This window comes from Phocoena sinus, chromosome 1 (assembly GCF_008692025.1).
Source record: "Phocoena sinus isolate mPhoSin1 chromosome 1, mPhoSin1.pri, whole genome shotgun sequence".
Taxonomy (NCBI): Eukaryota; Metazoa; Chordata; class Mammalia; order Artiodactyla; family Phocoenidae; genus Phocoena; species Phocoena sinus.
The window spans coordinates 79,628,012-79,772,190 of NC_045763.1; the positions used below are offsets into that span (position 1 = coordinate 79,628,012).

At 40.5% G+C, this 144,179-nt stretch overlaps 1 protein-coding gene across 6 annotated transcripts; it reads left to right on the forward strand.

Moving 5' to 3' along the window:
• The first annotated feature begins 43,436 nt into the window (after nt 1-43,436).
• LRRC8B (leucine rich repeat containing 8 VRAC subunit B) lies at nt 43,437-115,146 on the forward strand. Of its 6 annotated transcripts, none has more exons than XM_032603273.1 (6): nt 78,501-78,612; nt 83,546-83,601; nt 94,102-94,204; nt 96,709-98,873; nt 111,576-111,857; nt 111,895-115,146. In XM_032603273.1, the coding sequence occupies exons 4-5, from the start codon at nt 96,735-96,737 to the stop codon at nt 111,846-111,848; spliced, it is 2,412 nt and encodes an 803-aa protein (XP_032459164.1). In that variant the 5' UTR covers nt 78,501-78,612; nt 83,546-83,601; nt 94,102-94,204; nt 96,709-96,734; the 3' UTR covers nt 111,849-111,857; nt 111,895-115,146. The 6 variants fall into 6 exon arrangements, with proteins under 6 accessions (XP_032459131.1, XP_032459164.1, XP_032459147.1 ...); XM_032603256.1 differs by lacking the exons at nt 111,576-111,857; nt 111,895-115,146 and adding exons at nt 108,491-108,672; nt 109,670-110,593; XM_032603240.1 differs by lacking the exons at nt 78,501-78,612; nt 111,576-111,857; nt 111,895-115,146 and adding exons at nt 43,437-43,578; nt 108,491-108,940.
• Nucleotides 115,147-144,179: the final 29,033 nt, after the last annotated feature.

Genomic DNA, 144,179 nt, shown 5'->3' on the forward strand with positions numbered 1-144,179 from the left:
TCGTCCCACCCATTTCCATAGCCAGTTAGCCAGCCAGTTTCAGCAGCTTTGGGGAGCATGCCTACTTATCCGCAGATGTCCACAAGAAGGCAGCAGAGGGATTTTTCTAAAAGAGCTGGCATGCTCTCGGACTTGAGACATAGGACAGAGAGAGAAGGCGAGGAAGAGGGAGAAAGATGGGGAGATTTTAAGCAACTTTTATAAAGAATCAAGTTTACAAGAAATTTACAAACTTTTAGTAAAGTCTGTAAAAGTTTGTTAGAGGAGATTCAGGGCAAATAAGCCAAATTTGGTAGAGGAAGATGTAAGGAAATCTGATCCACCAGAACCTAAGAGTAAAACAAAAAAGGGAGGAAGTCAAGAAAAAAGAGAAATCAACTTTTTGGGAGATGGCAGGAAATATTAGTCAGCAAACCAAATATTTCAGGATATTGTACCCAGGGGAGTTTTATATTCACTTGGGGAAAACTGCATATATAGTGCCATTTATAGGGCCCCATAGGTTCTATGTGTCTATAAATATCTCCCTTTCAAGTACGGAAACGTTTGTTTATTTATGTTTTCATGATTATTTGGGATCAGAGCACCTACAAATACTTGAATATTCTTGATATAAGGTTGAAAAAATATATTTTAAGCCTTTAGGAGTTTCTTCCCCCCCGCCCCCGCCCTATATTTTCTCCCTTCTTCTTCCTCTTTCAAACAAGTAGCTGGCTCTGTGTTTCATTGCTTTCAGAGAGTTCTGTAGCACAGCCAAAAGCAACAATTTCCAGGTTTTATTTCACAAAGCCTAAACTAAACCCACAGGAGAACTTAGAAGGTTTGTGGAAGAGACAAAAAGGAAAAGGGAATTTAAAAGCAGAGAGTCTTCGAAGAAGCAAGCAGGATAGAGGGACTTTCCTCAGCCCAGAGAAAAGACTTCCTCTGGGAGGGGGGGAAATAAACAAGAAAAGATGTGGGTCCCTGAAGGCTAGGGGCCAGGGAGGAGGCCAGACCCCAGGAAGCAGTGACTGTCCCATTTTAGACAAATGAGAGCAAGGCCAGAGTTGCTGCAAAAGACCTTGGGGCAGAGCCCGAAAAGACCCGCACGGACCCAGGTGAGGCCCAGACAACCAATCCTGGTGGAAGCGTGCGAAGGTAAAGGTGTGCTCTTTTGAGGGTTTGAGTAGGGCTGATCCACCACCCAATTCCCCCAGCAGTGACCACCTCCCACTGCGTAATTACAGAGTGGTCATTCTCAAAGACCCACACCAGCTGGGGGATGAGAGGAACAAAGGGGTGAAGGAGACACAGAATCCCATCCTTCCCCAATCATGTCTGATTCCAAATTTTCCCCAGAGGTTTCTTATCCAGGTATGAGACACCTCACCCTTTGCTTTCCACTCCAAACTCCTTCAACCCATTTCTCTGATCACAGAGCAGAAGTGGTAGAAAAGAAGTCTAACAAGAAAAGGGTGGTGATGTACTACCATGGTGAAAGTAAATGTGGGTGTGATCGATCAGTTTCACTTTTTTCCCATACTTTTCCTATTGCTTAATGCCAGTGAGGAACCAGTGAGTGGCCTGCATCTTACTGAATGTTTCATTAAAAACAGGTCACTTGCTTACTGCCTCCTGGACTGCCATAAATCCAGGAAGTCTGCCTGTTCTCATAGTTTCACAGGCCCAGAAGTCTGAAATATCCACTGGGGTAGAAGTGTCTCTTCTGACCTCTTCTAATCCCTTTTTCCTTTAAAGTACCTCCTTCTCTTTTCTCTGCCCTTAAGCCCCAGACTTCCCTTCTCCCCACAATTTCCACTCCTTCCTAAATAATAGCATTCCTTTGGATCCAGTGCAAGGTGGTAGATACCTTGTCTGATAAGTTAATCATTGGCTTTATGTGTTTTGCATTCTTTAGTTTCTAAGCACAGAGGTGATTGGCTATAAGTTAGAGGAGGCTTCCCCACCCCACCCCCAATGAACTTACATCTTCACATCCTTTCACACCGAGAGGCTTCATAGCACAGCCACATTATGAAGTTGCTCCCCGGCATTAGTCTGCTGATGTGATCCCATCACTCAGCAAATATTAATTAAGCATTTACTATGTGCTAGGCATTATGCTGCACATTAGGGAGTCAAAACAAGTAAGCCATTGTCTCTCTCTTTAAGGAGTTCCAGGTAACTAGGAAGGGACAGAGTGGAAGTTATTCAGCTCCACAATTAACTTTCTGAGACTTTCACCATAACCAAGCAGTTCACGTCCAGAATCTGCTGTGAAGTGTGGTCATTCTCCTCTTGACCTATGGTTGAGAAATGCGTTCTTGCCAATCAGGGCCTTTTTAAAATGGTTAACTGGGTCCCCAGTACACAAACAGTTTTGTAATCATTTTGCCCCACTTAATTGGTGGGTGGCCTGGTAAGGCAGAGTTTGGGAAAGCACACTCTAAATCCTGAGCTGAACTCAGAATGACCCTTGCTTCCTTTTTCCCATTGGCTCTTTCCGACCCCAACACACCTTTGGAAAACTCAGTCCACATTTGGCAGAAACTAGGTGCTGACTAATTGTTGACCTAAACTTTTTTTAAAGGTTAAGTTGAATCCTTTTGAGTAAAATTCAACCAAAACAACCATCATATTCCTTACAGATGAACTGCTATAGTAGTCAAGTGATATTTCTTCTGAAAGTGACTGACTTAGCTGGAAGGAGCCTCTTCTGTGACTGGTTACTTCTCAGGAAGGCTGCCTAAGACCATATTTTCCATCAAGAATGCTAAATACCTTCCAGATGAAGTATTTTTGTAGGCAATTGTAATTGTCTAGGACAAATGCAAGGACATGACCCTTGGAGTCCCATGTCTTAGATGGGCTTTGAGCCAATAAGGCCAGGCTGTGTTTGGGTGGGTCATGCAGCCTTCCTGGAACTCTCCTCTGCGCTCAGATGTCCCCTCACTCTCCTGCAGAAGGCCCAGAGGAGAGGAGAGGGGAGACAAGTGACAATCTTCACACCCTTCCCCAAGAGGCTCACAGCAAATCTAGCCCTTAGGGGCTGGAAGAACAGGACAGCAATTACATGGAGTTTTATAGTCACTACAGGTAACCTGGTAACAGTACATTTAAAAAAAATTAATGACAAGTCTAGGTTTTTTGTTTTTGCTGGCATCCTTGCCTTAGTTCTAAAGCTGAGATTGTGCATAAATGGAATGTGAATTGTAATTTCACGGGCTTCAGAAGGGATTACTGCCTACCTTGCAGATCCATATCTTTAGTTTGAGACTGAGATGTCTGTTCTAATGCAAATATCACTGGGAGTGCAGGACTTTATGTCTTCTGGACCATTTATTTATGCCTTGGTCTGGATGAGCTTCAGACTACTTCCTGAGAGCCAACTGACGAGGGCAAGAAAGACTGAGAATATGAGGAGTGGGAGAATGAGAACCTAAATGGGAAATGGACGCCGATCTACTCATAAGATGGGTACTGAAGCAAATGGGGCTACTGCCAGGCCCACTCTATTTAGAATACAGCAAAATATTTTCTGGCCGGCATCTCTCCAATGGTCACATTTTTCAGAATATTTGTTTCTGGAGACAGAGATCTGCTTTTGTGATATAGTCAGAGAGCTTATGTACCATGGTAATATTTAAATAACTGTGCTTCCAGAGTAAAATAAATGTTTAGATAGCTGTAGATACACCACCCAAAAAGTGTACATATAATCTCTTGCTCCAGAATTAAGACTTTGGACTAAAAACACATCAGAAGGAACTTGATAGCTCACAGCGTTCACGTTATGTAGAAATGATCCATGGCCACAGAATCTCTTAAGTTGGGAGCTTCTGTTGGCAATTGTGTCTGTACATGTAAGGACTTCATAAAATGTTATTCAAATGCTATAATTTTATGACTATAGAAACATTCTCACAACACTGCACCTTTTGCTGTAACTGCAAGTTAAACAAAAAGTCACAGTTTGTATTTCAAAGATACTCCCTAGTCCATATGCATAAATGCACTTTTTATCCCTCAAAAATTTGTAGTAAATGTTAGAAATAGCTCTGTAGTATATATAGACATTACTCTTCATGTCTCATCCAGAGCCAAAAATCAAAGATTATACTTCTCATTTTAATTAAATCTCCATCAAAATTAGAGTAGAAATTTTAGGGGACCTCGGCACATTTAGGATGTGGAAGAATAAAAATTCATGAATACCAAAAATTGTTCTTTAAGTATAGAAAAGGGAAGGGACTCTGCCCCAGAAATTAAGACACATTATATATCCATAGTAATTTTTCAAAACACATGGCATTCATATAGGGACAAATAGACCATGGAGTTAAATATTGAGTTCAGAAATAGGTCCATGTGCATATGGAAATGTGCCATATGATGGATGCAGTACAAAAGACAAGGGGAGAAAGGATGTGTTGTGTGTGAGATGGTATTAAAAAACTGGTCATCGCCTGGGAGACAATTAAGTTGGATCTCTACCTCATACCATACAGAAAAGTGAGCCTCGAAGGTTTAAGGAACTAAAAGTATGAAGGAATATATAAAGCTAGTAGAAGAAAATACAGAAGAGCATCTTTGTTATCTTGGGGTGGGGAGGAACTTTTCAATAAGACCCCAAATCATACATCATAAAGAGGGAAATAGTTGAGTTTCTTTTCATCAAAGAAACCCTCCCAGTCTTAAAATACATGTGATTGGGCAAAGTTAGTGACAGCGTAACTGACATGCTATCTATATCTGAGTATATCTAGAATATATAATATGGATAGAGTTAACCGAAGAATGAAGATTTGGACAAGAAATTTGAAATGTCTAAACCCAACAAAGAAGTAGCATCTAAAACATTCAAGTGACACCAATAAATTAACAAATAACGACAAAAAGTTAGTTAAGCCAAGAAAGAAATGAGCAAAGAATTAATATCTATATAAATTATGTATATTATTTCTAACCATAGAGCAGAGAAACCTGTAAACCAGCAAGTATATAAAACTATGCTTAAGTCCAATAGTGCTTAAAGGAATTGAAAAATAAATAATAGCTTTTTGTACCCTTCAGATGGCAAAAATTCAAGTCAAAAAACACCAAGTGAACAGGAACACTTGTTCAAGAGGTGGAAGAAGAAATGGTGTAGCCTTTCTATAGGGCAATCTGTCAATACTTATCTCGTTGCCCTTCTTCTAACTACTGTGTGTATGCCCCAGAGAAATTTTTGCACAAGTCTATAAAGATGCATATAAATGGATATTCATCTGTAGAGGGGAGAGATGCCCATCACCACGGAATAGATAAGTAATATGGTCTGGGACAGACAAATCCTGAACAGTGCAAACGTGAGTGAAAAAAAAAGTAAGAAATAGACACACTGTAGAGTACAATACATAACATTTAATTTAAAACATGTACATGTATTATACCATAATGTATATTTTAGAAGAATATACATGAATCCAAAGACACATAGCAAGCACATTCGAGAGGGTTTGTCGAGAAGGCAGTGGAGGAAATGGGAATAAGAACCAGAGGAAGAGATAAGAATATTGAAGCTTGACTAAATGAAAATTAAACAAAAGTGACACCTTGCCCAGATGAGCACTAAGGAGTACAATGATCTCAACTCTGCACCCAAGTTCCAAATTTTAAAAAGAAAAAAAAAGTGAGAGAGCTTTCCTGAGGTCACACACTGAATTTGAAGCAAGACCCGGGCTTTAGTAGTATTGACAGCCTCATTTACTGAGACCTTGACCTGTGCTAGTCATTATCTCATAGCTTGACATTCTATGCATTATCTCATTCAAACCTCACATTAAAAAAAAATAATCCACATTATTATTTCCATTTTACAGATGAGGAAGCAGAGACTCAGAGAGGTTATGTTATCTGCCTAAGGTCACACAGCTAGTAAGTGGCATAGCTGGAATTTGAATCTAGGTCTACATAACTCTGAAGTTCATGTACTATATTTCCTGCCATTGTTCACAATTTTAAGAAATAAATGAAGTTACCAAAACCAAGTTCATTCTTTCCTACTCCAATCCCCAGTCCTCTATCATCGACCACTTTGGTTACTGTGGTAGGCTGAATAATCCCGCCTCCCCCGAGATATGCCCACATCCTAATATCTAAAACCTCTGAATGTTTCCTTATGTGGCAAAAGGGACTCTGCAGATATGACCTAGTCAAGGATTTGGAGATGGGAAGAGTATTCCAGAGTATTCAGGTGAGTTCTGTGTAATCCCAGGGCTACATTGGAGTGTCAGAGAGAGGAGGAGATGTGATCGTGGAAGCAGGAGATGGGAGTGATGCCAGGAAGGGGCCATGAGCCAGGGCATATAGACAGCCTCTACAAGGTGAAAACAGCAAAGAAATGGATTCTCCTGTGAACCTTCAGAAAGAGCCAACATCTTGATTTTAGCCCCATAAGACCCATTTCTGACTTCTGACCTCCGTATCTATAAGAAAATAAATCTATGTCATTTAAAGCCACTGTTTGTGGTAATTTGTTGTAGCAGCAATAAAAATATTCCAGACTCACTTCAGGATCCTTACAGCCATCAGAGGGGTAATAGATGTGTTACCAACAAGGTTTAACAACCAGTTAATACCAAATGTGGAACTAGAATCTGGATTTCTTTATGCCTCAGTACTGGGTTCTTTTTACTACATCTTTCATTGGATACACACAAGTCTCTGGAGTAATAGCAACAGGGAATTTGAAATCAAATAAGTAGACATTGTAAGTGTGTGACTTGTTTCCAAGGGGGCACAGGTTTAGACACCAGGCACAGAAACCAAAGACACACCCTGTGATCCTGTTACAGAGAATAGCTCAGTATACGAAAGGAAATGTTTCTACGCTTAAAGTCCTACACCTGGCTGTCAGTGAAGTAGAACAATTCAGGTTTGATTCAACTTCTCCAGCAACGCTATCTACACATATGAATTAGTTCTTAATAAAAATCATTTTCACAAGGCAAAAGAGGTATAAATAATGCTATTTATGAAGTTACTGTTATATTGTAAAAAGAAAAAAAAAGACTACTGGAGTTGAAATCAGAATTGGGTTCAACTTCCAACTCTGCCATTAGCTCTGTGATCTGGGTAAGTCAGTTCGCCCTTCCGGGTCTCAGATTCCTCACCCATGGAATGACCCGCATAGCCCACCACAGCTCTTCCATGCTAGACCAAATCATTTGGCACTCTCTACGGAGCCAGTGCTGTCCTAACACCAGCACCAGGCTGGAAGCCAGAGAGAGGAGCCCTGACATTCACTGAGTGCCTCCTGACAGCCTGGTGCTGTGCTCCGAGCTTCACCTGTGTCACAATGGTGATGCTCACAGCTCCACAGGGTCATATTATGATACGTATTTCACAACAGAGGAAAGCGGAGACCCAGAGAGCTCAAGTAACACACTCGAGATCATGCAGCACATGTTAGTTAGAACCAGTTCTGCCTTGAAGTGCTGTGGTCTACAGTGCTGTGCCGTCTCCCATCTCCTCCTCAAAGGTTAAATAATGTAACTAACACGCGCACACACTTTTCAGGTGTCAGACACTTCGCATTCATCAGTTCACTCAGTCCTACCAGCAACCTTCTGACAAAGCCAAGGCAGATGAGGAAACTAGCTCAGATGCTTTTAAGGAACCCGTCCAAGGTCAAGAGCTGGGAAATGGCAAAGATGGTGGAACTTGCATTTGAGTCTCTCTGACTCCTTGCTCTTTCCACGATGCCCCGGGTCCCTACTCTGCCACCACCAAAGGGGTCTTGGGTAAGTCACTTAACCTCTGTAAACTTCAATTCCTTCTACTGTAAGATTTCAATTATAATACCCGCCCCTGAAGCCATCTTGAGGATTAGATCATTCTAAGGAAGTGTTTTGCAAGCTTTTAAGAATATACAAACGACAAGAGTGTTTCAGCTTCCCTTGAGCAATGACTATTTGTGTCATCTAATTTAGATCTTTTCTTGAAAGTTTAGACAAAACTATCATAACATGTCAGGAACTAAATACCTCTACGAAACATAATTCTGTAATGCCTGGCACAGGCTGAGGGCTTATGTGTTTGCTATTGTTAGTAAGAGAAGAGCCTTAATCAGTAGCTGTTCAGAAAGGCAATCCTAGCAAATGCTCGGATGATCAATAACAGCATCTAGGGCAGTAGCCAGTCCATTAACTGGTATTGAAACCACAACTCCACATCACTGAATTTCGGTGCTAGGACAGAATCCATTTGCCATGAATGAAGTTCAGTATAACACTAAACTTACTGTGGGACGGAAAAACCTAGAACGAGTATCAGTTTGCTATAATTGGAATAACTTTAATTTCAAAAATCTTATTCATAACTAGCCAAAAGAATAACTAAAATCTTTTTTAATGATAGATTTATCATCATTTCTGATGAATTTCTTCTACTAGCATTGTGTCACTTTCATTATGAATTAATAACCTATATATTTAGAATAAACCACAGATCCACCATGAAAGGTTGCTGAAGAATCACAGATGGTGCATTTTAAAAAGATGTTACCAAAATTTAATTAGAAAATTTGAAATATGTAGAGTCATTTCAAATTAGTCATAATAATAGGAGTCAGGAATGATTTAAATTCACATACATCCCCAAAGATGATTCTTCTACCAAAACTTTTATTATTGCATAGATCCTGGAGTTGAAAGACATGCACTTGAGTCCTAGCTCTGCCACGCACTGGCTCAGGCTTAAACTCTCTGAGCATTTCCTTATCTGTCATATAGGCATAATGATGATACTCCAAGGGTTTATTTTATCAAATTCTGTAATGACTATGAAAATGTCATATGAATTATAAATGTTAATTAGTATTGAATGTTAATACATTACAAGACGTATATTTTGTTCAAATTATAATAGAAATTGTTGGCCTTAGAAGACAAAGAGAATACTCACACTTTAAGTTCTTCCTTGTTCTATTACAATATTGAGAAAGCAAAGAAAGGTATTTCAAAGACCCAGCAAATGAAAGTCATAACTGGGTATAACTGAATCTGTGGCATACTGAGGAGCTCTAAAAATTGTTGCCAGATCGTTTCTCAAGCTAACTCTATAAAGAATGTGTTAATACAATGCAGAGAAAAATTATATGAATACTCTACCACATGGAGGTGATAGACAGTGGTGTGTGATATGGAAACTAGAAAGATGAATAAGGTAAAATCTCTGCCTTTGAGAGCAAAGAGTAATGAATAGTCCTTAGTCATTCATCATCAGTTGGGATCATTGTTTCCAAAATTTATTATTTTCTCTCTCTCTCTCTCTCTCTTTCTGTCTCTTCCTCCTTCTCTTCTTTCCCCATCCCCTCTCTGGGTCTGCATGCTATGTATCTGTATACATTTACATGTATGCATGTATATATGAATATATATGCACAATTCACTATATGCTCATATATCATCTAATAGCCTCTGGGATAATTGCTTATCAGGAAAATTACTTATCCCAAAACATACTCTTGTCTCAATCTTTCTCACCTCAGTATGTGGCACTACCATTCCCCCGGTTGCTCAAGCTACAGGAGCCTTGAAAACTAAGAGTGGAAATAAACGTAATTTTATAAATGATTTTGAAGTCATAAGAGAAGATATGATAATAGTTAATAATGATTGAAGGCTTATATATGAGAAATTTCCCATCTCATTCAAATCTCAGAACTATGCTATAAAATAGATATTTCTGTCAATCCAATTTGCAGGTGAGGAAACAGAATCGTAGAGTATAAGTAACTTGTCCGAGGCCATACAGTTAATGTGTGATAAAACCTGGGATTAAAACCTAAATCTGTCTTATTGTAGAAATCATTTTTTTGCATGTGTTTTTTGTGTATGTGTATGAGTGTGTGTATTTCATAAAAGTCTGTGTAGTTGTTACAAAAAAAAAATAAGGAAGGCAAACTTAAGTATCTAATCTGTAATATACGAAGTACAAAAACCTTCTGTGCATATTGATGATAATCAGATAAAGATTAAAAGACCAGATTCCATGAAAGGACACATTTTAGGGGCATGAACTAATTCTTTTTTAGGAGTAAAGGGACTCATTGAAGAGATATTTTAATAGACTGATCTTGCTGTCTTGACATGGTATGTTGTTTCCAAAGATGGCCACCTTCCTCTCATCTCTGTATATCATGACACTTCATCCTGAGGAGATGCAGGCTATTTTTCCTCTCTTTGAATCTGGGCTGTCCTTGTGACTCGTTTTGTCAAAAAGTATATGGCAGAAGTGATGTTTTGACAGTTCCAGGCCTAGGCCTTAAGAAATATGGTTGGTCCTGTTTTAATTCTCTTGGAATGTAGCAGCCATATAAAGAAGTTCAACTACTATGTTAGAGAGATAAGCCTCTTGGATGGATGGATGGGTGCATGGATGAATGGGTGGGTGGGTAGATGAATAGATAGGTAGATAGATGATGATTGATAGATGCTGGCTAGATAGATAGATACATAGAGAGATAGATAATCATGTATAGAGAGAGACGCCCTGGATAATACGAGAGTTTGAAAGGAAAGAGAGAAGACCAGCCAGCCCCCAGCTGATCCAGCCACTCCAGGTGAGGCACCAGACAAGTACATGAAGCTTGAACTACCCCAGCCAACACCACGTGGCCCAAAGACAATACATCCCCACCGAGCCCTCCTCAAATCGTGGAATAAGGGGAAAATGAATAGTTCTTATTGCCTTTTATTTTAGTTACCTGTTGCTCCATAGCAAACCACCCTAAATCATAAGCAATACATAACCAAAACACCTAGAAAACTGGTTCATACTACATTTTACACTGAGCAACAGAACCAAAAATTATGACTGCATAATGACTTCCTCAGTTTTTTAATCAAGCTGAAGCTAAACAACAAGTTCTTATTACTTGCAGGTTAGTGGTGACTATCAAAAAGTGTTAATATAATGCCAATAGTGACTTATTTTTAATGTTCAAATTTGGAAATTACAGGGCTCTTGGCAAACATCTCATTTACCTCTCAAGGGAAATGTAACAGCTTTTTTTTTTTTTTTTTTTTTTTTTTTTTTTTTGCGATACGTGGGCCTCTCACTGCTGTGGCCTCTCCCGTTGCGGAGCACAGGCTCCGGACGCGCAGGCTCAGCGGCCATGGCTCACGGGCCCAGCCGCTGCCGCGGCATGTGGGATCTTCCCGGACCGGGACACGAACCCATGTCCCCTGCATCGGCAGGCGGACTCCCAACCACTGCGCCACCAGGGAAGCCCAGCTTTTAAAAGATAAGAAACTTGAGTCTTTTTGAGAGAGAGAAAAAAAAAAAAAAAACCTGAGTCTTTTGAGAGATATGATTAAGAAACTGGGATACCTAAACAAATTATAAATAGAAAATATTCCTCCCAAAGTCTTTTTCATTTTATTTAGTTTTAAAACATCATAAATTGAATTTAGTGAAGCTAGAGAGTTTGAAAAGGAGGATAAGAAAAGGTTTTAATAAATCAGAAATCATTTTACAATAGCTGCAGACAGAGTGAAGTCAATTTTTTCTTTACTCCTGCCAACCTGGGAGACAGAGATGAATGAGCTCCAGAGCCAACTTTCATCCTCAGACTAGGCATTAGTTTCAATCCCCTCTTCCACTAAAGTTCAACAAGAACTGTATAAGGAGAACAGTATTTCCTTAGATTGGATTTCAGATCCCTAGTCATCTAGTGCAATTGAAAATTGCCAGAACATAGACAAAGCCAAGTGTTAGGAAGTATTCCTGGATACCAAAAAATATTTTAAATGACTGAAAAGTTGACTCAGAAAACCTCTACAGAAATTCTGGAGGTAATTCTGGAGTCTCCCACATGTGTCACTCCATTTATCACCAAGGTTGATAATTGATTAAGGTGATTGAGGGCCCTATCCCCTCTCATTAAGTCATGTGTATCCCTACACATGCTGCCAGGTCAGCCCAGGAGGACAATATTCATCACCAAAGATACATGAGTAGGAGTACTTCCCTGCTTGCTGCCCTAAATAATTTTCTCTATTTGTGGCAGAGTATTCAGGAAACATTTCTAAATTATATTAAATGACAAGGAACCTCACATTCCAGAAATCTCTAGTTATTTTACCTTTCCAAATTTAGTTATGTGATAATCTAACAAACCTAAACTACATAATGAATTTAAGAAATAATCAATATATGCTCCATCCTCTGAGCTAGAGTACAAATATCAAAGCAAGAACTTTCTAATAAATAATAAAAGCAAAGTAGTTAATTCACAAATTCTTTAAACCTCTATCCATAAAGTTAATTTGTTTACATAATGACCTCAATCGTCATTATTACTATCAGCACAAAAAGTGTTTTTTTACTGAACCAAGTACTCTGACACAAAATGAAATAACAATACATTATGTTTTTCTTAAATTCTATTTGTTTTATTCTAAATAGTTAAAATATTCATATGGAATATTAAAAAGAATATATATATGTAAAACATATTCATATGGTCCAAAATTCAAATGGGTATGTAATGTTAAAAGTCATATTCCTATCCTGTATCCTCACCACCCAGTTCCCCTGCCTAGAGTTCCCTGTGTATTCGTCTAAAGATATTTCATGCCTTTAGAGGCAGATATTTTCCCCTTCCCATGCTTTTAGAATACAAATGGCCACCTTCTATTTGTATATTGTTCTGCAATATACATTAAGATAAATTATGTTAAGTCTCAAAACTCCTTGAGGTAGGCATTTGTTCCAATTTTACAAATAAGGACACAAAAAACATTTGAAGCACTTGCCCAAGGTAGAGATGGCACATAAACCTAGGTTTTCTTATTTCAATCAACATTGCTTTCACTGCAATCCAGCATTCTTGTTTATTCATTCATTGTTCCATTTATTTTGCAAATATATATATTGAGCTCCCATTACATTCAAAATATCATCTTAGATGTTTTGGAGTGTATATATTTTGCTGAGACACAATTTCTTCTTCCCAATAACTTTAATTGTACCGTGGAAATAAACTCCGTTTAGATAAGATAGAATGTTGCAGTGTAATTTACAACCGTACAAATTAATATGAGGTCCTAAAGAGGAAGCAACTATTTTACCTTGAGATATCAAAAATGGTTTCATGGTAGAAATGGCATTTATGTCAAACCTTGAACTACAGTACAATAGAAATAACTCAAATTTATCAGTACAATTAAAATACATGTATTTAAAAAGTGTAATAAGCATGTTACAAGGCATTTAGTTAAACAAGTAAAGAATTTTCCATAGTAATAAATGTGGAACCCCTCCAGTCCATTAATTTGTCTTTTATAGCATTTCTATAGATAGAGAGCTATTTAATGATAAAAATTTCAATTCACCAAGAAATTATAATAATTCTAAACCTGTATGCATCTAATAATAATAATAGAGTCTCAAATGATATAGAGCAAAAATTGATCAAACTTCAAGGAAAAATTCATAAATCCATATGCAGAGTTGGAAATTTTACCATGTCTCTCTCACTAACTAGAGCAATGAGATAAAAATACTAATAAGTCTAGAAAACTTTTAACAACAACATGATAATGACTTAATTGACATATGAAACACTACACCAAACAACTACAGTTATCCTTTTTTTGAACATTTTCTGGGTCATAAAATAAGTCATCACAAATTTCAAAAATTGCTGTCATATAGAGCATATTATCTTACAGCAATGGAATTAAGCTAGAAATCAATAATGCAAAGATAAAATAAAAATCCTCACACATTTAGAATTTTAAAAATACACTTTATAAATAACTCATGAGCCAATAAGGAAATTGCAATGAAAATCATAAAATATTTTGAACTAAATGATGATGAAAACAGTTAATACTAAAACTTTTAGAATGTGGCTAAAGCCAAACTTTTGTAGCCTTAAAATACATATGTTAGAGAAAGAAAAAGGTCAAAAATCAATGAGCTGGGCTTCCCTGGTGGTGCAGTGGTTGAGAGTCTGCCTGCCGATGCGGGTTCGTGCCCCGGTCCGGGAAGATCCCGCATGCCGCGGAGTGGCTGGGCCTACGCGTCCGGAGCCTGTTCTCCGCAACGGGAGAGGCCACAACAGTGAGAGGCCCGCGTACCACAAAAAAAAAAAAGTTTCTTCACAAAAGATGATGACCAACTGGCCAATAGACATATGAAAAGGCTCACAATCTCACTGATCATTAGGAAACTACCACACACCCATCAGAATATCTAAATCTAAATATCGAGTGCTGACAAACTTATGACACCACAGGAAATTTTGTCCCCTTTAGGTGGAGTGTAAATTAGTATAACCACTTTGAAAAACCATTTTCTAAAATGGTCATGCACATCCTACAGACCTATGTAGCGGGTCTGGCTGCATAATTTGTGGATCCAGTACAAAAAAATTAAAGGACCTGTTCAAATAGCAGGGGGAAAGTACTTCAAAAGGTACTAAAGCATAAAAATGTTCTCTTTCTTGCACAGCATCTCGGGCAACATGTCATGATGTCGTTTATTTGCTCTTTAATGCCATTCTAAGCAAAGAAAAATTAAAAATTTAAATTATCTTGAATTTTAAAATTAATCTCTGTATTGTACAACGCCAGTTTTAAGTGCACATATAAAGGCACTTGACTCATATGTGGAATCACGAGTATTACACAATTTGTATTTTATAGCCCATACATGGAGATGTACTTTATTCTACAAAACAGTGGAAACACCGCACAAAACTAACTCTGCTATTTTTATTTCACTTCTTAATGTGTTCATATTCTATCTACATTCTCTACCTTTGGCTTACTTTAGCCCTTACTAAGAAAGGACTAAGAGGAAAGGTTTGTCCCATCTTTCCCTTTCCTTCTCTGTCATCATTTTCAGAGTTAAGTGGTTGGCTAATAAAGGGAAGTCGTTTTTCTTAGAATGCATTACCTTCTCCCTGCACTTGATACAAATACTGATTTGAATGAAAGCGTGGCCTCTTGAGGCTGTCAGTGCCCTGCTTACGCAGCCCAGTCTGTAGATGTAATACACTTATCTTAAATTTGTTTTGAATCCTGTTGAACTTCAATGAGTAGTAGCTCCACCAGAATTCTATGCTTGCAGGCATTCGGTCACAGGCAAATGAAGCCACCAGGAACTGCGAACACGGACATTGTGCCTTTCTCCTCTGCTATGCACATGCTCATTATTCCATCAGGCTTCAATTACAAAAGACAAGCTTCAACATAAAATTATTAAGAATTTCGAGGTTGAAAAGATGAGAGATCTAATTCGAAAATATACATGCACCCCAGTGTTCATAATGGCACAAGTTACAATAGCTAAGACACGGAAGCAACCTAAATGTCCATCAACAGATGAGTGGATAAAGAAGACGTAGTGTATATATACACACACACACACACACACACACACACACACACACACACACACACACGATGGAATATTACTCAGCCATAAAAAAGAATGAAATAATGACATTTGCAGCAACATGGATGGACCTAGAGAATATCATACTAAGTGAAGTAAGTCAGACAAAGACAAATATTATATGATATCACTTATATGTGGAATCTTAGAAACAGTACAAATGAACTTATTTATAAAACATAAACAGACTCAGAGACATAGAAAACAAACTTATGGTTACCAAAGGGGAAGTGGGGGAGGGCTAAATTAGGAGGATGGAATTAACAAATACACACTACCATATATAAAAATAGATAAACAGCAAGGACCTAGTGTATAACACAGGGAACTATATTCAATATCTTGTAATAACCGCTAATGAAAAAGAATTGAGAAAAAAGAATATAGATACATACACATAAATGTATAACCAAATCACTTTGCTGTACACGTGAAACTAACACAATATTGTAAATCAAATATACTTCAATAAAGAAAAGGAATTTTAGAACAGAAATAACAGAGCACTAAACCAAGTACTGAGCTTTTGTGAGCACAGGGCACTGTGTAGCTGTACAAGTTGCATGCCAATGAAGACAACCCTGCCCAGCAGATCCACTCCTCGATTTATAGCCAACAGAAATGCATGCATGTGTGCACCAAAAGACATGCTCAAGAACGTTCCTAATATCATTATTTCTAGTATCCCTAAACTGGAAATAATTCAAATGTCTACCAATATTAAATGAATAATTGCATAGTAATATCCATAAAATGGAATAGTATATAACAATTAAAATGAAAGAACTCTAGCTCACCACAACATTGATGACTCACAAATATAATGTTGAGCAAAATTAGCCAAACACTGAAGAATAAATACATGCTTTGTTATTCCTTTCATGTAAACGTTTGAAACAGCCAAAATGATGCTAGAAGTCAGGATAATGTATGCTCCTGGGAAAGAAGGAAGGAGGCATTGATTGAGAGAAGAATGAAGACAATACTCTGTCTCTTGGCCTGGGTGGTGATTACGCAGTAAGTTTATTTTGGGATAGTTTATTGAGCTGAACACTAATAATTTGTTCATTTTTCTGAATTGTCATATTTAATTCTATTTTTTAATTTAAAAATGGAAATATGAAAAAAGTATTCCTTTACTTTTGCTTATTATAGTTCTACAGTGGAAAGTGAATTCATTTAAAAAAATTATCTGACAAAATATTAATGATGATACATAGCATCTGCTATGATAATCATAGAAATCTATTAGAAAATGAGCACACTAGAGCCTTTTAAGTTTGATGCTTAGGAAGTTCCTCTTTTATTACCATTACAAATCACCATCAGATGTCTTTTCTAATACTATTCTAATTTACTTTTCTAATGACATTATATACTTCTGGTAGCTGTAGTTTGTTCCATATACACAAATATCATAATCATGGAAGTTATTAATTTTATTCTTTTTTTTTTCTTTTTGGCCACATCACATGGCATGTGGGATCTTAGTTCCCCGACCAGGGATAGAACCCATGCCCCCTGCACTGGGAGCGCAGAGTCTTAACCACTGGACCATCAGGGAAGTCCTGAGACTTTATCCATTTTATTATCTCCTATAAGATATGACTTTGTCAACGTACTTATACAGGGATTTCATAAATTTCTACTTATAATTATCATGCATTGAGGAAACAACAATAGAACAAGCCTTAAAGTCTTTTATGGACTCTAGGTACAAGAGGGCCACCGTAACAATCCAACCAGTCAGTGTTGACAAGGATGTCTTGATTTCTACAACTGTTGAGCACATAAAGCAGGTGAATTCATAATAATTAGGTTTTCCCCCTTCTAATGAGTTGGTTGTAGGAGTAAGTAAAGAGTAAGAAATAATCCTTTGTTTTCAATGTAACTCTAAAAGAGGGGTCTGTGAGAAACAGCAGAGAAATTATGCCAGAAAATTAAGTTTTGGCCACAAAAGGGAGCTGTGAGGTGCAGAATGAGCTGATTCCAAGTCTTTGCGATCAATGGCCATTCAGGGCTAAGAGAGAAATCACTAACATCATCTTCATCACTAGCTTCAGCCACTCCAAGTCCCGTACAATTTTCTGTCCAGGGCCAAGAAGGGTAAATTAAGAAAAAGAGGTAATGAATGGCAGTATTTTTCCTGTTTGCCAACTCTACTTAATGTATAGGCCTCTTTTCCATTTTCAGGACCCGATGTTGAATACTTAACTCAGACAGCTCATGTGGATATATTAAGGAAGAGTGGAATAAGCTTCTTTCTCCTATCCTCAATTCTCCTAGTGAACTCCAGTTCCTACCAGAACAATGTATGAAAATACAACTCTTCTAGAACCATTCCAACCTTTTATAATCATTGAATGTTGCCTGTATTTATTGAACTGACACTACCTTGCTCTGCATCTATGTAAGAAAATGTAAAAGGTGAAAGAAAATTACAATTAGCAAGGTTCTATAACAATTCTGTACCTCTCTAAGTGGTACAATTATACTATATCTATTCCATATCTGTAATAATATTTAATTGTGGCTTTTATATCATTTATTATATATTTTTTCAGATTCATGAATTTTCTCTAAAAAAGACTTATTTAGATTGGAATGGATTGATTGTTCAAAGTTAACTATAAGTCAACAAAGAGGAAGTGTATATAATGACAAGGTAGGTGATGAAAGACCTCTGACCACATATTATTTAACCACAAATCTGAACCACAAGACAAAGTCATCAGTAGGAGTTGCCCATTTTCACTGCTAATACAATATGCTCAGTTCATTGATGTCAATGCTTTACAAATTAGCCACACATGCAAGATTTCTTTTCCTTTTCTTTTTTGCCTCAACTAGATTGTGAAATTTAATGACCAATTCCTTTAATGTATAGCTAATATTACTTAAGTCTTCTTTTTTAGGGGATTGGGTTACTTTAAGATATTTTATATCTTAAAATCAGACTACTGGGAGTCAAAGAAATTAGAACCATCTAAAACTGTCTTCCCCAGTCAGCATGTTGCCTGTGGTGGTTTTAAAAGTATGCCCACAAATTCTTTGAAACTTCTCCCTTCAGGAGGTAAAACTTAAGTGTAGGTTAGTTTTAATGACTAACTTCTAATGATTTGGATACAGAAGATCTGATGGTATTCACTTCTGAGATTAGAGTATAAGAAACCTGCAGCCTCTTCCTTGCAAATGTGCTTTTTCTCTCCTGGATCACTTACTCTGGGAGAAGCCATGTCATGAGGAGCCCTGTGGAGAGGCCCACGTAAGGAGGAACAGAAGCCTCTTGCCAAAAGCCATTGGAATGAGCTTAGAAAATGAACCCCAGCCCCGCCCGAGCCTCCAAAGACTGCAGCCCAGTTGACAGCTCAGCTACAACCATGTGAGAGATCCTGAGTCAGAACCATCCAGCTAAGCTGCTCCAAGCTTCCTTTGCAAACAGTGGGATAATAAATATTTGTTATTTAAAGTTGTTATGTTTGAGAGTAGTTTAGTACACAATAGATAACTAGTATAGATTTTGGTATCTGGAAAGGGATGCTGCAACAACAAAAATCTAAAATGTGGGAATGGCTTAGGAACTGGGCAATGGGCGTTGAAGAGAGCATTAGTGAAAGCCTAAAGTGCCTTCAAGTAGCTGTTAATAGATGCCTTGTAGTGTTTGATAAGGCAGTGAGTGAGGGCTTACAAGAAAGGGAAGCAACTGTTATTGGAACACAGAATCAAGAAGAGCTTTGCATTTTAATAGCAGAAAGCTCAGAAACAGTGTTGCACATAGTTATATGAAAAGTGTTAAATGTAAGAAAAAAATGTAACTAATGAACTGGGTGACACAGATTTCCAACAGCAGTGTTGAAAGTGCTACCTGCCTTCTTTTTGCTGCTTAAAGTAGAAGGCAGGAGGAGAGATATAAACTAAAGGAAGAATTGATAAACACAAAGGAGCCAGGAATCAATGATTTTGAACGTTCTTAGCTTTTCACGATGGCAAATGATGCTAAGATTAAGAAACAGCTTCTATGCAAAGAACAAATCCAGAACACTGTTGGGGGCGGGGGTGGAAGCGGGTCAAATATGAAACCAGAGACTGAAAAGTCTTTTGTTTAGACCTCAGGATCATCAAAGGTGGCTCCTCAGAGTGTGATTTAATCAGAAAAAGACTCTCTGAGGAGAATTACAGTGTGTATCACGATGCTTTCAATCAAACAACAGGGCCTCTGGAAAGCTTAAGGGTATTGTTCCTCAGCCTTCTCAGAAAAAAACCAAGGAAGAGCCGGGGCTCCATTGAAAGGATTTGTAGGTATGGCTTTTGTCTAATGGTTCAACTTAATAAGATTCACAGAAAATCCACAATGTTTTTAAAAGAATTACACATTCAGAAACCTTATCAGCTTGGCCTGAGAGGAACAGAATGAGAACAATATGAAAAGTGGCCTTTGGACTACAAAAATTTCACTGGAAGGAAGCAGGCTGAGAAAACTGCTCAGCTCTAAACACACACTATCTTTCATGACAAAGGAAGGATTGCTCAGAGGACGATGCCAGAAGGCCAGAGAAAGGCATAGAGAGCCATGATGAAGTATTTCCAGGCCCGGAGATGTAATCAAGAACTTCTACCATGTCTGACTGGATTTTATAACTGCTCTGATCAGTGACTCCCAGTTCCCCCTTTTTGTACAGAAATGTCTATAGCAGTTATCCTGTGCTTTTCACACCAGTGATCACTGGGTGTTTTGAGAGGGACAGATTCTTTTTTTTTTTTTTTTATTGGAGTATAGTTGATTTACAATGTTGTGTTACTTTCTGCTGTACAGCAAAGTGAATCAGTTATACATATACATATATCCACTCTTTTTTAGATTCTTTTCCGTACCAGGGTTGGTCTATGTGACCAAGAGCATATGGTAGAAGTGATGGTATGTTCCTTCCAAAACTAGATTGTAAAGAATTAAAGCTTCTGTTTGGGGAATTGTTTTCTCTCCTCTGTCTCCTCACCCACCACCCACACTTCCTGCCTCTCTTTCTCTCTCTCTCTTAGACCACTCACTGTGTGGGGAGCCAGGTCATGGCAATCCTATGGAGGACCGGTAAGGAGAGTAACTGGGGCCTCTTGCCAACAGCTGTAGCTGTCAGCCAAACACATTCTCTAGACCCAGTTAAGATTCAGATGACTCCAGCCCTGGCAGACACCTTGACTGAAGCCACATGAGAAACTTTGAGAAACACCACCCACTTAAGCCTTTCACAGATTTCTGACCCACAGAAACTGTGAAACAATAAATATGTTTGTTGTTTTAAGCTGGTAAGGTTTGAGGTAGTTTTTTATATAACACTAGATGAGAAATACATTGACATATGCTGAATTGGATGGGCCTATTTCATAGAAGCATAAATGAACAACAGACTGGGACTCTTGGTTTTCCAGGTTTTTTTTTTTTTTTCTATAAAAGATGTGTCAAAAATTGACTATGTGCTATTCCTACCACTTCTGATGTCACTCTATGACCTTTCATGGTTAACAAAACAAAAAGTATAATTCAGTTCAAAAGCTGCCTTAGCTTCTTTCATTTTATCCATAATAAATAAAGACTTATCAAGGACCGTGAAATCAAGAAATCCTATATTGAGACTTCCTTGGCAGTCCAGTGGTTAAGATTCCATGTTCCCACTGCAGGGGGGCATGGGTTGATCCCTGGTGGGGGAACTAAGATCCCGCACGCTGCATGCGCCATGGCCAAAAAATTAAAAAAAAAAGAAAGAAAGAAATCCTGTAGAGGAACACAGAGGTCACCCCCTCGACCAACAAGCCTGGCAAAATCTGAGATTCTAGGTCATTTTGACAGCACATCTGTAGAAATGGTGCAGCAAGAGATAGGGCATAATGGAAGTAATTACTAGCATTTATAAATCACTTTGCTTTCAGAATGGTTTTTAGGTCATTTTTAATAGTTTTCATCTCTTTAATTAGCATAACAGCAGTTTCCCCATTTTACTGATAAGGAGCCTAGGAAACAGGAATACCGCATTCCTATGCCACTCACCCAGTTATTATCAGAGCCCAAGTAGAAATCCATATCTCTTTAAGTTAGCTTAATAAACTTTTATTAAGTTTCCTCAATATCCCAAATACTATGCTAGGTACCAAAAATACAAGGAAAAATAGGTACATGTCCTTATTCTCCAGGATCTTTAAATCTAATAAATGTAAAAGAACAATGGTGAGAGCAATGATAGTGACGATATACCAAGTACACTGGAAGCAAAGGGCAAGCGTACTTTCCGTGTTCTCTTATGATCAGGAGATACTTGGACTTGGAACTCCAAGTATAAGAATAAGTAAGGATTCTTAGAATCCTTAGAATAAGTAAGGATTCTTATTTTTCCCAGTGATTCTATAGCCTAATGAACTCTAATTTCCCTGTATCCTATACATAAAGAGTTGAGAAGCTTCTTTGACTGATACATTTTTGTTTATATGGTAGGATATCAAACTGGAAATTTTGTCTCATTCATGACAATACAATAGATATTGAATTCCAAAGTGAGATGCCAGACCATGTATATATTTTCAAAGAAAATTATGAGAACATATTTTGGTACCTTTAAAACCTCTGACCCACTTCGATGATATAAATGGTTGAGGGCAGACTGAGAGGGTGGAATTATAACGGCGTTTTACCTATTGAAAAGAGCTTTGTCCTTCTTCAAATGAGGCGAGGAAATCCTGAAGGAGACTCTGGGAGACAATCTGTGTTCCCCGCAGTTGTGGAAGCAAGCTGGACTGGGGTGTGACAAGTCTGAGGACTGTGGCTGGATGCTATCACTGCTGGCCTGAGGTATCAGGACAGAGACATCCGAGAGATTGGCTGCTGTTAGCTCATCAACAGAGACTGACTACAGGTAGACTCTCATCCTGGAATCATTTTAAAAGTGCTCCCATCTGTTCAAACAGGGCTTTGGCCTGATGGCAAGAGATCCCAACAGAATCTGGGCTTGAGTGGACTGCTGAAAACCTAGAAGCTAAGAGGGAGCCAGTAGTCAGCAAACGAGGGGCACGGCCCACATTGTGGAGTGGAGGTCAGAGAGGCCCAGCAGGTGAGCTGTCAAATAATCCAGAATGGCCCCAGAGAGAGAACATCAGCTTTAAACATCAACCAGGCCCAGAGAGTAAAGAGACAGAATGAAAGTACCAGTTAAGCAAGAACTTTCTGGTCCTCTTCTTGTCTGTCCCTGAGGCTGCTTAGGTGGGACAAGCAACCCATAATCCCTCCCTGACAAGGTTGCAAGGAGACAGCTAGCGATGAGAGGGGGAAGGAAAGGGGAAGGAATTCTTGCCTATAAATGAAACTAAAATTTAGCCTAGACATTCTAATTTTTGAATCAAGCTCTGTTTTGCAAGTTAAAGCAACCATGGGACTTTCTGTCATTAAGTCCCCTCGAGCTTTTATCCAGCAGCAGGAAAAACATTTATCTTACTGAATACACTTTAAAGTATCAGTGGGAGACAAAAATAAAGTTGCTTTTCTTATTATATCCCTCAAACTATGCTTATTCAATATACCAGTTGTTTTTATTTTAATGGCAATATTATTCAGGCTAGATTATGAAGAAAAACAAGAATTTAAATGGAAAATTTCATTGCTGTTGTGAAAAGGTATGATTATAAATAACAGCCACAATTCCTTACATTTAAAAAGCTTTAAAAAAGAAAAAAACTTGGGCTTCCCTGGTGGCGCAGTGGTTGAGAGTCTGCCTGCCGATGCAGGGGACAAAGGTTTGTGCCCCGGTCTGGGAAGATCCCACATGTCGCGGAGCGGCTGGGCCCGTGAGCCATGGCCGCTGAGCCTGTGCTCCGCAACGGGAGAGGCCACAACAGTGAGGGGCCCGCAAACTTAAAAATCACCTTCACATCTATTTTTCATTATCTCTATGATACTTCGCAGTAGTAGCAGAATAAGAAGTTAATTAACACCAAATCAAGATACCTACATATACGTACTTATCTAAACTTTCAGGGTGTATAAATCTAATATAGACTAATAAAATATTAGATTTATAAAGGATCCAGCTCAGCCTGGTTTCTCATCTCTATATCTCTCCCTACCCAGAATTGCTGGGTCTGGATCCAAGTCCTCACCAGCTGGCTGGGTCCCTAGTCCTGGCCTAGGACTGCCCCAGCCCCTCGTCCCAGAGCCCCATGTTGCTCTGTTCTATTTCATTCTGTTCTATTCTATTCTGTTCTATTTCATTCTATTCTGAATCTGACTCTGGTGTGAGGCCCCACGTCTGATATCTGGACCTTCACTGCATTCCCAAGTCCCACATCTACCTCCGTGGCTTACAGTTGGCTTCTGACCATCTCCAAGTTCTTGATTACTCGCCTATATTCCAGTTCCTTACCAGGACTTCTTTCAAAGGTCCCTTCCAAAGGATTGGGGGCCTGTCCTGGAAATCAGCCTGGAGAACCTAGCCTTCATAGCGCTTGACAAATCTTCAAGTCTTCACTGCTGTATCTTCTCAAATGCCAGAACTCCCTGCTACATCGTTGTCAATTCTGTTACCAACTCTTTGCCTGACTGAATCTGACTCAGCCCTCAGAAAGTCAGAAAGCATGCTTATCCAACAGCTTAAACCTCCAGCCCAGCACATGCCTCAGGTGCCAGCTCCCCTGTGGGTGGGTTTATCGCCAGGTCTTAGTCCCTCCTATGAGCCTATTCTGATGAAAAGAATTGACATGCGCTACTAAACCTCAACGATAATAACGGTTAACATTTATATCTTACGAAGTTCCAATCATGGTCAAGTACTGTATTATTTTATTTATTTCTTACAACAACTCTATGAAGTAGGTACTATTGCCTTGTACAAATGAGGAAACTGAGGCACATACTGGTGAGACAACTTGCCTAATATTTCTTGCTCAGAAGCAGCAGATACCAGGCTTGATAAGTTAAGTAAGATTGCAAGGAAGCAGCACGGGATAGGAGGGGGAAGAATTGATCATTGGATGTATACACTCACCAGAAAATAAAGCATTAAATAGATCTAGGAAATGACAGAAAAACTTTAACCACATAGAAGGAAAGACTAAGTGCATTTTAGAAAAAGGAAAGACAAGTGAGAACAAATGACTTTAAATTTGTTGATACACAGGTGAGAAGGGCTATAAAGAGGAAGATAAGAGTTGAATCTGCTAACTAGGCAACTAGACAACCGTTGGCAAGAGACACAAGAGAAAAAGACTAGTTTCAGGAGAAGAACCTTCGGTTGCCAAAACCCTAGAGAGGGAAGGAAGCCTGAACTTAGTCCTGGTTGGACAAGAGCTGGAACTGCTCCAAAGTGCTGCGGGAGATGTCTGGTCTGGCGCGCTGAGCACCTTAACTCTCAGTGCAGGAGGGTTTTCTACAGCTTATTGGAGAGAAGAGCTGTAGTACAGCTGTTTGGAGTCCAACCAAACCAGGGTTCTTGGATTCTAGGCTCCACCACTTACTTTGAGAAGATAACTGGTCTTTCTGAGTCTCAGTTTCCTTAGTTATAAAGTGGGAATATGACTATCTCCCATGCAAGATTATGATGATGATGAGAGATACTATGTAAATAACCAGCACAGTGCCTAGCACAGCACAGATGCTTGGCAAATACTTAACTGTGGTACCATTGTGATTTGTGGGGATAGGAGGGAAAAGACCACCGTGATGCCAAGAAAAGGATTGTGAGCTCTATTCCTAACAGAGTTCTTGACACATAGTAGGCAATCAATAAACGTTTGTGTGAATAAAGGAGTAGAACAAGGAATAAATGAATCTTAGTGTTTCCATCTCAAGACCCAGAATGTAGTTGCTTGCATAAGATAGGGCGGCATACGTGCTGACATCTGATGTGTCATCTGAAGTTCTGTCATTCTCTGTATCTCATGGGGCTTCTAGGTCTTGCAGACTCTGAGGCAGGGTTCAGTATGCTGCCACACTGGCACGCTATAGGATACTCTGATGTTTTTAATGTATAGGATTCATTCAGAATAATAGATGTCACCTCTACGCCACTTCAGAATTTTCATGAATCTAATTTGAGTATTTTTCCAAGCTTTACTCCTACTCTGGAGGTAGTGTGGGTCAAGAAAACGATAAACCAGGCATTTCATAACCTAGATCCCTCAGTTGCCTGAGTCCTCTTGGTTCATATTCATATAGTAGTGTAAAGGTGGTGAAAGGCATTACTTGAATATGGATACATGAAAGTTCTGAAGTAGCATGGATGTGACATCTATCACTTTGAAAAAGAGTTGAAAGTTGGAGAGAAGCAGTAGAAGGAGTTCCAAGAATAGACAGGATGGATTAAAGGAAAGTCAGGATGGAAAGAAATCATACAAGGAAAATGTTGTAGTCACGCAGCAAAAATCTTTCACCGCATTCTGAGAGATTGGCTATGCTCACTCCATATCAAAAATGAAATAAAATACAGCATCGTAATGGGCCAGAGATTCAGAACCCTGTGGTTTTTTTTCACAAAGAAGGAAGAAAGGAACAAAGGAACATTTATACTGATGGCATTTGAAGAGTATTTGAAACTAGTAAATGATGCCAACTCACACTGCAATTAATAAAATATCCAAAGCCAGTGATATGGAAGGGGGAAACCAGATGCTTTTAGGGACCCACCCTTAGTGTGAGAGCTGAATTCTCAGAGCAAAAATGAATACTAATGAAGAGAACTGACTATCAAAATAGATGACTGCAGTTATCATATGGTAGTTGGTTCAGTTCCAACTCTAACAGCAGACCAATCTGTGATACTCTAAGATCTTTCTATAGCCTGGCACCAGGCAACAAATAGCCCATCTGTATTGCTGGGATGGCACCAGCGAGAGCAGACATCTATTTACATAAAGACAGACTTCAATGGCTAAAATTACCTTATATTTGGCATGGCTTGCTCATAAAAACTGAGCATTTAATATGCCAGTGTGCTATGAATTGTTTTCTTCATGCTTGGTAAATTTTCAGTATTTTTCAAGAGGTTAAATCCACAATTCGCTAGGGCCTAAATTGTTTTACCTTAAAGCAAGCTAACTAGAAAAGTTAATTTACATGTTGTTGGAGTATAACAATGTGGGCCTTTGTACTCAAAAAATATTCATACTATCTTCTTCCAAAATCAAGGATCTTTTTTAAGTTGCTTTTTTTTTATGGTTGATAAACTGGGTTGTTTTTGTTTTTGTTTTTAAGGCATGCACTATGGAGTCCTATGGCTCTGGATTATAAACTTCTTTTCAGTCCTTACTAGCTGTATTACTGTGGTTATTTGTGGGCCTCTGTTTCTGATTTACAAAGTAATAATAGGAACACTCACCTCAAAACCTGTTGATGCTAAGCAGGACACAGAGCACCTTGCAAAGAGTCTGGAAAAATTAAATATTAAATAAATATTAGTCACCTCTGCTTCTTTCTTCTCTACCTTCAATGTTCCAAGACAATCAAATACAATGTTTTTAAATTTTAGAAAGTAATTTGACCTAAATTTAGCTCTCTGTCCAGATGGATATATTTTTCAGGAAGTAGCTCAGAGAGGTAAATCTATGCCTCTGAAATGATTACGGGTGAAGCTAGTGCACAAATATGAATTTTTAAAATCGAAATATTAAATATTTTAAATCAGAGTTCATACTTTAAAAGAATCATGTGAGGTGGCACCCTTGCTTGGAAAAAATAATCACCCCTAATTAATCTGTTTTGTAATTCTGGGTTTCTGGATCCTATATGAAGATCTTGCCTAAAATGGGATATGTCTCTTCTTAGTTCTTTGTAAGCCTATAATTATATATTTACTCATCAATGTCAATAGATTTTGAAAAAGAGTATTGCATAATGTTTATTATATTCTGTATTTAAAAACATACTCTTGGGCTTCCCTGGTGGTGCAGTGGTTGAGAATCTGCCTGCCAACGCGGGGGACACGGGTTTGTGCCCCTGTCCGGGAAGATCCCACATGCTGTGGAGCAACTAGGCCTGTGAGCCACAACTACTGAGCCTGCGCGTCTGGAGGCTGTGCTCCGCAACAAGAGAGGCCGCGATAGTGAGAGGCCCCTCACCGCGATGAAGAGTGGCCCCCACTCGCCGTAACTAGAGAAAGCCCTCGCACAGAAACGAAGACCCAACACAGCCATAAATAAATAAATAAATACATAAATAAATAAATAAAGAGTTCCTTTAAATAAAAATAAAAATATAAAAACATACTCTTGTCAGGAATAATATTTGACTTTTTTTGGAATAATAGGGCCATTTTTACATTTTAGTTTTCCATGGAAAGGACCTGCCTGATGGGTGTGTTTGTGTGTGCGTGTGCATGAGTGTGTGTAGTTATATCATGGAATATAAGCATATACTTCACCTAGTACATAGTAAATGCTTAATGACTTTTTGTGACTGTTGATTTTAACAAATATTAAGCTATTGTCAGACACTGACACTTCTTGAATTGATTTAACTGGGGCAGACTTTTTTTTTTTTTTTTTTGCGTTACACGGGCCTCTCACTGTTGTGGCCTCTCCCATTGCGGAGCACAGGCTCCGGACGTGTAGGCTCAGCGGCCATGGCTCACGGGCCCAGTCGCTCCGCGGCTTGTGGGATCTTCCCGGACCAGGGCACGAACCCGTGTCTCCTGCATCGGCAGGCGGACTCTCAACCCCTGCGCCACCAGGGAAGCCCTGGGGCAGACTTTTAAGGGTTAGCAAGAGGAGAAATAAGACTGAAAGCACGGAGAAGGTCTTATCTGCTCCACCGAGAGTCTGGACTTGTGGGGCATTGAAGGCAAATACAGGGCCACTGAAGATAAAAATTCACTGCAAATGGAATACAACTGAGAGAAAACACATAGAAATATTAAAAATTGGTGTATGCAGAGTACAGGTTATTTTCCTCTTGGATTATGTCTTAAAGTACTGTCCATTGTTCTAGTTGTATCATAAAATCAAAATAATAATAAAAAATAATAGTGAATCACAGATCAGTCTGATTTTGTAAGGAATTAAACATCAGAAGTGGTCCTCTAGCAACAGATATCAGTCATTAGTATCATTGCTTCATGTATTCTGCCTAACCCAGCTGTGATTCCTGAATCTATTTCTACTGGTACAGATAAGGAATCATTTTCCAAGGAAAATTTAGTTTTAAACTGTCCTAGAAACTGCTGTAAGAAACCTTAAAAAATATTGAAATGCCATACGCTAAAAAATATCCTTGCATAACAAATTAAAACAATGTGCAACCCAAGGGATTAGAAATATGGTTCAATCATGTTACCGATCATGGCTGGCTTTGAAAAAGCAGATGTGAGATTAAACTTTGAAAGGATTTTGTTTGAATATAATAAATCTAAATTTTTCTCAAATGTGTTTGTTATAACTTCCACACTATTCATATGCCAATGAAGTATTTGTAATTTTGTTGTTGGAGTTATTAACTTGTCAGTTTGCATTGGTGTTTCTAGGTCTGAAAGCATAACTTCTGTTTCAGGAGATTAGGAGTGTTCCTGTTTCGAGATAAAAATCACCACTTTCCAATATTTCTGGGATACTCAAACGGCACACCATTTGGAGTCACAGGTGCTATTGAGAAAGTTACTTATACGCTAATATGTTTTAAATTAGCAAGACAAAGTGATTTCTAACTTCAACTACACTGTTCACTGTTCACTAGATCAGTTTAGTTGGATGCCTAACTTATCATTCAAGTAGAATTGTATTCTTACCGAATGGCAATTTCTCTTTAACCTAACCTAAAAAAGGAAAGGTTTTGAAATGATCTGTACGATCTACTTCACGAAACGTCTTCAATGTAAAAAGAAAGCATTTATTGCACCTAACAATGAGTATGGCTCGACCTGTAAGTCTTCTTTTACATTAGTCTTGTTAAGAAATATCACATTGTCACTTACGGAAAAGAGACCAGGTGCATGTATCCTCTATTTACAAAAATCTGGCTCCTTTGGAATAAATCGCTGCAGGATGCTGTTTAAATTGACGTTCACAGAGCACCTAAACATTTAGCACTTGAACCACAATGGGGCTTAGGGCGTATGTAGGGCCACTTGAAGTCTCTCCACTGCCAATTAATTTGAAGGAAAATATTGCCACGTGGGATTCTTGTTTTAGAGAAATAGCTCTGCTCCTTGCTAAACCAAATAATTTAAGCATGTTGAGTGGGTAATGGGCCCATGTACATTTTCCCCAAAATTCTCACTCCTTGGATGATATTAACCAAGAGATTTCAGCATTGTTGAGCCCTGACAAGGCTGACTCCAGAAGGCTTAGGCCAAAACCAAGGGTATTTGTGCTAATGAATAGCTACTGGGGCTGTTGGTATGCACTCCCAGGCATGCCTCTGCTTTTTTGCTTACTATTTCTCTGTTTTTTCCTTTTATTTTTCTTTCATTCCTTGTTTCTTTACCTCTTCTTGGACAGTTTTGTATAGATAATGGACAGAGGACAGGCCTTGGAGTCAGACAGGTTGCATCTGAGAATAATATCTACAACCAAGCTGAGTGACCTAGAACAGGTCAGGTCTGATCTCTTCATCTGTAGAAATGACAGAGTAATATCTAATTTACTGTGTAGTCATGAGAATTAGAGATAGTAAGTGTAAGCTTTCTTAAAAGACAGAAAGTGGCCAGTGAAAGTAGCTGTTATATTACTTTTATTACTATTACTACAATTACTTTCATGAGGTTGATTTAGATTCTTACAGCAGCTGTTGTTGAACCCTACTCTGAGTCTCTTTACTGCAGAGTATCCATCCTTAGATGCTGTGAGTGTTGGCTGCTACAGAGGATCACACCACCTCCCTTGAGGGATGCCTGGGAACTTGTATTCTCCCATGTCACCACTTCTCTAAAGATTTCTTCTGAGAGGACTCAATCAACCAATCATCTACAGGAACTACTATCTTAGGCTTTGCCTCTGGGATACTAACCTAAGAAAATTAGTAGTAGTAGTAGTAGTAGTAGTATTACAAATACATCTTAGGCCTTCCACTAGCAACCATAAATACTTCAAGCACTCAGCTAAAGACAATGCTAATCTATACTGGATCCGTTTCTCCTTCCTGGTTCCACTTCTGGCATGTGCAACTCAGACTCACTCCTCAGCAAAACTGATGAAAAGTATTTTTTAAACAACCATTTAAAAGTAGTTGGCCATGTGGGCATACAAAAATAGAAATGGCCCTAGAGGCCCACAGCACGTGAGGAAATATTTACTCAATAATATTTACTAAAACTCCATAAAACTACAAGAGTCTGTGGTATTTGAACCAAGATCCATACTATCCCTCACCATTCCCAGCTCAATGAGATGGGAACTCCACCCAGGCTGGTACAGCTGAGAACACAAGGTTCTGACTCCCCCCAGCTCCCCATTGGAAGCCTATCTTCCTGAGAAGGACAAGATATCAGCATTTCTCATGCTGCCCCCAGCTACATGTTGCTGAGGTGAAGTTCTGGATAAGTGCAGCCAAGAGGTGGGGGTTCCCTTCTCCCACTCATGAGACAAAGGTTCTACCTTGGGCATGGTAGGACACCAAGATTCCAATTGCTCTTGCCTCAGCCCTAAGGACAGGGGGTTTATGCCAAGGGAAACAAGCCAAGGACATCTGGGGCTGTGCCCCCACATCCACTGAGCACTTAGTTCTTTGAGCTGGGGTGTCACTTAGAATTGAGCTATTGTTTCTTACTCCAGCACCAGAGTTGTGACTCAGAGATTTTGCCTGGGAGAAAAGGCCGTCATAGAACAAAGAGCTCAAATTCTCTCCCCAAAGGAATCAACTTTATCTGAAACAGCATGTGAAGTTCAAGCCTAAGGGTACTTTCAAAAAAACAGTAGAATTGTTGGTTAGAGGCAATTGGAAGGAGATTGATAAATTACTTGAGGATATGTAGGCTAAATGATAAGACAAATAGTTGCTGGAGAAAAATAAGAAAACAGCTGCAAAAACCCTCCCAGAATCTGAATAAACCTCAAACGCTGACTATCAGGAACTATCACTTAAAAGGAGCCTGAATTTGATTGGATTAATGTGTAAAGCAATTTATTCCCCAGGGCACTGTTTCAAACAATAGAGCAATTAACCAGCCATTAGTGGAGTTTCACAGGTGGGTATGGTCAGGTAATCAGACAATCCTGCTAAAACCTTGCTATCCCAGAGTGACTGGGCACATCCAAGGATGAACCCCTGAGGAAAAACATCACAGACTTTATGTGTGTTTAGTGCGCAGAGGAGGAGGGGCAAGGAATAGACTTCACTAAAATAACCTAGTCAGTTCCTAAACAACTAAACAAGCTAACAACAGCAACAAGCCCCAGAGGAGGGGAGAGGTGGAGCCAGTATCCAAAGTTGCTGCAATATGTTATCTACAGTGTTCATTTTCAGAAACATATTATGAGACATGAAAAATAAACAGGAAAATATGACCTGTATACCAGAAGAAAAGCAAGCAATAAAACTGCCCGTAAGAGTGACCAGATGTCAGATTTATCAGAAAAAGACTTCAAAGAAGCCATTATAAATATGTTCAAAGAACTGAAGGAAACAATGATTTTAGAAGAGAGGAAAGCATGATGACAATGTCACATCACATAGAGAACATTAATAAAGTGATAGCAATTAGTTAAAAGAACCTAATGGAAATTTTGGAGTTGAAAAGTAAAATAACTGAAATTTTAAAATTCACTAGATGGGCTCAGTAGTAAATTTAAACTGGCAGAAGATGAAATTAAAGAACTTGAAAATAGATCAATAGAAGTTATGTAATTCAAAGAACAGAAAGGAGAAAATGAACAAAGCCTCAGAGAAATGCGGGTCACTATTAAGTATACCAACAGACATGTAGTGGTAGTACCAGGAAAAGAACAAGAGAGAGAAAGGGGCAGAAAAAATATTTGAAAAATTAATTAACTTCCCAACTTTACTGAAAAAATATAAACCTACGTAACCAGGAAGTTCAAAAAACTACAAATAGGATAAACTAAAAAAGATCCATGAATAGACACATCATAGTAAAATTTCCAAAGAAAATGTTGAAAACAGCAACAGAAAAATGACTCCTCACTTATAAGGGAACTCCAATAAGATTAACAGTTGACTTATCAGAATCTATAGAGGGCTGGAGGCAATGGGATTACATATTCTAAGTCCTCAGATTTAAAAAACTGCTAATCAAGAATCCCATATCCAGCAAATTTATCATTCAAAAAAATGAAGGTGAAATAAAGATATTAGGATAAACAAAAACTGAAATAATCTGTTGGTAGCAGACCTGCCTTACAAGAAATACTAAAGTAAATCCTTCGGACTGAAAGGAAGTGACCTCAGACACTTATTTGAATACATACAAGCGCGCGAGCGTACATAAGCTCACACACACACACACGCACGCACACACACAACAAAGAGAACTGATAAAGGTAATGATGTAATTATAAAAGAGTATAAATGCCTGTTTCTTATCATTTCTTCGCTTAATCACTTAAAAAGCGTAAAGCAATGTATATTTAATTGTATGATGGGCCTATAACATACAGAAATTTAATATATTTGCCAATAACAGCACAGGAGGTTGGTGAGAATAAAGCCATACTGGGTTAAGAATTGACATCAGATACTTAACTTGAATCCATAGGAACAAATGCAGAGAACCTAAAATGATAAATAAGAAGGCTGATATAACAAAAGCTATACATATATACTTGCTTTCCTTTCTTCTCTCAGCTTCTTTAAAAGACATAAAATTATGTAAAGTAATAATAATTATAACAATGTATTGTTGGGTTTATAACAGTATAGAGGTAATGCCTATAACAGTAATACCACAATAAGAGAGAAAGAGAATAGAGCTATATGGGAATGATGTTTCTACATTGCCTTGGAATTGCTGGTATAATTCTGAAGCCTTTTTTGATAAGTTAAGATGTATATCTTAAGCCCTAAAGGAAATAACTAAACATATATAGCAATAAAATCATTAAAGATATTAAAATGCAATATTAGAAAATATTCAATTAATGAAAAAGAAGGCATTAATGCAAAAAAAAAAAAGGTGAGACATAGAAAAACAACAACTTAAATGGGAAGTGTAAATTCAATTATATTAATAACAAATGTGAATGGACAAAACAATCCAATGAAAAAGCAGAGATTGTCAGACTGGGTTAAAAAAAAGGATCCAAATATATGCTGTCTACAAGAGACACAGGTTATTGTCAGAATTACAAATAGATTGAAAGTAAAATAATGAAAACATATGCACCATGCAAACAACAAAAATAAAGCTGGAGGGACATTTTATTATGCTAAAACTATCAATCCATCAGGAAGATATAACAACTATAAACATATGTACACCTAACAATAGAGCACCAAAGATATGGAACAAAAACTGACAGAAATGAAAAGAGAAATATAGAGTCGTCCTTCAGTATCCACAGGGTATTAGTTCCAGGACTTGCCATGGATATCAAAATCTATGAATGCTCAAATCCCTTATATAAAATGGTATAGTACAGTCGGTCCTCCATATCTGCAGGTTCTGCATTTGTGAATTCAATCAACAGCCAATTAAAATTCAATCCACAGATGCAGAACCTGTGGATACGGAGGGGTGAGTGTGTTTACGTAAAGTTCCCCCTATCACATCATCCTTAAGCCCTGGCCAGCACTTATTATAAGACCCCAAATGCACAGTTTGGGGAATACTTGAGAGAGGATTCATCCTTTTATAGTTTTTATTTTAAAAAATGAATATAACTAATAGTTTGCTTAATAAAAGGCAAAAAGTTTAAATTTGATAAAACCAAAATAAGCTGTAGATTGCTTTTGTTACTTCTTAATCAGTTCTTTTGGCATTAAAACGACACAATCTCAGATTATTTCTTTGGTTAAAAAAAAAGCAAACAAAAAACCCCAGAAATCCCTTGACAGGCGTAGCCCTACAGGAGATCTTTATGGGGCAATGTCCAGATTCAAAAGATCCACCAAAGCCTGAAACTTTGTCCTATGGTTATTAGAATTGTGTATGTTTAGAGGACATTGATTTTGTTTAACAGCAGGTATACTGAGATGCAATTCACAAAATTCACCTTTTTAAAGTGTACAATTCACTGGTTTTTGCATATAGTCACAGAGTTATACAGCAATCGTAACTATCTAATATCAGAACATTTTCATCACCCCCAAAAGAAACCATGTACCCATTAGCAGTCACCTTCTGTCCCTTCTCCCCCAACCTCTGGCAACCACTAACCTTCTTTTGTGTGTGTGTGGATTTACCTATACTGGACATTTCATATAAACGAATCACATATTATGTAACATTTCATGACTGGTTTCTTTCATTTGGCATAATGTTTCCAAGGTTCATTTATGTTGTAGCAGATATCAATATTTCATTATTTTTATGGTCACAAAGTATTCCATTGTATGGATATACCACAATTTGTTTATTCACTCATCAGTTGGTAGACATTTGGGCTGTTTCTACCTTTTGGTTATTATGAATAATGCTACTATGAACATTCATGTACAGGGTTTTTGTGGCCATGTGTTTTCAATTCTCTTGAATATATTCCTAGGAGTAGAATTGATGGGTCATATAGTAATTCTGTGTTTGGCACTTTGAGAGACTGCCAGGCTGTTTTTCAAAGTGGATACACCAATTTACAGTTCCACCAGGAATGTTATAAAGGTTCCAATATCTCCACATCCTTACTGAGATCTCTCATTTTCTTTTTATTTTAGTCATCCTAATGAGTTTGAAGTAGTATCTCCTTGTGATTTTGATTTGCATTTCCCTAATGACTAATGATATTGAGCATCTTTTCATGTGCTTATTGTCCATCAGTATATTTTTTTTTCCCAAGAAATGTTGATTCAAATACTTTGCCGTTTTAAAATTGGGTTATTTTTCTTTTTATTGTTGAATTTTGTTTTTATATACTCTGAATACAAGCCTCTTATCAAATATATGATTTGTGAATATTTTCTACTATGCTGTGGGTTGTCTTTTCACTTTCTTAACATTAATATTATATTTAATGCTACCCCTCTGTTTTTATTTAAAATGAATGAGAAAGAACACAACATTTGTACAAATGTGTAGATATAAGTGCTCTGGAGAAAGGGCAGAAATGCAAGGCAAGGAAAAGAGTCTTGGGTTTTAGTGCAAATCACACCATTCTCAATGCCATAACACCAAATCTGTACTTGCAACACAGCAAAATATGTCTACCTGCTATATTCCATTTCTAAAATCCAAGACTTCTGAAGTCAAATCAGAATCTGCCATCAAAAAACCAATCTATCATGAATTCCTGCACTATGAATATCTCCAGTAGAGAGCACTAATGTTTCTTGAATACTTTGTGTAAGTAGCTTTAAGCTAGAAAAGGCTTAGGAAGCCTTATGACCCTTTTCCATTCCCACACACCTGGAAACATAAGACACAGACATTTATTCCACATTCATTAACGGTTTATAGAGCACTCACTCCCCACAGGTACCATGTTAGTCCTTGCGATCCTGAAGAGGAAAAGATATACTTCTTACCCTCAAGGAATTTAGAGTCTAGTGAAGAAAGTTATCTCAATCTCCCAATAGCCCCGTCTTCCATCAGTCAAGGAAAGCATTTACTAACTACTCATGCACTTCCCCATCTCTAACCACATACATATATGGTAGAAAAATGCCTGGACTGTCTTCACTTGAAAACAGTAAGTACAGGAGGGCCTTAGAGATAATCTAGTCAAAGCCTCTCATTTTATACATGGAAACTCTAAACCCAGTAAGTTACTTCCCCAAGATCATGATAAAAGCTAAGATTAATATGGGATTTACTGTGTGCTTGGAGCTACTCTAACCATACTATTCATTTAATCTTCACAACCCATTTTCCAAGAAAACTAAGGCACAGAGAAATTAAGTAATGACAAACATCAAGCAGCTCATAAGGGCAAAGCCATGATTTGAATCCAAGTAGTCTTAATCCAGAATCCCTGCTTTTACACTGTGCTATATTCAAGTAACTGTTTCCAAAGGTAGTCATGACTTTCTGACTCATGTCTTTATACTGTCTTGTTACTTTATGCTAGCAAAATGGTTTCCAGCATCTCTAAAGCCAATCCTTTGGTCAAAAATTATCAAAGAAATCTTAAGATATTATGGTACTTTAAAGTCACAAGACACTCAAGTTGGAAAAAGTGGCCCAATTCAATGTAGATATATATGTTACCAGGAGGAAGAGATGAAGACATATATAGCCATGAGAAATATAATAAGTAATCTTGTAATAAGTAATATTTTTAGCTAACTTTGATGAATGTTGCCACCTGTATATCATTCCCTTGTCTTCTTGACTCACCCCCATGTACTCCTTCCCACTTCCAAATCCCAGTCTTTTAAATTTGTTGATTTTTCAATCAAGTAAGAACATGTTAAAATATGAGAACTAAAGTGGACAGAGCTAGGGGTTAAATCCTGAGATGACCCTAGAATACACAAGATAGAGAAGATGTGCATTTCAGAAGTCTCAGACTTCATTTCATTTCACTCTTTCATTTATCACCCGGCAAATACTTGTTTTGTGCCTACTATGTTCAAAACACCGAACCTGTTTCTGAGGACGCACTAGTCCATGTGATGGACGTGACCTTTGCCCTCCTGAGTTCCACAGTCTCGCAGCATTCCTCCAGAGGATGTTAGGGATCTGTAGTTAAGCAGCTGTCAACTTTCAACCTTTTGGGCCTCTGAATGATGACTGAGCTGCAGGAGGATTAGCAGAGTGACTCAGCAAGGCTAGAAACTGCTAATAGATGCCATCACTCTTAGGTATACAGACTATAGAGGTAAGAGCATATTGTTTAGAAATGCCTATAATACACTATCTGAGTAATTTGCATGAACTATAAAAGAGTCCACAAATAGAAATTATTTGTATTATAATTATATTTTGTCCTTGAGGACCCTAGAGAACAAAATATTATATCTGCTTATTGAATTGGTAAGTAAGTTAAGGAAATCCAGGAATTTTATTTGACAATTGAGTTCACTCAAAGAAGATAAAATTCTAAATTTCCACCCACCCATGTATCTGTTTTCATCCTTCAGTTTGCTTCTGCCTCATCTTTACTTGTAATCAAACTGTCTGTAACTCCCCCACCTACACAGAGGCCTTTGTCAGCCACCAAAAGCTGTTCTGCTCACCAAAACAACAGGCTTCCTTTGAGCCCTAAGTAATTTACCCATTAGGTCTGAATTTCTCTGAGAAGTCTTCCCTACTTTAACCCACTCTTTCCTCTACCAGTGTAAGACCTGACTACCTTTGCCCTTCAATTTTGTAATGAGATAAAGGACACCTGGTTTATTATCTTACTATTCTTTTTCATAAGGTAACCTAGTTATATACAGCTATTATGAAGTATATTTGAGTTGTAGGTTCTGAACCATGATAATATCCTGTATTAGGAGATCCTACTTGGCCCCATATTTGCTCATATAACCAGCTACCTATTTGCCTCTATTTTTTTAAGTTTTAAAAACTTTAAGCTTCTTCAGGGCACATGTCTTATTGCTCTATTATGCTCCAAAAACAGCAATTTCATGCAGATGGTGAATTGGATGTAAAGAAGTCTGCAGAGAGAAGTTAGTAGAAGAAGAAGCAGATAATTCAAAGGTGTGTCTGCATTTGGGTACATAGAGTTCAGGAGATAAAGCCAGAGAGTATGGTGCTGTGGGGACACACTAGAGTTTGGTTAGTCAGTCCTCACTGATTTATCATGTCCAGTCTTATATTCCCTGGAGGCGTGCTGGGAGTCTATAGACCCCAGGAGGGCAAAGATCACATCTATCACATGGACCAGTGTATCCCCAAAAACCAGTATAGTGTTTTGCACGTAGTAGGCACAGAATAAATATTTGTTGGATGGTAAATGATTAAAATGAAATGAAATCTGAGATATCTGAAACGTGAACTATACTTATCTTCTTTCCTTATACAGTCCACGATAGATATATTAAACACATTGGAAATTAGAAACTCCTGCCTAGACTGTTAGTGGCTTGCCCTAGGCCTCATGGCCAGAAGAGCCACCAGTAGAACCCAAGACACCAGGTTCTGTGTTCTTTCTGGCATATATCTCTTTCTCCTCCATCTCTAAAATGCTCTGAATCTTGTTCTTTTACAATTTATTTTTATTTTTTAAAATTCTTAATAAACCATATATATATATATATTAGCTCCTACTCTTACAGAATCATTTTATATGAGAATTGAAGGCTAGTGTTCGATGTGTATTATAATTAACAGATGGCTTTATATTAGGCCAAGAAGCACACACACACAGAAGCACATACACAGACAGCTGTTGAGAAAAAAAAGGTGGGGGTTGGTGGGGAGAGTCACTGTCTGGCTGGTGTTAGACCTGGGGACCCTCAGATACCAGCTGCTTTTACAGTACCAGGAAACTTTTTGACCAGATTTCAACATGGTTTAGGGAACACAAATTGAATCCTCACAGGGATCTCAGCAAGCATTGTCTCAGCCACTAGCAGAACTCCTCCAGGCTTTTTTTAGACCACTTTGCAGGAGCTGAGGGGCACCAGCTCTGCTTTAATTCTAAGCTTTCAGTCTGGCTTCACTTGCAAATATTTTCTTAGAAGTCTTCTTTTTATGGATGGGAAAGGGACAAGAGTCAATAATTGGCTGGCTGCTGTGTGGTGGATTCCAATATGTGACCCAGATGACAGTACATAGTCTTTAAATGGGATGCGTAGGAAGCTTCCAAAGAAATATTTGGGCATCTTCCCAGAAGACAGATCAACTGGGAATGTTGGGCATCCTGCTGCAGGAATTCTTGTTTTTCCTTTGGAGAAGAGGCTGGAAAGTCATCTTCCTAGCCCCTGTCTCATAAGGAAAGGGCAGTGTATACTTGAGGCAGAGGGGGCAATCAGCACAGTGGGTAGTAAGAACACAGAGTAACTAGTCGTGAATATTCCATACTGGGACCATGATAAAGGATCAACTCACACAGAAGTGCACAGCCGGCCCTGCTCAATTAGTTTCTAGTCAAGCTACCTTATTCCAAAAACATGTGCAATGTCCTACTCATCCTATCTTTGGAATTCTCACTACTGAGCTCATTCTCAGGTGTCATTCTCAGAATTTTCCCCAGGCCCAAGGAAAGCTCATGTTAAACCTCTACAACCAGGAGGTTGAAAAGGTCGGGAAAACATGGTGAAGTGTTTGGTCAAAAGTAAATAAAAATTCTTTATCAGTGACAATATGCTCAGTCATACACAGCTGAACCAGGAGGATTCTGGAAAACGCTCTGAGAATGCAAAACCCTGAATGCATTCTTGCTCTTGTTCTTTTCTTCTGATTTGATGCCTTGGTAGAACTAACGAACTTGAACCATAATGCTCAGAAAATAGTTAAAAGTAATATTTCAATTTAGAACCTTAAAGCTAGCCAAACTTCTTCAGACCCAAGTTCATATAATTCTCCTCCAACCCTACATAGCCCACCAACCTCACCTCCCCTTTAAGATGCTATATGCTATCTGGATAAACCTTCTCCACCAGAGTACATATCTTTAAGGAAAGGAATTATTGTATTTATCTTGGTATTCTCCCTCACCTCTGTCAGATGTCCAGTGCTTTCTTTTATACACTGCAGACATTCAATGTTTAATTAATTTAAAGAAATAGAGTACTTTTCATTATCAGAAATCATTTTAGAATTAGAAAAGAACTGTTAATACTGGATCATATTCTGCCTTCCATTAATCATAAAAACTCTCAAGACAAAGAGGAAATGGAGGCCTTATCAAGGCAGCCGCATGGAGCATAGCTTAATGCTGATGTTACTCAGATTATTTTTTTTCAGGGAATCAGCTCAAAAGGGACCTGCCAAACCCAGCAGTTAGTTGATTACTTCATGTGGGTCATGCAGTTCAACAACCAGATGACCAAATTGCAGTGATCCTTTTATTTCTATTATTTGTGTCATTCGACAGAGGAACCAGCCACATGTGCTGTCCATAGTCATCCTCTTTTTCATATGAATGTGATCAACCTACCACTAGCTATTCTACTCAATGGGATGTTGTAGAAAATAGAGTATTTCTACTTCTGCTTCTTCTAGACAGTCTCGGCTTACCAGAAAGAGATTGACTGAGTCCTGATTGGTCATTTTAAGACAATATTTGGGGTAGATAAGACAAAGGTATAGGATTTAGTCTTTCTAAATTTTGCTTCTCTTTCAATACTTAAAGTTTCCCTTTCTTCATGAGACTTTGTCTATTACCATGTGCACTGATCCCTCTCTTCACTGGAGCATAAGTAGCACTTGATTGTTTTCTATGTGTTCATCTAACTTACGAGCTGCTGAGGTCAGGGACAAAGTTTGATGCTTTTTTGGTATTGTCCACGATGTCTAGCATATTGATGGTGACATAAGTGCTTAATATCTGTGATGGGACTTTTAAACACTATTTTAGACTTCAACGAATTTGGCTGTGGAAATAGTGACTGAGTCTTTTAGAATTTCCTTGGATCAGAATAATTGACTTTCTCTGATCAAAATAATTGATCAGAGTCCCTTAGAGAATTTCAGATACTCCTCTAAGGACAGCATATTTCAAGACTCCACCCGTCCTGCTTTCAAAGAGATTACAGTGTAGTAGAAAAACTGGGCACAGGCATAAAAAGTCACACAGTATTTTTATTTCTCATTATAAGGCCTACCCAGGGCCAATAATTTCTAGTTACTACTAAATACTCTTCTTTATGAGCTTGAGTCATGTGCAGAGTATTAAAGTTCTATGAGAACAGCATTGGGGTCATTCATTTTTCTCCTGTGATATAAGCAGGAGCTTATATGAAGTGAAACAGAAGGAAGAAGAAACAAGAGAAACACCTGTTTGATGCTACAGTTTCAGAGGAGGATTCCCAGAAGCAATATATCACAAATTCAGAAGCCCAATTTCTTCAGTGTCAGTAATAAATGTTGTCACCATGGAGGGTGATTTTGTTAATGAGAATTGGAATAAATACATTCATAAGCCACATATCTGAGATGAACCCAGAGCTAATACAGTTTTAATGAACTTGAGCACTTTAACTTCCTGCTAATGGTGACTTGGGTTACCAAGCATGGGAGTCACTTTTTTATTCATACCCTCATTGGAATTGGAATCTTAACAGATCATCTAGTTTTTAATCTCTTATTTTATAGATGAAGAGGCTGAGTCCCAAGGACGTTAAGTTACTACTCCAAGTCACACAAGTAGTGATATTGCTGTGATAGAAGAATGGATTCTCTGTTCGTGGTTTTGGAAGGGGAGACAATATGCCTTTCCAAACATTCAAAGACACATATGGAAAATTAGACATTTAAAAATTTTAATGCCATGACTTTACAACCAATCAGTATTTCTCATAGCACTCATTTTCCTTGTTTCATATTTAATTCTGAATACTTTTTATCTTCCTCTCCAGGTTGTAAGCAGTTTGAGGACCAAATTCAAATCTAAATTAGCTTAACAGATCTGTACATACACAGTGTCTCACTCTCAGAAGTTCGATAAAGACTCTATCAATGACTAAATGAAGAAAGGCTAAAGACTCTATCAATGACTAAATGAAGAAATGCTCTTTCAGCCTTTCCTCCAAGACAGCCGCCAACCCAGAATGGAGTGGACAAGGAGAGAATAGAGCAGTGGTGTCACAAAGACAACCCTCTTATTCCCTTTTGGGGTAATTTAAATTGTAGTCCTAATCTCAACAGTCTCTGTCTGACACCACTTGGTCTCATATAACTCAGTTGTTCCATTTTCTTTACTCCCATTTATACAAAACCATCAGATATGCTCCAAATGCTGAGTCTTTTATAGTCTTTATTTTATTCCTTTCGGAGGTTCCCGTACATTTTTTTTAATGGTAATGTGATTGCCATAGCAACTCAAAGATATAAATGTTGCCTAATTGAATCGCAGTGTTGAGGATGATAGTCTGCAAAAAGACTGAGTTAAATCTGGGGTGGGGATGAGAGTAGCGGGTGAATGAGGATGATAAAAATTTTGTCCCCCGAATTCCTGGGTTTGGATTACTTTTTCGTTTGTTCTGTAAGGCACATTGTAACTTTTCCCACTTAACTGTAGAGGGAGAAGAGCGGGTCAGTAGATAGGGTAGACCGGCAGTTTCTTAGCAGTAAAAGCCCAGTTATGAGTAAAGCGAGACCCCTCTATCACGTTGTTCCCTCCGCATCCCGAGGATAACGACATATTGTGAGACGGATGCTATTGGAGGCCCAGAATCTTAAGCCGCTTAGTTTGGTACAACTGTAAACTGCCACACAGGGGCTCGGCCCTGCATCTTAAGTAGGCAGTATAAGGAAAGGTAAAGGGATTTCCCGCAGCTCCACCCGAGCCTTCCCTTCAGGTTCAAAAGACGTTATGTAAATAACAAGTTACTCTGGGTGCACATGTGAGAAGGCAGTGGTCCGACACATAAATGTACTTCCAAAGTGCCTTGCATGTGCACCTGGATAGCTCTAAGCCCCTCTGCCGTCTCTTGAAAACAGCCCCCCGCTTTTCTAGCCCCAGCCGAGCGGGCCGGGCGGCCACATGGCGCGCTCCCGGGGTGATGGCAGCCGCGCTTTGTTTCCATCAGCAAGGGGTGAGTCACAGGCCCCCGCAGTCCCTAAGCTGGGCAAACACTCGGGCAGAGGCTGCTGCAAATTTAACAGCAGGAGCAACTACCGAAGCAGCTGCTACCCTCTTCTCCCCTTCCTCCTTCTCCTCAGCCGCCACCGCCGCCGCCGCACGGCCAACGCCTCCGCCTCCTGCCTCCGCCCAGTCCCCTCCTTCTCCCCCCGCGAACTTAGTCAGCGGTTCGCGCCGCCGCGCCCCGATTGGCCGGCGGAACGCGCCGCGTCACAATGGAGCCGGTTGGAGGCGGTGAGCCTGGCAGCGCTGGGGCTTCCCGCTGAGCCCGCAGCAGCCGGCAGCAAGGAAGTGCGGGCGCGGGGCCGCCGCCGGCGCGCCCGGAGCGGCGCGGGGCGCACCCCGCGAGGAGCGCCGGATCCCGGGGCCGGACGCACGCAGGTAGGTCGGGGCGAAACGCCCCTGGTCACCGAGGAGGAGCCGAGCCGACCCAGTTGGTGGGGGCGGAGGACCGGGTGAGGGGACGCAGCAGGTGGGGTTGGCCGAGCAGGTGCGGTTACCTGTCCGCGCCTCACCTGCGAGCCGGGCCTGCGGGCAGGTGGCTGAGCTAGAGAGATGAGGCGCGGTTTTGCCACTCCCTCGTCTCTGGGCTAGAAGTGATACCCCCGAGGGACTTCTGGGTGCTGGGATCATTCGGGGCAGGAGGAGTGGGCGGCGCGACGGTGCGGTCGCATGTCTCCCCCAGCAGTCACGGCGCCGCACCTGAGTGTGAGTCCTCAGGGTGGTGCGGAAACCGGGTTCTGGTTTCCTGGGCTGGAGTCTCGCCCTCCCTAGATGAGCAGACCTCTCCGGAGGGCGTCCGCGCTTGGGTCGCTCTCCTTTGCCCCCTGCCCTGGCGCTGTTGGTTGGCAAACATTTTCTGCTCGTGGGAAATCTACAATTGTTCGCCTACAGTTTAATGGTGGTGTTGGCATTCGTTTGTTTGAAGGAGAAGGGAGCAACCTATACCCATTTCGAGAGAGTAGCTAGGAGTTTCCCCTTACTGGGCTGCAGTTGAGCAGGTGCTGAGAGGTCAGAAGGGGGGAGGCTGGGTGTTGGCTCATCACTCTGTGTCCTCACCTGACTTCCCAAAGTCCATAGGTTGCCTTTAGTCAGATGACATTTGTGGAAGACTTCTTTGTGGTCAGAAAGACTCCCTCTCAGCAGCCGCCTTCCCACCTCCCCAAAAAAAGGATAAACCTGATTTAAAAACGAAAACCTACCTGTGAACTTCCTTGAATAAATTCGCCTTGCCAAAAACTTTTTTTTTAAGTCCGTAAAAAGATATCGGTATGAAATTTTTATTTATTTATTTTTATTGATTTTTTTTGCGGTACGCGGGCCTCTCGCTGCCGTGGCCTCTCCCGTTGCGGAGCACAGGCTCCGGTCGCGCAGGCTCAGCGGCCATGGCTCACGGGCCCAGCCGCTCCGCGGCATGTCGGATCTTCCCGGCCCGGGGCACGAACCCGTTTCCCCTGCATCGGCAGGCGGACTCTCAACCACTGCGCCACCAGGGAAGCCCTGAAATTTTTAAATTGCAAATAGTTAACCAACTTAAAATAGGCAAAGTGTACACTGCTTTCTAAGAGGAAATGAAATGGTATGTGCCTTTATCAGACTGTTAGGTCTCCTAAAACCTAAGTGTCAGGTTGTAGTACACAGAAGCAATCAAACTGCAGTATAATTGTTTAAAAATTCCAGTACCCTCCACGTGCTGAGGTTCCACCTCCTGAGAACCGAAAATGCTCTTTGATTTGTGAGTGCCAAGGTGACTTTCTTTTGCCCCTGGCTTCCCTAGTCAACAGCTTCACCCTTGAAGGAATATAAAATGTCAGCCAATCCCACAAGTGACTGGGCCCCTAACATATCAGACGTTACTCTTAGTTCAGGTAATGAGGGGGACAGTGTTGTTGCTGAGTGTACAGTTGAGTCATGATACCTACTGGATGGATATCTACTACATGTTAGAATTAAATTTACTATTCTTTGAAACGTTCTTTTTTTCTTAAATTGGAAAAGTGTTCCAACATGTCCAGCCTAACAGGAAGATTCTCACATTGGGAGTGTTTTCATTTGACTAGTTAAGATTTGCTTTTTAAAGACCATTCCCCTCCCCATTGCTGTTTCATTCCTCTGAATCCTCAGAATGAAAGCACCAACGTTAATTAAAATGAAAAGGGCCCTAATCAATATCACTGGAAAAGGGTACCAGGTCTTTCAAGTTTTTTTTTTTTTTAAATAGAATTTATTTTTTAGAGCAGTTTTAGGTCCGCAGCAGAATTGAGAGTAACTGCAGAGAGTTCCCATGTACCCCCTGCTCCCATTCATGCATAGCCTCCCCCATTATCAACATCCCCCACCAGAGTCAGTACACTTGATACAATAGATAAACCTACACTGAGACATCATTATCACCCAAAGACCATAGTTTAGATTAGGGTTCACTCTTGGTGTCGTACATGCTATGGGTTTGGCCAAATATATAACAACATGTATCCACCATTATAATATCATCAGAGTATGATACTATATCATATTATCACTGCCCTAAAACTCCTCTGTGATCTTCCTATTCATCCCTCCTGCCCCCCCTAACCCCTGGCAATCACTGATATTTTCACTGTGTCCACAGTTTTCCCTTTTCCAAAATGTCTTATAGTTGGAATCAGTCTGTAGCCTTTTCACATTGGCTTCTTGTGCTTAGTATTATGCATTTAAGTTTCCTCCATGTCTTTTCATGGCTTGATAATTTTTCTTTTTAGTACTGAATAATATTCCATTATCCCTCCACATTTTTTTAGGCTGTGTGGGTATTTTCCTGCAGTGGTTTGAAATTTGTGATTTTTTGTTTTGTTTTCTGGAGTTGAAGGTTGGAAATAATATGTAGAAGATTCTTGCTTAAGCCAAAATTTTTATTTATAAAAAAGTTTTTGTAATTTTTTTTTTTTTTTTTTTTTTTTGCGGTACGCGGGCCTCTCACCGCTGTGGCCTCTCCCGTTTGCGGAGCACAGGCTCCGGACGCGCAGGCCCAGCGGCCACGGCTCACGGGCCCAGCCGCTCCACGGCACGTGGGATCCTCCCGGACCGGGGCACGAACCCGCATCCCCCGCGTCGGCAGGCAGACTCTCAACCACTGCGCCACCAGGGAAGCCCCAGTTTTTGTAATTTTAAAATCCTTTTTGATGGTATCCAAGTATTTTTATGTTCCTTTTTGATTTTTTACTGCCCATAAAAAATAGCCTATTTAATATCTGATGTTCGTTTAGTGTTTCTCAAGTTGAATTTCCAAATTTATTTTTTGCTTCTCTTTCCAGTATCCTTCTAGCTTACACTGATATTATCAGAAACAAATGTATGCTGAATCTGTCGTGTTAACTTCAGACTCGGTGGCATGGTTTTCATTGCCTCCTATATAGCATGTCCCTCACTGCTCTTCTGATGCAGGGAGTATTGCTTACTCTGCAAAAAGTACAGACCTGCGACCACTTATAGGAATTTGGGAGGCCCAATTATAGTATAGAATTTCTTTAACCAGTTGTAAAATGCATTCTAATTTCTGTCATGTCTGTTTTCATATTGCTGCCTTTTCTTTTATTGCTATTGCCCACTTGCATTTTATTTCCTATCTATATTTTCGAAACTTCCTACACACCTTTGTTATGACTTAGGTTTTTTTCTCGTGTTTAAAATAATGTCTTTGGCAGACATAACACAACTTATTTTTCCTTTTCTGGATCATTAAGATTGATCTTAAATAAAATTAGACCTAACTCCAATCACTGTATCTCTCTGCTAAGTTCTTTTCAGTGCTGTTCATTTAGAAATTGAACAAAGGGTAATAATAAACTCCCTGTTCTATGACTTCCTCTTATTTAGGATTCTACTCAATTGCAACACAATTTAAATTCACTTCTGCAATGCTGTTGTGAACCCATGTAAAGGAAATGAATTAAAATGAGTTGTCAGAGCTTCAACCTTGACCTTTACTTTTGCCTTTTTGGTCGTGATATGGGTCACGTGATTCTGCTTGATATGGGTCATATGATTCTGCTTGTTTCTTTCCAGACTGTGTATCTTTGAACTTCATCTCCTGCTTCTTCAATTTCAGGATTCCTTGTAATTCTTTGTTGTTTGTTTCATCCTGTGGCCATTTTCAGGGCTCTATTCTACAATGCCCACTCCTCGGTCATCAACAGCATCTTTCAGAGACATTATCAGCTACACAGCTTCTATTTCTCTTCTCTTTCCAGCTCCATGCAGGTGACTGAGATCTTCCTCAGCCCATCTACGATGGAGACTAAATTTTTTACTGTCGAGTAGCATATTCCCTTTGATTGTCTCAGGTATGCAGATTTGAAAGCATATTCAAACCTTCCTTCTTTTCTTCTTTCAAATTTTTTTCAGCATTTTTACATTTTCCCCTCAAGTCTATTGCAGATTATAATCAGGAGTTCTTCAGGCTTCTGCCTAAGAGGGTGAACTGTGCAGACTGATGAGCCAGGGTTTGAACCCTACGCTATCACTTTGGATGAGGTGCTGGATTAGTTAAGATTAGCTGTCAGTTACAGAGACCTCAAAGAAAAATTGCTTAAACAAAGTGATGTTTGTTTCTCTTTTACATTAAAAAAAAAGATTATAGAGAGACAGTCCAGAGCTGGTATTATGACTTTACAGGTCCTCTGAGACCTAGGCTGGTTCCACCTTTCAGAACTACCAAACATCAAATGAGGCCCTCAATCTCATGGTCGTAAGTGGAGCTTCAGCCATCACATCCAGGTTCCAAGTATAGAAGGGAGGACAAAAGGAAGGGAAGAAGATGGGAAAAAGCAAGAGCCCAGGGTCTCTTAAGGAAATTTCCTGGAGGCTGTCATACATTTCTTGTTAAATCTCATTGACCAGACTTTAGCAATATGACCTCATCTAGCTGGAATAGAGACTGGGGAATATTGTCCTTCCTGTAGACAACCTTATGCCCAGCTAAAACGTGGGATTTTCACATCCTTAGTAAGATGGGGGAAAGGAACATTGGAGTAGTCGAACACCACTGTTTTTCTACACCTTTTTTTTTCTTGACGATTGTTATCCATCTCACAGGATTCTTAGGATTAAAAGAACTCTTAACATGAAAGCATCTAATCCAGTATCCAGTATCTGGCATAAAACAAGCTTTCAGTAAATGTTAGTTCCTATTCCTCCTTATTCCTTTTTCATGAATTGTCTCATTTCTCTACTACCACATCGTTGGCATCCAAATCCTATTTTAAATACTGGCCCCAATCGATGGTACTAGACTGCAGTCTTGTACCTTATCATGGGAGGGAGCAACGCCTTATTACTCAATGTCACACCTATTTCTTAGCTTATAGTGTGGCTTAGATTTAAGATATAGCTCTTGGAATCAAAAAGATCTGGATATGAATCCTGGCTCTCCCACTTACTCAGTATGCCTCTTGCATCCTCAATTTCCTAATCTGTAACCTGGGGGTAAGATTCAGATATGAGGAGTAAATGAAAAAAATGTATGCAGATTACCTAATAAACTGTGCCTGATGAAGTAAGCGGTAGCTTTTCTTTTTTAATTTGGCCTAATCTAGATGCACCTTTTTGAAAATGAGCTCTTATTCCATTAAAAAAAAGTTTTAAAATTGGTCACCTCCATACATTTCCAAATGAGTATTGTTAAATTGTTAGTCAGACTTTTTGAGAATTGTCCCCCAAATCAGTTTAAACCTAGCAAAGTCTTCCCTGTATGTGTGTATATATATATATATATATATATATATATATATATATATGTGTGTGTGTGTGTGTATATATATATGTATATATGTGTGTATATATATATGTATATATGTGTATATATACATATATATGTGTATATATATATATATATATATATATATATATATAAAATAAAAACCAGAATAGCTCAGCCTTAACCTTTTCCAGCCTTGGTTTGAATGATTTTTTGCCACATGCACTTTCAGAAGCAGAAACGTTCCACCAATGAGTATATTTCATAGTATTTTTTTCCAGCAGCTATTTGTTAAGCACCTACTGTGTGCCAGACACCGTGCCGGGTTCTAGGGACACAACAGTAAGCAAAAATGCACGTGGTCCATACCACCATGGAGGTTACAGGTTACTGGGGGAGACAGGAGAATCAATCACTGCAAATACATGAAAAATTGCTACTCCCAACGTTATTAGGAAGGAGATATACAGGTGTCGTGAAAGTATGTGCAAGCGTCTTATGGTTGGAGGTTGTATGGTGACTTTAGGAACAAAAATTGGCCAGGGAGCGGGAGCAGAGATGTTGTGGAAGTGTGGCTTGAAATGAGCTTGGACACGAGATGAGCCTGCCTTAAGCAGGGATCAGAGTGTGCCACAGGTTTCCAGCACCGTTCCAAAGCAGCCGTAATGTTTGGAGTCATCTTTAAATGTTCATAATATATGACTTCTCCATGTGATCCTCTGAAAGGGGTCACCTAATTCAGGAATGATTTAATTCTTTTCTAATTTATTCATGCTATATTGACAGACTTTAAATTCAGCTACTTTTTTCTTTTGGATACACCAAGCAGATGCATCTGAGAAAATTGGCTGTAAAGCAGGATCTTTTCAAAGAGGGTCAGAGGGTTGATCTGCATCACCCTTAGCGAGGGGAATTTGAAGGCATTTGGCTGAATGGGGGCACATGAAGGAATGTTGGCAGAATAGGTAGACCACAAAGCAGCAGTGGAAGATGACCACAGGAGGGGAGGCATAGGCAGTGTGTTCCAGAGAGCTGGCTGGACTGCTGTGCTTGGGATGGCGCATCTCAGAGCCAGCAGGCAACCGAACATCCGGTCTCTCCAAGGCTTTCAGGCTCTCATTGACAGGACCCAGCTCGGCACCTTGGCAGTGGGGAACCATTTCTCCTTATACTCCCCAGCTGTGCTCATGGGGCATCCTTTGGGGAAAATGTTGCCTCTCTGGTCCCTTTGAGGGCCTTGGAGGGTGGCTGGGAGGCTCTGCTCCCGTGTAACATGTGAGGACATGATGGAGCCTTGGGGGCAGAATCGCCTGCCATTGGACTGCAGGTTATTTCTTGCTCTGAGCAGATGAATTCTGTTCATCTGAAGATTTTAAAGTTCATCTCTCTAGGCAAAACTAAGTGAGTTTGTTCCTGGCCCTATTTCAATGCCGAAATAGGCAACTGAGCAATGACTTGTCTTCGAAAAGTGTGAGTCATGATGCAGTTTCTGGATGCACGATGCTGTGTGCTTGGTGGGCAGATTCCCAGAGTATTTATGCTCTGCTAGCACTGCCCTAAGGGGGCTCAAGGCTTTCACCTCCACCCTCCCAGGAATGCCTTTGGAGCTGGGGCTTCCTCTCGCTCACCCCTTGCCAGTATTTGGAATTCCTCCTTCAGGGCACACCAACCTTGTTCCTACCTCTGGGGCTTCTCAGTTGCTGCTCTCTGCCTGGACGCTCTTCTCTTATGAATCTGCGTAGCTGCTTCCTTCTCAATGGAAGGTCAGCACCAGTGGCCTCAGGTATAGTTTCCCTGATCACCTCAGATAAAGTACCCTTGCCATTCTCCGTCCTAGTCTTTCAGGCTTTGGTTTATTGTTTGCTGGCTTGTTTATCTTCTGTTTCCCTCCCCGCCCACACCAGAATATAAGTTACGTGAAAGCATGGATCTTGGCTCCCTTGTATATCTGCCCTTAAGCCTGGTATGTAGTGGACTCCCCAAACTGCCACATGTGATTTGGGGCAAAAAAAAAAAATTACCCCTTTGAACTTAAAATGGGGATGATATCTCCGGTGCTACCTGACTTATGGAACAGTAAGGGCCTGGAGTTAGTGTACCAAAGATACCTTTTCCCCCACCAAAACTTGCTAATCATCTTTAGATTCCATTTTTTTGCAAATAGCAATACCATTTACCCAATTACATAACCCTAAAATGCATAGAACTCACTCTGGGCTTCTCTTTGCTTTGTTCCCCCCTTAACTGCTCCTTAAAGGATGGTGACCAGTTTGTCCAGAGGCCACACCCTTAAGGTACCTCCCAACAGTGCCCTTCCTTTACAGTCTCTTGACTGCCTTGAGTCTTTTCCAGGACTGCTGCTAATTGCCTCCAAATGGTAGTTCAGTTTGTAGTCTTTCCTATCTTCCCCCGACAAAATTGGCTGTTCACACAACAGGAAAATAATCATTGTGAAAGGCAAATTTCATACCACGACTACCTGGTTTAATAATCCTTTAATGACTTGCTTTGCCAAAGGATCGATTCCAAATGCCTTGGAGAGCCATATAATACAGTCTTCCTCCGTCTGCTTCTACAACTCTCCAGCTTCACCTCTCACTGCCCCCCGCTCCCCCCACCCCCGTCATTTCTAAATCACCAACGCGTGCACCATGGACACAGCGCGTACAATAACACCCCCATGCACCAGCCATCCTAAACTGTCTGCAGTGCAGGGAGGAAGGTACAAGGTAGCCAGATGGCTTCACTCCGTGGCTTTTTTTCCCCTTTTCTCTCTCTGTTCATATCCCCTTGTCAAACACCTGCCCATCTTTCAAGAGTCAGTTCAAGCATACCTATTGTGAGAGACCATTCCAGACCCTTCCCTCTGCCTACCACTCGTAGGAGCTGCTGAATCCCTTCCCCGTGTTGCCTCTGATGCTTGTGCATCTGTTATATTCCCTCTGCCAGAGAATGCCTCTGCCTCCTCCTAGGTGCTCCTTCATGATAAAGGATGAATTTTGTTCATCTCCCGAGTGAGCTTCCTGAGCCAGGCATTATACCTGATATGTGGGAAAGAATTAGGCAATAAAATTCAGTATACTTATTATCTAGTCCAGGGCTTTGTTTCAATAATGTACTTTTGACTGGTATTTGGAAATCTGAAAGATTTCCTTGAAGGTTAGAAGTAGGAAGAAGAGTTATTGTATATATGCTGTTAATAGATATCAGTTGAATGACCAAAATATTTTGTTAATGAGCTAGTGTTTACTGAACGTTTACTGTGTTTAGAGTTCTGGATTTGGCCATTTGCAGGGGATGCTTGACTCAGCTTTTGGACTTTACTGAAATAATTCTGGCTCTTTCTATTAGAAGTCAAAAGTTTAGATGGTCAGCACAGGTTCTTGGCTTACAGGCAGTTTAGGATCCCCAAGGGTGCTTTCAATTCCAGGCTTTGGGGACTAAACTCGGGCACAGAGGACAGCAAGATAGAAGCAACTTTTTTTTTTTTTTTTTTTTGCGGTACGCGGGGCTCTCACTGTTGTGGCCTCTCCCGTTGTGGAGCACAGGCTCCGGACACGCAGGCTCAGCGGCCATGGCTCACGGGCCTAACTGCTCCACAGCAATGTGGGATCTTCCCGGACCGGGGCACGAACCCGTGTCCCCTGCATCAGCAGGCGGACTCTCAACCACTGCGCCACCAGCGAAGCCTTTTTTTTTTTTTTTTTTAACCTGGCTGCATGGGTCTTAGTTGTGGTATGTGGGCTCTAGTTCCCTGACCAGGGATTGAACCCAGATCCCCTGCATTGGGAGCGTGGTGTCTTAACTGCTGGACCACCAGGGAAGTCCTTAGAATAAAGGAGTTTAGAATAAAGTGTCTGATAATGATTTTTGTCCAGTACCCCCTAAAAGGATTTTGAAACACTATGTCCTCTCCTCATACATTTTAAAAGTTAATATCTAAATTTTTTTATAGTTGTAAAAAATGGCACTTCTGATATTATAAATATTGATTTAAAAAAACACTCTTTTTTATGTACCCAGTGGAAGCTAAATTAAATACCACAGTGATTTCATATCTACCATGTCATCCATTTATAAAACACACAAACAAGCTGGTCTAGAAAAGCTGGGAATTTTTACATAGTTGCTTCCCTTGTGGAACTCATTTCATTCTTCTTCTATATAACCTAATCCCCATTTAACAGTCTTATGTTTGAAAATCTTTCATTGATTACCTTATCGTACTCTTGTGATGCACATATATACACACTATATTTTTTTTAAGTTCTTGTGACAATAAGCCTCTAAATGTTAAACAAAATTTCACTTGGATTGAGTTTTTATGATTTTGACTAATATACGATTGACCAGCACAAGTATATTAGAATTTTGATGAATAAGTATTAAGCATAGGTAAAATTTTATGGAAAATAACTTCTCAGTGAGATGCCTGGGCTTAAAAAGAGTTTACTTATGCATAAGTAAAACTTATTGCTAAAATAAGATAGGCTTCGTAATCGAGGCTTCTTTTGAAGTGTCAATGCTTCAGACACCTTACCACATATATAAGTGTATGGGAATGAAGGCAGTATAATTCCACTCTATTTTTTAAACTCCTGAGGTGTATGACAAAAGTTACCTAGTGATTGATCACAAAAATGATTTTCCATGTTCTGTTGTCTTAACAACTTGATTGGGTCTCCCTCCAGTGTTGTTTGAAGCAAAGAAATGGATACTTTCCCCAACTCCCAAAAGGATTTCTCAGTCTTGAAAGTCCATCACTTTCTTAACATCTGTAACCCTACAGGTATTTCAAATGACCCTCAGCTTGGAGCCCTGGAGATTTTTACTCCCCAAGGCAATGCACCACAAGCAGACTCCTGAGAAATGAGATGTTTACCTTTCTTGTGGAATGTGGGGAGCGGATGACTGTGAAAAGGGAAAAAAGGGAGATGGCCAGAAGGAACCAGCTGGACATCAGGTGTTCTGAAGCACATACTTATAGACGAGGGTTAATTGGTGATCTGGAAGTAGATTCTACCAGAGTGCTCCTCCTTCCAGAAACAAAAAGCCCCCAAACCCCTTACCCCACTTTGAAGATCAACTGGTTTGGGTGCTAAAGAAAACTTTTCAGTCAAATTCGCTGTCAACTCTAAGGAAAAAGGCCCCAATAGGCCAATTTAAAGATTTCTTCTTGGTGGACAAAAACATTCAAAAGGGAAAGAGCATGGTTAGAGCTTATCACTCTTTTAAAAAGATTTGATGGAAGCTAATTTGATACCAAAGTGATAGAATCACCATTATCCATTTTAGGGATGTACACTCAAACTCTCCTAGAGTATTTAGAAATAATACATAATTTTTTATACGCATTGTTAGACTGTATACAAATAGAATGTTGGTAAGGATCACCAGGTGCTTGACTGACGGTCTCCTAGGTCAGTGGGTGACTGATTTCTAAGAGCAAGTCTTAATCCCATTGAAAAAAAGTTTTCTGCAGCGTTTTATCAGGAATGCTAATTTCTTTCCAAGAGGAGGCTGTGAATTACATGCAAAAAGGTTTGGTCCCAGGCTAGGTTTGGGACATTTGTTTCTTTACAGAGTAATGCATTCTGAAGGGAGAGGAGTTGAGCCTGGCTATCATTCCCATTGATTAATAAGTCTTTATTGGGTTCTCCTGGATCCTGGATGCTCTTGACACCCTGTATGTAAGGACTCTGTACAGATGTCCCCTGTGCTCTTGCCTTCTCCCAGCAGCTTGTAGCAGATCTCTACTGAAACACTTTACAGGGACCCCCCACCACATTGCTTACTCTATTGTACATTTGTACATCACTTCTAACATACTGAAGCATTTATATGCACATTTATTCTCCTGATGACCTGTGGGAGATGGGGCAAGTGTTATTCCCAGGATACAAATGTGGATACTGTATAAGGGGATTGTGGCTTGTCTCAGCAGACTGCAAGTTAGCTGTAGATCTGGTACCTGATGAAACAACTTTTTCTACAGTATGTTGCCTGCCTTCTTTTCCCAGATGTGTTACTTTATAGAAGCCTCTAAAAATTGAAAAGCTTGCCTTAATGTGATCATACGAAGATTAAGTAAGACAGATACGCTCACAAAATGCTTAGTAGAGTACATTGCTCTTAGCAGGGCCCAGTTTTTTTTGTTTTTTGTTTTTTTTCGGTACGTGGGCCTCTCACTGTTGTGGCCTCTCCCGTTGTGGAGCACAGGCTCCGGACACGCAGGCTCTGCGGCCATGGCTCACGGGCCGCTCTGCAGCATGTGGGATCTTCCCGGACTGGGGCACGAACCCGTGTCCCCTGCATCGGCAGGTGGACTCTCAACCACTGCGCCACCAGGGAAGCACCCCCACCCCCGCCAGATTTTTTAAAAGAAAAAAAATGTATTTGAATTTTGGGTCTGCCATGCTTCATTTTATGGATTAAGAAAACACTTATTCAATATTTTTTGAGCACTTAATATTTGCCAGGCACTGAGAATAAATCCAACAATGAAGCAAACAGCATGGAGCGTACATCCTAGAGGAGGGAAGATAGACGATAAGCAAATCCAACATATAATATCATGTACTGAGTGCTCTGATGAACATTGAAGCAGCGTACAGGGCTAGAGAGCGGTTGGCGGCTGGTAGTGGTTGGTGACACAGGGTGGTCAGGGAGAGCGTCCCTTGGGTGAGGACTTTTGAGAAGACCTGAGTATTACATTCACCTGAGTCTGAGCTCAAAGCCTTGAGTTTATTTGGGTAAGTTGATTCAAGTCATGGTATTCTAGAGTTGTGTGGAAGAGATCTTACAGAGTATCGATTTTTAACCTTTTTTATATTATAGGTATCCTTGAGGGTCTTTCCCAGAATACTACACACACATGCATAACATTTTAACATGCCTTGAAATCATCCTTAGAACACCTCAAGTTCATATCCCTGTTCCATCTCAGTTTTTCTTTTTACTGATAAGACATTAAGGTTGAAAAAGGCAAAGTAAAAATCATCCAGTGTCACAGCTAGTTAGCGGCTGAGTCAAGGACCTAAGATTCCCATAAAGTTGTCCATTGCTTTTTCTCCTAAACTCTCTAAGTTGCTAGTGTTAAAACTCTCTCAATTTGGTCCATAAAGCATCTCTTGTTTTTTAATATATACACCATTTTTATTTACGTAGAAAACCTCCCCAAGTAGCTTATGTGGCCAGTGTGGCTCCTTGTTCTATTTCCTGACCAGTAACAATATAAATAATATCCCAAGCATTCCAAATGTCCTAGAAAATTATGAACAAGGAGGACTCAGGCTGGCAGTAGAAAAGGAAAAGACAAACAAAAACCAAAATAGAGACCTTGGAGTGTGAAGATGTTCTTACAGACAGCAAAGGGGCTGGAGGTGGGAAAGGCCTTGTCCCAGTTTTGATGGGGACAGGGACTCCCTAGGGTGAAACAACAGTCACCCTCACCACTCCACCCAGTGATTTCCTCTGGGGATATTTTGTACAAAAACTTGGAAGATAAACTTGTCACTTTCAGGAAAATGTTCATTGTATCAACTTATCTTCCCAGCCACACTTCCTTAACAGATGTCTCAACTTTTAGTACAACAAAATAACCAAAAATTTTAAGTAGTAATCATCCACACTGTGGAACTAATGTGTAATTTCCAAAATTGGATGCTGTGTAAAGGTTTTGATTTGCACACAAGATTTTCTAATAAAATAGACCTGGCTTTAAAACCTCCAAAAGTTAGCCACTCTACCTCCTACAACCACTGATATTTATTGAGTTTTTAGGCTGCTTTCTGTTGTTGCAAAGAAAACCTACTTTTTCCATTAGAAGTGCCCCGTAGTGTTGTGTTGATAGAAGAATTCTAGCCTTTTTCTCTCTTAACCAGTGAAAGGCCCTTTCTTCCATAGTCCCCATCCCCACCCCCATTTCTAGGTATTTCTAGCCTACTTTTCCATCTGTGTGCCTTGTTGCTATGGTGATGGGCACCGTAGAAATAGAGAACAAAGCAGATATAATAAGCATCTCCTACATGGTTCACAGTGCTAAAAAAGGGATCTGGGTTTTTTCAGGCATGGGTGGTTCTTTATTGGTGGTAGAACTGGACCAACCCAACTGGGAGGGGGCACTGGGGTTACGAGCTGATTCAGGCCCTACTTTTCCCATTGTTCTACACTTCACCAGACCTTTCTTTACCCATAATCATGAAGGTGAGCAAAGAGCGTTAGGAGCCTGTGGAGGGGATGTAGTACAGAAATTAATGGCACAGAGTCACCCCACTGCAAAAGACAAATCTACTGAAGCATATTACATGGGAGGAATCTTGGGCTGGTTTTACGGTTTACCAGTTGTTAATCCTATGCCTGAGTTAGTATCGTTCAAGTTAATCATTCAGTAGAGGAGATTTGCCAGCTTAGGTTTTCCTCCCTTCAAAGTATTTATCAGTATTAGACTTTTTAAAAAATTAAATAAAAATCTGTCTTGATTACTGATAGCTTGCAGTATTTGATCCCATCCATTGAATTTTTAAAAATAAGTGGTTAAGCTAATGTGCACTTATTTTGTGCTTGTTTTAGAATTACAATTAAATATTCTCTCTATATTATGGAAATTAGTGTTTTTCATAAAATTTGGGAGAAGGTGTCCACAGGTAGTTTTTAACCTTCCCACATGTATGTTCATTCTTTCATATATTACATCTTCAAGTATCAGGTCCTTAGACACCCATAATGAAATACCCAAAGATTAAATAAAATATTCCAATTAACCAATTCCAACTTCCAGACACTTATTTTTAAATTGAATCTTATTATTATTAATTTATTTTTCTTTTGCGGTACGCGGGCCTCTCACTGTTGTGGCCTCTCCCGTTGCGGAGCACAGGCTCCAGACGCGCAGGCTCAGTGGCCATGGCTCACAGGCCCAGCCGCTCTGCGGCATGTGGGATCTTCCCGGACTGGGACACAAACCCGCGTCCCCTGCATTGGCAGGCGGACTCTCAACCACTACGCCACCAGGGAAGCCCCGAATATTATGTTTTATAATCACTTATAAAACACTTACGCATCACTTATGTTTTATGTTTGTGTTTTATGTAGAGGGAAAATAGTTTTTAGCACAATGTTTTAGTATGTAAAGTCATGGGATGTGAATCAAATTTTTGGAGCTAAAGAAGGTGAACATTCTATGTGTCTGTTGCATTGTGGCATGAGGGCCTGAAGTTCTTTTTGGCTCTAAATTCTTGTTTCTTTGGCCATGTGGCTCCTTTCTTTTTGCCTGATGAAGTAGTATTTTGCCAGTTTTATCTGCTATAATGTCTCTTACACTGATGTGAAAATATGCTTGGAATCAATCTCACACTTTGAGTTTTTTAAATACATACCCAGTGTAGCCCTCCCTGCCAAAGTCAGCTATTCCCCTTTGTGTCATGAATGCAAGAATGAGAACACTGGAGACTAGAGTGGGAGTTGGAACTCCCAGTGCTGATTCTGGCTCAGCCTCTGCCTGGGGTGGCCTTAGAGATACATTTTTAACCCCATAAGCAGAACTCAGCTTCATCAGGAGGAACCCAGGAGCCACAAGGAAGGTTTTGAAGCAGAAGGTAACATCACATTTGTTTTGGGAGGTGATGCTGGCCGTTATGTGGAGGATGTGTTGGAGATGTGAGAGGTCATGTTGGGAGACCCAGTAGTGCAGTGGGGATGGAGCAGAGGAGGCTCATATGAAAAAAACTTGAGGAAGAGGTCATAGGAGTACATATTCTCATTTTCTTTCATCACAAGCATCCCATGGTAATTACATAAGTCCATCTATGCTTACTGAAGTTTTACTAGTTTTACTATAATTTATAACTTTTCAGTTTTTTGTAGAAGGAAGGGACTAAGTTCCTTCTGATTATTTATGGAGTCCCCCAAATCCTCAAATTTCAGGTTACCAGTGAATGTACTTATATTAACACAACTTTAAAAATCATAGCTTTGCTATAGGCTGAGTATGTCCCCCGCAAAATTCGTATGTTAAAACCTAACCCTTAAGGTGACGGTATTGGGGGGGTGTCTTTGGGAGGTAATTAAGTCATGGGGGTAGAGCCTTCAAGAATAGGATTAGTGCCCTTATGAAAGAGCCTCCGAGAGCTCCTTGCCCTTCCAACCATGTGTGGACACAATGAGAAGAGGTCCTTCTGTGAACCAGCAAGTGAGCTCTCACCAGACACTGAATCTTCTGGCACCTTGGTACTGGACTTCTCAGGTTCTAGAACTGTGAGAAATAAATGTTGTTGATTGAGCCCCCCAGTCTATGGGAGTTTGTGATAGCAGCCCGAATGGATTAAGACAGCTTCTAAACATGAGTGTCTTACTAGAAATGAGAGAAGACTTGGGAGAAGTAGTGTGTGTTCTGTGGGAAGAATAACGACTCTTTTTGCACAGGAGAAGTCTGTGGAAAGCAGGTAATCACTCCACACAGGACAGTTCCTTGTTTCCCAGAAGGCTTGAAAACTGTGGGCACGTTGGGTAGGTTTTATGGGGGGAGCAGGGCTTGTATTTGCCAGGAGTTTACTCCTTCATGGGCAGTTGTTTTCTGAAGCCTCCTGGGCGAAAGGAGTATCCATTGCATTTGATGTTATCATCAACGTGAAGGGAAAAAGGCCAGGTAGAGCTACGTCTGTTTTTACGATTAAGCTGGCGTTCTGAGAGACTGTGTAGCTTAGCTCGCAAATAAGGTAGATGTTAGTCAGGATAAGAGTTCACTCTCCTTAGTCATTTTGCTGACTCCTCCTGCTACACCCATGACTGAAGGAAGGGGTGAATGAATGAATGTACGTTTAGTGTGCTGTTCGTTTTATTGAGCTGAGCTACTTTTTATTCCCCTCAGAGATGTCTTTGAAGATTATTCACATTCTTGCCAGTCTTACGAGTTTACTGGTTGTGCAGGCATAGATAAATCCCATAACTCTGTCTCAGTTGCCTCATCTGTAAAGTGGAGATAACCTCATGGAGTTGTTGGGAGCATAAATAAGTTAATTGATATAAAGGGCTTAGAAGAATATTTACATGTGGTTGGTTATCTTGCGGTGAGTGAGCATTAGCTTCCACAACTGAGTGTTACAATATACTGAGCGAACTTGACTACTTCAGCCTCACATCAGCTGCTTGTAAGGGCCTCACAAAACACTGGGCTTGTTTTGTCTTATCTACCTAGGAAGAGCTATTAGGGTAGGTTCCACTTGATTTGTCTTTTGATGATTTATAATTTGTTGTTTCAGTTAACTAGGCTTAAATGGACTTTTTCCTGGTTATTTTTAGAGTCAAATTACCTAATGCTGGAAAATTAGGCTTTTATATAGTTATTGATTGTACAGGAACACTACAAATTAGAAGAAATTATAGCTGTCCCAGGACCAGATTGGAAAAGCCTCTAAGTTTTTGTTATAACCTGAAATTTGTTCAATCTTCACATTCTCTGAAATTCAACCTTGAATTATTCAGCAAATGAACAAGTAAAAAGAGTATGGTCCTTCACATTTTTAATGCATATTTTGCAATATGTAGACTTTAACTTTGAAAAGTCTTTCATGATAATTGATCAGCATGGGTAACAATACTCAAAAGCCACATAAATCTAGATAGCATAAAATTCTCATTTTTATCTGTTAGAAGCCTTGGAGCTCCTTTGTTTCTTTTCCTGTTCTGCATGAAGGTGACTGAGTCAGTGACTGGTAGTTTCCTTATCTTAAAGTGATCTAGACGAGAGAAAGTTTATTCTAACAATATGATCTCATTTTTGAAAAATGATGATTTTTTTAAAATCTCTGTATCAGTGTTTTTGTGAATGGAGAATGAGTTGTAAGGATGCAGAGAGTTGCCTGGTGTGTGTATTGGAGAATGATGAGAGGGGAAAGGGAACAGAGGAAGGAAACTGTTCTGTAGTTCACTCTTGATTCTGTGTTTTTCCTCTCTAGTGAAGTCCTCAGAGATGTTAAACATGGTGCAGCAGTCGTATAAAAAAAAAGTTCTTTCTAAAACCATTTCCTTTCCTAATGAGATTTCACTTTGGTGCTTTGTTGTCAGTGTGCTGGGAGTTTTGAAATGTTCTCTGTATTTCTGTGATTTTTGACCTAATAATCTCATGTGGGTTTACCAGGCTTAGCAGCTGTTGTTTTTACCAACTATTGCTAAATTCTGTTAATGTCCAAAGTTGAAAAACCCCTTTTTTCTACATTGGCCTAGATTATCCAGAGTTTTAAAAAATTTAAGCCTTTTCCTCACCCCTTGTAATTTTCGTTTACTTGCAAGAAAACGTGTAATATTAATATTCTAATGGATGGTTTAGATAGGCTGAACCTGTCTCTCACAGGACTCCAATGACAGCTAGCAGTGTCAGTTGTAGAACAGCATTTTTTTTGATAAAGCCATCTATCCTCTTTTCTGCAGGAGGAAGGAGAGACCTCAATTCTATTGTAATTTAAGTAGTGTTTAGTATAATATGATAAATGTTTGCAGAGTGATAGTAATGAGTGTTCTTTGACAAAACAAAAGGAAAAGTTGAGAAGTCAAAGACTTTGAAAATGTCCTAGGAGAAAATAAATTCAGAATTATAGCCATTTGGGGGGATAATTCTGCAGTTTTATTTGAAGGAGGGCATCAGATGTTGAATTTTGCCTTTTCATTTAAGTAATGTAACAGGAATTTTTCTTAAATAGCTGACAGTATATCTTGCTTCCTTTGCAGTCTCTTTTTCGGGGTCCTTTAATTGGTCTGTTTTAATTATAAGGCACTGGTGTTTGAACTAGAATCTAGGTATGCTCTTGAATTCCTCTAGGGTTAATTTTGTTGGTTCTAAATCCCATCTGATCTCTGTACTATCTTTCACATTCCCATTTTCCCTGTTGAGAGCTTAAATTTATTCTCATATATTCAGGATCCAAAGCAATAGTTTTTCTTATTATCAAATCAGATGGCCAGCCGTTTCTGCATTTACAGGTAATGATGTGTATCAACAACATGCTTTATAATTACAAGGCCATCTTTACATACATAATCGCATTTGACTCTGACAGTCCAGTGAGAGAGAGAGAGAGAGAGAGAGAATGGCTACAGTTAATTCCTATTTTATAGGTGAACTTTGAGAAGTCACTCAATATAACCCAACGTGACACACAAACAGAAGGACTAGGAGAAGAGCTAGTTATTTTAGCTTCATGTCTAGTGTTCTTTCTGGCCTGTCATACTTTGTGGGCACACCCTGTTCTATGCCATGAGACGTTTGCCATATAAGCAATTGAGTCAATATGCTGTGTGAAATTGGTGTACCAAATTTTAATAAACTTTCTAAAACCAGGTTGTTATTCTTTAGTACTCTTTCTACTAAGCATTATCATTGCACTGTCTGTGTAGTGAGAGCAGTTTCCTGCTTTCCAGGCTAATAACATTGTGAGTATACAGCTTAGGAGGTACAGAACAGCAGGACAGCAATAAGAGAGATGCCCAAGGAGACATATAACTAAGTGACAAGTTCAGTGGAAACAATGTAGGAAGTGAGACCCAAACTGAGCCTGGCAGGATGAGATAGAATTTGGAAAGGTGAAGGGGGTGGAAGGGAAATATCTGAGCAGAGACGTACGGGACGGAATGTATGCAGTACTGAAATCATTGTGAAATGATACGTCCAGGGTTTGCTTCAAGATAATCCTGGGCATGGGTGTGATATGAGTTGATAATTGTTGAAGCTGAGTGAAGGGTACATGGGGCTTCCTTATACTATTATTTATACTTTTATATTAGGGATTTTTCATAATAAAATGTTTAAAATATAAAAATGGTATGTAATATTTTTGGACAGTGGGTAGGCTGGCCTATCTGGAATAAAGGGTTTGTTCAAAGGCACAGTGGGAAATGATGTGGGAAAGATAGTTTGGAAACGCATTTGGTGGTGGGAGGGAGTTCATGAATGTACACTCTGGAGTCTGGGTGAGTGCCGGTAGACACTAGTTCATTTACGAGACTTAAGTTGGACTTGACTATGAGCTGAAGGTGGGGTCACAGTGCAGCCTGGCATCCTCATCAGGGATGACAGCAGACCCACTTAGGGGGTGTCTTAGACGCCACCACACCTGACATGCCGTATTCAGTTCTGGAAGGCACATTTAAAGAGGGCTTTTACAAACTGAGTTTCAACGGTGGTGTGACAGAAGGTGTCACATCTTAGGAATCTTTCTTGTAGAACACTCCATCATTTTATGGTTGTTTACCTGGAAAGGACTTATTTTCCCATCTGCCAAGTTCCTTCTCTACTCCTTTTTAAACTCTCTCTCTCGTGTGCCTGAGAATGGGCAGTAAAAGCGAAATAAAAACACTGCTGATTGCCCAGTAATATAGAGGCACATATGTATGAGGGCACCTAATTTAACCTCCTGGAAACAGCCTTTAACAGCAGACAGTTACACACAGAAGCACCCAACCGTTTAGAAAGCCTAACTCTTTGCTGTAGCTTTCTGAAGCAAAGTTCCCTCTTCCTTCCTGCTTAAAATGTTTCTCTATTGCTGAGGAAAAATAGAGAAATTTGGATAGTTGGTAATATTAAGGAATTATTAATTATTTGGATGTGATTCAGTGGTATGCTAGAGTTGGCGAGAGACGATTGTTATGTTTTCAGGAATTTTGCAAGCCAGTTGTTAAACACAACCATTAAAAAATTATACAAACTTGAAGTATTAAAATAAAAGTAACACCCAAAATTTATCACTTCCTACTAATTTTTCTATAATTTGCTGTTATCTGTGCTCTTAAGGTTATTTATAGCTAATGTCTCTGCATAGTCGAGGTACTGAATGTGTGCTGCACATTTATTATCAACCCCACGGAAATTGGCAAAGACTACAAATCAGGGCCATCCCCCTCCCCCCTCCCCGCCCCCCTGGCCAGAGAACTGGTTGTAAAATACCTACCAGCACACTACTGGGTATGATTATGATACTGTGGTTATATTTTTTAAACTCTTTACCTTTTGGAGATGCATACTGAAATAAGCCAGATAAAATATAATGTCTAGAATTTGTTTCAAATAATCCAGTTGGAGTGGGTATCATGACTGTTGTATCAGAGTGATGGGCACGTGGGCTTCATTATACTACTACTCTCTCTACTTTTGTGTATGTTTTACATTTTCCATAATAAAAACTTAATAATTAAGGAATGTTACAATATAAATACATAAGTTGCCTATACCCAGGAGGCAATCTGGTACCTGTCTGTCCCTCAGACTTTGATGCTAACATTGATAAAATATTATTCTCTAATTTTAGAGACCTTATTTGTAAGTGGTTGACATAGATCATTGAGCTTAAATGTCTGTTTCTCATTAAATAAAATCAAGGAATCACTATGTGCAGTTTACCATACCTGTAAGTATAAAGGAATCCAACACGGGCACTGAAAAGCTCTCTCTTCACAGTGGGGCAAAAATGCATTGTTGGATTGCAATGCTGTTTGCAGAACCAGTTGTATAGATAGGGAAAAATGAATCAAGTTATTGCTCAGAGGGCTACTTTGGGCTGTATGACAGCTGTGTACCCTCTAGATGTATTTTCAGTCTAACTGATTTGAGTCATTTCTCAAGAAAGGAGTGCTGTCAAGTGAATTGTCTTCTCTGCAGATGAAGAGAGCCTTTCTAAACATTGCCTTGCTGGTAGAATTGATGCGTTTGGAATTGTTGGCCTATGAATTAAATTAGACCCAATCCAATGACTTAAAGCACATAGCCTAGGTTGTATACTGAGTACATCTCACAAAAAGTGCAGAAGTACAGTATTTTTTCTAGTATATATCTAGACATCAAATGGATAATTTGTAGCATAAATTTGTAGCTTAGAATACATCTCTTTTTTTCTAAGTTTGAAGTCCTTTTAAATTTCATTCGTAATATGCATCTGGAGAATGGTAGTAGTTTTCTTCGTGTCTTTGATTGTATAATAATTCCTACTTACCAAATGTAGTTGACCAGAAAAAAAATTTATGTAGAATAAGGAATGCAAGTGGTCACGGTGATTAGCCCATCAGACAGAGTGGTGCGGAAATTATTAGATTTATAAGGGGGACAGGGAAGGGCAATAAGAACCTTGAGGGGAAAGAAGTCTATAATATCTTATAATTTTAAGTTATGTGGATTTCTAGGCTGTGTAAGAAATACAGGCTTAGACCATTCTCTAGGTTTAACCCCCCCCCGCCCCCCCCCCCCCCACAAAATCAAAATGTCAAGCAATGAAAATAACAGATGTTAAACTCAGGTAAGCTGGGGTCAGAATACCAAAAGGAAGTCTAGCTTGAAGCAGATGCTGAAAACAGGAATTGAGATCAGGAAACCAGAAGTCAGAGTAGGAGGGTAGAAGAATCATAACTCTTCCTTATAAGACAGAACTATGCAGAGGAATCACCTGGAGAACCTAGGAGGTTTTGACACTTGGCTACAGTTTTCCCCATGTTTATTTCTTTGTACCAATAACCTTCAATGCCCTGCAGAATCCCACCATGATACAGGTCCTAAAAGAATTTCTCTGGGGTATGTAAATAGAAAGCGTGGTTCAAGATGAAGTTGGAACATGGAGATTGAGTCATGATTACTAAGGAAAAACACGTCAAGTTCTTGAAGTACAGTAATCATAGGACTGTGATTTATTCACTCAGCAATTATTTATTGAGCTCCTATTATCTGAGTTAAAAGCTGGGGATACATCATTGAACCTTACAGATAAAAGGTCTGTGCTCTTGGAGCTTACTGTCTAGTGGGTAGACACAGAAAATAGACAAAATAATTATATAGTACATTAAACAGAGATAAATTACATAGAGAAGAACAAAACAAGAAGTATTCTTCAGAATTGGATTCCCCAAGGATACATTTCCCAATTCTATCAAAGCTAGCAAAGGAAAGATTGATATTTATAAAAATATAAAACATACCACATCTGAAATTCCTTCCTGTTTCTATTAACTCTGTTGATGAGCTAAATATATTCACTGTTCCTACAACCAACCAGCAGGTTTAAAGCACAAAATGAAGTTTAAGTAGCGTGGGAGAGCAGCTTTTTTACACTGAAGTACAATGAAAAATATGCCCTTACACGTTTTGTTAGAGAGTTGGCCATTCATGATCAGGATGGTAGTGAGCACCTACAACAGGGAGCCTGGAAGTTATTTAAAATCTTCCAGTCCTGGGCTTCCCTGGTGGCGCAGTGATTGCGAGTCCGCCTGCCAATGCAGGGGACACAGGTTCGTGCCCCGGTCCGGGACGATCCCACATGCCGCGGAGCGGCTGGGCACGTGAGCCATGGCCACAGAGCCTGCGCGTCCGTGAGCCTGTGCTCTGCAACGGGAGAGGCCACAACAGCGAGAGGCCCCCGTACCGCAAAAAAAAAAAAATCTTCCAGTCCTGTTTACCTCCAGTTGGGCAGACAAGTAGAAGCCACACAAAGAGATGTGTGTTTGTGTGTGTGTGTGTGTGTGTGTGTGTTTTATAACATATAGACATGTTTTAGTCAATTTGATTGCCTTCATAAAATAATTAAATTGTCTCATCTTTAAATAGAAATATTCACAAAGGCAAGTATTAAGTGAGCTAACTCCTTTATGCAGGAGATGGACTCAATCTACATTTACTTCTCTATTCCAAATTACCAAGTGCAAGTCTTTAAATCCAACATTGGCCAAGGTCAGCAGCAAAAACGAACAGTCTAACAAACACATATGTTCTCCTCTCCCCAGGGCTCCAGTTTATTTCCAGCTGCCTACTAGACCTCACCACCTAAATGACCCACAGGTACTGCAAACTCAGTGTTTTTAAAAACCACATTCATCAGCCTCCACTGACCAATTTTCACCATTGACCTTGTGGCCAAAACCAGGGTGTTCTCTTGTCCTTGAGTCTTGGCTTAATATGTAGTCTGCCACCAGTCCTGATCAACACCTGAGTAACTCTAGAACCCATGCCCATAAACTATTTAGCAGAGTACCTTCTTGAAAGTACTAAAGAATGATGGTACTTAAAAGTGCTTAAAAGTATTTGCTTTTATCCCCCTTCCCTTCACGCTTAGTCACATCTTAGTTCAAGCCTTCTTTCTTGTTTTTATCCCTTGGACTATTGATCTGGTCCCTTAACCTATATCGTACATTCCCCCTTCTAATGAACCCTCCATGCTGCTATCAAAGCAGCAAATACTAAATTTCTAAATTTGAAATTTGACACTGACCAGATCATTTCACTTCCTTGTATAAAAACCTTCATGGATTCCATAGCATGGTACCCAAGTCTCTTTATGATCTGAACCTAAATGGCCTTTTTACCTCACCTCCTTCAACTTTTCCACGGGGTTCACTCCCAAGAGCAGTACTTGGTCAAAACTTAGCTACACCAAATCCCTAATAAAGGTATAAAACTATTTATACCTATGTTAGTAAATTATCCTTGATTCATAGTGAAAGAGCAAATTCACCAGATAGCTCGTTGATCTTCCAATGAATATTGGAATATTAACTCACACTTTATGATCAAGCCTTTCACCCAACTTTATTCCTATTTCCTTTCCTCATCTCTCCCATCAGCCAATAGTGTCTGATTTTTTCTGTTACTGCTACTTAAATTCACTCCTGTCATTTTCACTGACACTCCCCTGTTCAGGTCCTGACTACTCAGTTATTGAATTACTGCAGTAGGATCCTACCTGGTACCCTTGCCTCCATTCTGCCTCCCCTCCCTTCTCCTGCCCCAGTGTATCTCCCATGCCCCACTAGGTTACTTCTCCTAAAACATTGCTTGCATTCTGTTTTAGAATCTATAATGGTTCTCTTTTGTGAGTCAGGTCAAGCCATACTCTTCATTCTGGAATCTTAAGTCCTAACTGTCCTAAGTGCCTCACTTATTTGTGAAGTCATCTCTGGCTGTGAAGGTTCCCTCCCCAGTGGGACCTGCTGCCCCATTGCTCTTCCCCACTCAAGACTCCCTGCTCTTGCCCTTCCTGATCTAGCTCCTGCATATCCCGAAAGGCTCAGACGCACATCAGCTGTGCTGCTTTCTCCCTTCCCTGAACTATAATTGTTGGCCTTTGTGAGAGGCAGCTTCTGATGGTGAGAACAACACGATATTTGGTGTCAGTTATGGGATCAAGCTCTTGTTCACCAGACATCTGACTTAGGCAGCTTATTTTTTTCTCTCTGAGCTGGTATCCTTATCGTAAAGTCAAGTGAGTGATTTAAATGACTTATGGGAAAAAAACGCTCCATAAACTTTAAAGCATTATGCAGATGTATCTCATTGTTGTCTCAACTATACTGTTTAATCCTTGATTATATGTATTCCTGTTCCCTATTCATTTTGTGTATGTTTCCCTAACTTTGAGTATTTTAAGGGTAGGTATGAGGTGAAATGCCGAAGTCAAATAAATTGTCATTTAGTAACTGTCATTCCTTCTTGTCCTATTTAGCCCACACCACAGCAAATGTTCAACAAATTCTCCCCTGTCAAGAGAATCCAGTAATTACAAGCATAAAGTATCAGGCACTAGAGTGAAAGTACAGGGAGTGAGAGAGTAACCAGGAGAAAATGAGGTGACCAGAGGGAAGGAGACGGCCTAGGCTGCTGGCCTGCCTCCATACTGACTTATGGGTTCATAGACAAGCTCATTAGACTCAGAGGCAGTCTCTTCAATCTGTTTACATGATGGCAATAGAATTGCCTCATCTTCTCAGGAGTAATACACTTCTTGCACAGAGTAGGCTAGCAAATGTTTATCGAATTCACTACCCGCATGATTATGTATACTGTTATGCACACACACATGTTTATACAGGCACATATACATGCCAATGGATGTCACTACTTACATAGTTTTTTTTTCCCTTTAAATTTCATTCTCGTGTGTAGCAGCAGCGTGTCTGCTTTGTCTGCAGAGTAGCACTGATGTTCGCATTTGCATTGTGTTTGTGCAGTGTCTGACGGGGGTACCTGATTGCTTGCTGAAGTTATAAGTAGTTTAGGAACTACCTTATTTAGATCGCTAAGAAATACCCGTACAAATATTGCATTATTTCTCATATTAAGCTTACTTAAATCCTGCTTAAAATCAAAAATAAGAATAAAAAATAATAGTGAGACTTCATTCTGTTTTTGCACAGGTATCTTCTAGCTGCCTCTTCCACAGGCATCCTTCTGGGAATGAGGGATATGGTGGTGGCGTGCAGGGATTTATGATTCTGACTAGAAGGAAAATATGAACTGTGACAAGTCTTGTTTGATGACACTATCCCTGAACAATAAGAATAATCGTTATATATTTATAACTCTTGCTATGTCTGGGTCTTCATACTCAGTTAAAAAACAATCTAATCCAACTGTAAAATATGGTTCCTGTTTTTAAGGAGTTTATAATTTAAAGTAAAATACAGGGAATGACAGTAATCCCAGTAAAACAATTAGGAGAAATGGGATTTGCTTGTTACCTTAGAAGCAAAAGGTACATTTCTCCAAAGTAAGTCATTAAAGACTGTGATTGTTTTGTTGCAGGGCTGACTTAGTAGCATGAAAATGATAGCTTAACCCTGTTCTGCATTCACCAGGTAAGCGCTAGCGTTTCAGATGAGCCAACCTGGCCACAGGAAAAGGCATTCGCATTGAGGGAAATTGCCAGACAACAAAATGAAGACTTCTGCTTTTGCAATTCCTCTTATTACTGCTTTAATTAAATTGATGTTTCCAAGGGATGAGTTTTTAAATGAAATCTTAATAGTACTTCAGCTAATTCCAAATGTACTCTTTCATTTTACTCTGCTTTCACAATGTGATCATATTTGGTTTCACTTCCTGGTTTGTCCACCCAAGGCTGTTGCTGGGAAATATTTCAACAAAGTGTTTATGAGACATGAGTATTGTTTTTTAATGGATGCATTTTGGTTTGATTTAGATCATGTAGTAATTTTTATAGAAATAAGATTTCTGATGCCTAAATTGGTAAGTCAGTTGCTTAAAGAAAACTTAAGGGGAAAAAAAAAAAAACTTTTTGCCACTGAATTTAATTAAGTTACCTTGTGTTGAAGCCTACAGAACTGTTTGATTAGGCACCAGCTGTGAATCAAGTGAAATGTAGGCCCATAATTAGAGTAATTGTAACTTGATTTTAAACAGAGGTTTGATTGCATGGTGAGTGACATAATGCCTAATGATTTTTCCAAAAGAAAGGCCCAGTATACTCTGGGGCTGATGGCTTGCTTAGGGTGTATCTAACATGGCCACTAGTGTATCAGGCACCATTGTGTGTGTGTGTGTGTGTGTGTGTGTGTGTGTGTTTTAAATGACTGTTCTTATGTGTTATAACATTGCATGAAATATTTGGCTACTAACTCTAAAACTGATATTTTTATCCCAATGCATCTAATTTCCACCAAAGTTTTCAAGTACTATCTAGTGTAGAAAACCTCATCAAATCCACTTCTCTTTTGAAAACATCAATTAAGACTTTTAGGAAAAGTCTGCTCCCTCAAAATCTAATTGTTTTGTCCAGTTGCATCATTTTACTGGCTAATCTGAAAGTGTAATTTTTTTAAGCATAACTACTTTTCTACTTGATATTTTAATTATGAAGTCCTTTATGTTTTATTTTACAAGGTGATCTGATATATACCCTAATATAGAATTAGGCTTCCTGCTCTCATTCTCAAATCCCTTCCAATGAATTCTTCCTGATGCTTTCAAATTAATTTCCCTAATATACACTAATATGTCCTTAAATGTATTTTTTTCCATCATTCCTCTGCTCAGATACCATCAGTGATTCCCTACTGCTTGTATGATCAAATCTAAATTCCTTTCTGCTCTCATAAAAATATATGACTGCTAATTCAACAAGTGATATTTTTATTTCAAAACTGTTATTTCTCAGGTGCCTGTTATATGCTAAGGGCTGAGCTGTGTCTTGAAAAATTCTTAGCCTGACATTCTAGACTTTATTTGACCCAAATCTACTTTCCACTCTTATCTCCATTATTACTGTCTCAAAACTTCCATTCCACCCACACATGTCTCTTCACTAACTCCTTAAATTCACCCTGGCTTCCTCCTACCTTCTTTATTTGTTCCTCATTCCTTCACATAAAATATTAATCCTCCCTTCTACCCCTCATCCCTTCACCTCCCATTTATATAAATCCCATGCATTTTTCTTGGTCCAACTCGTAACACCTGTGCAACGACTATTATTACTTTGGCATATATTGCCTTAAAACATAACTGTGTAATCCATTTGTTTGATCTTTCTTGTATTCATGCTTTATTTACCAAAGCATAAGGTCTTTTTGAAGCTCATGTTTGAGTTTGACACCTTTCTGTCCCTTTCAAAATCTGGGATGATGATGCTTTGCACCCAGCAGAAGCTAGATCATGATTGTTGAGGACACTTAGTGGATGCAAGATGTGACAGTCCTCCTATACTCTCTCGGTACCCCATCTCTGGCCATGACACAAGTTGGTGGCACATAGGGCCCTCCTCATTTCTATCTCTGTTCAACTAACAGTGACTAAGTTGTTGCCTTCCTTCCGTGAATAAGACTTCCCACAATGGAAACACACGATGTTGTCAAATGTAAATAGAAAAATGTTATTTCCTGTGTAGGGGTTAAGGGAAAAAAATGGAGACAGGAAGAAAAGACACCATTAGCTTTCTTGCTGCAGTCCTACCTTCAAGTCTGTTGCTAAGAAATAACGGTAGATTCATTTGCTGTGCACGAAGGAGAAAACTCGGTCACTGACAGGAGATGACGCATGCTGTGCAGCTGGATTTGTCCCTGAGCCACACAAAGCCCCGCCCTCGTTTAGAAGCCATGTGTTAAGCCTCCAGACTGGGAATGTGGCTTTTCTTTCTTGGGAAGCCATCACAGTTCCAGAGAGAACATGGCTTCTCTTCTTCGCTAACACCAAGTGAAGCTGCAGAGTCCTCTGAATTCCAAAGCCCAAGGCCAACCCAATGTGCAGAAACCCTACCACTCACCTTCTTTGGAATGTGGACAATCTACCCGATTCCTATTAGTTCTTTGTGGGTTCTTTTAGAAGCCTGACCTTACTCTTATCACTTCAGTGTCCCCAGAGCTGCCTCAAATTATTCTTAAGGCCATGGCTAAGCTAAATCTCTTTTCTCCTTTTGATAGGGCTGGAATAGAGACTTTATCTCCTAAAGTATTCAGGGGCCTTTGCATGTCATGTGGAATTAGGTGATTTGAAGATAAGATACTGTGGTCACTATAGGAAGTTGTTCTGGTCTTTGCTCCAAGCAAGGGGGGGGGGAGGGGGTTCTAATTTTAATTCTTTTAATGTTCATTTAATATTTACTAGCAGCTTCTGCCTACTAAGCCCTGGGGATACAATGATGAGCATGAGACATATGTATACGTCTCTCTTTATATGTCTCTCTAAAGAGACATATACATGTATATACATATACATGTATATGTCTCTAAAGTATAGAGCTTATACTTTAGTGGGAGAGAAGTAAACCTTAATCGAACAATTACACGAAGCTGTGTGTGCTAAGTGCTGTGAAAACAAGGAATAGAGAACTAAAAGAACACATTGTGAAGGGCCTGGTCAGAGAAGGGGTCCCTTAAGAAGTAACTTCTCTAAGTCATTAACTCGGGACATCCGTGGCTTAAATGACTGCCTGCTCTATTTGGCCCTTGCAGGTGAGCTTGGCCTTCTAAGTGGACTGCTTGGCACTGTTTCAAATTGCAGCTAGTTTGAATAAGAATTAGCCCTCCTGTAAGACTATTCTCATGCAGTGGGTGTCTATGAGTGGTATAATAAGAAATACATATATATTTGGTCTTTGCCCTCAGTTTCTGGCACAGAGCTCCTAAAACCCTTGGAATTTCCTGGCAGGAACGTCTTTTGTTACTCATGATGAGCCCCTTTCAGCCCTACCTGGCTTTATGCTAATGGGGTGACTCTGGATGGGCCCCTAGGGAGCTTCAGGATGAGGACTGGTTGCCAGAGGGACCAGCCAGGTGACTAGAGGGTTAGAACTTTCAGTCTACCCCCTGACCTCTGAGGACGGGGGAAGGGCTAGAGATTTTCAGTCTCCAGTGGCCTGTGATTTAATCAATGATGCCTATGTAATGAAACTTCCAGAAACACCCCTAAATGACAGAGTGTGGGAGCTTCCAGGTGAGCGAACATATCGAGGTTCTGGGAGGGTGGCGTACTCAGACGGCGCATGAAAGCTCCACACCCACCACTCACCCTCCCCACACACACCACCAAATACCTTTCCCTGTGCATCTCTTCCGTTTGACTCGTGCAGAGTTGTATCCTTTACAATAAACCTGTAAACCTAAAGTGTTTTCCTGAGTTCTGTGAGTCATTCTAGTGAATTATCAACCTTGAGGAGGGGGTTGTGGGAGCCCCTGAATTTGTAATTAAGTTGAACAAAAGTGTGGGTAATCTGAGTAACTGGGACTTGAGACTGGCATCTAAAGTGGGGGCAGTCTTGTGGGACTGAGCACTTAGACCTGTGGAATCTTGCACTAACTTAAGTATCAGGATAGGATTGCATCGCAGGACGCCCAGGTGGTGTCAGAGAAGGTAATGTCGGAAAAAGAGACAACTCACTATGTTTATCCTAAATGGAGACCAGACATTTTTCTGCGCCAGCAGAGGAGCAAATGAAAACCAATGTTTTTGACCACCAGCAGCCATTAACCAAGTTGCAAACATGAAGCACTGATTTAACACCGAGGTGAAAGTGGACTTTTTACCTGAAACACCGATGACACAAGAGCTGGTTTTTTCGAAACTGACCTATTTCTCTCTTAATTCTCTTGCTCAATCCTTTACTTCCCACACCTTCTTCCAGCGAAAATAGGAGCTGGAAGAGATAAGCAGTCTTGGCTGACCGTGATGTTTTCAAAGTCCTCTCTGGGTTGGGCAGACAGGCATGGCTGCAGTTCATTGGCACTGTGAGCCAGAGGTTGCAGGTGTTGTTTTTTTCTTTCTTTTTTAAATCCCTAGTTGATAGTGTGAATGGTCCATTTTCAGTCCATCATTGCAAGGTGGATTTGGAGAAGAACTTTCTGCTTGCATTATTATCTTCTCACAGTGAGGAGACCACTGCCAGTTCTGTGTTTTGGTCACATATTTCTACCTGGACCCCTGTGCCTTTTTAAAAAATTCTTTCTGACTTTGTAGTAGGACTTAAGTGTGAGGGGGTGTCAGTGACCTTGTAACACTTGCCGTTTTGTTTCCTTGGAACCAAGATGGTGTAAATAAGACTCACTTCAAGGGTTGTTTTTCTTTGTTTTGTTTTTTGTTTTGGTTTGGTTTTTCTTGCGGTATGCGGGCCTCTCACTGTTGTGGCCTCTCCCGTTGCGGAGCACAAGCTCCGGACACGCAGGCTCAGCGGCCATGGCTCACAGGCCCAGCCGCTCCGCGGCATGTGGGATCCTCCCGGACCGGGGCACGAACCCGTGTCCCCTGCATTGGCAGGCGGACTCGCAATCACTGCGCCACCAGGGAGGCCCCCATGGGTTGTTTTGTTTCAGTTTAGGATAATACTCCAAGGCCAAAAACATCCTCTTCTAAAATTACTTTACTGGCAAAAAAAAAAAAAAAAAAAAAATGGTTTTCTCTAATGAGTTCCCCTTTACATTTATGTGCACCTTTAATGATTTCAGAATGCTTCCACAGTATTTCTTTTACCACTACTGTCAGCTTAGGGCCAGTATGATTGGCCACATTTTGAAGCCGAGGACATGGCGGCCTGGACTTGGGCGAGTGGTTTGCTTTAGCCCATGCAGATGGCGGTGGAGATGGGCCTGGGAATCGTTCCAGTGCATATTTTCCACACCGGGAGCAGAGAAAACCAGCCCCTACCTCTTACCCTCACTTGTGGGGGGAGTGGAGGGTTAGGGGAACAAAAGATATGAAGATAAATAAAAAGTGGGCAGTTTGCAGTTACCTAAAGCAGCTCCAGAACATCCACAGAGCAACATCTCAGCAGGAGGAGTGATCATGGCTCTATGCTTCCAGAATTGACTGCCCTAGCAATGACTGCTTCTGACCAGGAAGCAGAATAAAATTTCTGTAAAAATGCCTGATCTCTGGGAGCATAGACACCAGTAACATGTAGATAAAAACAGAGCCAGAGGCTTTAAAAATTCCTTCCTCTCACAGCAGTAGTCCAAACTGTATCAGAATCCATGACACGGGCAGCATGAGCTGAAGTTAAAGGCAGCCATATCCAACTTGTGAGGTTGTGTGCGTGCCCAGGGTGAGCCATGTGGCCATGTGATTCTTCCTATTCCAGCTGTCCTCAAGTGAGTGGTGATCACAGAATATGTCCAGTCTGCCCAGCCTTTTGCGGTCAGACACTAGCATTCCTGGGAAGGAAATAGCAAGAGCTAATAAAACCACAAGAAAAGCTGGATAGCACTCGTTTCCGTCGTGTTCCAGTGCCAGCTGCTGCCCCCCACCACCTCCCTGAGACACTGTCCTTATAATAACAAATAACCAAATCAGGAGGTGATGTGTTTTAGAAAGAGCTCTCTGGCTGCAACGTGGAAATGGGACGAAGGAAGGGAAGAGAGGAGAATATTTCAGCTGTCTTCCCCAAAGATGAGGCAGCCTCCACCCAAGGCAGTGGTAGCAGGGATGCAAAAGAAGGGAGTAGTTTAAGAAAAGAACCAATTGATTTCAGAAAATAGAGGAAAAGGAGGTTTGGGGTTAGGTGCCTGAGCTCTTGATGTTGCTGTCAGCCTTAAACATCATTCAGCTCTCAGTGTTAATGTTGCTTCCAATATTCAGGCACTCAGGAAGAGCAGGTTTGGTGTGGGTGTGAGAAGAAATGGCAGGTTCAGTTTGGGACGTGCTGAGTTTGTTTTCTACACATCTTAGCGTATAGCTGGGAAGATAGCGGGGAGATGATTCTGCCGTTTAGGATTAGGGAGCTGGGCTTGTTATATAATTTTGCGGAATCATCTACAGGGAGGTGGTGGATAATTCCTTTATCTTATTTTGTCTTTTTTGTTAAATTTATTTAATTTATTTGTTTTTGGCTGCGTTGGGTCTTCGTTGCCGCGCATGGGCTTACTCTAGTTGCAGGGAGCGGGGGCTACTCTTCGTTGGGGTGCACAGGATTCTCACTGCGGTGCTTCTCTTGTTGCAGAGCACGGGCTCTAGGTGTGAGGGCTTCAGTAATTGTGGCTTGCGAGCTCTAGAGCACAGGCTCAGTAGTTGTGGCGCACGGACTTAGTTGCTCCGAGGCATGTGGGATCTTCCCGGACCAGGGCTTGAACCCATGTCCCCTGCATTGCCAGTCAGATTCTTAACCACTGCGCCACCAGGGAAGCCCTGGATAATTCTTAAGACTAGAGGATGTCATCCCAGGAGAGCACGTGCATGAGCAGAGAAGCTGCTCGTCAGTGACTGAGTCCTGGCGAACCCCGCTGCCTGAGAGATGGTAGTATTAGGACCCTTCCAAGGTTCCCTCTTACCTTTTTCCCTTCAATTAAAATCAATGCTTTCCTCATATGCTTGACCTGATGACCTTCTTTTCTTGCTATGACCCACTTTTACTCTTTTCGGCAAGCCCAATTTATTAGTTTCCAATTGCAGATCATTCAGTGTGCTCTCTTTCTAAGGAAACATGCAGCAGCCATCTTCGGGTTAATGCTTTTCCTGGTGCTGTCACCTTCTTCTTTCAACGCCCTTCTTGATTCTCACCACTCCATAGGAGTTTCTTCAGATTGGGTCTCCCTTAGCTCCAGCAGCAATTAATCAACTCGCAGGATAGAGGAATGCAGGAAGTGGAGGGTCCAGCTATCGTTTGTCTGTCTCTCGAACATGACAAGTGAGGGAAGTCAGGTCAGATGATGTGAGATGACTTGCCCAACACTGTACTGTCAGTTAGATGTAAAGCAGAGAGTAGAAATTGGGTCTCCTGACACCTAGTCAGGGTTCTTTCTGTTAGGGTGTGATGCCTCATAGTCATCTTCTGTGTGCCATGGTGATGGTTACTTTCCTTCATTTAAACATCCCGTTTCATCACTACATTCCCTCATCCTTCTTCAGTATAGCCCTATAGAGAGGCAGAGCAGCTATTGCTATTAAATTGTCTCTCATTTGATATGGATCACTACCTTTATTCACTCGTGCCTTGAATGGACAATCCTACCACACATAATCCAGAGGCCAAGGAAGTAACAAGGCAGTCCTACAAAAATACGTGTTATTGTGAAAGCCTCAGGGATTGATTGATCGACTAGTGTAAGTGCCTGATAAGTATGTCTGCTATGACTAAGGTAAAGGATTATGATGGCTCTTCTCTAACCACTTACACACACACACACACACACACACACACACACACACAAAATCTCTCTGCCTTACCACCAACCCTTCCCTCACCCCGACTCGCACCCTATAAGGCTGTCCTAGATGCTTTCTGCTGAATTGACCTCTAAATAAAAGATTAACAAGAGGATCAAATACTTTGCAAATTCATCTCAAGTTATTATTGATTGCTGTAAACATGTGGGTGCTTCAGTGGTTATTTTAGGAGAAAAAAAAGATCTCATGTGTGTGTTTACCTAGCTAGTCACTAGAAGATATTTGAATGTGTTAGCTTCATATATGGCTGTTTATCTAGTATAAAAGAGACCCACACCTTTTCTAGGCAAATTAGTGAGAACATATCTCCCCCACCCAAATCCTTCCAATTAAAGGTAAAAAAAATTGATAATGAAATATTTAGTATTTATTATAATAACCTACGAATTATGGGCAAAGCAAATTTGACACAGTAAAATAATATTTTTATGTGTTGGTATGTTTTCTAGTACATGGGGGCCCGCTGTATATTTATTTTGTGTAATCCATTTGTGTTCATTTTAAAGCAGTCAGAACAGTCTTCCTGTTTTACATGATAGATTTCTTTTTTGTGGTAAAATATATGTAATATAAAATTTACGATTTTAACCATTTTAAAGTGTACAGGTCTGTGGCATGAAGCACATTCACATTGCTGTGCATCCGTGATTATAGATTTTAAAACATGGCCTTGGGTGATACTGGCTATATCTGACTTGTCTGCAGCATGAATCTTGATTGGGAAGACAGGCGTTGCATCAAAAAGTAGAGGGTACTTGCACAGGTTAACTTCTTAAAAATGTTGCATCACCTTGTATTGTTTTGGCTTCACGATACTTGGTCTTCCCTATGTGTCATATATTAAATAATTGAGGTAAATTACATTTATATTTATATTGCACTACACTTTCTAGTAACTGGAGTCTTGTGATGCATTGCAAAACATGGCATGGAAATCTCTAGCTTGGGTGGAAAACCAAACCCCCTAATATCCAGTCTGGTTTCTCTTTACAGGATAATTTAAAGCCAACCTTTAAAGAATTCACTTTAAATAAACCTACTACTCAGTTAATAAATTGTCATTTTTGAGCATTTACTTTGTACCTCCTGCTATGCTAAACATTAGATTTATAGTTAATCTCATTTAATTCTTGAAACAACTCCATTATTATCTCTATTTTACAGATGAGAAAACTGATACTTAGTTTACCTAAGATCAAGCAGATGGTAAATGACACAGTCAGAACTTGATCTTAACCATCCTGCTATACTCCCTTCCTCCTAAGAGTGTCAGGTAAGAACTAAGCCTAACAAAGTAACTAACAGATTGAAAACATGCGATACTTCTTTATTAAGTCATTCAGAAAGAAGGTCCTATTTAGGTGATGTGGCATAAATTTAGTTTAACCACATTTTAATAGGAAGGCCAGGAATAAAACCCATGGAAAAGATCATTTACATACAGATTAAACTTGGGTTATTCCTCTTGTCATTACAGGGGTGGGTGAATGTTTCTCTGTAAGAGGTTGTGCCAGTAGGATGCACTCCTGTTCACGTTGATCTTCATTACTTAATAGAGGCAAGCAGGATGCAGGGAGCAGTTGTTGATTCTCTTTCACTAGATGGAATACTGAGTAATGAACAGGGAAACTATATACATCTGATTGTTAGATTGTGTCTTTCAGTTTCTCTAAAAGATATTGTCGGTGTTTTTTTAAGCGATGTCACATTCTATGTAAAACTCCTTTTAACGTAGCTTATTGGAGAGGTGGTGTAGCAGATGGTGTGAATTCTTCTCCTTTGTGAGCTTGAGCCTGAGCAAGCGTCTTAGTTCCTCCCATCCTCACCCTTCCCACCGTTGAGTTGAGGTCATAATATGTACCTCACTAAGTGCACAGTAAAATGGTAGCTTTCCCCTTTCCACCTCCCACCACCTTTCTCCATTCAACAGACAATTACTGAGAACTTCTTGTGTGTTAGCCCCTGTCTTGCACACTGAACTCTTCTAAGAGCTCATAGTGAGAGGCAGGGAGGCATCTGACCAGCTATTTGTGATGCAGTTTAATAGAAACGGTAGAGCACTCACCATTCCCTCATTGCCAAAGAAGCACCAGTGTGGAACAACTACTTGTTGGGGGTCGGGGGAGGGGGTTGAGTGAGTAGCAGTGTTTATTTTAAACATCTTTTGTGTTTAACGGTCATTCAGTACTTGGTGAACATTAAACTTTTGTGTTTTGTGGTTAGAAATGAGCTTGATGTAAACACTAGTCTGATTTGCAATGCATGGCAATTTGATTTTTGTTGTTGGGTTAACAGTGTGGTAGAGCAGATATAGCATTCCTTATAGTGATCACGATCAGAAGTTACTGGTTTTATGAGACTGAAATCATCCCTGTACCTGAAATATTGTTAGCTTGATGATAGCACACAGGGCTGTGGAACTACGACACTTAGGGAGCATCTCATATGTGGCAGGCCCTGGGTGACAAAGTCCTTACCTTCCCAGACCCTGTGGTCTTGGGGGAAGGTGGACTGGGCAAGAAATGGGCACAGAACAGCATGGTACACAGTATCCTTGTTGGGTGGTATCTTGACGCTTCTGCCGGTCCCAGCTTTATTCCTGTTGCATTATACTGTTAATTTGTACAAAAGAAGAATTTTGAAATCATAATTTGATACGATATTAAGGTCATTTAAGACTGCTGTGGCATTTATGCATTGATCCATCACTGATTCACATTGACTCACTGTCATTATAATGTAGCCAGTCAGGCTGAATTTGGCAGCACTTCTGCATTCAGACTTGTGAGATGTCATGTTTGGTGAGTAAGCTGGCAAATACGAAATTTTCTCCTTTCTTTCTGAAGGGTGAAGGCTTAGCCTCTGCCTCTGAATCTCAGCAGGTGGCAACGCCTGAGGCTCTGTCCCCACTGCTTTGCTTATCACCCTTCCAGGCCCACCGTGTCTGTACAGCAGATGTGTGCACAGGTCTTCCAGAGAGCCAGGCCTGCTCCTCCATACCCTTGGTTCCTAACTGGGTGGGGAAACCTGATCTGGTATTATTGGTTCACTCAGTAATCGCTTACTCTATATTCACGACGAGCGCAGGGGCAGGACTGAGACATGGGAGCCCCCTAGGTGGGCTATTAACTTGTTACTCTGGGCAGGCTAACGATTTGATGTCACTTCAGACTGCTAGTCTTTAAATATTTGTTCACAACATTTTTTGTGTGGTTTTTTTTTTTGCAGTACGCGGGCCTCTCACTGTTGTGGCCTCTCCCGTTGCAGAGCACAGGCTCCGGTCGCGCAGGCTCAGCGGCCATGGCTCACGGGCCCAGCCGCTCCGCGGCATGTGGGATCCTCCCGGACCGGGGCACGAACCCGTGTGCCCTGCATCGGCAGGCGGACTCTCAACCACTGCGCCACCAGGGAAGCCCCACAACATTTTGAAGAGAAGCCAGGAGCTGTATGAGAGGGAGGAGGGTAGCCAAAGAGCCCCTCTAGTTCCCCCTTCTGCCAGTTCCCAGGATCTCAACTGACCAGAAGTCTCTTTGTCTTTCCTTCCAACCACATTCTGAACAATCCCTGAGAAAAGTCTGGTAGATACTATTTTAGTTTAATTTAGCTAACTTTCCAAAGATGTTTCAACACCCCATTGATGAATTGGTACAGGGAAGCTGCCGCATATCGAGGCGCTTAACCTAGCCTCGGAAAGAGATGCTGGGATAGATCCTGAGAATATAGATAAATAAGATTCTGCCTCAGTCCTCAAGGAACTTGAGGCAGTAGCTTATTACATGTCATAAAACAGTGTGAGAGAACTATTGATAAAGTATTCCAGGAAAGCAGATGGAAGACCAGTGAACGCAGCCTGTGGAGGTCAGTGTGCCTCATGGCGGTGATTCATGGAGTGATTCTAGGGTGGGACCGATGGTGAAGTGAAATGTCCCTCTCTTAAGTAAATCTGGTATTCAGAGTTTGAAACTTTCAAATGAAAACAGGATACTTTAATTTTACGCAGCCTAAAGCCTTAATCTTATGGAATTGCACAAGGCAGGTTGAATAAGTGTGACATTGCAGGGATTCTTGCCATATTGATCTGCAAAGATTCTTGACTTCTTGCTAAATCTTAAAAGGAATCTAGGGCTTCCCTGGTGGCACAATGGTTGAGAGTCCGCCTGCCGATGCAAGGTACAGGGGTTCGTGCCCCGGTCCGGGAAGATCCCACATGCCGCGGAGCAGCTGGGCCCCTGAGCCATGACCGCTGAGCCTGCGTGTCTGGAGCCTGTGCTCCGCAACGGGAGAGGCCACAACAGCGAGAGGCCCGCGTACCGCAAAAATAACTAACTAAATAAATAAAAATTAAAAAGGAATCTATCACTGAAAGACAAATTCTCCCAAATGGAAAGCCTTTCTCAGATTCTAAAATTTTATAGTAGGCCTTTGCTTTTACTACAAAGGAGTTTGTTTTGTCAGTCTCCACTGTCTCCACTGACCAGAAGGAAATAAGAGCACCCAGACTTCTCAGTTTTCAAAGTAAAAGCCTTTTGGCCTTTTGTTTTTCTATAAGAAAGCTGATTATCCCCTATTGTTCCTTAATCCACAGTCACTTGGGAGCATTCCCTTCTGTGTCCCTCACTGGGAACCTTCTGAAAGGAGCTCTTATTTGAGAAAGGGAGCTCTCAGTGTTAGGCTTGTCATCTCCAAATCTTCCAGGATATATTTTTTTAGGTTATCTTGGAATTGAATTTTTCAGTGAAAATACACATCTTGTGTCTTGCCCCTGGGGAGAGTAAATGTTTTTCAGAGGGTAGGTAAAGCCGGTTTTATAACACCCATCCAGCATAGCTAGCTGGGGAGCCCACTGATGCTTCCTCAGCAGCTGGGTCTGTCACAAGTACTGTGACAGTCCAAGTCCTGTTTTGATCTTGCCTAATATGGACTGTTTATTTCTATTCTTAGAAGCATTGCCATTTAGTACTTTCACATTTCATTCTTGCAACTTATACTTTGGTTCGCTGCTGGGGAGGAAGAAAGGTGATAATGTTTGCTGTTGTTTCTAAAATTAATTTGAGTGATTTTAAGCTGGATAAAGAAACTGAGCCACATTTTGTTTTTTTACTTGGCAGCAATGGCTGCACTCTGAGATGACAAGTTGTCATTATGAGAGAGCTTTCATTAAGTTCTGCATTTCTATCTTCTCAGCAAAATATTACTCTGGTTTAGGTAAATGTGAAACAGAAAGGAGGAATGAAACTCATAGTTAAAACATGTTGGGACGCATTCAACCCAATTCAAAGAAATGCACGATAAAGCAACAAGATCCTTTTCATGTGTGGAATTAGCAAAGACTTTTATTTTTAATGATGATTCCCACATCTGGTGAGTGTACTACTCGTATCGTTTATAGGAGAGAAAATTAGTATAATCCTCTTGGGGAGTAATTTGATGTTATATATCAGAAGCCTTAAACTGTTCGTGCTCTTTGATCTATTACTCTTACTTTTGGAGGTCTATGCAAAGGAAATCATATGAACAGAGTTAGATGTTTACAGCATTATTAGTAATAAAAAGGGAAAACATAAGGTTCAGTAGGGAAATGATTTTGTAACCTATGACATAGCCATGTATGAACTATTATGCTTCAAAAATGATGTTTCGAGAAACTACAACAACATCGAGAAAGCCTATGAGAAATGATGAGGCAAAAAGAGATCTCAGTATCATAACTGAATTTTATAATGGCATAGTTGTGTAAAACTAGCAGGCCAGCAAAAACAAAAACAAAACTGGAAGGGGAAAACGCTCCTAAACATTAAGTTGTTTTTTCCCCATGTTTCCCCATTTTCTGTAAGAAGCATAGATATTTTCAATGAGTTTTTCTATCTTTTATTTATAAAATGAGTGGTGCCTCATAATGCTTACCTCTTTCTTCATTAAAAATTTAAAGTTCATATTTTATGCCTTGTAAATTGCCATGGTGATGGGATTAAATGTGTAGCTTGTGACAGTGATTTTGTTTCTCTCCCTGGGTTTTAGTTGACACCTTTTGTAAGAGGTCAGAAAGTGATCCCTTTAACAGCAGTGGCTTTTTAAAAAAGTTATCTTTTATATGTTTCATAAAGTTATTATAGATGTTTGGAACTTTAGAACCACATAAGTGGATAAATTGTCTTGCAGTCCTGTGATGCATAAAATATAACAATATGTTTATGATTTCTCTTTAGGAATTTTTCAAATAGAAACTAATTGCAGAGTTTCCGGTTGACCAGGCATTCATAGGGTAAGAGTAATATTCTGAATTGTGAACACATGGTAAAGATAATTACTATTACACTGGTAGCTTGGGGCAAATAAGTACTGAATACTTAGTGTGTAAAAAGAGATTACTATTCTTACAGATGTTTTGAGTAAAGTCCTTTTGATGTTTTTAAACCAATTAAACAGAAAATTAAATCTGTATACATTTTGGTAAAATGTCATCTTCCTATCCTTTGTTAGTTTTGTATGTAGGAAAGGATATGTGTATGTGTTTGATATTTGTCATTTTTTTAACATTAAAGATCTAAGGAATATAATAAATGTCTATGAGAGACTTAGACTCCATGACTCCATGTCTATATTTTTCTGATCTTTGTTTAAGGTAGCATTTTTTAAAATTAATTAGTTAATTAATTTGGCTGCCTTGGGTCTTCATTGCTGCGCATGGGCTTCCTCTAGTTGCGGCGGGCGGGGGTTACTCTTCGTTGCAGTTCGCGCTTCTCATTGCAGTGGCATCCCTTGTTGCGGAGCATGGGCTCTAGGCTCGTGGGCTTCAGTAGTTGTGGCGCACGGGCTTATTTGCTCCGTGACATGTGGGATCTTCCCAGACCAGGGCTCAAACCCATGTCCCCTGCATTGGCAGGCGGACTCTTAAGCACTGCGCCACCAGGGAAGTCCCTAGGGTAGCATTTTTAATGTATAGAATTGGTTTGCCATGTTTCGGTAATGAAAACATGGCCATGCTTTCCTAGAGTAGGTAAGTCAGAAATAAACAAGTTCTATATCCTGTTGCTTCCTGCAAACATCATTCATCTTTTACAGCTGTGGAAGTTTAATCTTGAATTAGCTCTGTGGCAGAGCTTTTGATTTTGCCATGATGAATGATTAATTTGTACACTGTATTAAGTTGCATGGCTCTCCGGTGTTGTGAATATGACATATGTCTTAAAGCTGTGTCACCCAGCTCTGAACATACAGTCCAGGTAAAGCAGTGGTGAGGACAGTAGATCTATCCCCTGCCGTATTCTGAACACCATTCTTTTTACAGATGAAGGTAGATACTTGGACTTCTCGAGTATATCCGCATTTCCCTGCTGATTCATTGAGTTGACTGTGAATTCTTAAAAGCTAGTAACAGATCAGCTACTTTTCTCCTTATGACTCTTCAGTGGCTTTTCCACCACTCCTATACCACTTACTATCCAAACTCTTTATCTTGACTGCAGGCCCTCTGTTACTGTACTTTCCCCAGGCTTCTGACATTCCAGCCAGGTGTCCTCCCTTCTGATCTGCACGCATCCTAAGCTTCTTGCTCCTTCTCCCTGGAACGATCTTCCCCAGTATCATCATCTGGTAGGCTCCATTTAGATCTGTGTTCTAATGGTAGTCCCTCTAAAGAGGCCTTTCCTCACTCCCCAGTCTGAAGTAGCTATGTATTCTTCATAACATTTCTGATTTTATCATGTGTGTGGATTTGATTTTCTCTCTTTCCTTACTACACAGTAAGGTCCCCGAGAGCAGGGATCTTGTGTCTTGCACATCTATATTTCCCTAACACTTAGAACTCTGCCTGGCACATAGTAAACATTCTAAATATTTGTTGCATGAACAGACTAAATCCTGACCTTTGTTTGACAAGTACTGCTTTACCATTCTCAGTAATGTTTCACCCATTCTCTGGATATTTTGTTTGTGTAGAACCGAATGCACTGCTTACTTTTGGCCATCATCCCACTCATTTTGGCACTGAAATGACAGTATAAGATGGTGCTGCTAACTCCCAACTATGCATGTCTTCTCTCCACAATAGGATTGTAAATCCCATGAAAGCAGAAACAAGGCCTCATATTTCCTTGGTATGCCTTTGTAGTCCTAACCTCCATAATTGAATGTATATAAACGTTAACTTTAGAGAAAAGGTTAAGACTAGCGGCTTAATCATATGTTTAAGTATTTCTAGAATACACTGGTTTGTGTGTCCCAGAGCTAAAAAAAAAAAAATCTCATTTTGATTTATAGTTTAAAGAAATTATAACACAGAAATGTTCTGGACTATTTTTGCAACTTCATGTTCCAAAACCCTGTTTTATTTGGCCTATTATTACTTAGGCTAGGTGACCAGAAGCAATGCTCTCAGCCTCCCAGTTCTTTTCAAATTAGGCAAGGTGGCCTTGAGCCCATGTTCTACTACCCTGTGACCCTAGAGAAGCTGCTTGAACATCTTGGAAATTTAGTTTCCTTATTTGTGAAGAGTTAGACTCTGATCTCTGCGGTTTCTTCTTGGGTTAAATAGTCCATATGATTCTGCTCCTGTGAAAGGTAGGTCACCTATGGAAGAATTACTGTAGAAGCAAATGGGCTGAGGATCAGTGCTATCAGCTAGTCATTTGAAAGGAGAGCATGTGTGATTCCCCAGGGACGGCACAGGGACTGGGTTTGGCTCGACTTTATGGCTTGCGACTCTGGGGTGATGGGAGGGCGTCAGGAAAACGGTTTTATAAACAATGAAGATGGTGGGGAAGGGTTTGAGATTGCTGTCTGTTTACACATTCTAGGAATTATGTAGCCACTGGTGGCTTATGCTCTAGTGTTAATATTACAGTAATGGGACTGTAGTTTCTCTTCATTTTAAATGTATTCTAGATAATTTGGTAGCTTACTTAAAGCATCAAAGAAATGAGAGGTCTTTTTCTAAAAACACAATTACCGTCTAAATTAAATGCACGATGTATTTCTTAACCGTCAGAAACAAGGAATAGTGAAACAATGTTCCTTAAAGTTCAACAACTCCGATTTAATTAGGATTTCTAGAGTTGTTCACGTGCTCTTAATTGTCGTATTCAGTAACTTTCTCCTGGGACTTCAGGTGATACGGGTAACTTTTCTAATATTTAGCATATTATTTGATTGTTTCACAGATCCATTTCCACTCTACAGCTTTGTGTTAGAAGCTGCGGAATGATAGTTACATCACTATTCTCCTTTGGTTTCTCTGTTTTGACTATGATGTCAAACCCTTTGACTTCTGTGCTCCAGAAACACTGTGCTGATTTTTCACCTCACTGACCCTGCTATTCTATCCCCTGCTATTCTGTTCCTTGTCTGATAGTCCTTCCTCATCTGATAGGTTATAAAGGGGAGAGAGATTCTATTCTTCACTCACTAAATTCTTTCAAAGAATTAATTCATTTCTGTGGCACCATCTACTACTTAAATGCTCTCAACTTCCTATAGTGGATTAAAGATGGCTGCAAATACTTCGTGATTTTTCCCATCAAGAGATGGAGTCTATTTCCCTTCCTTTTGAATCTGGGCTGGATCTGTTTCCTTTTCTCCCCATCAAAAGGAAGAAATGGTGTGGAGTAATTTCTAAGGCTGGACCTTGAGGAGATTTGTAGCTTCTGCTTTTGTGTGCTTGTAACGTTCCTACTTAGAGCTTAGTCACCTTGCTCTGAGGCAGCCTAAACAGCCATGTGGAGGAGTGGCAAAGCCCCTGGTCATTAGCTCAAGCTGAGCTCCAGACCAGCAGCCAGCCAAAATGCCAGCCCTGTGACTGAGGCATTTTGGACCTTCCAGCCATCACAGCGTTCCAGCCAACACCATGTGAAACAGAACTGCCTCATCATCCCACAGATTCACCAGAAATGATGAATGGTTATTTCAGCTGCTAAGTTTGGGGAAGGTTTGTTACATAGCAGTAAGGAACCAAAACAAAAATTGGTACCTAGAAGGAAGGTGTTGCCACAAGAAAACATCTGGCATTGGCTTTGAGACCAGGTAGCAGTGAACCTGAAGGGGAAGTAAGAAGATTATTGGACTTCCCTGGTGGCGCAATGGTTAAGAATCCACCTGCCAATGCAGGGAACACGGGTTCGAGCCCTGGTCTGGGATGATCCCACGTGCCGTGGGGCAACTAAGCCCGTGCGCCACAACTACTGAGCCTGTGCTCTAGAGCCCATGAGCCACAACTACTGAGCCCGCGTGCCACAACTACTGAAGCCCGTGTGCCTAGAGCCTGTGCTCCAAAACAAGAGAAGCCACTGCAAAGAGAAGCCTGTGCACTGCAATGAAGAGTAGCCCCCACTCACCGCAACTAGAGAAAGGCTGCACACAGCAATGAAGACCCAACGCAGCCATAAATAAATAAATAAATAAAAGTTTTTAAAAAAGAAGATTCTTAATGGTGGCTCGAAGAGCAGTGAGGAAATTGCTATTGGAGGATATAAAACGGTACCTTTGTTATGTATTGACAAAAAGATTAACAAGATTGACACTTACAGTAACATGGAAGATAAAAAATGAACCTAACTGATTTGTGGATCTAGCTTAGATTTCCCAGCAGAACATTGGAAGTACCGGTGGACTTTTTTAAACCACTTATGACCAAAGTATTGTAAGAGAGAGATTAATTATAGAAGAAATGGTTCAGATTTTAAGCAGACTTTAGAGGACATATTTCCAATCCAGAATTTTCTGGGGTCGTGAATAAAACTGTTTCTTTCAAAGTAAGAAATGGCCTCAGGTTGAAAGATCAGATCCAGAGTAGCACTAGTGCAGTAAAACTCGGTCTTAAGGTGCAAATAAAAGCCAGGGCACAGGTTTAGGACCCTGTATTAAGACTTCAAAAAGATTTAAGGCAGTGCGTCTTCTCAGCTAGATAGAAAGGCTTCTAAGAATCTTAAGGGTGTTGTCCCATAGCATCCTGGACATGATTTAGATGACAAGATCCTAGACTTCAAGCCTGAACTTGATGCCATAGCAGAATGAAACTTTTGGGGGACTTGGCAGAGGGTGAGGCTTTCTTGTGGGAGGAATGTAAATCATTTGTGGGCAGAGAGTAGCCTGCAGTGGATTAAGCACAGCTGCACATTCTTTGCCACTTTTCCCACTGAGAGGAGGAATTTGCCTCCTTGAATCTGGGCTGGTACCTGACTCCTCTGACCAATAGAATATAGTGGACATGACACCGTGTAGCTTTGAGAGCTATCCCATAAAAGAACTGCAGGTTTTACCTCTTTGCTTGGAATGCACTATTTTAGAACCCAGCCACCAAGCTATGCGAGGACACTCAAACAGCCACGAGAAGTCTCACACAAAGTACCAGCCAGCAGTCAGCACCAGCTACCAACCTGATGAATGAGGACATTTTGGACCTTCCAGCCATCTTTGTGCCAGCCAACACCAGGAAATAAAAGAACCACCCACAGAATCACAAGAAATAAAACTATTTTAAGCTATTAAGGTTTGGAATATGCAGAATAGTTAGCCAAATCCTTCCCATCTATATTCTTCCAAGTTCTAGCCTCTCTGTGGAAAGGCTTAATCATCTTAGATACACCCTGCCTAACATGTGAACGTAATATTCTTCGGCCTTCTGCATTTTTGTACGTTCAGTTATTTATTGTACAAATACTTACTGTACACTATGTGCTATAAACTGTGGAAGATCCTATAATACCACAGGATCAGAATCGGAATCCTTTGACCCCATTTATCCATGGACCTCTCTTTAGGACATTTGATGTTGCTAAGTGGCATTGAATTTTCATTTACAGTGACTATTTCATTCACTGCCTTCTTTTCAAATATATTACAAAAGTTTTCCATATTATTTCTGGCCCACGTGATTGAAATAGCCTTTCAAGCCCCTTGTTTCTAATCCTTCTCCTCAAATCCATCCTGCAAATCTCTCTAGCTCAGTGACTCAGTATTCCCCCACCTTACACCTGAATCTCTGAAGGTTCCTGTAGTTGATGGTAGCTGTTACTTTGTAGTTTGTGGGGAGCACTCTAGACATCTGAAACTTCAGGAAGACTTAAAAGGTAGGCACTTTCCCCAGATATTTCATTGCCAATCTATCTTGTGAGCTTTCTCCTCCTGGGAGATTTGAAAAAAAAAAAAAAAAAATTGCTGGCCTCACCTAGACCAACTAAAGTGTTCTTTAAGAGTGGCCCTGGGTTTAAGTTTCTTATAAAAGTACCCCAGGTGATTCTAATGTGAAGCCGAAGTTGAGAACCACTGTCTTAGATTTGTGATTCTCAAAAAGTGGTCTCTGCACCAGCAACATCAACTAGGAATTTGTTAGAAATACACATTCTTGCGGCCTAATGCAGACCTAATGAATCAGAAACTCCGAGGGTGGGACCTATCACATTGTGATTTCATAAGCTCTCCAGTGATTTATGAACATTGATGTTAGAGAAACACTTTACTAGATGAATCCTAGTTCCCTTCTAGATCTCAAAACTAGTGTCTGACTAGTGATCATTTAACTGCTTGAAAAATGCTAAGTAATTGTCATCGGTTTTCTGAAGAGTGGTTCATGGGGTTATTTATAATAGTATAAAGCAAAGGAGCAAATTAATCCTGGATACTGACACATCGTTTCTCAGTGAGAGAACTCAGAGAGCTCGGTGCTTTGTGACCACCTAGAGGGGTGGGATGGGGAGGGTGGGAGGGAGACGCAAGAGGGAGGAGATATGGAGATATATGTATATGTATAGCTGATTTATTTTGTTATAAAGCAGAAACTAAGACACCATTGTAAAGCAATTATACTCCAATAAAGATGTTAAACAACAAAAAAAAGACAAAAAAAATTGCAGTTAGATATGTTAGAACCGAGAAACATCTTTTTTTTCAATAAATTTATTTATTTTTATTTATTTAATTTTGGCTGCATTGGGTCTTTTGTTGCTGCGTGCGGGCTTTCTCTGGTTGCAGTGAGCAGGGGCTACTCTCTGTTGTGGTGTGCGGGCTTCTCATTGCAATGGCTTCTCTTGTTGCAGAGCACAGGCTCTAGGCACTCGGGCGTCAGTAGTTGTGGCAGGCGGGCTCAGTAGTTGAGGCTCATGGGCTCTAGAGCACAGGCTCAGTAGTTGTGGTGCACGGGTTTAGTTTCTCTGCGTCATGTGGGATCTTCCCGGACCAGGGCTCGAACCTGTGTCCTCTGCATTGGCAGGTGGATTCTTAACCACTACGCCACCAGGGAAGCCCAGACCCAAGAAACATCTTGATGAGAAGTAGGACTAAGCATTTTGAAAGGATGTAAGGCGATTTTAAAATCAATTTTCAGTGAGAGTAGTATAGAGAAACCCCATTCTGTATTGTTTGGCTGTGTCCCTGCCTGGGGCCAGAGACAGAGAGCTTTGAAGTAGCATCCAGTTCTCATCATACAATGACTCTAAATACCATCTGATCATCATTTGTTTATTTTTTCACTGGTTGTTTTTGAAATGCTTTCAAAGTAAAACAGGGACTAGTGGGAAGTAAAGACTGGCTAACTTGAGTGTTGTTGTTCCAGTCTTAGAGACTTTGGGGTGAGATTGTCAGATGAATTCATGTGCTTTGAAAAGCTTTTATGATTTTTTTTAACGAGGTTTAAAAGCTAAAGGAATGGGATTAGGACCATAAAATCCTTTACTTTTAACATTGTTTCTTTGAACTGATTTAGTGCATTTGTATATTAGAAATAGAGATCTGATTTGGATTGGATCCTCATTGTTTGCAAAAATATGGTGTGGAAAAAATTTCCTGGACACACAAACAGTATTAAATTTTGTAACGACAAAGGACAGCTATGCTCTAACTCTCCAGTTAAGCACTTCAATTAGAAAAATTAACATCATTTAACATATAGGAATGCTTGAGACTTTTCATACATCATTAAATCCAGATGCTATATATTTATATAAAGTCTTAAATTGTTCAGTGGAAAATGTTCAGTAGAAAAAGTCTAGCTGAGAAAGCAGATTATATAGTATGTAAATGGAGACGTTGCGGAAAGCGATATCCTTTGTATCCTTGTCTTTCAAAGATTAAAATGGAACCCAGTTATAATGCAGATGTTGGGGTAAGTTGATGTCTTAGTCCCTTCAGGCTGCTATAGCAAACTACCACAGACTGGATAACTTAAACAACAAACATTTATTTCTCACAGTTTCTGGAGGCTGGGAAGTCTGAGATCATGGCACCAGCAGATTGTGTCTGATGAGAACTCACTTCCTAGTTCATAGATGGCCACGTTCTTGCTGTTTCCTCACATAGTGGAAGGGGCAGGAGAGCTCTCTGGGGTCCCCTTTATAAGGGCACTAATCCCATTCACGAGGGCTCCACCCTCATGACCTAATCACCTCCCAAGGCCCCACCTCCTCATACTATCACATTGAGGGATTAGGATTTCAAAATATGTATTTTTCAGGGACACAAACATTCAGTCCATTGCAGTTAGGGAAGGGAGTTAAATATTCAAGTTTTTTTTAGCTTTTGAAAAAACTCAGACTGGCTTAATTTTAAGGATTAAATGGTCTGGACAGTGTGGTCTGGTGTGGACAAGCCCTAAGATTTTAGCCTGAGGACCTGGGTTCTAGTTGTTACTATTTCTTGCCAGTTTCGTCACCTTGGACAAGATAACTCCTTTGGGCCTGCCTTATTTTCCATGTTTATAAAATGTGAAGAATAATATTTATCTTAATGGTTTGTTGTAGGTATGAAACAAATTAATGTAAATGAAAGTGCTTTGAAAGTAGGAAAACAGATATTAGATTATTAATAACAGATTTTTATTTGTTCTCTTATCGATGAGGAACTCATCAAAGGAAATCTGAATTAGATGATTAGAGGAAAAGTTTATAATTCTTAAAAAGATGAACAGGAAAAATTCTTTACAAATAATTCTCAGTTAGAATAAATAGGGCAGGGCTTCCCTGGTGGTGCAGTGGTTAAGAATCCACCTGCCAATGCAGGGGACACAGGTTCAAGCCCTGGTCAGGGAAGATCCCACGTGCCGTGGAGCAACTAAGCCCGTTCGCCACAACTACTGAGCCAGTGCTCTAGAGCCCATGAGCCACAACTATTGAGCCTGCGTGCCACAACTACTGAAGCCCGCACGCCTAGAGCCCATGCTCCACAACAGGAGAAGCCCCTGCAATGCAATGAAGAGTAGGCCCTGCTTGCCGCAACCAGAGAAAAGCCCACACACAGCAACGAAGACCCAACGCAGCCAAATAAAAAATAATAATAATTAAATAAATAAAATAAGAAAAAGAAGAAATATGGTGAACTTGTCGTCAGTTGTGGTTTGCTAACAGGTTAGTTAGCAAACAGGTTAGTTAGTTAGTAGTTGTGGTTTGCTAACAGGTTAGTTAGTTAGTAGTTTCTCATTCGGATTATTTTAAAATATTACTGTAGTTGGAGGTTTGTGACTCTTCTTTCTTTTTGTGCTTAAAGTAGAAAATATATTTGCAATATCTAAAGGAAACTGTATTGTGCAGGAAGTATCATGACAGCTGGGTAGCATTCTTTCCTGGCACATTACAGATGCAATGCAGTAGAATAATATGTAAAATGTTTCAAAGATCAAATGTCTTTATTGTGCTTAACTACACATAAATGCAGTTGTGTATCGTACGTTGTCAGTCTTTTAAAAATGAATTGTGAATAAGAAACTCATATTCCAGTGGTGCTAAGTACGAATTAATACATGCTGAGCTGTCACACACTAACTGTGCTTTCTGGCCTGCAAAATAATTTGATCTTCAGTAGTAATTATAAAGAAGGCTTTACACGTGGATTGGTAAAACCAAAGTAAATTTCAGACATGCTAACTCTTTGATCTTTGAAAATGACAAGGTTGCAAGAGTATTGCTAAAAATACCTTAAATACAATTTGGGGTCAGTACTCTGAGCCGGATTTTGAGTACTTAATAAACCAAAAAAGGATTGTATCTTCCAGGCAAATATATAAACCTTCTCAACAAGTTTTCAGAGGATACATAGGCACTAAAAAATGCAATTTTCACACCCAACTAAAAAAAATTTTGTGTGTTTTAGAATGTTCCTCACATTTCAAACTAATCAGTATATATGTAATTTAAGCTATTGCAAATGATTGAAGTAGATGCTAAAAATGACTTACATTAACCTATAAGGTAAGAAACAAAAACCAATAGGTTTTAACATAAAGGGTAGCTACATTTAATAATGTCACACTTTCAGAGAATTTCAGTCATATTTCTGAGCTGTGTCTTAAAAAGTTATTGACTTGTAACTATATTTAATGAATCAGTAGGCTAAATTTTAAGAGCACTGAGTCTCATTTGGATAGATGTATGATAAAGTGCAGAAATTATATGGTTTGACAGGCCATCTGATGAATGCAAATAAGACCAACTGTGTATGAGGATTGGATGAGCAAAATTAGCATATGGAGACTGCTTGGAAGAAGCTAAGTGTTCATCTAAGTGTTATAGATACAGCATTTTAAAATATGTTAACATCTAAATTTCTGTAGAAACTTCTCTGTAAGTTAAGGAAGTTCAGAGGCTGAGTGCAATCTGGTATGTGGATGCGGTCTTATATAAATAGCTTTGCCAGAATGTCTCCCAGTGAAAAGTAAACTGGTCTATGAAAATCCACTTGCCATGTAATGTCTTATGATGGAGAGGGTCTCTAATGACAGTATCTCCAATTTTGTTTGTTTGTATGACCACAGCTATTTCAAGACATCTATACTTTCTCACAGAATGAAGACAATCACAGAGATGGTGTGTCTAAGAAATTTCAAAAGGTGTAGGCCTCCTGACTGAAGAACAGTCAACTTATTGGATTCATTTTTTTTCATTATAGTAAGTATAAATATTTAAAGTATATTGTTTTGGCCAATGTTGACTTGTGCTCTTTGTGAATAAATATTTGCTGTCTGTCAAATACCCTCATTTTTAGAGCTGTTTGTGTTTACATTCTTCTACAATTTCAGTTGTGTATCTGAAATGAATATAACTCCCAGCATCTTTGAGGGGACAAATAAAGCCATAGACTTTGAGCTGGCAGAGCCCTTAGAGATGATCTCATTCACTTTCTTTATCCATTACAAGAAATTCCTTTGCAACATCCTTGATAGATGGTCATCTTATTCAGGTCAGCCCAGGTAGGAGAAGGGCCTGAACTATTTCACAGAACTATTTCTGTGGATGTTCTACTACAGATTAAATCAAAGTGTCACTTGCTAAAATGTGCACCCACCTAGTTCTGCCTCTGGAACAAATCCACTTATTCTTTAATCCAAGAGGTAGTCCTGCAAAAATGTAAAGATAAATTCTCAGGTTCCCCTAGTCATCTTTTATCTCAGCTGAGTGTCGTCAGTTACCTGTGTTCCTCCATAGGAAATGGTTCGTAGACAAGTAGCTCCTGATTATTTTGTTGCCCAATTAGTTTTTAACCTATGACTGAATGTTGGGTTCCAGGTGTGATCTTACCAGGCAGACACAAAAGGACTGTTGCCCCTTTATCTGGGTTCATGATTTAATATGGCCACAGATTATAGTCATATTATGGCTATATTTAGCATAAAGATAGCATATAGCTATATTTTGCATAATAGCTATGAACAATTAGCTTAATGCGTGCATTCATGTCAACTAAAATCCTTAGGTATTTTTCACATGTTCATCCAGCAATGATTTCTGCCCTCCTTTCCTCCCATGATGTTGATGCTATTTTGGGGTCTAAGCCCAGACTTTCTGTCGCATATAATCCTCTTGTTTTTGGTTTTTGTCTTGTCTTGACACACAGTTATGATTAACTGCAGTGGATTGAAGCAGAAGGGGAGGAGTTGAGAGTTAGAAATAGACCCACTAAACTAGAGTAAGGGAGGGAAACTCTGGAAAATTATTTAATCAAACCATAGGTCCTAAGAGGAAGTTGAATCCATATAATATGATGATGGCCAGAGAGGATGCAGGTGGAAAGTGGTGCTCCAGGTTAGTAGTTAAAATCAAGGATCCTGGGATGCCTTAGCAAGGGGGAGAGCATGAAGGTATAGGGTTCAGGGTCAGATGGTCAGGAATATGTTAGGGCTGACCAGCAAAAGAAAAGACACTTATTCATAGGTATCAGAGCCTCTGTAATGGGATTCTAGGGTTCAAGGCAGGGTACCAGTCCCTTGAAGGAAGACTAATGAGAGCAAAACAGTTTTTCTTGGGGGTGCTACCCGTACTAGGGTATCTAGAAAGAGAAACTCAGACCCAGGAAAGATAAGACTTAAGACTCAAAAAAGTGTAAGAGAAGTCCATGGATGAAGGTTGCAGCTGAATCACCAGCAAAGATGCTACTGTGATTTTTTTTTAACCAGAATTGTTATAAATCCAAATATTTCCTTTTATCTGTCTTACTCTGTGCCGTCTTATAGGTGGTCTGGATTTTACTAGTTAACAATTTTTTAAACGATTTAGGTAAGGCTGAATACTACATAACTCATTTCTGTAAAGAGCATTGTCTGAATACTTTAAATATGAAAATGCAAAATCCACCTTGTTTTTCTGAAGGCAAAAATAATAATAGCATGTGCCCTTAATCATTTATACTATTAGTACTTTGCCATCAAAACATTAAACATGAGAGAGAGTCCCTTCCACAGTGTTGTAACTGGGGCTTCCTTCCCCATCCATTTTTTAAGCCATTACCATTTTGTGCCAGCTTTTAAATATTCTAAGTTGGATGCAAACGTAAGTTACAAAGCAAGAGCTTGGGGGGAAAGGAGATAATGTATTAAATCACAGTTTGTTCTGAACATAGAATTGGTACATCCCTCTCATCCTAAGGGATAATTTTATAAAGCAGTGCTTGCTCAAAGGAAGTTCCTTGTCATGGTTGAAACACAACTCTTAGGTTGTACCCGATGCTCCAGACTTGGGAGTGGAATGTGAAAGAGAGCTTATTCAGACCATTTGGAAGGTACAAAATGTGGCTGTTAGAAATTAGTAGCATAAGAACAAGTTTTCCTAACGTTGATTGAAGAAAATTCGGCTTCTGGTTTTTAGTAGCTTAGCATGAAGTGAAGACGCAGGAGGAAACTAGATAGTTGCTTCACCTCCTGCACCAAATAAATACCTTTACAGGTCCAATCTGGCTGTCACCAAATGGTCTCTCATCTAAGGGACTTTACAGTGCTCCGTTGGCATAGCCTAAGGTTTCGAATGAAACCAGGAAACGTTGATACCTTTTGATCATCAGCCCTGCTTCCCAGGTTTTGCCCCTGAGTTAGATCCTACTTGGTTATGTACAAGCCTTAGAGTTTAAGCTTATTTGGGGTACTTGCTTCAGTGGTTTTTCTTTTATTTTCCTCCTCCAGTTTCTGTCCTCCTACAAGGGAAAGTCATGATTACACTAACAGAGCTAAAATGTTTAGCAGACGCCCAGTCGTCTTATCACATCCTAAAACCGTGGTGGGACGTCTTTTGGTATTACATCACCCTGATCATGCTGCTGGTGGCCGTGCTGGCTGGAGCCCTCCAGCTCACACAGAGCAGGGTTCTGTGCTGTCTTCCGTGTAAGGTGGAATTCGACAATCACTGCGCCGTGCCTTGGGACATCCTGAAAGCCAGCGTGAACACGTCTTCCGATCCCGGGACTCTGCTTCCGCTCCCCCTCAGAATCCAGAACGACCTCCACCGACAGCAGTACTCCTACATCGACGCCGTCTGTTATGAGAAGCAGCTCCACTGGTTCGCAAAGTTCTTTCCCTACCTGGTGCTCTTGCACACGCTCATCTTTGCAGCCTGCAGCAACTTTTGGCTGCACTACCCCAGTACCAGTTCCAGGCTCGAGCATTTTGTGGCCATCCTTCACAAGTGCTTCGATTCTCCATGGACCACCCGTGCCCTGTCAGAGACGGTGGCTGAGCAGTCAGTGAGGCCCCTGACGCTCTCCAAGTCCAAGGTTTTGCTTTCTTCCTCAGGGTGCTCAGCTGATGTTGATTCCAACAAGCAGTCATTGCCCTACCCGCAGCCTGGCTTAGAGTCAGCTGGCATAGAAAGCCCAACTTCTAGCGTCCTGGACAAGAAGGAGGGCGAACAGGCCAAAGCCATCTTTGAAAAAGTGAAAAGGTTCCGCATGCACGTGGAACAGAAGGATATCATTTATAGAGTGTATCTGAAGCAGATAATAGTCAAAGTCATTTTGTTTGTCCTCATCATAACTTACGTTCCGTATTTTTTAACCTACATTACTCTTGAAATTGACTGTTCAGTGGATGTGCAGGCTTTTACTGGATATAAGCGCTACCAGTGTGTCTACTCCTTGGCAGAAATATTTAAGGTCCTGGCTTCATTTTATGTCATCTTGGTTATACTTTATGGTCTTACCTCCTCCTACAGCTTGTGGTGGATGCTGCGGAGTTCTCTGAAGCAATATTCTTTTGAGGCGCTGAGAGAAAAAAGCAACTACAGTGACATCCCGGATGTCAAGAATGACTTCGCCTTCATTCTGCATCTGGCTGATCAGTATGATCCTCTTTACTCCAAACGCTTCTCCATATTCCTGTCGGAGGTCAGTGAGAACAAACTGAAACAGATCAACCTCAACAATGAATGGACGGTCGAGAAACTGAAAAGTAAGCTTGTGAAAAATTCCCAGGACAAGATAGAACTGCATCTTTTCATGCTAAACGGTCTTCCAGACAATGTCTTTGAGCTGACAGAAATTGAAGTGCTAAGCCTGGAGCTGATCCCTGAGGTCAAGCTGCCTTCTGCGGTCTCGCAGCTGGTCAACCTCAAGGAGCTTCACGTGTACCATTCGTCTCTGGTGGTCGACCATCCTGCCCTGGCCTTTCTAGAGGAGAATTTAAAAATCCTCCGCCTGAAATTTACTGAAATGGGGAAAATTCCACGCTGGGTATTTCATCTGAAGAATCTCAAGGAGCTTTACCTGTCAGGCTGTGTTCTACCTGAGCAGGTGAGTACCATGCAGTTGGAGGGCTTTCAGGACTTGAAAAACCTGAGGACCCTCTACTTGAAGAGCAGCATCTCCCGGATCCCACAAGTCGTTACAGACCTCCTGCCTTCGCTGCAGAAGTTGTCCCTCGATAACGAGGGGAGCAAGCTGGTTGTATTGAACAACTTGAAAAAGATGGTCAATCTGAAAAGCCTGGCGCTGATCAGCTGCGACCTGGAACGCATTCCACACTCCATTTTCAGTCTGAACAATTTGCATGAGTTAAACCTTAAAGAAAATAACCTTAAAACTGTGGAAGAGATCATTAGCTTTCAGCATCTCCAGAATCTTTCCTGCTTAAAGTTGTGGCACAATAACATAGCTTATATTCCGGCCCAGATTGGGGCATTATCTAATCTAGAGCAACTCTCTTTGGACCATAATAACATTGAGAATCTGCCCCTGCAGCTTTTCCTATGCACCAAACTACATTATTTGGATCTAAGCTATAACCACCTGACCTTCATTCCAGAAGAAATACAGTATCTGAGTAATTTGCAGTACTTTGCTGTGACCAACAACAACGTAAGTAAATCCATTCTGCCCTTTATTTGGCCAGTTATTTGAGCATCTGCTGTTGCAGTGTGTGATGTAGTTAAAGATAATGGACTTTAAGTCTTACTAAGCATCCTGAGCTCGGCCTGACTACCACTTCTAGACATGTGACCATGGACAAATTATCAAAACACTGAGCATCAGTTTTTCATCTAATTTACAAGTTGTCATGGAGATTTTATGAAAAAATATATAAACATTTGGCACAGTTCATGGCACATAGTAGATACTCAACAAGTGTTCTCTTTATCCTCTTTCTCTGTTTTTTACATAAACATTACAATTGAAGTGTTTTAAACTAATTAATTAGTTATGGCAGGGCTTGCTTTCATTTTGGAAAAGTCTTAAGTATTTAGAAAGTTTCATAAAACTTTTCAGCTTTCCAAATCTGTCGTGGGAGAACTTTTTGTTAAAAATACTGTGATCATGAATTATTCATAAGTCTTTTTTGTGATACAGTAAGAAAGACTTGAAATCTCCATGCATGTCTAGAAAGACAATTCAAAATGAAAGGCCTGGTTCTATAATGCAACACTAGGGCTCCTTGGAAGCTTTTTCCAGCATCTGTGCTTTAAAAATGAACCATAATTTGCAACAGTAAAGCCAAGTTAAGGAAAAGTTAACTTTGCTGAAACAAGAAAAAACAAAATAAATGAGCAGTTTCCTAGGTTAAAATGTGAAGGAGGAGGAAAAAGACAAAAAATCATGCTGGCTGAAAGGGCAAGAGAATGACGGTAATATCCATATGGGAAAAAGAAAAAAAACCTATCAAATCAGGTCTGCCAAAAGATGAAAGTGATCCTCCTCTAGTTAAAAATGGGAACTGTTTTCTTCTGCTCTACCCAAAAAGGTACTATCTCCTGGACTTTTTATAATTCATATTTCATGTTAAATATAGCTACCAGCATGGTGTTGGCTAGTAAACATGTTAATCACCAGACAGTATTTTCAGAAACCATGGATTGTTGGAAAAATACCAGAGAGGTGGGGAATGAGGCACAATTCATACTGACTTTTAGAATTCTATGATTTTACTCATACGTAAAAGGATAGAACCCATTATACAATAAACAAAACATCTTCATGTCTTAAAGGATTTTGAGGTTTTAAAACTCCTTTAAGGTTGATCTAGATTAGCAGTTTACATCAGAATTACCTGAAGGCCCTGTTAAAACACAGATTGCTGAGCCCCACTCCACAGTTCTGATTCAGTAAGTAGATCTGCAGTTTGCAGTTCTAAAAATCTCAGGTAAAGTTGGTGCTGCTGGTCTGGTGACCATACTTTGAAAACTACAGGTCTAGAGATTTATCATAAGTGTTGTTTAATTATGCAGTTGATTAATATTAGTATTTTGGTTATACTTTTTCTGTTGTTAAACCTATAATAAAAAGTATAAATACTTCTTTTGAAAGGCATTGGTTTCACCAAGTTGTTGTACAGTTAAATCACTCCATAATTTTTTTTTTCTTCCAGTGTGAACAGATTAACACGCTTTTATTAAGCAATCTCTGAATATATGTAGGAAGAATAATACCCCAAGACCCTTCAGTTCTGCTACTTAGGGTTACTCCATGAGGGGACAACCCATTCTTTTTTTATAACAAAGTGAATCAGTTATACATATACATATATCCCCATATCTCCTCCCTCTTGCGTCTCCCTCCCTCCCACCTTCTCTATCCCACCCCTCTAGTTGGTCACAGAGCACCCAGCTGATCTCCCTGTGCTATGTGGCTGCTTCCCACTAGCTATCTATTTTACACTGGGTAGTGTATATATGTCCATGCAACTCTCTTACTTCGTCCCAGCTTACCCTTCCCACTCCGAGTCCTCAAGTCCATTCTCTACATCTGTGTCTTTATTCCTGTCCTGCCCCAAGGTTCGTCAGAACCTTTTTTTTTTTTTTTTTTAGATTCCATATATATGTGTGAGCATACGGTATTTATTTTTCTCTTTCTGACTTACTTCACTCTGTATGACACATTCTACGTCCACCCACCTCACTACAAATAACTCAATTTCATTTCTTTTTATGGCTGAGTGATATTCCATTGTATATATGTGCCACATCTTCTTTATCCATTCATCTGTCGATGAACACTTAGGTTGCTTCCATGTCCTGGCTATTGTAAATAGAGCTGCAATGAACATTGTGGTACATGACTCTTTTTGAATTATAGTTTTCTCAGGGTATATGCCCAGTAGTGGGATTGCTGGGTCATATCGTAGTTCTATTTTTAGGTTTTTAAGGAGCCTCCATACTGTTGTCCATAGTGGCTGTATCAATTTACATTCCCACCAACAGTGCAAGAGGGTTCCTTTTCCTCCACACCCTCTTCAGCATTTATTGTTTGTAGATTTTTTGATGATAGCCATCCTTACTGGTGTGAGGTGGTACCTCGTAGTTTTGATTTGCGTTTCTCTAATGATTAGTGATTTTGGGCATCCTTTCATGTGTTTCTTGGCAATCTGTGTATCTTCTTTGGAGAACTGTCTATTACGATCTTCTGCCCATTTTTGGATTTGGTTGTTTGTTTTTTTGATATTGAGTTGCATGAGCTGCTTGTAAATTTTGGAGGTTAATCCTTTGTCAGTTGCTTCATTTGCAAATATTTTCTCCCATTCCGAGCGTTGTCTTTTCGTCTTGGTGATGGTTTCCTTTGCTATGCAAACTTTTAAGTTTCATTAGGTCCCATTTGTTTATTTTATTTTATTTTTTTTATAAATTTATTTATTTTATTTTTGGCTGCGTTGGGTCTTTGTTGCTGTGCGCGGGCTTTCTCTAGTTGTGGCGAGCAGGGGCTACTCTTCATTGCGGTGCATGGGCTTCTCAATGCGGCAGCTTCTCTTGTTGTGGAGCACGGGCTCTAGGCACGCGGGCTTCAGTAGTTGTGGCACGTGGGCTCAGTAGTTGTGGCTCACGGGCTCTAGAGCACAGGCTCAGTAGTTGTGGCACACGGGCTTAGTTGCTCTGTGGCATGTGGGATCTTCCCAGACCAGGGCTCGAACCCATATCCTCTACATTGGTAGGCGGATTCTTAACCACTGCGCCACCAGGGAAGCCCCCATTTGTTTATTTTTGTTTTTATTTCCATTTCTCTAGGAGGCGTGTCAAAAAGGTTATTGCTGTGATTTATGTCATAGAGTGTTCTGCCTATGTTTTCCTCTAAAAGTTTGATAGTGTCTGGCCTTACCTTTAGGTCTTTAATCCATTTTGAGTTTATTTTTGTGTATGGTGTTGGGGAATGTTCTAATTTCATTGTTATACATGTAACTGTCCAGTTTTCCCAGCACCACTTAGTGAAGAGGCTGTCTTCTCTCCACTGTATATTCTAGCCTCCTTTATCAAATATAAGGTAACCATATGTGCGTGGGTTAATCTCTGGGCTTTCTATCCTGTTCCATTGATCTATATTTCTGTTTTTGTGCCAGTACCATACTGTCTTGATTACTGTAGCTTTGTAGTATAGTCTGAAGTCCAGGAGCCTGATTCCTCCAGCTCCATTTTTCTTTCTCAAGATTGCTTTGACTATTCGGGGTCTTCTGTGTTTCCATACGAATTTTGAAATTTTTTGTTTTAGTTCTGTGAAAAATGCCATTGGTAGTTTGATAGGTATTGCATGGAATCTGTAGATTTCTTTGGGTAGTATAGTCATTTTCACAGTATTGATTCTTCCAATCCAAGAACATGGTATATCTCTCCATCTGTTTTTGTCGTCTTTAATTTCTTTCATCAGGGTCTTATAGTTCTCTGTATACAGGTAGTTTGTCTCCTTAGGTAGGTTTATTCCTAGGTATTTTATTCTTTTTGTTGTAGTGGTAAATGGGAGTGTTTCCTTAATTTCTCTTTCAGGTTCTTCATCAATAATGTATAGGAATGCAAGAGATTTCCGTGCATTAATTTTGTATCCTGCTACTTTACCAAATTCGTTGATTAGCTCTAGTAGTTTTCTGGTAGCATCTTTAGGATTCTCTATGTATAGTACCATGTCATCTGCAAACAGTGACAGCTTTACTTCTTCTTTTCTGATTTGGATTCCTTTTATTTCTTTTTCTTCTCTGATTGCTGTGGCTAAAACTTCCAAAACTATGTTGAATAATAGTGGTGACAGTGGACAACTTTTTCTTGTTCCTGATCTTAATGGAAATGGTTTCAGTTTTTCACCATTGAAGACGATGTTGGCTGTGGGTTTGTCATATATGGCCTTTATTAGGTTGAGGTAAGTTCCCTCAGTGCCTACTTTCTAGAGGCTTTTTATCACAAATGGGTGTTGAATTTTGTCAAAAGCTTTCTCTGCATCTATTGAGATGATCATATGGTTTTTCTCCTTCACTTTGTTAATATGTTGTATCACATTGATTGATTTGCGTATATTGAAGAATGCTTGCATTCCTGGGATAAACCCCACTTCATCATGGTTTATGATTCTTTTAATGTGCTGTTGGATTCTTTTTGCTAGTATTTTTTTGAGGATTTTTGCATCTATGTTCATCAGTGATATTGGCCTGTAGTTTTCTTTCTTTGTGACATCTTTGTCTGATTTTGGTATCAGGGTGATGGTGGCCTCGTAGAATGAGTTTGGGAGTGTTCCTCCCTCTGCTATATTTTGGAAGAGTTTGAGAAGGATAGGTGTTAGCTCTTCTCTAAATGTTTCATAGAATTTTCCTCTGAATCCATCTGGTCCTTGGCTTTTGTTTGTTGGAAGATTTTTAATCAAAGTTTCAATTTCAGTGCTTTTGATTAGTCTGTTCATATTTTCTGTTTCTTCCTGGTTCAGTCTGAGAAAGTTGTGCATTTCTAAGAATTTGTCCATTTCTTCCAGGTTATCCATTTTATTGGCATATAGTTGCTTGTAGTAATCTCTCATGATCCTTTGTATTTCTGCAGTGTCAGTTGTTACTTCTTTTTCATTTCTAATTCTATTGATTTGAGTCTTCTCCCTTTTTTTCTTGATGAGTCTGGCTAATGGTTTATCAGTTTTGTTTATCTTCTCAAAGAACCAGCTTTTAGTTTTATTTATCTTTGCTATAGTTTCCTTCATTTCTTTTTCATTTATTTCTGATCTGATCTTTATGATTTCTTTCCTTCTACTATCTTTGGGGGTTTTTTGTTCTTCTTTCTATGATTGCTTTAGGTGTAAGGTTATGTTGTTTATTTGAGATATTTTTGTTTCTTAAGGTAGGATTGTATTGCTATAAACTTCCCTCTTAGAACTGCTTTTGGTGCATCCCGTAGGTTTTGGGTCGTCGTGTATTCATTGTCATTTGTTTGTAGGTATTTTTTGATTTTCTGTTTGAATTCTTCAGTGATTTCTTGGTTATTAAGTAGTGTATTGTTTATCTTCCACATGTTTGTATTTTTTACAGATTTTTTCCCTGTAATTGATATCTAGTCTCATGGCATTGTGGTCAGAAAAGATACTTGATACGATTTCAATTTTCTTAAATTTACCAAGGCTTGATTTGTGACCCAAGATATGATCTATCCTGCAGAATGTTCCATGAGCACTTGAGAAGAAAGTGTATTCTGTTGTTTTTGGATGGAATGTCCTATAAATATCAATTAAGTCCATCTTGTTTAATGTATCATTTAACGCTTGTGTTTCCTTATTTATTTTCATTTTGTATGATCTGTCCATTGGTGAAAGTGGGGTGTTAAAATCCCCTACTATGATTGTGTTACTGTCAATCTCCCCTTTTATGGCTGTATTTGCCTTATGTATTGAGGTACTTCTATGTTGGGTACATAAATATTTACAATTGCTGTATCTTCTTGGATTGATCCCTTGATCATTATGTAGTGTCCTTTTTTGTCTCTTGTAATAGTCTTTGTTTCAAAATCTATTTTGTCTGATATGAGAATTGCTGCTCCAGCTTTCTTTTGACTTTCATTTGCATGGAATATCTTTTTCCGTACCCTCACTTTCAGTCTGTATGTGTCCCTAGGTCTGAAGTGGGTTTCTTTAGACAGCATGTATACAGGTCTTGTTTTTTATCCATTCAGCCAGTCTGTGTCTTTTGGTTGGAGCGTTTAATGCATTTACATTTAAGGTAATTATTGATATGTATGTTCATATTACCATTGTCTTAATTGTTTTGTGTTTGTTATTGTAGGTCTTTTCCTTCTCTTGTGTTTCCTGCCTAGAGAAGTTCCTTTAGCATTTGTTGTAAAGCTGGTTTGGTGGTGCTGAATTCTCTTAGCTTTTGCTTGTCTGTAATGGTTTTAATTTCTCCGCCAAATCTGAATGAGATCCTTGCTGGGTAGAGTAATCTTGGTTGTAGGTTTTTCCCCTTCATCACTTTAAATATGTCCTGCCAGTCCCTTCTGGCTTGCAGAGTTTCTGCTGAAAGATCAGCTGTTAACCTTATGGCGATTCCCTTGTATGTTATTTGTTGTTTTTCCCTTGCTGCTTTTAATATTTTTTCTTTGTATTTAATTTTTGATAGTTTTATTAATATGTGTCTTGGCGTGTTTCTCATTGGATTTATCCTGTATGGGACTCTCTGTGCTTCCTGGACTCGATTAACTATTTCCTTTCTCATATTAGGGAAGTTTTCAACTATAATCTCTTCAGATATTTTCTCAGTCCCTTTCTTTTTCTCTTCTTCTTCTGGGACCCCTATAATTCGAATGTTGGTGCATTTAATGTTGTCCCAGAGGTCTCTGAGACTGTCCTCAATTCTTTTCATTCTTCTTTCTTTATTCTGCTCTGCAGTAGTTATTTCCACTATTTTATCTTCCAGGTCACTTACCTGTATTCTGCCTCAGTTATTCTGCTATTGATCCCTTCTAGAGAATTTTTAATTTTATTTATTGTGTTGTTCATCATTGTTTATTGACTCTTTAGTTCTTCTAGGTCCTTGTTAAACATTTCTTTGTATTTTCTCCGTTCTATTTCCAAGATTTTGGATCATCTTTACTATCATTATTCTGAATTCTTTTTCAGGTAGACTGTCTATTTCCTCTTCATTTGTTAGGTCTGGTGGGTTTTTTTGCTCCTTTATCTGCTGTGTGTTTCTCTGTCTTCTCATTTTGCTTAACTTACTGTGTTTGGGGTCTCCTTTTTGCAGGCTGCAGGTTCGTAGTTCCCATTGTTTTTGGTGTCTGCCCCCAGTGACTAAGGTGTTTCAGTGGGTTGTGTAGGCTTCCTTGGGGAGGGGACTAGTGCCTGTGTTCTAGTGGATGAGGCTGGATCTTGTCTTTCTGGTGGGCAGGTCCATGTCCAGTGGTGTGTTTTGGGGTGTCTGTGACTGTATTATGATTTTAGGCAGCCTCTCTGCTAATGGGTGGGGTTGTGTTCCTGTCTTGCTAGTCGTTTGGCATAAGGTGTCCAGCACTGGAACTTGCTGGTCGTTGAGTGGAGCTGGGTCTTGGCGTTGAGATGGAGATCTCTGGGAGATTTTCCCCATTTGATATTACGTGGAGCTGAGAGGTCTCTTGTGGACCAATGTCCTAAACTTGGCTCTCCCACCTCAGAGGCACAGCCCTGACTCCTGGCTGGACCACCAAGAGCTTGTCATCCACACGGCTCAGGAAAAAGGGAGGAAAAAAAAGAAGGAAAGAAAGAAAGAAGATAAAATAAAATAAAGTTATTAAAATAAAAATAATTAATAAAAAAATTTTAAGTAATCATTAAAAAAAAGAAAGAAGAGAGCAACCAAACCAAAAAACAAATCCACCAAGGATAATAAGCACTAAAAACTATACTAAAGGGCTTCCCTGGTGGCACACTGGTTGAGAGTCCGCCTGCCAATCCAGGGGACATGGGTTCGTGCCCCGGTCCGGGAAGATCCCACATGCCATGCAGCGGATACGCCCGTGAGCCATGGCCGCTGAGCCTGCGCGTCCAGAGCCTGTGCTCTGCAACGGGAGAGGCCACAACAGTGAGAGGCCCGTGTACCGCAGAAAAAAATATATATACTAAAAACGAACAAAAAAAAAAGGACAGACAGAACCCTATGACAAATTGTAAAAGCAAAGCTATACAGACAAAATCACACACAGAAGCATATACATACACACTCACAAAAAGGGGGAAAAAAATATGTATATATATTGCTCCCAAAGTCCACCTCCTCAATTGGGGATGATTCATTGTCTAATCCGGTATTCCACAGATGCAGGGTACATGAAGTTAATTGTGGAGATTTAATCCGCTGCTTCTGAGGCTGCCGGGAGAGATTTCCCTTTCTCTTTTTTGTTCACACAGCTCCTGAGGTTCAGCTTTGGATTTGGACCTGCTTCTTCATGTAGGTCACCTGAGGGTGTCTGTTCTTCACTCTGACAGGACGGGGTTAAAGTAGCAGCTGATTTGGGGGCTCTGACTCACTCATGCCGGGGGGAGGGAGGGTTACGGATGCGGGGCGAGCCTGCGGTGGCAGAGGCCACTGTGACGTTGCACCAGCCTGAGGCGCGCCATGTGTTTTCCAGGGGGGAGTTGTCCCTGGATCCTGGGACCCTGGCAGTGGCGGGCTGCACAGGCTTCCCGGAAGCGGGGTGTGGATAGTGACCTGTGCTCGCACACAGGCTTCTTGGTGGCTGCAGCAGCAGCCTTAGCGTCTCATGCCCGTCTCTGGGGTCCGCGCTTTTAGCCGCGGCTCGTGCCCGTCTCTGGAGCTCCTTTATGCAGCACTCTTAATCCCCTCTCCTCGCGCACCAGGAAACAAAGAGGGAAGAAAAAGTCTCTTGCCTCTTCGGCAGGTCCAGACTTTTTCCCAGACTCCCTCCCGGCTAGCCGCGGTGCACTAACGCCCTAAAGGCTGTGTTCACGCCGCCAACCCCAGTCCTCTCCCGGCGCTCCGACCGAAGCCCGAGCCTCAACTCCCAGCCCTGCCCGCCCCAGCGGATGAGCAGACAAGCGTCTTGGGCTGGTGTCGGCACCGATCCTCTGTGCGGGAATCTCTCTGCTTTGCGCTCCGCACCCCTGTTGCTGTGCTCTCCTCCGCGGCCCCGAAGCTTTCCCCCTCTGCCACCCGCAGTCTCCGCCCGCGAAGGGGCTTCTAGTGTGTGGAAACCCTTCCTCCTTCACAGCTTCCTCTCACTGGTGCAGGTTCCGTCCCTATTCTTTTGTCTCTGTTTATCCTTTTTTCTTTTGCCCTACCCAGGTACATGGGGAGTTTCTTGCCTTTTGGGAAGTCTGAGGTCTTCTGCCAGCGTTCAGTAGGTGTTCTGTAGGAGTTGTTCCACGTGTAGATGTATTTCTTTTTTTTTTTTTTTTTTTTTTAGATGTATTTCTGATGTATGTGTGGGGAGGAAGGCGATCTCCGCGTCTTACTCTTCCGCCATCTTGAAACTCCTCTTGACCACTCCATACATTTTTGAAAGTCGTGGCTGGTTAAATTGTCAGCGGGCCGTGAATTATCTAAATGTATAAGCAGGTTAACGGCTTTCTGTAGTTCAACGTTAACTTTAAGATCATTGGTACCTTTGACACCAAGTTTACCGACTTGATTGTGGCTAAAAGGGAGACTAGGTGTTAGTGTCAGACATATTTTGTCTTGAAGGGTACTTTGTAATATGAAAAGTCTTATGCTGAAGAAAGTTTATGGCCAAAGTACAACGGTGTCTTTGTCTGTGTTGTCTCAGAAGTGGGCTAGCCAGCAGTTGTGGAGCATCCTCCGGGCCATAACGATGACTGTGACACCTTTGAATGGGTTAGGATCACTTCATCAGAGCTATGAAGAGACTTACCTGCTAAGAATGTGGAGAAACTGGAACTCAGAAGACAGTGACCAGACAGATGAAACGTTCCTCTCTGATGGTGTAGTGTATCCTAATTATAGGAAGTACTGGGGAGGGAAGGGAGAGAGAATAGTCCACAATATTGGTCTTCGAATATTTGGAAGACCTTACATAGGAAAGAAAGCTTATTGGGAGTAGCTGTAAGTGTTAGAGCTTGGACAAGCAGGAGATTTCTCATCTTTCCCCAGAAAGCTGTCCAAAGACTGAATGAACATTTGAGAAGGGAGAAGTGATTTTCTTATTAATAAAACTGTCCAGATATAAATTGTCAACCACTTGGTAGGAATATTGTTAAAGGGAATTAAGGATTCATGTTTCATATAGGGATTTAACTAATTTCAAGGTTCCTTCTTGAAACCTTAAGGTTCTCATGAGTCTATGAAGTAGACCAAAATATTTATAAAAATCAGAAAATAAAACATCAAACCTGCTGCATAAATACTTAGACGTGCATATACACAGAAATGTGAGTTGATTCCTCCATTTGGAATGGAAGTTGGTAAAGATTCCTGAAAGAACAGTTTTTAAAGACTTCTTTTTTTTTTTAAACAGCTTTATTGGAGTATAATTGCTTTACAATGCTGTGTTAGTTTCTGCTTTATAACAAAGTGAATCAGCTATACATACACATATATCCCCATATCGTCTCCCTCTTGCGTCTCCCTCCCACCCTCCCTATCCCACCCCTCTAGGTGGACACAAAGCACGGAGCTGATCTCTCCGTGCTATGCGGCTGCTTCCCACTAGCTATCTATTTTACATTTGGTAGTGTATATATCAGACTCTTCTTTTTTAAAGACTTGGGCAGTGTGTCAGGTTTATAGATGGAGGCAACAAATACTAACTCTGGGGTTACGCAGAAAATACATTTATTGAAAGGCTGTCATGTATCTCATCACTGAAAAGGCTGAAGAATGAAGCTTGGAAAACAATCAAGCACAAAGTTAGATAGCGAAAGAAATGCAGCCAAAATCATAGTACAAAAGTAAAATGAGGAAGATACCTTGACACTGACGATACCAGCACTGCACACCAGTGCTGTCCTGAAAATGATGCTGCTGCTACTGTAGCCCTTGCCCGCCCACAAAATCGGTTCTTCATGGTTTCTGCTGCTTTGTGACACGAGGCCCACGTCTGAGCACCTGACAGAGCTTAAGAATGCTCACACTTGAGCTGTAAGTTATCTGGGAACACAAGGATCTTTTGTTTTCAGTTCCTCTAGTTGGAAGTGGGCTCTGCTTCCCACCAAGAGTCCCACCAAGATAAGGTAGGGAATTCTCAGGACATAGAAGATGTGGGGCAGCCCCCCAAATGACAGACATTCACTGAGAGGGCACTCCAGAGTTTACTCCACTGAATAGTAATAAGTTTTATCACAAAAAAACATTAAACATTTTTTAGCATATTTTTGCTGCAGGATTCCTCAGAGACTTTAACATATGAACATGCATTGTGCTTCTCCAAGAGGGAGATATGGTGTGCAACGTTTGCCACACATAGTTGAGCAGGGTGTTCTTTTCCATGGTAATTCTTGAGAAGAGTGTTCCTGAGAACATTGACTGGGGAAATGTGAAAGGACTATAGAGGTCATGCCCAGAGGATTGCAACAGGCATCGGCAGATGTAATAAGAGATGAGAGCCTTTAGAAGGTGGGTCGGAGTGGAGAGTGCCTTGAATTCTACCAGTCTAGTTCAAGTTTGAGTCACTGGGTAGTAGCTGAGGTGAGGCTTGAGCCTGAAAGTGCTAGTTAGCCTGAATCAGTACCTTCAAAGGAGGCTCTGGTTGTAGCATACACAAGGGTTGGGAGAGGACAGTCAAGAAACAAAACCCTGTGGAAAGGTTTAATCATTATGATTTAGAAGTAGGAATATAGATTAAGAGACTCTTGTATCTGAAAGGAACACTGTGGGTCATTGGTCCTGAGGTCAGCAAGCTACAGCCTGGGAGCCAGATCTTCCCACAGCCTGACCTAAGAATGGTTTTTAAATTTTTAAGTGGTTGGGGAAAAAAATCAAAAGAATAATAATATTTCATCACATATGAAAATTATATGAAATTCAAATTTCAGTGTCCATGAATAAGTTGCATTGTTCTCCTTAGTGGGCCTGTATTACAAAGAAATTGTACTCAATTGTGTTATTGTATTTTTAATTACATCACTTAAATGTATGAAATGTTTTCTCTCTTGTTATTGTAAGTACCTACATAATATTTTCAGTTTTGCCACTTGCCCTGCAAAACCTAAAATATTTACTGTTCCGCTCCTTTAGAGAAAAACTTTGCCAATCTCTGTTCTAGTCCACCCCTTTCACTTTACTGATACTGAAACTGAGGCTCAGAGCAATTTGACTGAGGTTGTGGCTAGTTGTGGCAAGCGGGGGCCACTCTTCATCGCGGTGCGCGGGCCACTCATTATCGCGGCCTCTCGTGTTGCGGAGCACAGGCTCCAGACGCGCAGGCTCAATAGTTGTGGCTCACGGGCCCAGTTGCTCCGCGGCATGTGGGATCCTCCCATACCAGGGCTCGAACCCGTGTTCCCTGCATTAGCAGGCAGATTCTCAACCACTGCACCACCAGGGAAGCCCACTGATTTGTTTTTTATCTCAGGGACAATGAGTATATAACCGATTAGGTTTCCTTTGAGAACTGAGTGTTGCTTGTTAGAATGTTCAGAGCCAAATCTGTTGCCCACACATATGCAGCAGGGGTTTATAGAAGTTCAAGGTAGCCTCAATCCTGACTCCATGTCAGGATGTCCGTATTTTTCCTTTATCTTTCCCATCTACTTCAAGTGTATCATCATTATTATATGTACCTCTGTAAAATGTCTAGAAATGTTTTGGGGAAAAGGTAGGGGTATAGGTAAATAGATGTATTATGGTAGGCCATCAGGAAACAGTTTTACTGGCTTCTTCTTTTCCCTTTCCAGATTGAGATGCTACCAGATGGGCTGTTTCAGTGCAAAAAGCTGCAGTGTTTACTTTTGGGGAAAAATAGCCTGATGAGCTTGTCCCCTCACGTGGGTGAGCTGTCGAACCTTACTCATCTGGAGCTCATTGGTAATTACCTGGAAACACTTCCTCCTGAACTGGAAGGATGTCAGTCCCTCAAACGGAGCTGTCTGATTGTTGAGGAGAATTTGCTCAATACTCTTCCTCCCCCTGTAACAGAACGTTTGCAGACATGCTTAGATAAATGTTGACCTAAAGAGGAAAATAAAAAAAAAAAAATAATAAAAAAAAAAAGAGGAAAATAATTTTTAAAAGTACACTCCAGGGCTTTATCTGAGAACTCAATTTTCCTAAGTTGTAAAGATGAACAATGGATAATTATGACTAACTATAACCCAATGTCTTATTAAAGCAACTCAGTGTCTATCCCTAAATTAAACAGGTAAAAAGTATTAACACTGAACTAAAGTTTTGTGAATAATTGATCTTTAACTTATGGAAATATAAGAAGTACGCTTGGAGGGTGGAATGGGGACATGAAATTATTGAATCTCTACACTGCAGTTTGTATCTTTTGAAGATTAGGTATTACTTATTTGCATACTTGTTTTAACTGACTTCCTGTTTTGATATTTATCACCTAGACCATAAACTCATCAACATAAATTCCCTTGATGTGTACACTGAGCACTGTCTTTGATTTATGGTCTTAAATAGTTTTAGGCAGGGTACATTGTGCTAGGCAGAATTCCTTCTGGCTTAATTTTTACTTCCTGTCCCAGCTTGTTTTGAGTCTTCCTCCATCTGATTTTCTCTTAACAACAATGATGAACCCTGAGAAAGTGCCTGCCTTTGGCCTTTGCATAGAACAGGAGCAGGGTACTTAGGACATGTCACCCTCAGGGCATCCTAAAAATTAATGTATACTCAAATTTTTTCTTGTATATCATCAAAGCCTTTTTTATTTGCTAATCATTTTTATATTAAATGTAAAACATACAGATATTTTTATTGTATAATCTTGGATTCAAAATCTGTGAGAATAATTTTTGTAAGGTACAGAGAACACATCCTTTTCTTTAAGAATTTACTATTAATATACTTGGTTTTGGCTGCGTATGGTTCTCATATTTGTGCACATTCTGTTCCAAAATGTTTTTGTACTCTGCAACTAATTACTTTTGGATAACAAAAGCCTTGTGTTTCATGCCCTAAAATATTTGGGGGGTTTCCTTGTAAGAGGATGGCCACATCATCTACCTCTCTCTTCCCTAGTGCTGTGCTATTGTACGGGTACAATTCTTAATTACTTCAAAAACTGTGATGGAGGGGAGAGGTGCAGATTTGAATCTTTAAAACGGATTTTAAAGCATTCTGTAGAAATTAAGTAAGAGTTAAGCAAAATACTTTCTTCTCCATCTGCATGATCTCTAGATAGGATTATAATGTAAAACACTCAGCTTAAAATTCAGTGCTTAAAATGAGTTCTCAAAGCTCACAAAGAAATAGATCTGGTTAACTGAAATTCATCTCATGCCTTTGTCTAACTTTTCTGGAATACATTTTGCTCTTTTTTATAAAGAGCTTTGTGTTTGGCTTTTTATTATCATGCATATTGTAAAATGAATAAAATCGACTGACTCATTTTGGGGAAACGTACATTTTCAATGTGTTTTTCTCTAATGGGTCTAGGCATTGTGATGCTGTCTCATTTTGGATGTAACTATGAAGTAATCTATTAACTGCACCTAGACAAAACTGGAAAACACTATGGGTAAAGAGTACTGTAAACATGGAATTGTGTTGTATGGTATGTTTCCTCTTGCTTTGTCCCTTCCAGAAAGATGAAAGTCTAAATTATGGCAAAATGTAGCTTCCCTCACCTGCCACACACCCCTGGACTAACACTCAGAGAAAAGAATTGTTCACATCAAATGAAATTTGAGTAATAGCTATAAAAAATATAAAACACCAAAAGCTGCCTAAAACATTATTGTTTATTCTGAATGACAAAGAACAGTGTAAAAATGCAATTCTTACCAAAACTTGCCTTTAGTCAGAACATTCAAGTTCTCAGGGAGCCAGGCATAACTGATGAAACTTTCTTGTAGGATTTCAGAAAACAGATTCTGACTATATCTAGGGTTTTATGTTATTTTCAATCTTTTGAATGTTGAGTTCTTTGTCATTTTAATGTTTCACATCTCTGTTGCACGATAGAATTGTCACGTGTACCGATTCCAGTGTTGGATAGGATTATCTTATGTTTGGAACATGAATATGATACATGGAAATATGTTTAAATGTTTTGGGCCATATAATTAGCCATAATGTGTATGAAAAATCTTACCCCCTTCTATCAGGAAGAGTTTTTAAAACAAATTTCAGATTTGCTACTATTCCCCTGACAAACTACAACTCCTCCCGGCTAGTCATCAGTTCTGTTCACCTGCAGAAGTCACTAGCCAAACCTTCCTTATCACCCTTCTAAATTTCTGGAAGCAAGTTACTATCAGGATCAATAATGAGTTCTGTAAGCTTCTTCCCAAACACTAGGGTTTGGTTACTAATGCAAACTCTGTTGTTCTTCATGCCATAGTTTTTAGGTTTACTTCTTTATTTCAATCCTACACTCCAGTGTTTAGGTAACTTTTGAAATGATGTAGCACTGATGCCATGAACTCTGAGACCACCACTTAACACACAAAATTGTGATGTTTGATGCCACCTTTACTGCAATGTTGGAGCAGATCTTCAATTTGGAAGAGGATTTTAAATGAACAAAATTAAGTTTATTCAATTATAATTTTAAGACTTTAGTTGATACTTGATTTCCAAGAACGTGTAGTGCATTTTTCAAAAAATAAACATGGATGTTATTAGAACAAAGTTGAAGGCTTATGCTAGCATCGGTTCATTTTATTTACATACACACACAGATACACAATGATGAGCTTGCACTCACACACAGACACACACACGCCACATGTATACAAAATGTAATCTATTAGTTTTGGATATGTTTAATATTTTTCTAAAGTTGTAAGAGGTTGTAGGTTAATGCTAGGATATTAATTCTTTTATTCCTTACTTGTAATCATGGAGTATTCTGTTCTCTTAGTTGTAATGTTAAAACTAAATGCTCAAACTTGGTCAGCGACCTAAGTGGTTTTGAGCATTTCTTGTAAGGTGTAGTGTTCCTTCACTAACATACATCAGGGTATATCTGTGTGGCACATAGATACGGTGTTTTCATTCTTCATCCTCAGTCTTCATTGTTCCTCTGATATCACCATGCTTCACTGTCACTTAGCAAATGTTTGTGTTAAACAGGGTAAACAGAGATCCTCAAGGTCTCATTGTTGTGGCCTAGCTCCAATGTGTGTGCTGTGGTGAGCTGCAGTGAGTTATCTGCGAAACATTATTGTTTGATAGTGAAAATATTTGTTTCTGTTCTTCAGGTGTCTCATGATTCAAATTTTGTATGTTGAATTAAAGTATTGCATAATATTGATGGGTTCAGAAACCATTAAAATAATCAAACAATTATTCTGTGGATTTATAGCTTTATTTCCTTGTATTTTCAATCAAATGCTCTTTCCATCGTCACTTTCTCTTAGCATTGTCCCATCCACGTAAGGTATTTTGTTTTCCCTCTCCACTCACCCATCTCCTTAAATTTATATAGTAACAAAATATATTTGTGCTAGAGAACTTGCGATACTACTTGAGCATGTATTTATTTGGGGGGAAGCCAGAGCCTGTAATTATGCCTAATTGAATAGTTCTACTTGACCCATCCCTGCAGTGTTTAGAGCTGATCCAATGATCCCTCATCTGTACCAGCAGCATGAGATGAGAATGGAACTGTAAATCCACTTTGTTTTCAGGAACTGTATATTGCATCAGAATCTGTGTTTATTTCTTTCTGGAAACAAGAGGAAGGCTGGTGGGAGAGGGGAGGAGTTATTTTGCATCCTGGTTTGAATTATGAAGACATTATATACATGAAATGGCCTAAACTAGTAACTGTTGCAAAATGCCCTGGATATAATTATTTCTTATCTTCAGCTGGATATGAAAGCTGAAGCAGTGAAAAAACTGCAGTCCTATTTAATTGGTTTCTTTCTGTTTCTGGTCCATCACTTCTACATCCACTGGGAACTATCTACTAAGTACCTTTGGTAATGGACTACATTCTCTTCAACTTTTTTTTTTTTATATGAACAATTTCATCAACCCCAAAGCATTAACATAGAACATATGAGCCAAAGTACTGAGTTGAGCTGGCTTCTGGTTGAAATTAATTCATATTTAAATTTTGCATTTGACTTGTATAGAACACTGCTGCTGAGAAGAACAATTAGGAATGCCTCCTGCATGTTATATGTTATCTCTAACAGAGATGGTGCGATTTAAAAAATACAGAGGGGCATGGAATTAGAATGGATGTGTTTGTGTATATGTGTGTTGTATATAAACCTAAATATTTATGCTTAAATATTTTAAAAACTCTTCAAATGTTTCACTCTCAGCAAAATAATGGGCCAGTCCTGAGTAGAGACATTTTCTTTGGTTAGCTTCACAGTGAAGGCTAGCATTTGTTTTTTTTGTCTTTGTCACATATTCTGAAACATGTACATAATTGGTTTTCGCTTCTGATAATGGATTACTAGAAAATGTGAGATTGTTTTGAGTTGAATGATTTTGGCCCTCAGGTTTACCATGTAAATCTGCATTTTGGTGGTAAATCCCTCTGCCTGAGATTCAGTAGGTTTTGGTAAGCTTTACTGTTTTTAAAATAACTTTTGTGTAAAATAAAGATTCAATTTTTATAATAAATGGCAAATAAAAACAGGTTCAGTGTTGGAAGAAGTCGACTGGACTAATTTTACCTGTATACACGTATCAGTGCCCAAGTTCCAGAAGTGATTCCCTCCTCTTCCCAGGGTTTCCTGTGCAGTTGTACTGTTATATTGTTCACCAAATGATGGAGTTTAGATTTACATACGAATCTCATAACAGTAGTATGAGTTTTCAGTGTACACTACAATGGCCACAAATTATCAAGTCCCTGAAAACTGTTGAATTGATCCTAGAATGCACTGTGGGGGAGTGTTGAGGGTGTGGAATCTGTCACTCCTAATAAGTCCATCTGTCGAATAGTGTTCATCCTTGGGGACTGATGTTCACAAACCAACCCATCTCTCTCCCTCTCTTCCTGGCTCCTGTTTCTCCATCTACTGTTAGTTTCGCACTGACATTGAATAGTGGACCAGGTAAATAAAAAGTAAAAAACTACAAGACAAGAAATGTTGTGAAGGTTTAGTAAAGGGAGAAAACACTCGAACTATCGAGTAAATTAGGCACATAATAGTTTGAACTTTTGGATAGAAGACTCTCAACCACATACACAGTTTCGGAAACACATTAGAAAGCAGATAGTAAGAACTTTTCTCTGCTGGAGGACAGAACTCGTTATAGACTGAACCAGATGATGAAGGAAACCAGATGGTCCTATTTTTCCCAGGAAATGCATACCTCAGGCAAGGCTTTCCCTCACCCTAAATGCCTCAGGAATGGGAATATGTTGAGGGAACGAAGCCAGTGCCTGACCCAAGGCGTCACTGCAAGGTGCTTTAGGCGCTGGGTCCTGTCTAACAGGCCACGGGGCAGTCACCTGCCCCCATGCCCATGAGCATGGGGACAAGGGTGGCTCCACGTTGTTCAGCACTCGCCTCCACTTTCCAAAATCACTCTTCAAACATGCGGTGAAGGGGGCCTGGCTGTGCAGACAGAGGCTGTGTCGGTGCTGTTGAGGCCACCGTTTGATGCTCTGGAGATGCAGCTCGTGTTTGAGTTTCTGACATGAGTGGATTCTCTGAAATCCAGGTTCCTAGCTTGTTTTCTGTGTCCCTCTCATCTCCGAGGTTAGAGGAGAGCAGTTTATCCAAAAGCACAAAGCCAGACCTTGAACTCAGCCCCATATTTACAGAGGAATATGTATCTAATACGCCAACGAAGGATCAGAAAAAAGCCATTTTTCAACATGCGAAAAATGCAGTCATTTTTCAATGACTTGGAAGATACAAGTCTCTCTCCACCCTGTGTTGTCTCATCATGATTTAGACAAGAGTTCTAAGTCTTGCCTCCTAAATACCAATGATTCTATAGAACTGCCTGTGTGCTGCTGAGAAGCTTTTCAAATTATTTCTTATAACAAATACCTTAAATTTTGTTTGCCTTTTTACACAGGCCTGTTGTTTATTCATTTAGGGCTCAGGCACATCGTTTTTTACTCTCTGCCTCCCTCTGCCGCTGAGATGAGAAGAAATCAAATAGAAGTTCGCCTGGTTCCTATTTCCTCCCCTTTTTATTCAGTTTCTCCTTGCCCTGCCTTTATAAAATGCAGCCCCCAGCGCCCCCAAGGTAAGATCTTGAGAATTCAGTGGCCCTCACTGAATCTCGGTGACTCCATCTCAGATGAGATGCACTTAGAAAACCCCATGCAGTGGCCGGCACCAGGACCAGACCAGACATGCAGGTGCCCTGGGCAGGTAACAGTTTGTCACCCCTTTAAACATGCTTTGAATATTCATTCAGTATGTACTTGGTAGAGATGCGGGAAACTGCTTTTCTATTAGTAAAAATCATGAACCTTTATGTCAGCTGTCTATATCCTTCTCCAAAAGCAAAACTCTCACAAGAGTAAGGTAGAGCTTAAAGATGATTGAGCAGAGAGACAGGTGGAGGTAGGGGTCCTCATAGCATTTCTGTCAAACACTCCCAGTAGACAGTCTCTTTTCCCAGGCCTCATGAGCAGGCCTCTCAGCTGCTGGGTCTCCCCGCTCTTTCTCCCCCTCAGAGCATCCTACTCTTTTGGCCCTTTCCAGATCTCAGGCCCTACACCCTCCAGTCTCTCTCTCTGACTGGGCTGTTTAGCATTGTCCTAACCACATATTCCAAGCTTACACAAATCACCCTTTACTAAATCCCAACTTTGAGAGTATTAAATGCCCATCATATCAAGGGAGATGTTTTAGTTTGTACTCATCAAAATAGATGTCTTTCAAGGGGACTGCCCTGGCAGTCCAGTCGTTAAGACTTTGCCTTCCAGTGCAGGGGGTGCTTCCAGTGCAGGGGGTACGGGTTCGATCCCTGGTCAGGGAGCTAAGATCCCACACGCCTCGCGGCCAAAAAACCAAAACATAAAACAGAAGCAGTACTGTAACAGATTCTAGAAAGACTTTTAAAAAGTGGTCCACATCCAAAAAAATCTTTAAAAAAAATAAAAAATAAATGTCTTTCAAATCACAATGTCCAGGGGAATGTGATTGTCAGCTGGCGAGGCGTGCTTGCAACCTTAGGAACCTGAGGCAAATGGGATTCTAGTAGGGAAAGGATGGTTTCTCAGTTACCTCAGGTTGTGGTAACTTTATCAGAAGAGGAATAATCGATTTGGACCATTGCATATAACATGCTGAATAAAGTCAGAATGTATTTGAAAAAATAAATGTCTTTCAGTTATCAAGATTCTCCCTTCCTGTCACAATTTTCAAATTCCAAATAACAGACTTATTCACTGTGCTGAATGGAAGTAGGACCAATTTGCATTCCTTAGGCTGGTAACCTAATGAGTGGCATGTGAAAACCCGCATTAACTGGTCCTGACCTATTGCCAATTATTCCGATAATATTTGGTGCTCCTTGTAAATTAGTACCCAGGCAAATGTTAAAACACTGGGGGGACCAAACGCCACCTGTGTGAAGAGAGTTTCCTTCTAGTCTTTCCTTGAACTGGGTTAGGATTCACATCCTTGTCTTATTGCCTCTATAGTATTTCATAAAGAAACTACTCAGATCATTATGGGGCGAAAAGAGCCATTCTGTCACTCTTTTCGTAATAGTCTGAATCGGTCTCAGGCAACTGCTCCGTGAAAAGGGAAATCCTGAAGAAGTAGCCAAGTGAAGGAGCATTGATTCAGTCTGCATTAAGAGGCTTGAGGGAAATTTGCTGGACCTGTGATACCTGGGAAGAACAATACATCATAAGCCTCATTAATGGCTTCAAACTGAGGAAAGATAAAAATCTAATCATTTCATCCCTGCTGCTTCAGCTTGGAGTCTGTCACCTCGGGAGAAACATCATATCGGGGGAAATCCATTACAACAGTAACATTATTTACCTCCTGCTACGGGCCAGGTGCTCCCCCAGGTTATTCATGCGTGCTGTCTCAATCCATCCAACAAGGTTTTATTTGGTGTGTTATTCCCATTTTACAGATGAGAAAACAAATGAAAAAATAACTTTCTCGGGCTTCCCTGGTGGTGCAGTGGTTGAAAGTGCACCTGCCGATGCGGGGGACACGGGTTCATGCCCCGGTCTGGGAGGATCCCACGTGCCGCGGAGCGGCTGGGCCCGTGAGCCATGGCCGCTGAGCCTGCGCGTCCGGGCCGGCGGAGCCTGTGCTCTGCAGCGGGAGAGGCCGCAACAGTGAAAGGCCTACGTAACACAAAAAAAATAAAATTTAAAAAATTTTAAAAAATTAACTTTCTTCAACATCTCATGACTGTTCAGAGTGGAATCCTGTTTAACCTACAGGTCTGCAAAGCCGTTTCTTCGGAGGTTTAGGTAAACAGCACCCAAGATTAGCACTTTACCCCCTCTCACCCACCTGGGTGTTTGAAGGCTCACAGATCATGCTCTGGTTTTCAGAGCTCACTGGTCACCTATCACCTTTACTCCCAGCACTTCCTCCTATTCCATATCTATCCTAGTTTGCCTTCTCCTGAGCCAAAGAGTCACCTCCTATCCTTTTTATTTTCCCCCTTCATCTCCTAATGTAATTCTAGAATTGTGGGACTTTCCAATTGGAAGAAACCATGGAGACTTTTTCTGAAGAGGAAAGCCTAAATGGCTTGTCCGAGATCACAAACCCATTGTCTGAGGGAGGTGGTACCTAAGTCTGCATGTCCCTCTGTTTAGTGCTCTTTCCACTCTCTGGTCTGGCTCTCAGGAGCACAGATAGTCTATAAGCAAAGCCTAGTGGAAGAGCCCAGGCCTCCTCCCTAACTGCAGGTCCTATGCCTTCTCTAACAAGGTGCATTCATTTTAGTTATGTCCTGCACCCTTCCTGTGCCAATGCAGTACTGGGCTCAAAGCACGTGAGGCTTCTTTCCCCATTTCACTTGTAAGAAAACTAGACTCTGAAAGGAACCATCAGTAGTTACCATTACTGAGAACTACGAAAGCATTTGTCATAGTAACATCACAAATGTTTAAAATGTGTTAAGATAGGTACGATCTCCATTTTATAGAAAAAAGAAATTGGTCCAGGATGGTTAAATGACATATTGGGTTATATGTTAGATTATATAGCTAGGATGTGGCAGACCCAGGTTTGAACTGGAGACTCTGTACCACCAAATTTCTGCTTTTTGTATAGTGTACGCTGCCAAGGTCATATGACAAGCAAATGATGGTGGCGTGAGAACAGCCTAGGATTTCGACATCTAATGCAGTATTCTGCCCTTTAGACTGTGCAAGGCATTCTGGGAAAAGATTGATATGCATGCAGATACATACATATACACAAACACACAGTTTTAAACACCCTTTCGTATAAATATAACAATTTCATCCAAAGGACTAATGTAATTTTAAACTTCATGGTTATTTTTGAAGCAGCAGAGTTTTTATTTCAATGTCCTAACCTAAACTATGAGCACATGTGCTCTCATTAGAAGAACAGAGTGCCATTCTGAATTTCAGACCCTGTAGGAGACGATGGATGAAGAAGGCCTCATCCTGTTAAAAAGAGCTGTCAACATTTTGGTTTTTGCTTCAAGGTACAAATGGGGCTCCCAGTCGGTTTGGGTTTTATGCAGAATTGCAGTTCCAGTTTAACTCCCTGAGAGTCTTGATTTATTATAGGGAGAGGCTGGCAGACATCTTAGACTTGCAAAATGACTACCAATCGCAGTTCAGGCTAAATTGGTTCTAAATTCGTTCTGCTGATGTAGACGTTTGGAGAGTGAGGAGGAGGGACGGGTGATGCTGTCCTTATTGAATTCCTCCTGTGCTACAGATAAGAAGCTGTGTTCCTCACCCTAAGCCGATGGTGTGTCCCTCCCTAGCTCTGCCTATTAGCTGAACACACACTGCTAAGCATGGAGAAAGCCTCACCTCAAGCTCTAAGAACCCACTCCCTGAAGCACTGGTTCACTTGGCATTCCCCCTTGTTTTTTTCAAAACGCCTGCCCTTCAAGACAAGGGGCATATCAGACCCACTGTGAGCTGCCCAGATCAGCCGCCTCCAAGGCCCTTCACACAGTGGGACTGCAGCTCTCACGTGACACTCCACCCCTTCACCAAGCTTGGCTCAGGAAGAAAAGATGACTTACCAAGTGACTTCGCACCATTACATTAGCTGCTTTTTATATTCTTCTAGAAGATGAAAGAAACTGGCCCGCCTCCCTTTTTCTTTCTGGCGGTGAGTCTAACTCCTCCAGCTTAGAAAAGAGCGCCCACAGAAAATTATTTTTGTAAGACTGGAAATGAGCCAAATGGCTGGGGTGCTGCCTCAGATAATCAGCAGAGGCCCCAGCTGAGCTCCTGACCGGAGGGGCTGCAGGAAATCAGCTTCTCGGGGTGAGCTGTGGCTCGGGAGTTTGGAGATGCTGAGGATGCCAGAGGCCAGCTCATAATGGGAGAGAATATGGGGTCCTTGTGACTTCTAGGATTCGGCATTGGCCCTTGCTGCTGCCGTTTCCAGTGTGATCTGAGGACGCCAGTGTGCTCAGGGTCCCCGTCTAACAGAGGCTAATGAGAGGATGAGCTTAGGTGTTCCCTGGTGTGCCTTCCAACTCCAGTATTCGGATCTGTATAAGATGCTCAGTGAGTGGGAAGTGTTGATGAAGGTTAATAATGAGTAATTTTCTTAAGAGCTTGAGCATGTCATACATTTATTTTTTAGCTTTGTAAATGACTCCGTTTTATGACATATGAACAAGTCTTTTATTCGCTGAAGAACTTAAAGCATAATAGCCAGTGAAGGAGGATGGGATGGTTTTCAAGTGTTGCTCTGCCAAGCACCCCACCAGGAGAGCCAGGTGTGCGGTGAAGAGGAGCCATGTAGGGCAGGGCAGATAGGAGCATTCCCAGGAGGGCCTTCATCAGCTCTGGCTACATTTCCCTTACTAGGAGAAATGGCCTCAGGTTGCACAGGTACAAAGGTGACCTGGGAGGTTCTCTTGGGCTTTAACACCAAAGTGTGAAATCTGAGGCTGATCCATCACCACTGATGTCCAGCCCAGAGTCTGATCTGGGACCAACAGATGCCTCCAAGTTTTCAGTTTTGGATTTCTGTTTCATGGGACTCTGGGCCTAAGTGTTTGGTCAGCTAATAGGTTCCCAGTTGGAGAGACACACCTCCAGGCTTGGGTGTACTGAGAGATGTCAGCTCCTCCCTGAATTTAGGGTAAAGCCCCAATTGGGTACCAGCTCAAGGGCAGACTGTGTGCCCATCAGGCTGACCAGACCCATGGTGGGCTGTCCTGGAGCTGTGTGCTGTGTACCTGTTCTGTGCTCTGGTGCCCAGCTCAGGACTGCTCCAGGCCTTGACCTGGCTCTGCTGTGTCTAGAAGAAGAGGAGAAAGCAAGTCCACTGTCTTAGAGCTGGGCTGTCAGCCAGCTGAAGAGAAGGCTCTCAGCTACACCCTGGGCTGGTATCTCATCTCTACCAGTAAGATTTGGGTAACCTTATCTCTCTGAGCTTCAGTTTCCTCATCTGTAAAATGTAGACTCTATTCTACAAATATTTAGTGTCTGCTCCTAACCAGGGCCTGCCTTAGGTATTGAGGATACAGTGGGATCAATGGGAACAAGACAAACAGGGTCCCACCATCATGGAAACAAACCTCTCGGTCTCAGGAGTATCCCAGGAAATTATGTACAATGCTTAGCATTTTGTCTGATCCCCAGTGGGTGCTCACTATGTGTTAGCTCTAATGAGTTTTCCTCCAAAGGTGGTAAAAAATCTTTTAAAATATGCTCTTTTCCACCTTGCTCTTTACACATGTATTTCTTTCTGCCTGGAAGGCTCTTCCGTGCTCCATTTGTCACACTAACTCGGGTTCACCCACTTCTCCAGTTAAATGCTCACTTCCTCACGGTAGCACCTGCCTGACCAGATTTACGTTCCCCCATTGTGCGTTCTCATGGCAACTGGCACTCTACTTTGAGACAGTATTACCTTGGTAATACTAGATACCATTACCTTGGTAACTACTACTTATTTAACATCTGTGTTCCTGACTAGACTGTAAACCTGGTGTAGACAGCGTCCATGGCTACCTGAGCCTCAGCACCGGGCTTTAAGATTCTCCATGAATGTCTCACCATCCTACTGGCTGACATGTGTGAAGGGCATGTTCTCCTCCAAATGAGAAAAGTACACCAGACCAGGACAAGAAGAATCTGACCCATCCGGAGCACATGGGTCCTTTCTTTCCTCCCTTTCTTCTCTCTTCTAATATGAAGAGGAGGGGAAACCAAGAGATGGCTGAGAAAACCATGCCCTGGGAAGCATCCTAATCTCCCTGGGAACAAACAGGTGAACAAGTTACGGTGCAAAGGAAGGCATGTTGGGTTTCCCATTGGTAAGAAGCATTTATCCACCAGCTCTGAGGGCACTGCTGAGAACAGGGCAGTCAGAATCTTCTTGAGAAGTCAAGTCACACTCTTTTTTTTTTTTTTTTTTGACATGAAAGTGTTTTACTGTACTAGGAGTTCACAAATCTGTGGACAGCACACACCAGTGAGGATTCCACATCATTGGGGAAGGCAGATGCGGTGGTGCTCAGCACCTGGACAGAGACAGAGACAGAGCCCTTGGATCTACTGTTCACACAGCTTCACATTGGGAAGGGTAGGGGGAGAAGGAACAGGCAGGGTCGGGTGTAGCCCAGCTGTGGGTTTTGGAGAAAGATTCCATAGCTCGTTAAACCTTGTCCTTTTTTTTTTTTTTTTCACTTTGCCCTGGGCAACCAGGGTGCCTGGCCGGCACTTGGACAAGTCAGCACCCCTGCCCCGTTAGGGGTTCTGTCTTCCCCTCCCAGTAGGGCCATTTCTGATGGGGAGAGGACCAGGGTGTGGGGAAGCTTAGGGGGATAGAGGGAAGGCCTGTGGACGGACCACAGGGGGACTGGGAAAGGCCCTGCTCCTCACATATCCCCCCTTCCCTGGTTAAGTCACACTCTTGTCTGTTCTCTCACAGCCAGGCAGCGTGATTAAAAGAAGAAGCCTTGGGGATTCCCTGGTGGCGCAGTGGTTGAGAGTCCGCCTGCCGATGCAGGGGACACAGGTTCGTGCCCCGGTCTGGGAAGATCCCACATGCCGCGGAGCGGATGGGCAGTGAGCCATGGCCACTGAGCCTGCGCGTCCGGAGCCTGTGCTCCGCAGCGGGAGAGGCCACAACAGTGAGAGGCCCGCGTACCGCAAAAAAAAAAAAAAAGTCTTGCTTCTTGTAACTGTAGAGAGAAGAAGGTTGAGAAAATGAAATCCAAGGCCACATGACGAGAATGACGTAACTGTGTTGACTCTTTACTCTGTTGCCCAGTATGGAAGAAGCCCCCCACCCCCACTTAAGTACCTTGAGAAAGAGGCAGTCATTTACATGTGACTCACTGGAAATATTAATGTTCTTGCCCTTTGGTGCACTGTGGGATTTAACAAAGCAGCCATGTGACCTGACCCCAGTGGTTTGCTTTTGGCCAGATTCCAAATCCTCGGGGCAGTGCTGGACTTCCCATGTGCATTCCTACAGACCCAGCATAGGGAACGGCGTGGCAGTCCTCTGTGCCAGGCCTTTCCAAACCTCCATGCCTTTGCCCATGCTGCTCTCTAAATCAGAGGTCCCTTCCTTCAGTATAAATTTGGAAGACTGTCTATCATCTATCTATCTACCCACCTACCTACCTACCTACCTGTCAAACTTCCATTCATTCTTTAAGACTAAGACAAAATATTTTGTCTCTGACCACCTTCCTTCCCCCAAGTTGAAGTTCAGTGATTTTATTCCTGAACTTTATAATAACGTAGTGAAGTTATTTATAGGTTTCCTCCTCAGTAAATTGACAACAGAGACCAAATCTTGTTCTTCTTTGTATCCCCTTCAACTAGTACGGTGCCTAGCACATTGTAGATACAGAATGAATGAAAAGCAGAAAGCCAGGCATTGGCAAACCTCATCCCAGGGCCAGTGGGTCAGCCAGAAAGCTTAAGGACAAGTGTATGTGCCAGAAACTGCCAGTGGGTACTTCTGTGGACAGACTGTGAAAACAATAAGTTGTCGGAGGCTTGTGGGCAAGCCTGAGGAAGTTTCAATAGAACTTTGGGTACATGATTTGAGGGTATAATGGGTATGATGAGGTTATAGCATAAAAATCTTTTGTTCATTCTACAGATGAGAGAACTGAGGCTTTGTTAAATGTTTTACAAAAACACACACAGTTAGTAAACAAAAAAATCTGGTTTAGAATCCAGATCTGATTTCAGAGTTTGTGTTCTTAGATACTATGCAAAAACTCAACCAAGTCTACAACCACAATCTGGACCTAGTGTCCTTGAGGTCTTCAGGGAACATTCTCCCGGCTCGTTAAGTGACTCCAGAATGTCACTAACCCTGACTAGGCCCACTTCGGTTTCCTCTTCGGTAAAATGAGGAGCATTGAGCTAGGTGACTGTTAAGGCCAATTTTAGTCTCTGAAATGTTATGATTCTCTGTGGAATATAAATGGACTTCCTAACCTGGAAATAAGCATGGTCAAAACGTAAGTGCTGGGCTTCCCTGGTGGCGCAGTGGTTGAGACTCTGCCTGCCAATGCAGGGGACACTGGTTCGATCTCTGGTCAGGGAAAATCCCACATGCCGCGGAGCAACTAGGCCTGTGAGCCACAACTACTGAGCCTGCGCGTCTGGAGCCTGTGCTCCACAACAAGAGAGGCTGCGACAGTGAGAGGCCCGCGCACCGCGATGAAGAGTGGCCCCCCCGCTCGCCGCAACTGGAGAAAGCCCTCGCACAGAAACGAAGACCCAACACAGCCAAAAATAAATAAATTAATTTAATTAAATAAAAAAAAAAAAAAAAAAAAGTACGTGCACTCATTTATTGGTCCTGAAAGACTTTCACAGTTTGCAATCGTGACTCCAAAACACAACAAAGGCTATGACATGTTACCCTAAGTATTATCTTAAAGGTTTAATTATTCTTCCCGAGTGGGCATTTAAAATATGCCCAGGCACTGAAGTATGACTCTTGAATTCACAGAAAGCATCCATTTACATGAATAGTCATACTTAACTCACAGCAAAGTTTTCACTCACTCTCCACGGCTTAGGGCCTTTATTCTACCTGTAATTCTGTATCATACTGAAAGAAAGTTCAGCATCACACTACCCGGACCTGCGGCACCCCACCCCATCACATAAGTCTCCATCAGACATACGTGCACTTCTCTGCCTTCAGGCTGAATTTTAGGGTAGAGCGCCTCTGAAAATGTCTGTGTGGTTCAGAATGAACTCTGAAATGAAAAGTTCCCACCCAAACCACTGAATAACATTGTGTTGTTGTTTTCATCAAATCTATGCTGTCGCTCCTTTGATTTGGCTTTCATTTGGAATGATCTGTCCGATGCCACTTTTCTGAAACATTCAGAACAAGATACAATCTCATTATGGTCAGCTACATAGAGTGGACCTTTCAGAGTATAAAGAAACATCTGTCCTCCATCTGTGGTGTCTAAAAAATAGGACTTTCAATAGAGTACATTGTAGGACTCTAATGCTTTTAAAGGGCAAGAAATCCATTTTTGACTAAAATCTCCATAAATATGTCTAACAGAATATTTTCATCTTACATACTGTTTTTCAAAGAGCATTTCAAAGGCCACTAGTGCGGAGCATTTAGTAAGAACATAATCTTTAGGTTCAACCAGACCTCGTTCAAATACTTGTTCTGTCATGCAGTAGCTATGTGATCTTGGAAAGTGACTTAATCGTGATAATTTTAGGTTTTCTCATGGATGTAAAATAGAATAATTGTACCTGTCCTAGGAGATAATGTTTTCAAAGAGAATGACACTTAGTAGGGCACTAAATAAACGTCAGTTGTTGTTCCTGCTTCACTGTTGCTGTTGTTAATACTTGAGGCAGAGTGGCCTGATTCCTCATGCAGCTGAAAGAACACGGGATTTGGAATTAGAAGACCTGAGTTTGCACCCCACTGCTGCCACTTACTAGTTGGGTGACCTTGGGGAAATCACTGAATCCTTCTCAACTCAGCTTCCTCATCCCTAAAACAAGGAAAATAAAAACTAACTTACCAATAACATATGTGAGGTGTAAATGAGGTGATATATGTGAAATTTCTGTGCCAACTGCCAAACTCTGTATGCATGCATTATTGTGTCATTGTTGATATTATGGACTCAATGTAAGCATCCCCTCCAGAATGCAGATGTTGAAACCCTAACCCCCAATGGGATGATGTCAGGAGGTGGGGCCTTGGGCAGTAATTAGGTTTAGATGAGGTCATGAGGGTGGAGCCTCCACAATGGGATTAGTGTCCTTATAAGATGAGAGAGTGTGGAGCTCCCTTTCCCTCTCCCCATCTTAATTCAGCTGTTACAAGCCAGGAAGAGGACCCTTAACGAGAACTGAATTGGCGACATGTTGACCTTGGACTTCTGGCCTCTGGTACTGTCAGAAATAAATGTCTGTTGTTTAAGCCACCCAGTCCGTGACATTTTGTTATAGCAGCACCACCACCAGAACTGAAGAACAGATCTTATTTTTTTTCAGGAATTTTCACTTACAGAAATCTTGGTTATGTGCTCAAGCGATGATAACTGATTTCCACTTAGCCTCTGAAGTGAAGATTCTGGGGATGGAGTAAGGCAGCACCGAGGATAGACCATCTGTCTTCCCCAACAAAATGTCACCATTATTGGGTGCTTGTCTTAGACCTGACCTCTGTGAACATTTAAAGTCCACAGGTCTGAAGAGGTGCTGAGACAGAGAAGGGTTGTTGACTATGGTCTCTTCCTATTGCATGTTGTTTTGATGTTATAATTGTTAGGTTTCTCAAATCTCACCTCCCAACCCCTCCCTGCATTTATTTTTATTTTATTTTATTTATATTTATTTATTTATTTATTTTTGGCTGTGTTGGGTCTTCGTTGCTGCACGCGGGCTTTCTCTAGTTGCGGCGAGCAGGGGCTACTCTTCGCTGCGGTGCGTGGGCTTCTCATTGCGGTGACTTCTCTTGCTGCAGAGCACAGGCTCTAGAGCACAGGCTTCAGTAGTTGTGGCACATGGGCTCAGTAGTTGTGGCTCGTGGGCTCTAGAGTGCAGGCTCAGTAGTTGTGGCACACGGGCTTAGTTGCTCCACGGTGTGTGGGATCTTCCCGGATCAGGGCTCGAACCCATGTCCCCTGCATTGGCAGGTGGATTCTTAACCACTGTACCATCAGGGAAGTCCCCTTCCCTGCATTTAAAACAACTGGCAATCCAGCCCCTCCCCACCCTCATGGGTACCTGATCCCTTTGTCCTCCCCCTAGGGTGGAAGTCCTTGGGCTTGGGGCTTTGAAACCTGCCAGACTTAAGTCTGAATCTTGCCTTCCCAACTTTCTAGCTGTGTTACCTTGGTCAAGTCACTTAACCTTTCCACACCTCCACTTTCTCATCTGCAAAATGGGAGAGAATAACTGGTTGGGAAAATTCAGTAAGACAGTACATTTAAAATTCTTAGAGCCAGGTCTGTCAGCCAGGGTCACTCACCAGCTTCACCCTCCTCCCTTGACCTCTCGTCTTACCCCCTGCTTGCTTCTTTTACCTGATTACTGACACCTCTCTGGGGCCTTTGGTGAGACTGATCACCAAGAGTCGGTAGCTATTGTGCACCTGTAAGAAAGTGTCCTTGGGAAACACTAATCAATACTGTATATCAGTAAAAACAATAGACTCAGTTGAGTACATTTGCCGATTGAATGTTTGAAAGAGAGAGTGTGTAAGCTTGGATATCCACAGTATCTCTGGTGGATACACACACACACACACAAGTGATAACACTGTACACCCTTTTCTCTGCATATCTTTTCATATTTTCTTTGAATTTTGCATCATGTACATGTAATACCTATTTTAAATTACTTTTAAAATGTCAGTGATGTTGGAATACATTCTTGGCTTAGATACTCTAGAAAGAGTTCTCCAATGCCTTGAATGTTAGCATAGACTCCAAAACTTTCTAATATATGGACAGGGGAAATTGTGGTTCTTGAAGCTGAAAACCACTGTCTAATAATAGCCTGTTAAAGGCTAGAAGAAGAGAGTCTAATCCTGCGGCCTCTTTGCCTTAGAACATCTGTAACCTCTCTCCTCAAGATGTGTAAAGTAATCATTTGTCACCAATAATAGTAGTAATGTTTATTGAGACCTTACACTGTCAAGCACCGTTCTGCGTACATTTCACACACTACCTCACAACAATCTTGTTAATCTGTGTGAATCTACACAACAGTCTTGTGAATTGAGACGTTGTTATTCATATTTGACAAAGTAGAAAGTTGAGTCGCAGAGAGTTTGCTAACTAGCAAGTGACAGAGCTGAGATTCAAACCTGTTAGAGGTTTTCTAATGTTTCTTTTTTTTATTATTATTTACTGGATAAATTTGACAGATAACATTTTGTAAATTTAAGGTGATATTTATTTATCACATTACGTACTTATAGTACAGTATTACTGTCTCTATTCATGAACTGTACATTAGATCTCTATGGCAAATCTACCGCTCATTACAAGTCTGTACCCTGAAACACCATCAGTCTTATCCCCCCACCCCTGATCCTCTAACCACCATTTTATTTTGGTTTTTGTTTGTTTGTATAGGTCAAACCTGTTGTAGCTTTATAATAAGGGGCATTGGACTATTATAAGGATTAAATTAATTAATACATTCAAAGTGCTTAGAAGAGGATTCCTTGTAGTATTCCTCCCCATTAAGCGCCAATATTAACATTCTGGAGTCAGGGAGGAATTCTGTAAGTTAGAAACATGAACGAGTCAGCAAAAGTACATGAAGTCGTTTTTATAAGCTGAAATGTAAGTTAAAGTCCCATTTATTCTGTGAGCTCTATGTTATTCAGGATAGTTCTCCCTTTGTTTTTATTTCCTATGTATGCCATTGCCTAGAAGATCTCCTGCCATAAATTTTAAGTTATTTGTGCCCCCCTCCAGCATTTTTATGTTTTTCATCACAGAGGTTTTTAACATAAAATCAGAGAAAGGCAGTATTTTTAAATGTAGCCATTAGGATGACCACCCACACCAGCAGAAGCTTTGTGATTGGATCTTCCTTCGTGGTTTTGATTGGGGTGTGTTCCTACCTGTGGGAGGTAAGAACAAGTGAAGCAGGAGACTTGCAGGGCAATTTGCTGTTCCAAGTGGTTAAGGCATAAAGACACTTTGAGATCCTGTTTGCAACATGTACAGGAGAGGCAACCACATAACTGCCTGCTATATAAAGCAAAGGAACAAGGAATATCTGAGTCTGACTGACAAAATACACCACATTTCTACAGTCAAATGCAAGGCTCATAAAAATATAAAGCAAGAGAGGAAAATCCCTCCATTTTGCCACCAGAACTACCCTGTCCAGTATGACAGCCGCCAGCCACATGTGGCCACTAAGCTCTTGAAATGGGGCTACTTTGAATTGAAATGTTCTCTAGGTATAAAATATATGCTGGATTTCAAAATATTAGTGACAAACAATAAAACATACCAATAGTTTTATATTGATTACATGTTGAAAGGCTATAAGTAGAGTGTTTAGGGTTAAATAATGTAATTAAAATCAACTTCATTGCTTTCTTTTTATTTTGTAAAACGTGGATACTAGAAAACTTAAAATTACCTGTGTGGCTCACATTACGTTTCTACTCGGTAGAACTGCTCTAGACAGAAGTCTGAACTTTACGCTGACCTGACCCTTAAGTCTCCAGTACCTGAGTACCTTAGAACTATATAAAGTGACTAAATTCAAATCTGGAAACAAGTCAATTTATTGTACCCATATTAAGAATACAAAGATTAACAATACAGAGTTCTTGTCCTTAAGATAAAGGAAGTAAGTTTCACTGGGTCCTACTTGAGCCAGGTCCTGGGCATCCTTGCAAGCTAGATATAATTTCCACTGCACAACTCAACTCTAGCTTCACAGTCTTCTCTGTATGGAGGCCCAGAAAGCTTCTCCAAACCGATAGGTGCACAGATATTCCCTTCCCCATGATCTTCTCGACACCCTTAGTCACAAATACCCTCTTTCCAACTCTAGCCTATGTGTCAGTCCACTCAGGCTGCTATAACAAAACACCATAGGCTGGGTGGCCACCCTGGACTTCTTGCTACTCCTCAACAACAGCAGGTAATCTCCTTCTCAAGGCCTCCACCCAAATGCTCTGATATCAACGTGGCTCATTCTCACTCCTCCTTCAAGCCTTTCCTCAGCTGCTTCCTCTCCAGTGAGCACTTCCGTGACCCACATACTTTAAACTGGTAATTGCTCATCCCAGATACTCCCTTCCCCTGCTTTATTATAACCCTTATCACCCTTATATTACGCCTCCTACTCTTTTATTTTTTATCTCTCCACAATAGAATCTAAACTCCACAAAGGTGGGGAACCTATTTTGTTCACTGCTGTCTTCCCAGTTCTTAGAACAGTACCTGCCACAGATGTTCAATAAGTATTCAGTATTTGCTAATGATTGAATGAAATTCTCAGAGCAGGACAAAGAGGCACAGAGAAGCTCAGTTTTAACCTAAGGTCACAGGACTAGTCTGTGCCAGGGTCAGAATTAGAATTCAGCCAGTGCTCATTTCACCCTCTCAATCTGGTTCAGCAACTGAAAGGGGGCTCCCCATCGAACCGCAAGAGCTGGCCGGCTGTGCTGTGCTGCAGGGGAAGCACACACCAAGGTTCAAACGCAAATCCTGCTGGAAGGACTGAGCTGAAACAGAACCAAGTCTTTTGGCAGCACCGTTGACAGTCTCTGAGATTAAGGAAAGTCATTTGAAGGCATATGCTGAAGCTTTCCAGTTTTAAGACTGGCTTTAACTGCTTTTCTTTCAACTGTAGCTTTCTGGGATGATGAATGTACCATATGTCTGTATCTCCAGGTTCCCATACAAATTAGGAAACTAAAAATGCCCGATGATTAAAACAGATTTCTGCTTGTTTCCATGGGAAATCAACTGCTGCGAAACCTTAGGAAACGGGAGGGAGACTGTTCAGCTCTAGGTGCTGTCTGGGAGTGGCTACACTCTGCCTAGGCTCCAGTCCAGTCTGTTCACAATTTTGGACAGGTGAGATGCTGTCCTAGGCTACTTGCCCTGATTGTGGCCAAGTGCCACCGTGAAGATCAGTGTGTCTTGTCTGACTCCTTTGAGCCTCTGCCACCAGTGGACTGGGCACTCTACTCCAGGCCCTGCAGTGTTAGATCCCGAGCCAACCATACTAGGTAGGGCCCCTTCCTAATGACAAATAGACACTGAAGAGTGCCGAAACCTCAGCCTCATCCTCCCACTGTGGTTTCAGCATGGGTTGAGCCCACTAGCAGGTCTTCTGGTGGACAGAGGGATGCACCCTCAAGGATTCTTGCTTGCAGACTCACTGCTGGCTACTCACAAGTAGGCAGAGTTAATCTGGGGAAGAGGGGGGTGTGTTCTAAACACAAGAAGGGGTGCCTGGGCAGCTGCACCAAGGATGTCTCTAGGAGGCTGTGATGGTTGCTTGTTGCCACCTGTCCCAGAATTAGCACCAATTTGCCTAAAAGAGAGAATGCTGAGAGAAAAGTTTGCTAAAAGATTTCAGTGTTGCTTACCAGTGGCACTCTTTGACTTATCTGGGGAAAACTGGCTCAGGTGCTTACTCTAGCCTAAGTTGAGGATTGATTAAACCACCTCCACTCTCCTCCAACCTCCAGGCAAGTTGAGGGTGAAAAGATAACCTTTCTCTGCTTTCCTAAACCATAGTATAACTCAGGCTGCCAGGGTGAGGCCCAAAGCTGGAAACTTGGCAGTAGAGTTGAGTGTAGAGTTTAAATTTGCATCCAGTCGGCTTACTAACTCACTAGCTGGGAGACCTCAGGGAGCTCAGAGCCATAGTTTGAGAGTCTGTAGAGTGGAGATGACGATACCTCCTCCTCAGCGAGGTTACCAGGATGAAATAAGCTAACTTAAGTGAAAGCACTCATCCCGAGCCTGGTAGGCAATAGGTGCTCAGTGCCTGTGGCTTCTCTTTTTCTTTCCCTTTGTTGCTATATTTTACTGGCAAAATTGGAAACAGATAGCTTGTTGAACAATAAATAGGCAATGCCTTCCCTCCTCCCATAACTATTACTACCAGGACTAGCAGCTCGACTCTTCTCAGAATTACTACCGGGGATGCAGACAGTACAGAGAATTCCAAATCCTTGTACATAACACCCCTATTTACATGTAACTCATCAGCCAGGCTTGGTTGTCTTGCCTAGGTGGACTATTTCTCAGAGACACTAAGTGGAAAAGGACACTTATGTTGTCTTCTGCCAAAATAAACCATGGGTAGGACCTTGTGGAGTTAAGACCATAGATCACAATGCATTCCAAATGCCTTGCCCTAGGCTAGTCAAAATATTTGGACTCCCCTTATCTTTAAATGACTCACAGGCATGATTCTTTACCATGAGGCCAACCTAACAGGTTCCATGTAAGCCAGATTAGAGGAAACAGAGTTATCATTTTGTGGTCCTGGGGAGGCTTTTAGTAAATCAGTCTTTCCATTACACCTATGATGTACAAAATCATGCTCTGGTAACTTGATCTGTTTTCCACAGATTTCCAGTAATAGCTTCTCAGTACTGTGGGCTCTCTTTCTACCCCAACCCAGTTCTGACACTGACCACCCAGAGTTGGTACAGACTCCACAGGTTAAGGGCAAAGTCCCCCGCAGGACCGCCCTCACTTCAGATGCCAGCCATGAGTCTTGGGAGCTCGCTAGGCCACCCACTCTTCTACCCAACTGGCTACAAATTTGGGGGTTCCATGACTCCCTTCATTTTGAAAATTCACTAGAATGACTCACTGAGCTCAATGACTACAACTTTATTGGATACAACCAAGAGCAGCCAAATGAGATGCATAGGATGAGGTCTAGGAGAGAGCACACAGCTTCAGCGTCCTCTCCCCACGGAGTCAGGGCATGTCACTCTCCAGGCACATCTATGAGTTCATTAACTGGGAAGCTCCACTGAGCTCCAGTGTCCAGGGTTTTTATTGGGGTTTCATTACATAGACATAATTGATTAAATCATCAGACTCATGACTGAACTCAATCTCCAGGCACCCCCAATCCCAGAGGTCAGCCTGGCCCAAAGTTCCAACACTCGAATTACATGGTTGGTCCTTCTGATGTCCAGCCCCTATCCTGAAACTATCTAGAGGCCCAGATGAGTCACCTCATTAACTTAACAAAGGCACTTCATCACTCAGGGAATTCCAAAGGTTTCAGAAGCTCTGTACCAGGAATAGACAAATACCAAATATATTCTTTATTATACCACAGTCTTTTATTATTTACAAACCATCAGGGCTTTGAGTTTAAACTTCTTCCTTTGTGCAGTGGAGACTTACTTAAAGCAAGTTGAAGTTATCATGTATTGAGCAGCTACTATCGCCAGCCATTCATAGTATGTGCTGAGAGCAGTATCTCTGGGCAATAAATTGGGCGATTGCATGGACAGTGTTCTGGCTGAAGCTAAGACGGGAAAACTGGGAAAGAGGCAGTGGCCGCTGTGTAGCCACGAAGTGGTGAGAGCTAAACTGGCAGAGCAGAACTGCAAATGGAAATGGAGGAAAGGGAGGAGTTGAGAGAGATTTTGAAGGAAGCTTTCGACTTACCATTTAAAGTTTTGTCTCCATTATAAGAGGCTACACAATGGACTGAGAAGTTAGAACTACTTGAAGGGTTAAACTATCTTCTAAAGATATCCAAGTAATATTGACAAAGTGGGTCCCCTGTGATTAACAGAACTTTGTATTCTAAACATTAAAAATTCAACTGTACACACTGCTATATTTAAAAAGGATAACCAACAAGGACTTACTGTATAGCACAGGGAACTCTTCTCAATGTTATGTGGCAGCCTGGATGGGAAGGGAGTCTGGGAGAGAATAGATACGTGTATATGCGTGGCTGAGTTGCTTTGCTGTGTACCTGAAACAATCACAACATTGTTAATCGGCTAGACTCCAATATAAACTAAAAAGTTAAAAAAAAATTCAACTAACATTAAAGATCTTAATGCTTCACTTCTTGAACAAATTTCAGGACCTCTGTCCTGATTTTTTTTTTTTTTTTTTGCAGTACGCAGGCCTCTCACTGTTGTGGCCTCTCCCGTTGCGGAGCACAGGCCCCGGACGCGCAGGCTCAGCGGCCATGGCTCACGGGCCCAGCCGCTCCGCGGCATGTGGGATCCTCCCCGACCAGGGCACGAACCCGTATCCTCTGCATCGGCAGGCGGACTCTCAACCACTGTGCCACCAGGGAAGCCCTGTCCTGATCTTTAATGCCATATTCCCATTCATTCTTCTGAACAAAATATGTGGACTCCTCTTGTCTTCAAATGGAAGACTGTTTCTGTTCTAAAATGAATACTGTCAGTTTTTACCTTTCAAACAACTTTCTGAAATGTGTTCACTTCTGAGTTCAAGGTCCTTCCTCTCCTTGTAGATCACAAATTCATGATGTATCCCTGTATAAATCATGTATAAAAGAGAACCTGTAATATTGTTGTGTGAAAAACCAGCTATTTCTTCCTGCATACAGATTTAAGTAAACAATAAAAGTAATATTTCAAAATTCTCAGTGTGTACTTTCTTTCCACCCTAATTATTAAAACAGTGAATCGCTCATATCTGAGGAAGTACTGCAGTATGACAGATATTTTAGATAAGAATTTTTCAAAAAAAAATTTAATGAATTTAAATTTGGGGGTGAAGAGATATGATTACTTTAATGTATCAGGGGTGATATGTTACACTGAAATAGAAATGAAATAGTAAAAATTATATATAGTTTACTCAGGCAGTAAGCACTCATTATGCTTACTTTAAAATTTTTTTATTATATATAAAGTTAACAAGTTGACTTTTAAGAAAATTGGCAACTGGCAACTCTTCATGTTTGTCAATATACTTAAAAAAAAAACTTGACAGAAAGACTCCTCCTTTGACATTTTATTAAAATAATTAAGTGAACAAGTAATTTTTGAACATCAGCTATGTGGGAAACAGAAAAAACATGTAAAGTGTCAAAACAGAAGATGTAATTAGCTGTTGAATATTAATGAAAGTTAACATTTATTGAATGTTTACAATGTGTCAGGCACTGTGTTAATCTAATCATCACAGCCACACTATAAATTAAATACTATAACTCTCCCTGTTAAACTATGCCTGAAGCTCAGAGAGGTTAAGCAGCTTATCCAAGTTCTCACAGCTATGGAAGATAAAAAGATGATTCATTACCATAAGAGTTTACAGAAAAGAAAGTGTTTTTTTAAAAAAACTTTATGGAGAGAGAATTTGAATAGGACATTTTAAAAGGCTGATGAAATTTGGAGGAGAGTGGAGAGATGAGAAAAGAGAAGTGAGAGAAAGCAGAAGGTAGTGTGAAGACCTGTACAAAATCAAGGTGGTAGTAAAGAGTTACAAAGGCATGTGCCAATGGGATGAGAGTGTCCCCTCAGAGCAAACAACTGCAACACTTCCGAAGGTGATTTGGCCAAAAAATGTTGGGTCCATAGGCATTCAGTTACCATATTAGTTACAAAAACACACAATGCGGATTAAAATCCAGATAAATCCAAATCCTTTTAGTTAAGGGATTACACTATTTCTGTGCAGCTACTTGAGGTCTCACAGAGGTCAGGAGATGGAACCATACTTGTGTTGGGGGAGGTCACTGAGAAGACGTGACCACTGGTTTGACCTGCAAGCTGGACTCGAGCAGTTGGAGGAATCCCACCCCTCCCCTGTCCTTGGAATATGCGCTCCACTTGCTTCCGCCATTCCCAGAAGCTGGCCCAAGGATGAAGCCTTGAAATAATAACGTGGTGATGAGACTATCTAGACTGTGTACGCGACTGAACCCAGTTAAGACCTCTATATAAACTCTTAAGATTCCAGCGGGCAGGTGCAGAAATCTACTTGTCCTGCATCTGCACAGGACAAGCCTTGTAAGTAAATCTCTGTATGAAGCCTGCCACCTACCAATCTGGAGTGGTCTGCCTCTTTCTTCTGTCTCTCCCTGCCCTCCCAGTAAGGAAGCCAGCAGCAGATCACAACCAGGAAGCTCCCAAGGAGCTCTGTGAACCATCAACTCACTCCTCTTAAACTTCTAGATTCACTCCAGATTTGAAACTTCTTCCAGTCCTTGACAGAAAGAAAAATACCGACCAATCTCCACAAAAGTCGTTCCGCAAAGACCATGATGACTCCTGCATTTTCTTCTGAAAATGGTGGCAGGAGATGCAGAAGTGGATCTTGTTCCTGCGGCTGAAATTTGTGCCATACCATTTGTCTTCATTAGCCAGACACTGAACAGATCTAACCTCGCAGAGAGTTTCACGTGAAACCTTCCCATCACAAATTTTCAGAAATCATTTTGGAGTTCCAGGGGCTGGCCCGCAATCTACAAATTCTGTATATTAAATGATCTCATCAATCTAAGTAGTAGTCAGCCAAGATTTTTAGAATTCCTTTCCCCTTAAAGAACTTAGAAGTCCCCTATTATTGCGCACCTCCATTCTCCTTGGTAGATTAGCTGGGATAAGCTGACAGTCTGATTTGAAGAAAAGCACTGTGATGTGATGTGATTGTTAGCCTAGACAGGGTCACAATGTGTCCATCTGGGGACTGTGGCAACTGTGGGTGATTTGGGGACTGGTAGTAGCACCACTCCTGATCATGAAAAATTAAAGTTTGCCCAAGTAAAGAACTGGTAACTTTAAAAGTATTGTTACTTTTTCTTCCTTCTCTGGATACAGACTGAAAGACAAACACTCAACACTTTGTATTTGTTTTAGATTATTAAAAGATTTTTCGAATGCTTCTTGTATAGGAGTTTAAGGTGCATCAAAATGGAACATTTCAAGGTGGCTTAATTGGAGTGTGTCCCTGCTCAAAATGAGCTACACAGTATCTCTCTTCTCAGTCAACATGGGCTGATGTTGGACATAATTCATCCTTAATGGTGGTCCTGACATATATTCATTACGGAGAAATGAAGAACAAAACATTATATCTGGGAAGATAATCTACAGATAAAACTCCAAAGAAGCAAGGAAATTGATGTTTATTTCCCTTAAGCATTACAGTAAAAAAAAATCACATTTTCTAGAAGTTTAAAAAATTCTGATGTTATAAGGCAGAAAGGAAGTACAAGAGTAGAGTAAGAGTGTAGGCTTGATTCCATTGTAGGCGCCTTGATTCTATTCCTGGCTCTGCCACCTACTAGCAGCACGACCTTGGGCAAGTCACATTACCTACCTGTGCCCCTAGGTTCCCCATCTGTGAAATGGGGACAGTGATAGTACCTACTTCATAGTGTTGTTACATGGAGCAAATGAAATCATACATGTAAAATGCTTTAGAGCCTGCCTGGCAGAGAGCACTTAACAAATGTTAATTTACTACCCTATCTGTGGCATTCAAATCACTGTAGCAAGTTATCAGACTACCTCTTAAAAATTCCAGACCAGGTTGCTCACAAACCTATTATTGTTATGTTCTAAAGTTCCTGAAACCCTTTTGATCAGAAAATATTTGTTTCAAAGCAACTGGTCAAAAGCATAATTACACAACTCATAATTTTGAGTTCTGGTTTAGCCAATGAAATCAACAGTTAATATGAAATGACATCAGATAAGGTGTAAATAGACTGTTGTAGGGAGTATCTTACAAACTGAAGAAGGTTGACATTCAAGAAATCTGGATGTTTTCAGTTTCTTAAACTTGGTCACTGTTATTTTCATGTTATGGTAAAATCATGTTGCCTTTGGCCACATGAAGCAATTTATCTTATCCAAACTCTAGTCTTTTTTTTTTTTTATAAATTTATTTATTTATTTATGGCTGCATTGGGTCTTTGTTGCTGCGCACGCTTTCCCTAGTTGTGGCGAGCAGGGGCTACTCTTCGCTGCGGTGCGTGGGGTCTCATTGCAGTGGCTTCTCTTGTTGTGGGACACGGGCTGTAGGCATGCGAGCTTCAGTAGTTGTGGCACGTGGGCTCAGTAGCTGTGGCTCGCGGGCTCTAGAGTGCAGGCTCAGTAGTGGCACATGGGCTTAGTTGCTCTGTGGCATGTGGGATCCTCCCAGACCAGGGTTTGAACCCGTGTCCCCTGCATTGGCAGGCGGATTCATAACCACTGCGCCACCAGGGAAGTCCCAAACTCTAGTCTTTTCCTTTATCTACATTGCTTTTGGAAGAAGTCAGTGCAGTTAACTCAGAAGTATCCACCCCTCCCGCCCTCAGACACATACTTATCCATTCTTTACTGTAAGATGGTACTTCCTATTCACTGAGGATTAATTTTTAAATTCCTTTAAAATAAGATAGAAAGTAAGATAGTTTCTAATCATTTTAATGAAATATTATCATGCCGGACAGAAATCCATTGTGCCTTTCTTTGATATCCCATAATCAGAGCACATCACTTCTATCAGCACTCTACTGAATGTTCCTCAGAAAGAGGGCTGGACAGCTATTAATGTTACAACAGGCCTAGAGAAGCACTCATAGGAGAGTATGTTCACAGCACCAGGGAGGGAGAACACCTAAGGACATGAAGTTATTCCACCACTGTCCAATTCATAAGGAAAAAGCCAGTTACTGTTAAGGACTGTGAAAAGCCTGAGACTTTTATTATTTGCAAGCTAAAAAATCAGCCTGCTCCAGTTTCTTGGGTTCTGGTAGAAGACATGAAGCTCCTGGATCAGAGATGGAAAAATGTTCATCCCTCATTGCAACAGCAGTAGCCAGAAGTACCAGCATTTTTTATGTGTCCGTTCCTTGAGCTCTAACACATTAACAGTAGGTTGTGTTATAAGAGAGGGACCATGAGCTCAGAGAATGTGAACCCTTTGTAACAAGTGTGTCTGCCTGTCCTTTGCTCTGGAGAGAGACATTATCTTTATTATACTGGACAGTAAGTATGCATGCCCTTTGCTCTAGAGGCAGACATTATCACTATCTTTAAAGGCTGTTCACTATACAAATATCTTTGAAAATCTAGTCTGGAAGAAAGGGCAGTGAGTGTCTTGCTCATAAGACGTACAGAAATACTAGAGACCCATGGAGAGTTGTCTCCCAGTGGTCATTGATAAACTATTCTATGATACCTCTTCGAGTGCACAGAATGAATGTGTTTGTCTTATACCACTTTCAACTATTTCTAAAAGAATGTCAAAGAACCTAGAGGCCAGTACAAACGTATAAAGGCAAGGGAATATTCCTCAGTGTAAAGGAACAAGGTTACACTATTACCAGTGAGAATGGGGGCTCTTTGTCCTATTGACGACAACAGGCACTTTATTGTGGCTGTTTGTAAGGAAAATGCCTGCAGATCGCATCTATCAAGAGGGCTCATCTTTGTAGGCATTCATTAAATTAGTTAACACGGCCTATAATTCCCTTCTCTTTCCAAAGGGGGAAAATCTTACGACCGTTCTGAAGTCTTTAACTCTAGAATAACAATTCAAATATTCTATTCTGAGAGAGTTTATTCTTCTTGGAATGTTGATAGATATGACCAAGGAAATAGTTCCATGGTAAATGAAGTTAGAGACATGCTAGGTTCAGCAAAGTCAACAAGTATTTTTAATGCAGGACTTCTCAGAGCCCTAAGCATGTTAATATGCATTGTGAATCTCCAAGAGGAATATAGTGTTGCCCAAACGGCTTTGACCACGGACGCCTATTTCTCAGGGTACTCAAAGGTTCTACAGAATGCTACTTGGAAATGTCTCAGTAGAGGAATGGCTCTGTCTCACTGGTAATGGATGGTGGAAGACAGAGGTGCTTTGAGAAGATGTTGCCTGATTGGTCTGCCCTGCTCTAGACATATTTCCCATAGATAGCAGCACCGGATGCCTTCTTGGATTTTTGGTTACATATTGGTGATTATATCCATTACTGACTGAAATCTAGGGAGGATAAATATGTACCATTTTAAGATCAATGTGAAAAGTTCTAGCACTGAATAAATCCTAAAAAAATCACCTATTCCAACCCCTTCACTTCAGATCAAGAGAGCAAAGATCCAAAGATATTAAGAGGCTTGTCCTAAGTCACAAAGTTAGTCGATGACAGAACCACACCTGGACTCCCGGTCTCTTAATCTCGGTTTATGCTCTTTTCACTACTAGCAATAAACGTGATCATAAATGATCATTATCATTGATACTGAGAAAGCTAACCAGGCTTTCTTGTTGATTCTTTCCCAGAGAGGTAAACAACATGAGTAAATTCAGGAAATTAATAAATGAACTGAAAAAAGGCTCAAGAAAAATGTATCTTGTGTCAGTATGGGTGGAAGCTTTAAGAAGAGAGCATCCAGGCACGCTTGTAGCATCTTCTAAGTAAACAAAGCACAGTCCATGATACTTTTCCAAAGAGAGAGTCATGTTTATGTGAGTAACAAGAGCATCTTCAATTTCACTACCCTGATAAGGTGTCTTGAGCCATGGATCTTCATGCCTCAGAGAGCGAGAGAGAGAAAGAGAGGCTTTTTAGTCAAAGGAAAGAAGCAATTCCTTAGGCCTGAAATTAGGTGCTTTGTCAGGGCTGATGTCACTGAAATTTGAAGCAAGTTGATGTTAAAATGTGATCTGAGATGTTCTAAGGTACATTCTACATGCATAATATGATACGGTATTGAGAAAAGGCTGAAAATGTTGAGTCCTGGGAAAAAAATGAGTTACCTTCCATAAGAGGTAAATCCTAATGTATTTTGTTTAATAACTAAGGAAGTTCTAACCCCCTTAAGAGTGTTTCATTATCTTTAGAATAATTTACTTCATGGACAGAGCCAGTCATTTGTAGATTTAATTAATGAGTTAATACATATAAGGTTCTTAGATCAGTGGCTGTACATGATTAATAAATATAAGCAAGCAAATATTATTTAGTAATGCAGTTAGAGCGGTGATATTTGGGTTCAAAAAAGTCACTGCTGAGAATGTCAAACTCATTTTTTACTTTAAATTTATACTACATATCTATCATGTGAAAGTTATTCATCATCGGCTCACATAAACAATAATTCGAAGAATGAGGCTCTCTGCCTCGTATCTTTCACGTTGCCTAAACTCAGAACCACAGACACTTCATGATCTTTCATTAAGTTTGCTTTCAGTCATAAAATGCTTTCCAATTAAAGAGTAAGCTGTGAAATCACCCCAGGAAGGCACATTTAGGATATGAATACATGATTGAGAAAAGTACAAATGAATGCAATTTCAAAAACTACTGAAAAACTACATTGTTAACCTTACTGAATATACTTGATGGATTCAATTTAAAAATAAATATTCCTTTTCCATGGATTGAGTCGTGGTTAAGCCTGAGAACTCTGAAATTAGACTCACCTGGGTCCAAATCCTAACTCTTCCACTCATTGGTCATGTGACCTTTGGCTAGTTACTTGATTACAAAGTGCCTCAGTTTTCCCCTCTCAATAGCAGAAAATAACACTGCCTACTAGTGGATGATGACAGCGACTAAATGAGACAATACATATAAAGCTAGTACTTAGCACATACCAGGTACCTAGTAAGTGCTTATTCATTATTATTATTTCCAAAGAATATCCCACAAGTTAGTGGTACCAACCACTTCCAACGCGTGTGCATGTGTTATACAGGGCTGATTTTAGAAGAATTTGACCCAAAGTTTTCTAGAATCCTATTTTTAAGTCCTCAATGACACCACCCTCTCCTCTGGCACAAATTCTTCTGCCTTTTTAGGGTCAAGACCACATTTGACCACATTACCTCTTGGGCAACTTCCTGCTCACATGACTTTTTCTAGGGAAGGTTTCCCTAGCATTTTTATTGGCATAGAGTCAAGGATTTCAAAACTGTTGCTAAAGGTGGGTTTTATCTTGCAGCTATTAATTCAGAAAGTGGTAATGGTTGCAACAATGTTAACAGCTGAAACTTAAAACAACCATGTTTCCTGTTAGCTCAGGATCTTTCCCACAAAGCTCAGAAAAGGTCTGGGGAGCAGATGTGCACAGAGTGGGTAGAGAAGGCTGAGTAAAATCCTGCTGGTGGTTTTGGTTTAGAATTTAGATTTTACTTTCACTATTACTGGGCAGGATCGACTGACATCACAAAACAAAACAAGCATAGCAGGTTGGTCTTAAAGAATAAGCCCAGCATTGAAAAATCAAGGTTTAAGCAGATACATGTTCATA

Excerpts from the sequence above, each read along its gene's own strand:
- LRRC8B (XM_032603240.1), top strand. The coding sequence starts at position 96,735 with ATGATTACACTAACAGAGCTAAAATGTTTAGCAGACGCCCAGTCGTCT. Across the intron at positions 98,874-108,490 it reads TTGCTGTGACCAACAACAAC|AAGTGGGCTAGCCAGCAGTT; the intron begins GTAAGTAAATCC and ends GTGTTGTCTCAG.